The sequence below is a fragment of the Labrus mixtus genome, chromosome 14 (genome assembly GCF_963584025.1).
Source record: "Labrus mixtus chromosome 14, fLabMix1.1, whole genome shotgun sequence".
NCBI classification, from domain to species: Eukaryota; Metazoa; Chordata; class Actinopteri; order Labriformes; family Labridae; genus Labrus; species Labrus mixtus.
In genome coordinates, this window is record NC_083625.1 from 9,831,315 (window position 1) to 9,943,508 (window position 112,194).

At 40.3% G+C, this 112,194-nt stretch overlaps 2 protein-coding genes across 8 annotated transcripts; both read right to left on the reverse strand.

Moving 5' to 3' along the window:
* Nucleotides 1-1,132: 1,132 nt before the first annotated feature.
* On the reverse strand, nt 1,133-37,833 carry grik1a (glutamate receptor, ionotropic, kainate 1a). 5 transcript variants are annotated; one of them, XM_061054959.1, is made up of 18 exons: nt 37,406-37,832; nt 28,884-29,051; nt 27,689-27,946; nt 25,548-25,729; nt 24,700-24,753; nt 24,435-24,605; nt 23,890-24,033; nt 21,886-21,993; nt 21,569-21,613; nt 16,817-16,930; nt 16,222-16,425; nt 14,754-14,977; nt 14,017-14,135; nt 11,866-12,083; nt 10,765-10,990; nt 5,306-5,556; nt 4,528-4,695; nt 2,039-2,166 (listed from the first exon to the last, which is right to left on the reverse strand). In XM_061054959.1, exons 1-17 carry the CDS (start codon nt 37,533-37,535, stop codon nt 4,570-4,572), a joined length of 2,742 nt encoding a protein of 913 aa, XP_060910942.1. In that variant the 5' UTR covers nt 37,536-37,832; the 3' UTR covers nt 2,039-2,166; nt 4,528-4,569. The 5 variants fall into 5 exon arrangements, with proteins under 5 accessions (XP_060910944.1, XP_060910941.1, XP_060910942.1 ...); XM_061054960.1 differs by having other exon boundaries at nt 2,043-2,166; nt 4,524-4,695; nt 37,406-37,833; XM_061054958.1 differs by lacking the exon at nt 4,528-4,695 and having other exon boundaries at nt 1,134-2,166; nt 37,406-37,833.
* Nucleotides 37,834-39,412: 1,579 nt separating this feature from the next.
* LOC132987951 (rho guanine nucleotide exchange factor TIAM1-like) lies at nt 39,413-94,943 on the reverse strand. 3 transcript variants are annotated; one of them, XM_061054966.1, is made up of 30 exons: nt 94,744-94,943; nt 78,825-78,929; nt 75,453-76,099; nt 74,121-74,407; nt 73,035-73,062; nt 72,790-72,923; nt 72,466-72,697; nt 71,708-71,880; nt 70,883-71,107; nt 69,018-69,203; nt 66,424-66,570; nt 66,153-66,227; nt 63,312-63,482; nt 61,559-61,663; nt 59,676-59,757; nt 59,308-59,394; nt 56,769-56,975; nt 55,685-55,818; nt 47,146-47,370; nt 46,703-46,771; nt 46,442-46,567; nt 46,178-46,286; nt 45,860-46,039; nt 45,608-45,726; nt 45,392-45,500; nt 44,156-44,214; nt 43,797-43,893; nt 42,632-42,719; nt 42,365-42,537; nt 39,413-41,828 (listed from the first exon to the last, which is right to left on the reverse strand). In XM_061054966.1, the coding sequence occupies exons 3-30, from the start codon at nt 76,090-76,092 to the stop codon at nt 41,212-41,214; spliced, it is 4,884 nt and encodes a 1,627-aa protein (XP_060910949.1). In that variant the 5' UTR covers nt 76,093-76,099; nt 78,825-78,929; nt 94,744-94,943; the 3' UTR covers nt 39,413-41,211. The 3 variants fall into 3 exon arrangements, with proteins under 3 accessions (XP_060910949.1, XP_060910947.1, XP_060910948.1); XM_061054964.1 differs by having other exon boundaries at nt 72,790-73,062; XM_061054965.1 differs by having other exon boundaries at nt 72,790-73,062; nt 75,453-76,121.
* Between the last annotated feature and the right edge of the window lie 17,251 nt (nt 94,944-112,194).

Genomic DNA, 112,194 nt, shown 5'->3' on the forward strand with positions numbered 1-112,194 from the left:
TCTGGCATCGGTGCGTTCGTCATTTGAAATTTAAAATAAAGAACAAACTATCTCAACTTGGATTTGTTGTATCGGTCTTTGTTTGAAATATCAACTAGCTTCAAAAGTGAGATACAAACAAATACAAAAGGAATTAAAAACATGAGTACACAGTAGACCTGCATGAAAAAAGAAACCTAGGCCATGTCTAATACCATCATTTGATGTTGTGCTCAGGATACGAAATGTGATGAACAAAAATGAAAACTTTAATTAGCAATTACTCAGTTTCTATGTCTATCTGCTGTTCTTCCTGTTTCTTCCTGTTTACAACATGTCTCTCCTGACTCCAAAATAAATCGGAAAAGCTTTTTTCCCCCCCACCACTAAATTGGCTCCAATTATTCTGAGGGTAGCAGAAAGCTAGCTTGAGCATTACCTGACTGCATGAAAATGTTGTGAAAGCATGTCCATTATACAAAGGGCTCTGTCCGACAGGTTCAATTGTATGCATGCTGAGTCAGAAAACATGGCTTTTTTTTTTTTTTTTTTTTTTTTTAGTAAAAACTCCTAAAATCTTCATATCAGGGGTATGTTAAGTGCTTAACGCAAACGCTCCTTTTTTAGATACAGATAATGTTATGATGAAGAAACATTTGGCTGACTTAGATATTTAGTGTTGTTTTTTTTAAAGAAAGGCCAACGCTACAGCTGAAAGTGTGCTATGCATCCTGGTACTTGAAGGCACTGCTGGAAGAGTTCAAGAGTAGAAACTCAGTTTCCTGTCATAACAAAAGTAAACACAGAGTGTTTAATGCTTCATTGTAATTAATTAACCATTAACAGTGATTTGACATCCATAAATAATGTACTCAAATGTCCCTTTGATGAAAGATCTTTAAGCCTGTATGTTTCTATTTTGTTTTAACAAGGAACATTTGAGGAGGAACACTTTTGTGTAAGTGATTTCTGACACAGAGATTTATGATCTATGATATAGTGGTTCTATCTATGGATCATAATCTCTCTCACCATAACTTATAATGTTCCTCATATCTGCAGGTGGGTAAGGTTTCTAAAATGTACGCCCAACCTTGTAAAGTACGTTAAGAGAATCTTTACGCTTTCATAAATGCACACAGCCACTGAGAACCACTGTCACGACTTGGAGACACAATCTCCCCCCAGGCTTTCAAATTCGACGACTGCAAACAGAAAAGACTTTTACTCCCCAGGGAAAAAGAAAATCGTGCTTTGTCTTTGACCTCCTGAGAATTTTATGCGTACAAAAAGAGAGAGAGAAAAAAAAACCTGCTTCTCATTTTGTCCTTTCCTCCTCTCCGTATCATTTTCTTCCTCTCGTGCACAGACAGCTATATTTTACCCGGATCACAAGCGTTGTGAGGCAGTGTGTGTCTGTGATGTCGGGGCTTGAAGGGTATAAAACAGCAGGTGTGCTCCTGACTTTCCTCAGGGGTCCTTATCTCTTTTCTCTGGCCAGGGTTGGCTCAGCAAACTGCTCTGAAGCTACGTTTTTTGCCTGCCAGTGGGCACACAAAGAGACATGCCCCAAAACCATGAACAACAAAAAAACAGTAAATCGCACATAGGTTTAAAAAATGCAAAAACATTTTTACTCTGAAAATCAGTGAAGTTGTCACACATTTACAAGATGGGAGTATTTATAAAGTGTGCAGATTCAACTCTGCAAACTGCTCAGAACAGTGACTTACAGCCATGAGGGAACAGTAACACTATGAGAGAGCTTTCATTCACGTAGTCATCACCTGTTTTAACATCAGTTATGTTGATACAAGGCCTAGACTCTGTTTACTACATCTACAATAGAAAGCTTTATGTTTTATCCATACACAAACAGTATAAAGAAGATTATGAGGGGGGGGGGGGGGGGGGGGGGGCGTATCATATCGTCTGGTATTCCACAAACAAATCTGAGGAGTGGAAAGCGATCAAAAGTCAGTCTCTGATCTATGTTCCAACTGTTTATAGTTCCAAGGCTCACGTGCTGGAGTCCCGTCTCCCTCCCTCTTGCTTTGGCGTGCGTTTGGGTTGACAGAAGATACAAGCAGACCTTGCTACGCTGTGGGGCCGCGACCTCCTCCGGACGCCTTTGTAACACTGCAGGGAAATGCCCAACTCCTCCATCATGGCGCTAAAGGACTTGCACTGCCAAAGGGAAAACAACAAAGGCTTGCTTCAATACATCAATAGAGCTGATTTCCAATAAAGTCATCTGGAATTTTCGCCATGAAGTGAAAAATCATCAAACCGCCGCAAAATAACTGGATCAACTGCGCAAATAATAGATACAGCATTGACTTACGGCTTTGCTCTTTTCAGTTTTTTCTCGAGGCAATATTATAAGATTCAGTCGGTGTTTCCAGCCAGCTCAAAAGTCCAACCAGACAAACACCAGGACTGTCATTTTATACAAAATAGTTTAAAGAGGCTGTTGTCTCATCATAAAAAAAATCCAATTACACAGACAAAAGATGAAGAACAGTCTATGCTGTGCCACATACTAATAAAGGGAGCTGTGAATTCATGCTGTAATCATTTTAAATGACCAAAGAGCGGACCATCTCATTCCATTCAGCAGAATAATACATAGCATCGTATTCATTCATCTTCAGTCATGTTTATTCTCCTTTTCAGTTTTCCTCCTCCAGAGGGGTCGCAAACTACATTTATTTACAAAAATTATCATTCACAACACGACGTCATCACATTTTTTATTTGTTGGTTTTTTAGCACCTAAGGACCTTGGAAGATCTCCTTCTTTCATCCTCGGCCCTCGCCTAAGGCTTCTCAATTGAATTCAGCTTCCTGCAGGGTTTCCCACGAATACCAGTAAATCTGAGTATCAGTGAGCAAAGCTGCGTGATACCAACCTCTGGTCTTTACGTCTGAGAAAGAGGAGGAAACGGAAGATTCAATGCTCATTTAGAGACTTGGTACAACACGAAACCTGAAACCTACAAACAGGAACCAAATCAAGTTTTAACTTCAGATCATTTTACTGTTATTATAGAAGAATAAAGAATTAAAAATCATTCAGCAGCACAGGTGTACTAATGGAGACTCTACGTAAGACACAGAAACATCACAGACACAAAACATCCCATCCAATTACCGCCTTAAGAACTCTTTTGATCCTACATCAATCAAATTAGGGATCACATTTTTGAATGCCGTGCGGGTTGTGCAATAGCATCATGGTGTTTCTATGTTTTTATATTCTTTTAGCTTTGTTATCTTATCTCTCATGCTGTGTTTTTGCAGACCTTGTGCAATATACAGTATGTTGTGTGATTTTGCATTGGTATGTACCTTTCTGTTTACATGTGAATGTGTTTTTTCTATTGTTTTTTATTTATTGATTCTAGTGGAAGCAGCTAAATGTTTAGCAGCACTTTGAGTCCAAGTAAAAAAAACGGGGCCAATTAAGTGTATCTTATCGTAATTTATATCTTATCCAATAAAGTATCTTTTTTATTCTTTAAGTTGCTTAAATCATTGTCTTTTTTTATCGACAGTGCCATTAATTATTCCTCGTTGTGATCGTTAATATTTGCGATAACTAGCAGAATAAATTGTTGGTGTTTCTTAGTACATGTGAGAGATGTTATTTTTCTAACTTCATAACAAGGTCAGTCCAAGGGAGCAGTGAGGACCTTGAGAGTCTGTATATCTCACTGTGATCTCATCCATCATCACTACAGTTAAAATGTCCTGCAGCCGCTAGAATGAAATCACAACTTTACTTTTGGCTCTGGATCTGTTGTCAGGGGACGTCTTAACCAGACACATTTGTGTTGTTCCTTCACCTTGTTATTTAAATTTTAACCAACCAAACCAGACTGCTAACAAGCTTAATGAGGAGGAAAATATTCAAAACCGTTTGCCTATCTTTTGATTTCCCTCAAGGCATTCTAAGTCTGCTTGTAAAGTGTACTCGAGTGCCTACTGAGACAGACTTATTGAATAAAGAAAAACTTGTGGGCTGGTATTGGAAGGCTGCGAGAGAGTCAGCAGGGCAGCACAGAGGAGCTCCAAACTGAACTAGATTGCCACATTTTGCAGAGATCCTGAATTTTGTTTGCTGGTAGTAAACCAAACAGGGGACTCACACATTGCATTTTATAACTTGCAATTAAAAAAAGCTTTCCAGAAGATACAGGTGTTTTCAATTATTAGTATTTTTTTGGCAATTGTTGTTATTGGAGTTGGTCTCATATGAAGCTGTAATGCCTGAAAATGTTTATGTTGTAGAACTGTTTACCTAAAACAGTAAAGTCTGTGAATCTGGCTGATGAAAATATCAAGTTAAATTATATCTTTTAACTTTTGGTCTTAGCACAAAATAAAAACATTTGAAAACATTTGAAACCAATAAAAAAGGGGTCACTTTTCAGGGAAGGAGTGTGAGCAGCTGAGCATAGGATAAGGTACTGAAGGTGTTCAGGCGGTGGTGACAGGGACCGGGGCAAGACAGGGGCAGAGACAAGGACACCTTCACTTACAAACCTATCGTCTATGTATGAATGTGTTGTAAATGTGCTGCCATGGCTAGTCTGTGTCATCTCCCAGTAGCCTGCCGCTCTCCAGATCAGTGGATAAGGAAGTGCCGGAGGAGGAGGTGGAGCCTCTCCGTTGGAACTGACGGGACTGCACCCCATAAAAGAAACAAAAAGCCTGACACGAGCATGCAAAGAAAAGAACAGCAAAGAGAGAAAAAAAAAATGAGAACATAAAACAAAAAAATTGGAATAATTTGATGTGAAATCACAATAAGTAATGGAAAACAGTGCATATTAAGACAGGAAAGCGAGGCCAAACCAACTAATATTAGGAATGAAAATGTTCTTTCTTAACAATGATGGAAAGAATAACACCAAAAATCAGGAAGCAAATCATGGGAGTGCAGACATGATCCAGCATTAATGACATATCAGCCTGTTTTCTTCTATAATTAAAATCTATTACCTGTACTTAATTTTAATCTTAATTATATTGCGTCATGAAAATTCATCTGGGGACTTTTTTGTTGTTATTAAAACCAAACCATGTGCAAATCATAACAAATGTGTTTTAACAAATTAATTCTGACACAGCAAACATCTTCTGACCATTTTGATTAAAAGATTTGTTAGTATCAAACAATGAAATGTGCGTGGGAATAAATAAGCATATACTTTCTGATTTCTCCTGATTGTGATTTTAAATAATGAATGAGACCAGGCACTGTATGACACTTAAAAAAAATACATTTAAGTCTCCTCAGCAGCTCCTTTTCCCCACTCACCTCCTCTATGTCGGCGTTCCTGCGGGCTTTGTAGATGAACTCCCCGATGGCCACAAACACAGAGAGAACCAGACCGGCAGCCAGGACGATGAAGATGCCGCCGATGTTTTCCACGCCCAGAGCGTTGGCTTCCTTGTTGTCCTCCTCTGGACAGCCGTTACCTCGCCACCACTTCTCCTTCATCATGTGCAGCTTCCCCTCCTCCTGCAGCTGGAGGATGGCGATGGTCACTTTATCCCTGTAAGGCGAACCTGTGAGGATATGAATAATTACAGTCTGTAAGTGTTTGCCTTAAAAAAACATTTATATTCCATGTTTATCAAATACAGTATGGCATGCAACCCGCCCCTGCCTTTAAATTTAGAAAAGCATAATCATTTTCAACTTTACGTTTTAAGCCTTTGCTTCGAGAACAGAATTAACACCTGTGACAGGAAGCATGTCTATACATTTATCTTGAGGATATAGAACTCAAAATCTGCATTGGTTTATTGTTATTTCAAATGTATCTCAAGAAGCACTGCAGATCTGCGCTCTTATGTAAAAAAATACATTTGTGCTCTCCTTTTTAGTATTCTTAAGAATGCTTCTGTTTCAACCACTACTGCATGAAATGTTCAATACCTCAACTGTTACTGATCCTGTTTTATCTTTACCTGGAGGGGTTAAACTGTAAAGTCCTTTGAGGAAAATGTGTAATTTTAGGTTATATAATTCTAAGAAATCCACTTGACCTAATGCAATACACACGCCAAGATTAACTTGTATCTGCTGCAGTATAAACTGATCTTAGCTAAGGTGAAATGCTCCTACAATATGCAAGCTTTGCTTAGTGAGGCAGAACTAAGCCTTATATGAAAAAGCTTTAGCTACAGCCTGTGAGAACTGTGAGGAAGTGGTCACAGAAGAATGATGAGACTGTTCTGAGGTGACAGACTGGAACCATAGATGTAAGATATGAGGGGAGAAAAGGCTGCAGGAAGGAGGGAAGGAAGAATAAGAAGTAGACACACATATATCTGACAGGGAGGACAGCTCAGGGGAAGATCAGCTGCAGGAAGAGGGAGAGGAAACTCTAACTGAACAAGACGAGGCAGGAAGGCAGAGGCATGAAAACCATCAGTACCCATGAGCAAATCAGATCTCAAGTAATTGCAGAAGTTGGAGAGTCAAAGAGATGAAGGAATAAAACCACTTTTATTAGGTTTGACAAAGAGGCTTCAGCCCATTGAACTCCTCTAACAAATTCCCCTCCACAATCCACCTCCAATAGACTGAGTTGTCAGCCCAGCGAAGGTATGGATGCATCTGCCCTGAGGGCATCAGCCTCAGGGTGCTTAAGAGGTGTTCCTCTTAGCTGTGTTTCTTTTAAAGGTATGTCTTTAACCTGATTCTGAACCTGTGCTGTGGATAAAATCATGTCAGACACATCAAACAACAGAAAAAGGCTTGCGGTAATTGGAGGGAAGAACTCTAACTGAGGGCAGCTTTCTCAGCAAAGTCGTCACTGGACCCAGTGGCCCGCAGAGCATCTGTCTATGGATCAGGCTTGCTTGTTCTTGCAGTTTGTTCCAGACTGAATTCAGAATAATGATGTGGGCGAAACCACCTACAGCTCAATATCACACTGGAATGGATAAGCAGCACCCACTGCCCACAACGAGAGGGTCAGTCTACGGTGTAGGATATATTGATGGCCATCTGCAGATATCGTCCATTCTGCGATGGCCATCAATATATCCTACACCGCAGAGCGTACCCAGCAGGGCCAGAGCAGCCGACAGCCCTCGAATCAACAAGTTTGTCCATCGGCTTGCTTGCATTGAGTGGAACGACTCTCTCTCTCTGTATCAATACATTACAACATTATCAAACATAGTTCATGAAAAAGTGTTTATGTGTGATGAGGACATGATTGAGTTGATTTGAGCCATGATTTGATTTTAAATTTAAATTCAGCAAAGCTACAGCACTCTCTGATTTTAGCCGGTATGGAGTTCCAAAAGTGTGTAGCTCGAATAGTGACGGCTGATTTGCCAAACTCAGAGGATCTGTGCTGTATAACACAATCCCCTCTGTTGGCACTCCTAGTTGTTCTTCCTCCATCTGCACGCGGTGATATAAACTCTTTTAGTGGGGAAGGAGCCAGACCATTAATAACTTTATACACTAGACAAGCATCAGCAAGACCCACAACATTGTCAAAGGTTAGGAGGTTATACCTCTGAATGATGTTACAGTAGTGGTAACTTGTTGGCTTTTTGTCCAGTGCCTTGAGTATTTGCTTGTATAGGGTTTGGAGAGGGGCGAGTGTTGTTTTACCTGCTTGCGACCAGCTTGTGATACAATATGACATGTGTGAGAAAATCATTGAGTGCACATATAGCTTTGCTGCATTAATGGGTAACTGGTTTCGGATAAACCTGAAGTTCCTTAGGTTAAATTTTATAGTGTTACATAGTTGTTTCACGTGTTTCTTAAAAGACAATTGCGAGTCTATTAGGATTCCTAGGTATTTATAATGTGAGACTGTCTGTATCCTTTCACCGTTTACACTGATATCTGGTTGAAATCCATTTTTCCTTATAAAAATACATGCAAGCTGTTTTGCTCACATTAAGTGTGAGGCAAGATTATGTGAGCCAATCTGCAATCTTAGACATTGCTGACATTAATTTGCTTGCAACTTCTTCCCTGTCTTTACCATGTGTGTAAATGACAGTGTCATCTGCATACATTTGGATTTCAACTTCTGGGCATACAAGTGGCAGATCATTGACATATAAACTGAATAAAAGAGGTCCTACGATTGAGCCTTGAGGGACACCAACACAGCAGTCAACAAAAGATGAAGTCCTATCTCCAACTCGTGTGCATTGCCTCCTCGTTGTTTGGTATGACTCCATCCATTTGATTGCATTTAGGGAGAAGTTAAAATTGGATAACTTTGAGAGGAGAACATTGTGATTTACCGTGTCAAATGCTTTTCTCAAGTCCAAAAATACAGCCCCTACAGCATTCCCACTGTCAAGTTTTAATTTGATTTTTTTCAATGAGGTAGCCAGCAGCCATTTCAGTAGAATATTTTTTCCTAAAACCAAATTGCATGGGATGAAGCGAGGTTTGTCCTGAGTTTAAAAAGTCAGTTAGTTGTTCTGAAACTACTTTCTCAGCGATCTTGGATACTATTGGCAAAATACTGATGGGTCTATAGTTAACTACATCAGTTGGATCTCCTGTCTTAAACATGGGGACAACAACAGCAGACTTCCATGTATTAGGAAATAATGATTGTTTAATTGACAAATTAACCTGATGTGCAATGGGAGTGCTGAAGAGCCCTGTATTGTTTTTTTTTTAAAGTGAGTCCCATTGAAAGATATCTTTTGCTTTTGAGGTTTTTAAAGAAATGTTTTCCTCTGGGACTTCAGTTATGCTAAAGGACGTTTTGGTGGGGTTAGGAGCTGAAATTTTTTAAATTCTTGTACCAAACGTAGATGTCAGATTCTGCACTGACTCAATGAAGTATTTGTTGAAGGTCAAGGCAATTTCGTTTGGATCAGTAGATAAAACTCCTTGTATTTTAAGTTCATTTCCCGTTAACTGCTTCTGTTTCTCAGTTTTAGTTAAATTATTAATGTTCTTCCGTATCAATTTGCTATTTCCTTTTGCCTCTCTAATAATATCCATGAAAAAGTTGGCCTTTGCCTTTCTAATTTCATTAACTACTTTGTTACGAAGGTTTTGGAAAACACGTCGATCGTTACTTGATTTAGACTTTAGTGCTGTTTTTAAAGCAAAGTCACGTTTTTTCATCAAGTCCCAGAGTTGCGCATTAAACCATGGTAGATTCTTCTTAATGCGCATGTTCATAGATGTTTTTGTGTGATGTGTTTTTTCTTTTATATTATTAATAGTGCCAATAAAGGATTCACATGAGGTCTCAAGGTCAGAGGTGAGCAAAAAATCACTCCAATCGATTTGATCTAGGTCGTCCTTGAATCTACTCATGTCTTGTTTTGGTATTTTGTGGGAACATTTATTTATATGTTGTTGATAAATAAACCTGTTTTTTGTTAGTTTTCTCGCAATAAGTGTCATATTATGGTCAGACAACCCAGTAAGTAGATTATAGGATTTGATAATTCTCTCTGGCTTATTACTAAAGATAAGATCGATTTGAGTTTTTGACAAATTTAAGTTGATCTTCATACTACAAGTGTTGCTGGAGATGTTTGACTTCTTCAAGCCTTTCACTCATCATGCACATTGGTAGTTGGTGACGTTGTGCCAGAAAATCTCGCTCTGCTTCTTCAACACATTAGCACATCTTTTACACTTTTTGAAATAATTGTGCATTCATCTATTGTAAATCCCAGAAGAAGTCATGTGTACAGATGTTTCCGTCAGGATGAATTTTTCTATAGTTCTGTTACTCTACCTAGGTCTAGAGCAGAGCGAAGGAGGTCTGAGTGACATGAGAAAAAGTATGCGATGTGTGTTCAATATGGCCAGTATTTTATCTGAGCTTCATCTGACTGCATGAAAATGGTGTGAACGCATGGCCATCATACTCAGGCCTGCATGCAATATGCGACATGCATGCATGCCGAGTGAGAAAGCTTTACTTGTTTACATAAAATAATTGTTCTTATTTTTAGCGATAAATTCAGACTTTTGTGATGTGTTCAGTGTAAATGCTCATATTGTGATATCAACTAAATTGTAATTTACTATGCAGCCGGAGATTTCCTCACACTCATTATCTCCATTGTTGTGTCAAAAACCTTTAAAAGTTTGCCCTGTACCTGGATGTGCCTAACTAATGCCTGTGTGGAGGTTGTTTAAGGTGAGGTCAGGTTGTGCTCAGTTAAACTACCCCAGATTTTAAATAAATTACTAACTCTAGAGTGAGCCAGACAACTGAGGAGGAGAATAATTTAAGATGAACTATAAAAGGACGTTAGAAAAAAAAAAAACACAGTTCTAGTGAGGATGAGAGTAAACACATGAGAGACACAGGATGTTAAGAACAGCTTAAGTAAACAGCCAACAGTAGCGCCTGCGGTCCAGTGGGTTGACTTGCTTCCAGTTTACATTTTGGCCTGAAATCTCACTTGAACATTTGCTCTGAACAGCTGGCAGAGCTTTTTAATGGAAGTGCATCTGCATGTTGAGGAGAGCAGCTCTGAACTGAAACTCCTGAAGAATGAAAATACAAAGTCCAAACAAAATGAAGTTTGTATCTTTAATTACAAAGGCTCTTTTTTTAATAAACCTTCAGTGCATTTTAGCATTTTGGAAAACATGTATGAATGTGACCTATGTAAGGCTTGTTTTTACAAAACTGAAAACAAACAAACAGTGACTGTCTTGAATGTACTGCAGAGCTTTCTGACAAACACAGATGGTGTTTAGGAGTAAACCCGAATCGTAATATCACATCATCTTCTGCTTACCAATAGGTGTTCCCACTCCGTAGCCCTTTGAGTCTATCAGACCTCCGATCTGAGTGAGGTTGCAGTTTCTCTGGCTGATATATTCAATGCTGGTGGACTCCATCAGCATGGCGTAGTCTGTGGTCAGGACCCTTGTGATGCCCTCCCTGTTGTTCTTAACAAGTGCCGTGTTCTTCCTGCTGCTCATGAACGCCCACATCTTCTCATAGGTGGAGATCTTTGATTTCTGCCAAAGTTAGAAGTTTAATGACTTTGAAATCACACAGGCTACATGTTTTGGTGGCTGCACTTATACACACCATGCATGTACTTCTACTCTAAAAAGCATCGTAAACACATGTAAGTTTACATGCAGGATGTGTGAGACTCTATCTTTCTTTGAGGGTGCGTGTGTCTTGGTGTACACACGTGTGTGTGTGTGTGTGTGTGTGTGTTTCTTCTTGCTCAGTCAGAGAAAATGGGACAGCTGTGTTCTTAATCTCCTCCAGCTGATTCAATTTGTTCTAGCCATCAACACAGCCTGCTTCTTCCTACCCAGGCAGCCGTAATCACTGGCTGCAATCTGGGAGGATAAAGCCCTCCATGGATCACCCCCGCTGAGCCACCAGGATGCAAGGAGAGTGTGGGGCAATGGGGGGGAAGGAAGTGACAGCCCTGCCAGAGGACTTCAGCGCAGTGATACATTTTATGATACAAACTAAAAAGTTAACCTATGTTTAAGTGACAAGCGCACACACAAGAGGTCTCAACATTCATCTTCTTGACTCTACTTCCTATACTCAACTCTTGATGAATGCGTTTCCTTAAATTAGACTAAATGTTTTCAACTCTTTTTCAAAGTCTTTAGATTCTTCCCTTTTTATGGGATGTTTGTCAAAGATCCATGACGATGGTACTCTAACATTGACTCATACTAACATACAAGTTTGACTGAGATCACAGAAAGGGAGTATACCCCTCTAAGACAACTTTTTACATTGTGAAAAGTTAAATATTTCAAACCAAAATACATGTTATCTTAGTTTATAACTTCTAAAGTCTGTGTTACGACACACTGTGACTTAAACTGCACAGCTTATTAAGCAGCTACACCAGTTTTACCTTGAAGAAGGTCATGGTGGATCCATCCCTCACTGCCCCGTATTCAATCCTGGTCTGCTTGGCCAGGTCATCTGCTGAGTCGATGGGCGCATCCATTCGCTCCACGGTGAGGAAGGCAGCCAAGTTAGCCGTGTAGGACGAGATGATAATTAAGGTGAAGAACCACCAGATACCCCCAACTATTCGAGTGGATAGAGCCTTAGGCATCAGCTCCGAACCTGGACGTAAATGCATAAAACAATGAGAAACGTTTATAGTCTACCAAAGCAAAGTCAAAGACTCAGGTCTTAAAGGGTTTATCTTTAGAGCTGAAATCACACCAATGATCCAATTGGATTTCTAGCTAAGCCCAAAATGATAAATTGTGCACCTCTTCATACAGTGTGGCTGTGTGTGTGTGTGTGTGTGTGTGTGTGTGTGTGTGTGTGTGTGTGTGTGTGTGTGTATTTTCTCTCTCTGTAATACTTGTTTTTAAACAGAGTTAAAAAAGAACAGATTTGTGTGGAAAAAGCAGGCAAAACGAAAAAGGACACATTGAAAGAAGTGATAGAAGAAACAAAGCTGAACATGAAGAAATGAGGGAGCACAACATACCCAAAAAAAATGCAACACAACATTAAAGTGAAGGAACAACGTTCCCTGTTCTTTATGTATCTTTATCCGTGCAGAGAGGGAAGCGAAAACAACCGATGAAGTAACTGAAGGACACAATCACTTCATCTCTTATGCTAAGTTTGAACCATTTTATGCTTTCTCCCTATGGAGCAGACATATTCTTCAGTACTCTCTCTCAGAGTAAAGGACAGATCAGGGAGAATTGTTTACATAACGGTCAGTTATTCTCAGGCACAGAGTCCCAGGAGAGATCAAGGACAGCAAACAGCTAAATTACACACCACCCACATGTGGGCATGCCACCCGTCGCTTACATTACATTCACTGTCTGAGCTTGTCTGGGATAAGATGATGGATTCTATTATGAATAACACCTCATCAGCAGGAACAGGGATGTTGTATCTTTATCAGTAATCTGGTTCACATCAGAAAAAAAGGCAAAGGCCTTCACATTGTTCACCTTAATTTGACAAATGTTGCTGGCTGTCAGCACAAGTTCTCATCTGAATCATCATTTTGTAGTGGATTGGTGTTGTCAGTAGGTTTGTTGTTCGTCCAATCAGACATATGGGACTTATCCTGCCCAAATCTCTCGCCTTAGGGGAGGTCAACTCCAAGTGAATTGCAACATAATTCTTATGACGGGGCTTGTTTGCCATTCATTGGGAGTGAATCCAGGCTAAATGAAAAAGACATTTGCTGAAAATTGGAGGCAAGTATTGATTCAAACAGCTTCGAGCAGTGTTGGTACAGATTTTACTGCTGTACAGGGATTCCAGACAGCTCTTCAGCAAGAGCGCATTGGCCTTTGCAGTCGTTGCTATTAGTAACGCATTCAACCTGCTATATTTGATATTTTAGGAGTTATGTTTCTCACTACCTGAGAATATATATCCCTTGAAAGAGGTCAAATAATTATGTATTTTGTTCTAAAGAAAAAGTACTGGTCCACTAGAACACAAAACAAGCTACTCGCTGATTTCTGCTGTTTGCTGCTGGCAGGTAGCTACCATATTCTTAAAGCTTTTAGGCTGAAAGGACCAGAGACAGAAAGGAAACAGACGAGAGGGAATACAAAAAAAAAAAAAATACACAAAAACCAAAACAATGAACTAAAAACCTATAGTCACCGTCTTTTTCCATCAAGATCCCCATCATAGAATAACCTTAACAATGAATTTACCTTATCTAAAACCATAGACTGTAAATGTTAATGGACGAAGCCGGAGTGACGTCACCCATCTGTAGCTTTCATGGGGAATGACATCTAGGAAAGGACCCACAGGTCAAACTCAAACACCGGCCGCCTACTTTAGGACTATTGCCTTCATACATCGGGCGTGAGCTATGGAAACCGCTAGGTCATCTGCACCCCATGTTTTTTATTTTTTTTGTGTGTGTCTAATCCTAGAAAAAGTCTGAGAACAGAGAGCATATCACTTATTCAGGTGCTTTTTCAACCTCTTCCACATAGAAGTAATGATTCAATCCACACAAAAATACTGATTCAAATCCCTTTGACTGTGAGATAAATACCTTGTCGCATGAGAGCCCCAACTCCAAACCAGAAACTGTTGAGTAAAGTGAAATTGTTCTGTATGAGAGTGGAGGATGGGTTGCATGGATGAGGGTTGTACCACTCATATGGAGTAAACCTGCAAGACAATAAAAGAACAGAGACAGAAAAAGTAGATGAAATTTCAAACTCAGAGAGAAACTCGAAACATCTTCGGAAGCAAGCCTCATCTTAGCGTCATATTGGAGCTTTACTTGAGGTCTGTTTGCACATTGGCACTTCTCTTCAGTGGAGTTCTTCTCCAATGCAATCAACACTTTGGTTTTCACAGCAGATGTATGTCTCAGTTATTGGTTTCTGGCTGCAACCTGCTGAAAGTGCTTTCATACAATACCTGAGAGGGAGTGAAGAGCGAGCTCGCAATTACTCCCGGCTACTTCACAACCACAGTGAAAGCCAAACTGGCAGCTAAAAGCATGATTTTTACAATTAAGGATTTCAATGCAAAATTAGAGATTTGCTGAGGTACAATCATGCCAATTTTTACAAACAAATTGTTATTCTTTTCATGTGAATTTGATACATCAGAATTGCCAGTGGGCTCTTTTTAAAAAGGCTCAGAGTTCATCCGAAACACTGACTTTTCTGTAAGCAATCAACATCATTGTGGTCTACAGCTAACTCTCCTGCAACCCCTTTTACCTTCAATCCAATCCGACATCATGTCATTATCCCGGGCAACAATCTAACCTCTTACCTAGCGATCACAAAGAGCACACAGCTCACTCCTGTGCAGGCTAGCAGCACGTACATCCAGATGTCAGGAGACAAGGGATTGAGGAAGGAGAACACGCCTGGATTTGTGCCGTTAGGTTTTCGGTACAGGATGCTGATTCCTAAAGTCATGAAGGGCTTCGAGAAGTCGATGACTTTCTCTCGAACGTAGGTGATAGTCAAGGGAGCCACAGCGAGGTCTGCAACCTTTAAAAGAAGAAAAGAAAACAAAGTTAGAAATACTATAGAACACCATCAATATCACAAGTTTCTGTGTATCAATATCCAGGAAAATTCTTTATTTATCGTCTTCAGGATATAAAGATTAAACTATGAAAATATATACATGAGAAAATATGGAACATTAAATGTAACAAAAGAGCTCAAAGTGATGAATGGAGAAAGATTAAAACTCTCTTCTCCATTAGACTGGTGACAGGATACTGTATGTGAGCAACAGCTAGCTTTAAACAACTGAGTTTTAAAGGTCCATGGGCAAAATGTAAAGCTATTAATATGCAGGAGTAAAAAAAAATCTCCCATAATTCACCACTACTGACTACTTTTAATGAGTTCAAAAGTTCAGCCAGAGGCAGCAGCTGGTACAAACCGAGCAATGCTGCCCCAGACTGCTGTTTGAACTTTATAATATATTTCATTTGCCAAATCAATGTTCAAATTCAATGATTAGACTTAGTTTGTTTGTGTGGAGGTGGACCTTTAATAAACTTTATAAAAAAGTCTTTAACCTTATTTGGACCTGTTTGGATTAATAGTAGAAAATGTGTAAGGAGTAGCAGTGCATTAAATCAAATCATGCACTTAAAGTATACTTTGGGGTATTTGAACTCAACTTTTTTTATTCCTGTGTTGTGTTTCTTAATACTGGTCTTAAACTAAACTTAGAGCTGCTTATTAGTTTTCTTGTTAAAATGTTTGTGAGCTCTGACAAATTAAGAAATGTTTACAGGGGCTCATTTCAGGTTTCGGATGTCTTGGAGTTGTCAGCTGCTCCACCAAAGATACATTTTTCTTCGCTACATGATTTAAAGCTCCTGTGAGGAACTTTCAATCTGTGGACAAAGCAGTACCTCTAATCTCTTAACTGATTTTGTCCTGTATCTGCATAAATACTGTTTCAATAATAAATAAATATCATTCTTTCTTTTAACAGTCAAATGGTCATACAGAGACATGAGTATTAATGTCGTGTTCATTACCTGTAAAATGAACTTCTCATAGAAGCTTTTGAAACAATGTCTTGCCATTTTTACAAAAATTGAATAAAGATTTGTGCAAAAGTTTTATCTTCTTCACTACACAATTAACATCTCAGTCACTCAGATGACTGAATCGCCCTTCAAGGACCTGACGTCTTGTTTTGAAAGCACTGGACTAACATACCTCTAGTGGTTTTAATCATACATTAAAAGTATCTGCAGTAAACTCACGTGGTCAATCAGCTCGCGCACCATCCCGTTCCACTCCCCCTTGTCATTCTGGGCTCCGTATTTGCCGTCGCCCACCAGTTTGACTTCATACGTAAAACCCAAGATGTTTGAGAGCTCTTTCAAAAGGTCCAGGCAGTATCCCTCGAAGCGATCATTCCCAGACAGCTCCTTTTCCGACTTTTTATACATCACATACGGATTTTCCTGAAAGAAAGAAAAATAAAACTATTTAACTGTTCATTCATTCCCTCTTCACTATCTTAACTAAAGAATACTGAAACTTTGAGATGACTCTTTAATGAGTGGACAAACAACAATGAGAAAAATCCATCTGCCTCAAATTTGTATGAATATTCGATGAATTAAACTATGAAAAATTTAGTGTAAAACATTCATTATAAGCTTCTTTTATCTGTTTATGGTTGACTATGAGCACAACAAGACAGCATTGTGTAAAAATCCAAATTCCCCCTGTCCAAACTCTCCAGTTCAGAGTCCTCTTATCCCCCCCCCCCCCCCACTCTCTTCCCACTTCACATCCCATATATGCTTCTCCTTCTCTTCATACTGTCCTCTGTTTAACCTTCCTCCTCACCAGAATGGTAGTGACAATAAGAGTCCTGTTAGCCAGGGAGTCTGTCACATTGTTATTCTTGTCTCGGCTGGACTCCGTCAGGTTCATCCCCTTGTACGAGTTCCACACAGCAATCTGAAAAGGCAAACAGGGCATTAGATTTATTGAATCCTGATAGAGCCATTTGACACTTGCTATTGAAGTTAGCTGTTTAGTTCTGTTAAAACTTTGAGTCAAGCTGTGTTTGAACCATCAAAATAATTGTCTTTTTTTTTTTTTTACAAGAAAGAAGCTGATTGATTGTCCTTATTAACCCTGGCATACAACAAACAGACTCAGATTTAGTCCTGGAGTCTTCACAGGAACCTGAACTGCTCCCATACGCGGCATATTAATCATATTTTCTGATTCATCGAACAGAAAAATGAAAAAGAAGCATAAAGGGTTTTAAAGACCTGACACTCCTGGCACATGTTCAGCCTTCTGCTCCATTCACTACTCTACAACATTTCCCTTTGCTCGGCTTTGCTCTGACGATTCCTGGCAAAGGGCCAAAATCTTCACCTTATGTACAGCGAGTATGAAAATGAAGGAGTAGCTTGTTAAAAACTGCCAGGTAAAATTTTTTACAGCTCTATTGAAGCAAACCAATATCACTCCCATAGGGCTCGGTGATTTCTCCAGGGTAATGAACACAGTGTGCAGCCTGAGTTAAAAAATGTTTTTAATAACAAGAAGAAAACGACTCGTATATGAGGTATTAATGCTTAGGACAGGAAAGGACTTCTCGCACAAATTCACAATAAACACACATTTCTAAATGTATCGCTTTCTTACTCAGCATACAGTATATACGTTATATCTATAGGATGGAGGCCTGGGTATAATGGCGATGCTCTAACACCATTTTAATGCAGTCTAATGAACCTCAAGTCCGCTATCAGCTCCCCTTTGATTTATAGGTGCCAACATAGTAGTGAAACTAAAACTGCTTTTTGGATTTGTTTGGGATTCTGGAGGAACATGTTGTGAACACAGGTACTGTCTTAAGGAGGGACAACAGATGGACACAGCAACTGAGTTATGGCTCATATATGCACCCTGCCATTTGTGTTTTTATCGCACATTATATCGGTATCCCAATGCTGAACTATGTCATCACACATTGCATATTTTTCTCGCATCATGACGGCCTTCAATATATAACTGACTCTACATACTGGTAGCTAACATTTTCAAAAAATTATCATTTATGAGAATACATTTTCAATACATTTAACCATTAGATCAGGTGTGTTTCTTTATAATAATGCTTAATTCTAGAGAAAATCAATTAGCTCATTAGCCAATAGACAAAAAATATACATTACATTTATGTCAGACATTACCATGTTTTTCAGTTACAAATATAAGCTATGTACTTCCTTTTTTGTAACAAAATCCAAAACAAGACCTTTAGAACTTTTCATTTGGCTTTAGAAGATTATATAAGGACACTATTATTGTTTGAGCAAAGGATACATCTATCAACTCAGAGGACAATCACAGTAATAATCAACAACTAAAAATACGTTACTTGCAGTTCTACAAGAAGGGGTGGTGAGGAGTTGGGAACCACAAAGGGAGGGGGCCAGAGATGGTTTGAAGGTGTGTACAGCAGTTGACTGTATGAATAGAGGACAGCGTGATGTTTGCCTTCACTGTAACAGTGACTGAAAGTGTCTGGTTCATCAGACCAGGCGGTATAATCCAGACAGTTATCAGATTAGAAGAGGCGTCTGGCAGCTGGATTTCGACCCTTTCAAATCCCCTCACTCATTAAGAGCTGAGCAAAGGTCAGGGGAGGGGGTGGGGGGGGGGGGGGTCATGACAGCAATGTGATACTGTTAAGTGCATTAAACCATCAAGCTTCATTGTCGATAAGAATTCAAGTGAATGATAGAGACAAGCTCTCCTTCTTCCTGCGGTTTGCTCTGTAAAGAAAGTAATGAATATGGGTATGTTCATTCAGAAACAATGGCCTGTTCAGTCATTCACTGCGTAAGAGGATGAGTAGTAGTGAACGCATCAGTACCTCTTATTAAGCGGAGCTCTACAGAAGCGAAGGCATTCTTTTCAAGACTTGGTTTTCGGAAAAGGGCTGTGTGGGATTACCTATTTGAAAAGATAACATGCTCTTCACTCTTCATTACGCTCTATCTTATTCAGAGTCACACAGACAGAAAATGTGCTCACTTATAACCTTGCTAAAAGCACTCTATATCTCCGACTTTTGCAAAAGGGTCCGCTCTGTGCAGGAGCCCATAAATCTGTCTTATCTCTGGACACTGCAGATGAGCAACACAGCGGCTGGGGTTGGGTTTAATTAATTGTATTGTTCTCAATCTCAAAGATAAATGGACAGAGTGAGAACAATCATTTTTGAAGGGTGTGGAAGGTGTTTTGTTCTTAGATTCTGCAGTTTCACATTCTCATGTTGTTATTTTGGGGACGGTATCATCCTCTATGAAATATCAACTGCACGATTATTCAGTTTTTAAGTTTTAGAAATGAAGTAATCTGACCAAGCCAATGAAGTCAATGCTAAAATATAGCTTAGGACAACCGCACAACATACAGTCATCATCTTTTTAAAGCCCTAAGTCATGGATTTACTGTGTACAGGCTTGCAAATTTATCGTGCATAGCAGAGAAGCTTCCAACTACAAAGTGTGCTATAAAAACTGACAGAAAAAACTCGCTCTCAAACGCTGCAAGTTAAATATTATCGCTGCATACTAAAGCTCATCTTCTTCCAGAACCAAATCAGACTGGAGAACCGTTTCCACAAAGCTGGAGACACACTAAGCAAGGCCAAGAAAGCCAGGAGGGAAAAATAAAATAATACCTTATTTCCAGAAAGTCAACAACTTTAAGAGAAAATACTTCATTTCTCAGGAGACTTTAACTTTGTCTAGTCCCATCATCCTCTTCAAAGTGTATTTAACACTCCAGTGCCCAAGAACTAACACAACTGCAGCGGGCTGATAATTCATTTTTCATGACCATGAAGTCGAGCGTTTTATGTGATGTGCTCCCCATGTTGGGGGTATTTCCTCTGAGGAGAGGCTTTTTAGGTCTAAAGTACTGAATGGAATTAAAATACCATTACAGTATAAATCACTGCTTTAGAAAGTTGACAGCTGCTGCCTGCCTGCATACCTGTCTGTCTGATAACTAAGCCAGTTGGAAAGGAAAAACATTGCCAACTTTTGGCAGTAAAATGTCTTTGAGGTACCGAATTAATTCACCATTTGCCCTTTCAGTCATCACGTTAGTTTTAAGAAGATAAGCAAAGGTGAATTTAAAGTAAATAACATTACAGTGGATTGTGGGAGACCACATAAAGGAGCAATAATAAACAAAGCTTGTGATTTTTTATTTGCTCTTTTCAGAAAATTCCATGTAGGGCTGTGCAAGTTATCGCAATATGAGCATTCCCAATTAACTTATCAAAAAAGGTCAGAATTTATTGCAGCAAATAAGAATAAAGATTTCATGTAAACAAGCCATTCAGTCTCACCCAGCATGAGTACATTTTGCGTGTTGGATTGAGGCCTCGGTATACTTTCACACCATTTCGATGCAGTAAGATGAAGCTCAAGCCAGCTATCAGCTTCTCTCAAAATACAAACGAGGGAACTTGGCATCATGTTAGCTAAACACTTTTGTTTTACATGGTACATCTTTGTTAGTGTCTGAAATACGCTTTCTGAATCATTAGAGTTAGGATTGAATATGTGCGGTGGCCCAGGTCTCATTGGAGGTGTAAGTAAGAAACCTGACCCTTGCTGGTAAAGTAATTTGGGATGCTAGCCAACTGATGTTTTTCTAAAGAAAGTAAGCCAGTTTATCTTAGTTTATTGTAGCAACGCTGCACAGCTGTGGTGTAGGAGTAGGATGCTTTGTAAAGCACTCTGCACTCCCGCTACAAGTCAACAAAGCCCTTGTATTTTGAAGTCATCCACTAAAGACAGTTATGATGTTAGCTATTCAGCAATTTTACAGAAATAGCAAGAGAGCTATCATTAACAAAACAATGACGGCTCAATTCACTGAATGCCCAGCTGATAATTACCCTAGTTTCCTTAATACATGTTTTAGAGATGGCACAGAAAAAAGCTCTGATTATAAAAACTAGGTTGTTAAAAATAATTGGACTGAGTATTTTCGCATGTATCCAACAAAAGAAATATTTTCTTGAAGCAAGTGTTGCTGCACGTCTTAAGCTATTGTGTCCTCAGCTGGATGGATCCCTTTTGGCTGCAATTAAATATTGCTAGCCTGTATGATCCCCATGACAGCATGAAGGCCTTCTAATAGCCAAGCACATTTAAAGTAGTGGACTGACAAGTCTGGAAAAGTTAAGTAAGGGTACATTTTATTTGTATTATTTTCTACTGTCAGTAGAAACTGAATGATGTTGTTGCGTGACTTATTTCTTACTTCACATGGAAGTATTGTGATGTCTGAAAAAGGAATAGCCTGTGATAGTTTTTTTTACCACTGCTGACAAAGTTTTGACAAGCGTCAGAGCGGCGCCTGAACCCAAACACGGGGCAAACTGAAATGTCAAATACATTGGCATTGCTGTACACAAAATCAGTGAAGAGAAACAAGGTTGACGAGGCAAGGAGCAGGGCGGTGTGTGGCATACAGAGTGGGTGAAGACGGGAGGGTGGGCGAGGGGGAGAAAAAAAAGAAGCTTTGAACAAACATGGCACTGGCACAAACCTTGATCCATCTTTTCGTGAGTCGACTTACACCCTCCGTAACTCCCTTTTGAAAATGTAGAGAGGGCAAGATGAAGCAGTGTGGAAAAAAAAAAAAAAAAGTTGTTGCAACATAATTGACATTCATGACTGGACATCTAAGCCAAATAATAAAAGGTGAATGAGGATTGTAGGAAACTCTCTCTCCCTTTCAAACACACAAACACACACACACACACACACACACACACACACACACACGCCTTAATGGAATGAATCAGCCAGCGAGGAAGCAGCATGGGAGTGGTGTAATTGTCTGTTCCAGGCCCGTGTGCTCACCCTGGCAGTGCCATCCTCCTTGAGGCTGATGATGTCCAAATCAAAGTCTCTCCTCAGGCCATCTGTCTTATTAAGAACAATGTGCCCCGTCAGTCCCTCCCACTGTGCCTGAGGAGAAAAAGAGATGCAAAGGGAGAGAGAGAAGTGGGAGAAAGTCTCGAATGCCGGCTAAGTTCAGTGTATGAGCGGCGCCTCATTGAAGCTCTGCAGCAGAGTCCCAGGAGGGCAAGTGAAGGAGATCGAGGCAGCGAGAGAAGTCAGTGTTGACAGACGGCTCAAAGACTCAGGTGGAGACTGAAAGACAGCTACTGGTTGCTTTGTAGTACAGTCTTAAAATGCATGAAGGTTAATGTTTATGACAGCAATGATAACGACATTCACAGTCAAATTCGTACTGTGTTAACAAACAATCAAACCTTTTATTTAAATTTGAATAAAACATGCTAATGAATTACTTTTACTAAATATGTCATTATAATGTATGTGTGCATGTGTGCACTTTGTACATCATATTTACTGGTCGTTATTGGTGGACAGTCATTTTCTAAATCTGAACATTAAATATTACAAGTTTTTTTTGTTGCTTCAAACATATTTATAACACATTCTTAAGATTGGCACTTTCGTTTCTGGTAGAGTCAAACAACAAAACGTCAAACCAGTACACCTCAATGTAAAGTTTACTTTGGGAATGCTCTTTTTTGGTTTGTTTTAATGGTACTGTATGTGTTTCAGTATCTTGGAATCATTGCAAATGAGAGAAACCTCTAGCATATTCAAGGCTAGAATAAAGAAAAGTGATCCAAACCTGTGAATACAGTATACTCTGAGATCTGATATGCCTGGCTGTCTGTAGCCCAATGGTTTCAGAGTTAGAACATTTAAATTGGAAATGCTCAAATTGAAGCTATTATACCGCCACAGACATAGATTTTTGCAGATATTCTCTCTGTTTATCTTTTTATTCTGAACAGGTAAACGCTTACAAATCACATCATGTAGTGAAAACAGGTTCTAAAAAAACAATCAGTCAGTACAAACATGTAATTAAAAAACCCACTATCATCAAGTGGTCAACAGTTCAAATTTAGATTACCTTCTTTGTTTGTTTCAGCCCTGAAATGATGGGAATTCAAATAAAAAATATGTGTTCAGACATTTAAAACACAATACATTTAATTTTGTCCACAGAAAAACAGAATAATTTGAGCGACAATAGCCAACGGGGAGATAGCGAGCACACAAAAGGTTATAGCGCCGGGATTTTATTTCAGCAGTTGAAATGAAAGCTGTGTCCTCATATTTTGCTCTCTCTGGTCAGAAATGTTTTTTAATCGAGTGCTGTGTGAGACACATTACTGGTTCGTGCAATCAACAAAGGCTCTTATCTAGTGATGAATGGCACAGGAGGACAGATGCTTCAAAGGATGGGCACGGGCAAACAAAAAAGAAAGCTGAGGAAGAGAGCCACGTGGAGATGCAAAGAAAATGAAAAAAATAAAAGGGGGGGAGGGGGTAAAAAGGGGGAGGGGGGGCATGAAGAGGAAATATGAGTAAGGGGATTGAATGATAATGTTCCCTCTCCGTGGCAGGCAATGGTCCTCTGCTGGATTTAAGACTTAAGAGATCAAAACACTCGTGCATCAAAGGCCTCATCTCCGTCTGTAGGCATCCAGTCGAGGCTGACCGCTGTATGCTTATATGTACATACATTCTATATATTTTTAAGGTGTGTACTCTCAGGAGCACAACCTGTGAGAGGGGACCTATATCAAGTGACAAGATCTGACATCTAGGTTTGTTCATTTACCAATTTGCAACAGAGATTAAAAGACGGTCGTTGTACTCACCGAGCCTTTTTCAAAAAGAAACTAAAATGTCTTTTTTGAACATGCACGGTGGTCAAACTAAAAGCAACAGGAGTGTTTTTGAGCCATACTTGTGGTGTAAGAAGGTTTTTTTTTTTCCCGTTCGCTGTGATCCAAGCTATTATCTGCTACTGACCTCTTTGAAGAGGTTCATGAAGCGTGGTCCGAAGCGCCAGGGTTTGTGGCGGTGACACTGCAGGGAGCTGACGGTCATTTGAGTGGCCCGCTGGGACGCTACAGCAACCATGAACACGGCGTCATACATCAGGGCTGCATCTGTCTGCAGAGGAGAAAGTCAGAGGAGGAGGTTTTGTTGTTTTTATTCTCCTACATGATACAGTTAACAAACAAACAAATATCAGTAAACAGCTGAAATCATGGCTGGTCGATGAAAATGTAACATGATTGATAGTGGTTGTACACCTTAATGAGTAAACAAGTGAACAAGATATAGTAATATACCTCTAGTATATACTGTATATAATGAAGCCAATATATCATTTTTACCATGTAGAAATATAGCTCCAACAAAGATTTGCAGGAGAGCAGATGCTTGCAGTTTACAATTGTTATTCAAACATGCATGCAGCATACAAATAAGCATCATTTGCTTTCAGTGGAGCAGGTGTTAGTTTTGTTATTGCTCAGTTACGTGAAAAAAACAACTGCAAGGGGGCTTACAGTCATGATTCCGTCCACCAGGCCGCTCTCTTGTTTGGGACCCTGCAGTCTTTCCATTGCCCACTTGTCCATGGTTGAGGCCACATACGGGTCGTCAACATTCAGCAGTCTGAAGCCAGTCATGTTGACCCCGCTGTAGCGGTACGGCTCCAAGTCCAACGCAAACAAATCCTGTGAGTGGAGGGAGGAGACGCGAGATGAGGACTTTAACTTTGACTGTTTTCTTCACCAGAACAGCTTTAGATGACACACTTTTCTCACTCACCAGAGTCGTGAAGAAGAAATGGTAGTACTCCGTCATCATTCCCATCGATGAAAGCTGCAAATTGAAAAGAAGAAATAAAGTGATGGAGAAAATTCTGGGCCTTATTGCTTATTTTAAAGGTGATGAGCTCTCCGGTGCTGCAGCTACAGTGTCACATCTTCAATAACAAAGTCATTTGGCAGGTCATTTAAATTTTTGCACGGTCCATCGCATGTGTTGTACATTTATACGCTTAGGTTTATTTCGTTTTATGATAGAGGGTGTCACCCTTCACAGAGAAAAATGATTGACTTTCACTACAAATGAAACGACTGAATACAATTACATAAGGTTCTCTTCTTTGTTTTTGTACAGCTGCATTTTAATTACAAAGTTTCATGACAGCACAAGTGGATATGAAACTTTACACTGTCCAGTCCATCAGCCATGTTGGAAATGAGGCACACATGGATAGTCAAAAATATGTTTGTCAGCATGTCTGTAAATCAGATATAATCAGCTACCATCTGTCACTGTCTAACTCGGATGACGATTTTTTTTCCCCCTCCAAAAATAGCAAACCAGTGTGTTTGGAAATAAGTTCTGGACCATTTAAAATGATGACTTTGAAAAGAGAAGTGCTATTTCATCTTAAAGAGGCAAATCAACAACTTTTCTTTATCACATCCTTTAATGGGTGTCATTTAAATCAAAATCTAAGCCTCAGAAAACATGCTAATGGGTTTCTTTTGAATTTCAGGCACATAAAAAAATGTGTTGACGTGAAGAATCACAAAAGTTGTGGGCCCCAAGGGATACATGAATGTGTTATAAAAAGAACAAATGAGAAGATCAATCCCTGGACCAACCTGCTTAAGGAGCTCTGCAGCCATACGGTAGGAGCAGTCAAAAAGTATAAAGAATTCTTTGTCTTTCTTCAGTTCCTTGAGCAGTGGGCGGGCGTCTTGGTTACCCGGGGTCAGCTGGCGGATCTTAATCTTTAGGTTGAACTTGGCAGGAGCCTTGATCAGTTCCTGCATCCGCATCAGACCTTACAAAGGAAACAGAAAATTCAACTACCCATTTATCCCCTTTGAAAGAATTCTATCGTCCCTCTCCTCCAGAAAGATCAGGGTCAGATACAGAACAGGACTGTAGTTTGGGAACCTGTCATGAAAACTTGGACAGGTATCCTGTAACCGAGAGATGAAATCTGTATTCACAACAACACCGTAAGTCAGATTCTTCTTTTTTATTTTGTGCACACCAATGACAAACAAACACACTGCACACACATACTCTGCTTTCTTATATCCTCTCCATAAATGCGAGAGCAAGAGTGTGTAATTTTGCAGGTATGAATCTGAGCGACATTTCATCAAAAGTAATTTCTGATAGAGAGAAAAAAAGTGTATAAAAAATCTATTAACAATGACATTTCAACAGCGCTGTTTTATATGGTCTACGTCGTTGGCAGGGGCTCTATGTGGGACACCGCTCGATTCATTGTTGTTGTCTGGCTCTTCGAGGTGTGAAGTCAGAGGGCAGGGAAACTGGCAGCTGCTTGATACGAGGCTCTCGTGCCCCGTCACAGATTGGGTTCACTGGCCAGCACGAGGAAGGTGACTGCAGCTGACAGTGGAATAGTTTTTTTTTTCTTTTTTTGTGAGTAATTATAACCCTGGCATATGAATATATTGTAAGGTCCAGAAAACACAATTCAGAGGTTCTGACCTCTTCTCCCTCTCGGTCCTTTCTTTCAAATGTCATGCAATGTTGTGATTGATATGATGCAGCAGGGCGCACAATTCAATTTCACTGCCGATGTGGAGAAAAAGTGTTTGTTTTTTTAAAACATAAAAACCCATATTTAAATATTGATATTATGCTATAATAAATGTACGGTTGTAACTTGGGGATATGGCTGACATTAAAGACAATCAATCAATCAAATCAATGATGAAGAGACGCATTTTTCTTATCTAAAATCTGTAGCCGAGTAAAATTAACCTGAACTGATTCTACCTTTATCTGTCTGATCATCATCGCTACATAAGCAGCGTTTTCCCCTCAACAAAAATACCTTCCAGAGCTCATTGGTACTACTCTTACTACTGTTTGTTTCTTATTTCCATATACCGGTATGTATATATATATATATATATATATATATATATAAATGTAAAAGCATGTAAAAACTCAAATTAAAGAATGAGTCTCTCACTAGCCGGGGATGGCTGCAAGTTTGGAAAAAAATACCAATGTTCTCATTTAGATGCTGCCTTTCATTTAGTGTTAAGAAACCATTTTTTAAATTGTCATTAATAGGCCACAAGTTTTCTGTTCTCTGTGTGCTGTCCTGAAAAGGTGTCAGTTTTCACATTTATGGAATAAAAAGGAGAAGAAGCAGCAGACACTTTAAAAGATTAAATAAAGCTGATAAAAAAAAAAAGCCAGACTGCTTAGTTGTGAGAGGAAGAAGGTAAACCATAAGCTTGAGCTTAATATTTGCGAGTGAATCCAAAGCAGGTGCATCCATCAGCACTGGAGTCTCCCGCAACTTGATCAAAAATGAAAGCTAAACAAACATATGTCCTTTGTTCATTCATTGAATTAAAGGTTCAAATATCAATCATTCAGGTTTTATTATGGATCTCATGCTGAATTTTAACGGTTGTCTATTCTATCTACATTACACAATAAAAACACTCTGATATGCTATGACAGCTCTGCACAGCACTCATACATGAGTATATTAACAGGGGTCTTATCTCTCTCTCAGTGCAGCAGGTTGGCAGAGATGTGGTGTCTCACAAAGCTAGATCAATTTAATGATTTGTTCATCAATAGCCTAATCGTGTATATAGGTAAATATTCTTACAGGTATACAAAACATTTTTCAAGATTTTATGTTCATGCACTGAAGTAAATAAAAGCTATGGCTATTAAAGTTTTTTGGGTATATAAATAATCTTTGAAAGTAATAATGAGATAAAACAACAAGCCCTACCCGTGCTGTCCTCATAGACCACCGTTAGCTTCCTCCATTTGAAGAATGTGACCACGTCCAGGATGGCCCTGGCGATGGCCGTGTACTCTGGATACAGGTTGATGAAGAAAGTGTCTTTGTTGTCCACTGATGGGTGTTTCCAGCGGGTCTGTATGTGAGGGACCTCCAGGGCGTTGCAGATGGACTGAACAGCACTGACAGAAGAGCTGTGTGAGGGGCCAAACACCGCAACCACCCCAAGAGCCAGCTGGTCACACACTGGGAGCAAAGGGAACCACAATTACAGGTTATTGGTGCTTGAACAAGAGGATGCAACAGTGTTTTACAACTAGTTCAAATCATATCCATGTTCACTTAGTAAACTTCCTTTTTTTTCTTGTGTGCGAAAGTGAGATTAAGACAAGTAATACTTTTTTCTCAGCCCTACTATCCAACTGGATCAAAGCTTAACCCACTTCAGAGTCAATCAAATGGTCGAAAAGACACCTTTTTCTTGTATCTGCTAGAAGGGTTTAATATTTTGATTATGGTCCAGTATAAATGTTTGGACACTCTAAAATGCATTTATATGCCTTAGAGAGATGTAATTTATCCTGTAGACCCAAAAAGTTGAACTCCTGAGAGGAACTTTCAGTGCGTGTCAACTTTGGCACCCCCTGTGGACAAAGCCGTATCTCTTTGCTGACCTTATCCTGCAGATGTTGGGGAAGTGTTTTCTAACGAAAGTATTACTTTGCTTTCTTTTAAGTTTTAACAATCAAATTACTGACTCGGTGTTAATATTCTATGTGGAAAATGGTATTACATTTTTTTTTTTTTTTTTTAAAAGGCAGTTTCTGCAGCATGCTGTAAATTGTCTTGTTTGACACAAACTATCCATGGCAGTGGTTATAAGCATTAAACAAATATTGTATATAAATATTTAGTCTTGTCACTGTGGGTCTCTTGGTTTTGTTGGTCTTGAAAAAGGTATCAATATTTCTTTCAGTCTGTTTCATAACTAGTTAAAAAAAAACACAGGGGCGTTAAGGATGGCATTGCTAATGTAACTGATTCAACCTGCTGCAAACACATTTAAATGGCACGAATAAGATGGTTAAATAGTTAAATAAACCTTAAAAAGCAACAGTTGTTTGGGAATCGTTATGCTATAATGACTAAGTCTAAAGACCTAGGTCTCATAATCATGTCTCACCTCTCCTGGAAGCCTCAAAGCCATCGAACAGGTTGATCCTCTGGATGTCGTAGGTCAGAGTGGTGTTGGGCATCAGGGTCTTGTTGCGGTTTATGTTATTTACAGCAAACTTGAACGCCAGCTCGTCCACACTCACTAACTCACTCTCCCGGGTCTCAAAAATACCACCTGCATCAGGAGATGGAGAACAAAGACACTTCTGAGCTCCTGTGTAGATTTAATAACTTCTGCTACCTCTGATTAATGATTCTAAATCCATGACACAAACTTAGACAAGATGGTCAACTTACAATATGGCAGCTAAATTTTCACCTGTATGCAATCATTTGTTATTTGTGAGTTCTCCCAATGTGTTTTGTTGTCAACCTTTCCATCTATTTGACAAACTTCAAAAGAAAAGCTAATCAGTGGGCACAAATGCTAGTTTGAGACCTTTCTAAAAGGTTACATATTCTTGTTGTTTATAGTTATTTTTTGGGCCTCTTTGACCGAGTTCGCATTCAATCCCACAGCAGTACTATAGCTATACATGGGGCACACAACATAACCTTGAGTGTATCGGTGCTCCCCATTCTTCACTTTGTTTTTTTATGGAAAGTTGAATTTGAATGTAGCATATTGCTAACACACAACCTGAGCATCAGTTAAACATGACAAAACACGTATTTGTTTCTTTACCTTAAACTACACATCATGCTATCAGCAGCCTGACTTAATGGGGGTCATTTAATTTCAGATCAGTTCTTTTTTATGCAAACCACATCTCACAGTCATAAAGCAAGCAATAAATATGTGATGTCCACGATAAAAGATAATATTTGTAGTTCCAATGCCTCCAGTTTCAATATTTAACGAGAAGAGAATTAATTTGGAATTCTCACAGACGCATACAAATGAGGATGAATTTTAAACGCTAAGAAAAAAATAATAATCAAACTTTTACTCCGAGGCATAAAGAAAAGTCCAGACACTTTATTTCTTAATGTGGCAGAGAAAGTCACAGACTTATAGTTGATATATAGTTGCTGCTATTTCATTGTTTTCACGTTTTATATTAAGGGGGACCCAAGGCCACACACTGCTCAGTGCATGGATCAGCTGTCAGCAGGCTTCGGAGAAACAATGCTGTTCAGACAGACTTCTGAAATGGCCCAGAATCTACGCACTAATGTCCTGTCATCTGTGGTGCAGGAGATGTGAAGTGTGGACTCAGAGGCAAGATGAAATGGAAGTAGCGTAATTGCTCCTGACGGTATGAAATGTTGAAACAAAGCTTCTCATGGATGTTCCAAACGGGCTTTTTGAAGACAACTCAAGTCCTTCGATGACTTCTTTCCTTCTCTCACAAAATAATTGTATTTATGTTATACCCCCCCCCCCCCCCCCAAAAAAAAAGGTAATTAAAGCATTTGCAAAACAAAAGCAGCCACTCAAGAACCTTTCAAAAACAAGACACAGAATCAAATCAGGACCTGACATGTCTGATATGAGTTTGTTTTATGTGCTACAATCAAAGTATTTGTGAGAAGTTCGACACAGAACAAAAGGCATATGAGTTTTATTATGTGAGTTTGTAAACTTCTCCACTCAAAAACAGTCTAATTTCACATTCCCACAAACATGCAGTTTTTAAAGTTCAGTAGAGTCTGTGAGACATCCTGGCTTCTATTTCATTTAGCCTGCTCAGAGATTTAAAGAAACTATCATAAAAGTGGCAGGGTAGAAAAAAACATCAGGACATGGTCAGAGAACTGCTGATCAGTTACTGTAAATTTACTAGTGCTCAAGGGGCTCCATCTGTGTGTCAAGAAGCTACAGTAAGCAGGATTTAACCATTCAAACATCTTGGAAATCCTACTTGTACATTTAACCTGATTTAATGGCGACTGGTGTCACGATTAATCTCACGATTAATGGCTGATACAGACCCTGTGCAAAATGACTTATCTGAAAAGCTCTGTATGCTAAATGAAACTCATGCATCCATACAATCATACATACATGCATAGATTACCCACATTACATGGATACAGACACACTAAAGATGTCATGTCACACATCCGTCCATGTAACTGCAACCAAAGCCAATTAGTAATTATAGCAAGGACCCATTAGTCCATTAACATAAAAATGTCTTTCCTGCTGCGATTACAGTGATTACTGGGTCCATGGCTGTAATTGGAAGAATAGAAATGTAGATATGGTTTCGGCACAATAGACTGGTGAGAGATTTAGCTGCTTGCTGCGGTGGGAGGAAAACATAAAGCAGGAAAGCTGAAGAACCAAACGGAGCTGTGTGCCAATCCGTCATGCAGAATTGATCAATCTCTCGGGGAGATGAAGATGGTTGTGTGCGAGTGTGGGGAGAATCTTACACCATCCATCACTACACTGTTTAATTACAAATACTTATGTTTCACCTTAGTCATGTGTCACCCGCTCTTGCGTAGCCTGAACTCTACTGTGAGTTGCAAGTGCATCAATCATAACAATTGGCATATTTTTTGAACAAGGTTTTTTCTTTGTAAATGAATTAATGGAGCCTCAGAGCACTAAAAGCATTCATTCAGCTCCCAAATAATGAGGAATTATTTGCCACAGGAACACACATCCATCTGGCCAACAAGGCAGCATAAATGAGTGTTAAAAGTTTCAGATGAACCCCAGGACTCTATAAATGCTTTTTTAACATGCGCCTGGAGTCGCAGGTAGATTTTATCTGCATAAAACATGAGCACACTCAAGATGCACTGCTGGAAACACAGGCGGCTCATTAGTGCCAAATTGAGGATGAGAGTATACAAAAAATGAAAGTGTTACAGCTGGACCACCTCCATGCCTCCATTTTCTTTTTTGTTTTTGTTCAACTGGAACACACTGGATTTCCCATTTTCAGACAAAAGATTTTTGACTTGCAGATACAAACATGTACCTGCCATTTGCATAGAGATTGCAGAGGCATTTTTAACACTGGCACAATCTGGATGGAGGAGGTGTGTTCAGGAAATTATGGGGATTTAGAAATCTCCTGTGCCTCTAAAAACCATGAGCCTGTCCAACTACAAAAACCCCCCACTAAATCTAACTCTGTTGAGTTACACGCTACAGACTGAAAATGGAGTGATTCAGTGTCAATTAAATATATTAGTATGCAAGGTTACCTAATTGTAGCAGCAACATATTCAACTCATTTTGATCAATTTGAACAAGTGAGGTTTCTGGGAAGGAAAAGTAAGAAAATAAACTTTCATTCAAAACCATTTGACCTCCAGATGATGTTCACCAAAAAGCACACTTTAGTTGAGTCATCTTTTTTAGCACTGCATTTCAGCAGAGGGCAGTTACACATCAAATGGCCTCTCAGTGCAAATGTGGATCTTTGGAACAGCAATGAAGGATCCCTGAGTTGGACAAGTAAGAGAGTTTGCCTTTTGGATGACAGTTCTAGGAACCACTGCCATCTGTGTCTCTGTGAAAACGCTTAAAAGAGGCGATGTAGCTGCAGGCAGGAGGAAATGCATCTGGTTTTTAAAAAAAAAAGGGGAGGTCTCAGGTGTCAGACTGAATGACAGGCATTTCATTGCACCCTGGGTTAGAAAACACAGGGGAAACATTTTCTTTCCCGACAACAAATCACGGGAAACAAAACAAACATGCAATCAGGGATGTCAGAAGAGAAAACAGAGACGGAGAGAAACGACTGAAAATGACTGCAGCTAGGGCTCCAAAAGGATGACGATCTACGAATCTGATCGTTCACCAAGAGCCCATCAGAGAGCTCCTGAAAAAAGTAGGAATTAATTTCAAATCAAATGTTCTGTACAGGACTGGAAAAAAAATGATTTGAATCTAGATATCTTTTGAAAGGCTTTTTCACCAAAAAAATTAGCTAATAATCGCAAATTTTGGCAAAAAAACAACAAGGTGCCGATAGCCCAGCAGTTAAGAGGCGACCCATGTAAGGAGACAGTGGTCCTCAGTGCAGCGGCCGTGGGTTCAACTCCGACCTCGACCCTTTGCTGCATATCATTCCCCCACGCTCTCTCTCCTCCTTACATTTCCTGTCTGGCTTCAGCTGTCCTGTCCAATAAAGGGAAAAAGGCCCCAAAAAAGATCTTTAAAACCAACAACAGCTTCCTTTCTTGTTATATTGTCTTCACAAGTTAGAAGACAAGCGTGTCACAAATCACACTGTAAAGACGCAGAAAGTGATGGTTAACTCACCAACCTAAACTCAGCCTGCACATCACAAGAAAAGCCTCATGAAACAACACCATCGATTCAAACAAATGAGTAACTAATACGCACCATGCAATTCCATGACAAACGACGGCTCTCTCTCCTTTCTCACAACCAGGAATCCTGGGTTTCTGCCAGCATGATGAACGATCGCGCTCCAAAGTGAGCCGATTCCACCGTTTCTCCGTGCATATATCTCAGACAGAAGTGAGGCCAACTCTCCAAAACTCTGGCAATTTGGCTGCAAAGACATTTGTTTTCCTAATGGCCAGTTGTTGGAGAGAAAGGAACTAATGAATAAAATTAAGCAGGTATCGTGAGTACAATTGTAAGTCACAGCACCAACATAACTTTACCAACTTTTAAGAGAAAGGAGCCGAACTGTATGCAATGCAGGGACACTGTGAATGTTTGTACTGGTGTGGTTCAAGGAGATCTGAGATGAACCATCAAACCTGAACTAATTGGGCTGGAATGGTGCTGAATATGAATTTGTGACCAAGAGCTAAACTCTAGATCAGAAACCCCCTGCATGTGCCACAGTGGCCTTCAACAGATAAAACAAACACATGCCGTCCATATTGAAAAGGAAAGACCGGTCAGTTTACAGTGATGTTATCAAGATAACCAGCCCTTAATTTGACAATAATTTACTTGGCATGTGGTTTCCACTCCATAGGTGTCCATTGATTAAAGGCTGCTATAAGTGATAGAAGTGTTGAAATTAATCATTTTCATGATGTATCGCAGTGACAGAAAAATAGTTTATGTTCACTGAGTTGACATTAAATAAAGATTGCCCAGCTGTGGCTGGACCAATGTAATTTGTTTATTTGATTGACAAAAAGCACTCTAAAGCACTTTCTTAATAATAAAAAGATAGTTTATATTCATCTGACTGTTCATCTTTGATGAAAAAGTAGCAATGTGCAGTAATGTAGAAAATTGAGGAAGCATCATGTTATCGAAATTGTAACCTAATCCAAAATCGTGAGACCAGTGAAGATGCACCGCCCTGATTTGTGACAATATAATACCATTAAAGAAACAGTAAATTACATTTTCATGTCACTTCTACATTTATAAAGCTTAAATTCTGTGTTTGTCTCAAACGCCACATTAAGAAATTGAGTAGCTTACTTGGCTAACTAACATCTAAGAGCTTGTGTTGACAGGCAGTACATTACTTTCAATCAAAACAAAGGCATACGAATAGTATAGAAACATAATCCCAAAAACCATGATGAAAGTTGAAATAAAAGCTAAGCAGATTCATTAAAAGGCTCTTATGGAAACATCACTAATGTCACTAACGTTAACCATGATAAATCATCTCACAGCTAACCAGCTAACCACCTCGCGGCGGTAGCTCAGTCCGTAGGGACCTGGGTTGGCAACCGGAGGGTCGTAGGCTCAATCCTGGTGCGGACCAAATCTGGAAGTTGGTCTGGTAGCTGGAGAGGTGCCAGGTCACTTCCCGAACACTGTTGAGGTGCCCTTGAGCAAGGCACCGAACCCCCAACTGCCCTGTTGTGCTCTCTGCTTAGCAGCTTGTTGTAGCCCCACTCTGACATCTCTCCACCAATGCATGTCCACAAGTCCTGTTTGTGCATGCGTGTGATTCGGGCCCTATAAATAACAGAGTGTAAACCCGAATTTCCCTCAGGGATTAATAAAGTATATCAAATATCAAATAAAAAAGCTAACTGTAACTAGTACCCTGAAGCACTCAGCAGCACGACAGAAGGAGCCTACTTTTGGCTCACGACGTTGACCCTACAGGTGTGAACCATAGAAGGTCTATTGTTTGAACAGTCCGCTTTATCGCCGTCCTCCTCATTGTCCTCGTTATCCACCATCTCTGACAACACGACCCATTATTATGTTAGCATCCCCGACGCTTGATAGACCATTCTGTAGCTATCCCGACTATATCTATATCCTCCTCTCTCCCTTGTTACTCATGGATAACAAAGTAAATTGGTCCTCAGCGAATTGGCACAGCCTTATTGTATTTCACTGAAGAGACTCAAGACTTTCACTTAAAACTAGACACTTAAAATGACTACAAACTGTGAGAACTTGCAACAACAACATGAACCAACCAATCAAATACAGCAGCAACGGTACGGTCATTATCACTTACGTCACTGAAACGTCATTACGTAAATAAAAAATCAGATTATGTTTAATTTTATGGCCAATGTATTACTAAACTCAAGTCGACGTCTCCGTGGGATTAGTTTAAAAAATGAAATATATATGTTACAAAAATAAAATGAATGTTTTCTTATAAATTACAGAGGAGCCAGGGGGGCGGCTCAACTTTTTTGAGGGGTGTGGGGGTGTGGCTGAGGATGGGGTGGGTGGAGGTGTTAAGACCGTGTTTCAAACAATCAGTTTTAAACCCTTCGTCTGAGTATAACAAGCTGATTATGTGATGACCCAGCGATCACTGTCCGACATGCAATTTACAAGAGTATAGAGTGGAAACTCAAACATCCAGTGAGCATATACACAGAGAATTGAGTTTTTAGGAAAGTAGGACAGCCTTTGTCAAGAAGTTAAACTTTTGAAATGAATAGCCTAATATTTGCATATTCATTTATTCATGATTTTTCAAGGAGAAAGACAGAATAGCTTGTAATTGGACTTTTTAAAAAGAGCAAATTATTCTGTCAGAAGGCACAGCCACTAAGGGGATTGTTCACCAAAATGTAGACCCATATTCTGAAAACTCCACATCCTTTATACGTCCGTAATGGTTTATTTTTGTTGAAATACTACTGTCATACAGTGTAAGCGTTTAAAACCATGCTATGCTCTCATTTTAAACTTTTCTTTATAAAACAGACGTGCAACCGTTTGGTTTGTCCAGCAAAAATGCACTGGGACTTTATGGATTACCATTCTTTAAGTATATTATCCTCAGTACATGCGCAGAGCCACTATTAACCAGACGACAAGAATGAGAGTGTATAATAATGTTACATAAACCGTTATAACCTTATTTGATTATGAATGCATGCCTTATTATGTGCAACATTGGTGCAAAATCCACATGGAAAAGTCATTCCAACTCAAAGTTAATAGCCAACAAAGCAGCAAATTTAAAATCAGTTCTATCCTTAAAATCCACCTGGCTCTAATGTGATTGGATCGACACAGTACATTTTTACTCTGGTCTGATTCAGATTCTTAGAGTGAGACGATGGGATAATCAACACAGTCTAAAGTGCTCACCACCTCCTCCTTTCTACTAAAGTATTGGTGAAGTCCTCTTGCTTCTTTAAACTGGACTTCAAGACCCATGACAGAGGGACAAAAGATGATTACATCCCCGTCCCTGGCCTACTTATCCATCTCAGTGATGGAGAGGAGTCAGTGTCTAAAGATCAGCTGTTTGCAGACTATTCTGATTTTAAAAAAACACCCCAGCAGTAGTGGCTGGTATACAGCCACATGAAAACACATGGAGGAATCAATAATCTATTATTTTCAGCTATTTGAGGGGCTGAGTGGAGCATAAAATACATGAAGTTATATGATTTAACTTGAGATCCAATTAAAATGTAAATGGTTTAAAAGATTACTGCATTAATACAAAATGTGAAACAACCCCTCTGATGGGAAAGGGTGCTGAAAGATGAATTTGAACAATATTCTAACAGAAAACTTTGACGTTTCTACTATTTTGGAATACACTTTAACAGAACAACAATTACTAGGAGATGCTGTCTGTTCATGAATGATGAAATTACAACTCTGATGAGCTCAGACTCAGAGTGAACGTTCCACTCAGATCTTGCAAACATTTTATTTCTGTACAGTACTAAATTCATCCAGACTATAATAACATCCTTCAGGAAGAAAAGGAATCCACAATGAATAAGAGCTGATGTACGGCACCATTTATGTCCTGAAATAAATTATCCACAAGGGAGTAAAGTTGTCATTGGATGTATGTGATTTTTTTCCTCATCTGACACAAAATGAGTGTAATTATATCCATTACCAAGGACAAGTGATCCTATAATCACTTGTATGAGGCAACGTGGCACAAAAAACTGAGTGATGCCAAATTGAGGGGAAATGAATAACCTTAAGGTCACAAAAAACACATTTATCACAACCAAATACTTCAAATGTGACATTTCAGAGATACCATTCTTTTTCTTTCATAAAATAGAAAACTCATATGTAGCTTTGTTGGTTCAGACTCTTCCATCCACCGCACACACAAGCAGAGAATCACTGACAGCACAAACAGCTGTTGCGCTTACCGATTCTAAGGACTTGTGTAGAGCTCAGGCAGAGCTGCGCCGAGAGGAGAAGATAGAAGAAAAGTCTCTTTCTTTCCTCCATAGTGCTCCGGGCAATCTCACCGCAGATAGTGACACCATGACAGAGCATAGAAACAGCTTCTATCCGAGCGCTGGAACACCTGAAGTGCCATGCCAGCGCGCGACCCAAGTTTTATCCCCACTGCGATCCTTGAACACTCTGCATCACTCCATCGCATCAAAAAAAACGAAACATTTCAGTCGCTTGGATCCAACTTTCCTTGGAAATGTATTCCAAGTCAATGTTCTGAACAAAAACTGGCTGCGACAGAAAGAGCGAGCCGACGTCAACGCGTCCACTTTTACTCACCAGTCAGTGCGCCTCCGGGGTGGCAGCAGCTGGAGGGAGAGAGAGCGCGCGGATCAGCGTCAAACTTGCAGAATTACGAGTGATTCCTGGTAGGACTTTTCAAAATAATACTATAATAAACATTTAAGATACAGCGCACACCTGGACACAGAGGTGTTTTGGATACACTTGCTGTTGACAATAGTATATATTTGTGAAAAGTTCGGTCATATGACACATGGTTTATACTGTAGTGTCCACAACGTGATATCAAGCATAAACAGTTTGACCTCACTACTCCAGCTCAAACAGACATTTCAACCATTAATTACCAGTATTATATATATAACCAATAATTGTTGTAATCTATATGGAAATAAAGTAAATTGAGACGGATGTATTATTTGTCACCATTTCTTTCTTTCTTTAACACTTCAATGGCTCGACAAGCTTTTATTTTGAAGGCTCGTGATCCAACGCTGGTTTGGCTCAGTGCAGGTTGGATTAAGGAGCAGATGGATTGGCAGCAGTTCTCTCCACTGGTCCTGATGAGAGGAGAATAATCTTCAGGTTACAGCGCAGATGCCAGATTATCTCTCACGGCAGACAGGCAAGGTCTATCTTACTGGGTCACGGGATGCCTTCCCATCATGCTTCAGGACTATTGAAAGTGAGAGTGTTTAAATACTGGAGTGAATTTTTACATCTAAACTTAAGAGTAGTAGTCCCCTCACTGCACTCACCAAAAATGCATTTTAAAATCTGCTTGAGGTTTGTTGTTGGTGTAAATAAATAGACAACATTTTACATGCCAAACTTTCATTCGATTTGTTGTAACTAGAAATGTTGTTGTGTTAAGTATAGAAGGGGCAAAGGCAATCATATTAAGCTTTTGTTGTCTTCAAGGAAATTGCTCATCATGTAAGAATCTCAGAATTTATATTTTGTCCATCACACTGTTTGTGAACTTTGTCAGAGCTGGAAAACAAGAGTGATCTGAACAAGATTGCCAATCTGCCAACTCAACCTGGACCTCTGACAAACAAGCAGCCTATAGACAAACTTCATTAACTCTAAATGACTATCGAGCCCCTACAGATGGAGACCATTGGCATCAATCCCAACTCCAAACATGAATACTGAGTAGACCGTTAGATGTCATGCATGTTAAATGTCTGCAAGAGCTGCACAAATAGGATAACGTCATAGTGAATACAGGAAAACAAATGTAAAACAACTAGACAGAGGTAAGTTAATCTTCTTGGTAAATAATGACATTTTGACCTATTTATGAACCGTGGTATTCTATCTGTCAAAAAAGTTTCTTAAACTCTTCTCTCTTTAAAGTTTTAATTAGCTCTACATTTTTTGTTCAGTCATCCATCAAAATTGCTTTTATCCTTTATTTCACTGTACCTTAAAAAGAAGTACCGTAAAGACTATTCACTGTATTCAGGGACTGCAATTCAATCTGCAAAAGCATCTGGCATAAATCATTTTTATTCGATCAACTGAATGGGATCTTCCAATAACCTCTATGAGGCAGTTGATGTTCATAGAAATGCAAGGTCTACCTTTGAGGCGGGGGGGAGGAGAGAAAATCAGCCCACAGACTTAGTGTGTAAAGTTAAATAAATAAATAAATAAGCACATCAAAATTAATTTAAGAAAATTTATTTTAACATAAAAATGATAATACTCCACAGTTTTATATACGAACACAGTTTTCAAAGTACAAAGGGAGCAGTCAGAGGGGGTCTCACAGGGTTTGCCTCCGCGGCCAGGTGATTGTACCTCACAGTCTGAACGTCCTTACTGGGCCAGAATCAGCAGCCAGTAAGGGAAACTCTAGGAAACCAGCATCATAGGAAGAAGACAATAGTAAAAACATCCAAAGTGTATTGTTTCCCTCTACTCTACACACACTCTGTTCAGAGTAGCTCACAGATTTCTTCCTCACAGTTGGGTATTAAGTGCATGTTCAATACATCCATTAAGGTGCGCATGACTTTGTTGATCTCAGCAATCAGCATGTTGGTGTGATGACATAAAGTGAAACAGCACAGCCTGGTGGAAAGAAGAACAAATGCAGAAGAGGAGAAGTGAAATGCAGTGAGGGTTCATTTCATAGATGAAAAGTCTGTCTTTGTGTTTTCTGCTGGACATGAAAAAAAATGTAAAAAAATAATAAAAGGCTGGATTGCATTTGGAGAATAAGATTAACTGCATGATTGATTCTTGGAGTAACAGTACAGTCCCTAACATGGCTCTCCTGAACACCTTTCAAAACAACAAAGAAAATTCAAGTAAAACAGGATTGTTGTCGGAATTCTATACTATTAAAAAGCTGGAGCATTAAGGAAGCATAGCCTGAGGGGCAAAGAGGGTCCAGTTTATAACTGATGTGATGAAATCCATAATTTACTAAAATAGCAATGCCTTTACTTGAATGACAAAAGTAAAGAGTGGACATTCATGTGAAGGGCACAAGCGTTGGCTTTCTCAAGCCTGTTTCTGGCCCCAAACACACAAAAGGTGGTTTGTAACACTGGGCAGCTGATTGTGTTGTAAACATGAAAATTACATTAAAAAAAAGGCAATCATTAAATAAAGCATAGGTAAACTATCTGTCGTCCAAACTCTCTTTAAAAAAGGGTATGCGAGGAGACCAAAGTGAGCATCAAAACATTTTCATACAAGAGGTTAACGGCACTCGATCATACTCTGACTATACAACAATGTGCAGCTCATATTGTTAAAAACAGTTCAAAAGCACAATAAAGCTAGTTGTTGGATCTCACCATCTTTTTTTTTTTTTACACAGCAGTCGTTAAGCCAAAAAAGGCCCCTGAAGAGAAGTTCAGTAACACACAGCCCTTTGAGTGTTAAAATACAAACACAAGTTTCTGAGTCAGAAAAAATATAACACCCACATTCCTGTGTTGAAAAATAGACATTTTTTTGGCCACAAGGTCACAGTTCAGTGAGGGCGCCTCTTGGGTACAGCGTGCAGACAGTACAGTAGCTGCCTAGAGTCCCTGTGTCGGTGCTTCGGTGTACCATACACACTTATACACGCTTGTACATGCAGTGCCGTCTTAGTCATAAAATACAATTCCACAGTTGTGTGTGATGCCTGGGTTTTTTTTTTTTCCAAAACAGTGATGAGCTTATGTAGTTTATTATTAAGGATAAGAATATCGAACCTCGGCTAATGAAGCCGAGCACATTTTCCTTATCACTCACAGTTTAAGTACTTTAGGATTGTCAGAGGAAGGGAGATGCAGGTGAGTTGGGAGGGAGGGGGGTTGTGTGTAGTTACAGGAAGGACTGACTGAGGTTCAAAAACCCTCTATAAACACTTGGTCCTCTGAATGTCACATATTTAAAGCTTGCATCTAATCTCAACGGACAAACAGTTGTCCCCCCTTCTCCACCTATTTGGCTTCTATCCCAATCAGAAAACATCACTGTTGCATACGTTAGCAATGTCCTCCCGCCGCACCCAGATTTCATTATGGTCCTTGTTTGTGGCTCCATCTACAGCACACTGCTTCAAGGGGGCGAACTTTATCGTCTGGGGTTCACAGCGGGCAAGAGACACACCGCAGGAGGTGAAGGAGTCTACTGAGCCCGTTTCATTACTGTTCTTAATTTGATTAACTTCACCCTCTCGCATCCTGCCGTGCATGACATCTCTGTCAGTTTCTACTCCTCCATTCAAATTGAGTCCTCGCATCTTGCCCTGCAGGTCCAGAGGTTCTAGAGACGCCGCTCTAACGGACTTACAGTACTCATCATCGTCGCTCAAAATGTCCGTCTCCTTAAGCTGCCCCACGTCGATACCCTCTCCCTGGTCCTCGTAGCAAGCGAGGTCGAACTGCTCCTCCACCCAACGGTCCGTGTCCTCCCCTTGAGGTTTGCTGGATTGAAGACGAGCATGCTGGGATGGCGTTGAGTGCGAGGAAGGCTCTGAATCGCTGTTGTTGTTTCCGTGGAAAACAAGGTCGGTATCTATGGTGAAGCGGTTTCTCACCAGCTTCCTGCGGGCCAGCGTTCGTGATGGGGCTGATGCTTAATAGAGAGAGAAGAATTTAATTCACAAACTTAGGCATGAATAATGTACGCCCTGTTTACACCTGATATTATCATGCATCTCCAAATGTGTCCCTTACTGTTATGAAGCCCAAATATTTTTATGTGACTTAGAAAAGAAGTTTAGATATCAGATATCAGACAATATTTACATCAAATTAGACCTTATAGCTTTCCTCAATACAGAGAGTGGAGCTCCCCTACTGGTTGCTGTATCCTGTAGGTCATAAGCTCTAACTAGAAAACTACAAAACAGAGTGTAATGCAAACTCTGGCTACAAATTATGTCATCAGCACTATTCATTAATGCCCATTACAGGAGTGTTTTGGCTTCACTTCAGATGTGTCGTCCATGGAGCCTGAGTAATTGGATCTCAATACACCCCCAGTGACTCTTGGGTCTATTTAAACCTGTACTTAAGGCTGTCCATTTGTGATTGCATATAACCAGGTGTAAACAGGCCTAAGTCTAGAGCGTTATGGGCATTATATGTATCTGTGAACAATAGCTATACCTGCTCTGTTCATGCCCGGCCTTGCCCCTTTAAGAGCAAACAGACGTTTGCCCCCAAACGGTACATACTGCTGATTTGGGGGCAGAGACTCTGTCTTCAGAAGCTGGCGCCGCTGCTTGTCCCGAAGGATAGAATGTACTGCTTTCAGGAAGTCCTTCTTACTGTCTGGAGAACTGTGAATTAAAGAAAACGGATGATCGATTTTTTTTTTTAAGAGAGAAGGAGTTCGTGCACATTTATAGATTTACAAAAAGAAATAAATCGTACCTGCAGCACAGCTGGAAGGTTCTCTCTGGTCTTCCCTCAGATTCAGATCTTGTGTGAACTATCTCGCACACGGCTGTGCCCTCAGAGTCTGAGAGAAGAGAGATGTGATCCACATTTAGAAAAGCTTTGAGCTTAATTTCCATCATCAGTTTCTTTCCCCTTAACAACAGGCCATTAGGCAGATAAACGATAACGCTTGAGCTGAACTGCCAGAGGCTCATTTAAGTTTCATTTAGGACACAGATTGGATGTGAGGTAAAAAAAACACATGCAGACCTACTAATGGTTATTCATCTGTTTTGTTTGAAAAGGCTATCATTTATTTTCTGCAGGAGTGAGACCCCCAGTGGACTCAAATTATGTTTGCTATGACTTTAGAATTAAAATGAAGAATCTATTTGTTCCTAAGAAAACAAAGATAAGGCGACTGTATACTTTCAAATGGTGAGCAAATCTAGGTGAAAAATGTATCTTTTTTTTTTTTTTTTTTTTTAAAGAAGTCCAATATCTCACCTATTTAGATACATTTGGGTCACAATGTATGTTTCGGGCAAATTCAAAACATATTTTCTGATAAATTTACTATTTTTTTCTTTTGGCACAATCTATTACACGTGGAAAAACAAGATACCTTTCATAAGTTTCCACTGAACAAACTTTCATTACAGACAACTGGCTGGCTGACAATACATTTTGTGATCCATGCTTCCCTAGCAAAACAAATGAATGTCTCCACATGGCGCCTCACAGAGCTTTGAAACATGTTTCAGTCCTTGTCAAACATATTTTTAGACTAACTGCTGGATAATTCAAATGTTTTTCTGCAGAAATATGAGCACAAAGGTCATTTATTCCAATTAGAATACGGATTTAGAGTCTAATGCTTCACAAACAATTCAAAGAGTTGTCATCGATGTTAAATGGTCTCCTACTTTTATAATCTTTTTAAATTGTCAAATTAATGTAGTTGTTTTTTTTTAAATACTCAACAAGGTTAGGACAGAAGAATTATAATTGGTGTGAAATTGAACAGGTGCCAAGTTAAACACGCTCACACAGAAATGCTCGAAACCCAAAAGACCTCAAAGCACTGATGACACCTGGAAGAATAGTGATGCAAGACTTAAAAATTACATTTTCTGCATGACACTTAGAAAAGACCTACTTGCAAGGGTGCGGACTTGAAGAGAGTCTGTTGCAATCATGTGACGGAAACGGAAAGGATCTCTGTCATCACTCACAGACACACGGTGAGATGCACCCTGAAAGACAGAGGGACTGGTTAGAAATCCAACATAACTGCTGCAATACATCAACTGGACAGCAGGGAGCACAAGAGCACAATGATAGAGGCGGATTTGACAGATACTGTGCTGTTAAATGGGGCCAGCAAAATGTGCATTTACAGTCTCTTTAGTGCAAATAACTTTTCTAATTACGCTGCTTTACTGCACAGTTCCACAATGAAAGACATTCTTTCCCTGATTGCATTAATAAACACAACGTTACAGAAACAGTACTCACGATTTTTTTCCTGTGCTTGGAGCTGTCCTTGTACACAAATACAACCGCAGTTTTGAACACTAAATGAAGGCAAGAGCAGAGATGAAGAAGAAAAATGAAAGAAACCATTAGGAGGGTCTGCATTCCTTCATCACATACATAAAACACATCTCAGTCCCCAGCTGAGGCAGTGACTCCATGGATGCTTTTAGTTTCAGCTTTGAAGGAAAAAAAAAAAACCTGGCACACTATATTGGCAGCACAAAAGATAAAAATGGACCAAAGTCACGACATTGCATGCACAAGGCGACCACTTCCACCCACTATCTCCAAGCTAGGGAAAGCCCTTATAGCATGTTACTGTAATATTAATAAGCAAAGGTGTCTGAGTGGAGGAACATTTTAACAGAGCGACACTTCTTGGTGAGTGAGAATTTCATGTATTTATGTGAGCTGCACTTCATGGGAAAAGTGAAAAATAACCCAAAGATCCCTTGTGTGAAATGCAGGACTAGGTTTTCCTTTTATCAAGTATGCTTCTCCACAACCTGAAATAGCACCCATTAGCACAGGGGCATAATGTGGGAAACGGTACAGTGCAAAATGCTTGCAATTGTTCAGTCATCTTACATACAATGTGATATGCAGTGTTTCTTTTGATCTTAGAAAAGCTTAGGACACTTTTGTAGTATTCCATTAACACACCAGACAATGTGCTTAAAGCTTGGATATGATTGCTAAACAGATCATCTGTCAATCTAGAGTCCTGCACATGTAACAGGATTTTCAATGTTATGTCATTTTAGGACCAGTCCAGAGCATAAGGATACAAAGAGAAACGTTGTCAAGTTTTTGTAGGTGTTCATATTGAGAGATTTTGATATGAAAATAAAGACTGTGGGGCTTCTTATCACATCATGACTCAAAGTAAACTGTATCAGCTGCAACGTAAACGCACACCAGCAGTTCAATAAATGATAAAGAGTCTATTTTATGGATCAGGGAAATCAATATGAACAGGAGTTACTCCATGGCTGTTATAATTTACTGCACTGGATAAAGCTTGGAAAACCTGTAAATGTAAGTTGAAGCCATCTTAAAGCATGCAGTTAAGTAAAAGGTATTGTACTGTCTATTCCGCTGTAGACAGTGGAAGTAAAGGGAAATATTGAAATCTATGAAAGTCCTATTTCAAAAAAACAATAGTTGGGCTGCATGAAATACATAATGTAATCCAAAATCCACATTAATCCTTACCAAAAGCAGCCAGATCAGGGTCCTTTTTGCTCTTTACCAAAGAGGCCGGAGGGTTAATCCACATCACAGTAGAATGCAGCAGAAGATCCCCCATGGAGAGGTCCGCCACCTGAGAGAAAGAGAAATAACACAACAGAGAGTGAAGTATGAATAACTGGAGAGTTCACTGGATTAAGGGTTGATTAAGATAAATGAAATGCATTTCATCATGTTCACCTCTTTTTTATCTGCAGTCTGCTCATTGATGAGCTGGTCGAAAACAGCCCCGTACTCTTCGTGAAGCTTCTGCATTTCATTGATGTGACTCGCAACTTTGTTCATCGCCTTCATTGCAACTGCAAAGGGAAACATTCATGAGATGGATTGGTTCCTTATTTGCTAGTACACTGTGTTTATTATGTGCACTACTATTGTATATGTCTAAAGAACAGATTATATGACAAAAAAAAAAGAGAGAGATTGTTTTACCATCCAGGTGGTAGTGTTCCTCACTGTCTGGGTCAGTGAGAGAGTAGAGCTCCCTCAGCAGCAGCGGGTACTTCAGGACCCTCTGGATGGGTTTGATCAGGTAAGACTCCAGAGTGGACGAATGTTGCTGTCTGGGGTTTCTCACAGCCAGGAAAGCCTTGAAATCCGGGTCAGTCTTTGCTGTAGGTGCAGAAATGTTAGCGTTCATTTAGTTCAGTCATTCATTGAACATGCTTTCTGTACTACACCAGCCCATCAACCATTACAACCAGATGCTTTGTGCTTGATGCCAGACAAGTGGAAGTGCAGTGATTATACCTTTAGCCAGGACCTTTGGGACTTTTGTGTGGCTGGCACAGAAGGCGCTGTAGATCTTGAAGCGATCGGCATAATACAGGAATGAACCACCCAAGGAGAAGAGCACTTTCTGTAGAAACATATCAGCATGTCAAGTTAACACAAAACAAATCTAGGCAGAAATAGTCTCAAATGTTTTGTATCCCTTTGGAGTTAAAAAGGTGATGACAGTATTTTGTTGGGTTGGCCCATTTGAAGATGACGTGTCATCGACTTCACCCTCACCTTAAATTGCTCCACCCTTTCCAGACGCTCCAAATCCGGCACCAGTCTGATTCCATCTTCCAGCGTCCGCAGAAACTCCACTTGGAACTCAACCATCTCACCGAGGTTACCAAACAAAACGTCCAGCTGTAACACACCCATGGAACAATAATCTGACACTGCTACCAACTTAACTGAGGTTGTATTACGTCGACTGTCGTTTATCGTATTTATGTCGCACACAATTTATACACAGTCGTGTAGATATCAGACAGAAAGTACCTCATCCTGTGTAAGGAAGCTTTCTTTCTGCAGAGGTGTCAGGTAGCACTCTATTAGGCACCTCAGGTCCTGAAAAAGAAAAGGAATATGAAAAACATCAACCATTGATCAGACGTTCATAAGGAATGAGCAAGGGCATGTGTGGGTGTTTGGCTGTTGGATGTTGAGTCATTACTTAATAACAGAAAGAAAGCAGCTCTCACAAGTATGAACATAACTCACATTACACAAAAATCAGGTCAACGCTCTGCGTCTCTTTTCAAATGTTCATTTAACTGCTAACAACAATTTAGCTTTTTTTTTTTTACCAGAAGTGGCGCGTATGAGATTGTTTGTCCCTTGTCATCACACAGATCTAGATATGGATAGCTGCCTTATAAGTTATTGATTTGTGCGGTTTCCAAAAAACAATTCAAAAGCACTCAGGGAGAGCCTGTACTGACCTTGACATACGTCTTCTCTGTCTCCACCAGCTCATTGATGACTTTGCGGAGTTTGTCTGCGTGGGAGAGCTGTCTCTGGGTTTGGGTTGCTGCTGTGGGCGGTAAAGCTGACACAGGGCTCGGGGAGAGGGACGACGAGGACGACGACGAGGAGGATGACATAGGGCAGTCCAGGGAATTCATGTCATGGAGACTGCGGCAGAAAGCAGTGGCATGCTCCGTGCTCTGTAGAGAAAGAGACAAAACATAGTTGTTGCATTTCTCACTCGTTTTTTTTAAAGGTTACTTAAAGTCTCAAATTTCTGCTATTAGCACGATTCTTCTAACTATTTCTTATCTTATGAGGTGAAAATAGATGATGAAGAAATACAACAGAATCACCATAAACAAAACTTTCTTACAAAGAAAAAGGATTAAATGTAACTCTATTCCTAACAATTTCCATAAAGTTTTATGAATTAAACAGGAAAGAAAACACCCCTAACAATACATACAGTGCATTCTTGAAAACCTGCCATAACATCACACCACCAACATCAATTGTATAAAAAAAATACCAAGCATGAGCAGACCTGCCAGCCCTAAAAAAAACTCCCTCCCTGTCCAAACACTCTAATTCTAATTGATGCTGCTGCTACTCATTTAATGCATCTTTTTAAAATTCAGAAATAATGAAGAGGGTAAGAAACTGGGCTTTGCAAATGAGGGTCAAAAACATCTGGGAAAAGTTCAGATGAATCATCTTAAGTAAATAAGACAGCTTTTTTTCTCTCCTAAGAATTAGAGTGAAACCCACACAGGTAAAAATGAAATGTTAGGATTAAGAGGTTGTCTCCACATCTCATAGTTTCTTACAAGGCTCTGCAGGTGAGTGAAACAGTGCGTAGGCACTAGAGACAGAAACAAGTGAGAGGTGGGATGTGTTAAGGCAAATCCAAACTGTATTCTGAGTATTACAGCAGTATTGATTTATACAATGCCAAAATCAATCATTATTTTGTTTAATTTGTGCAAATAAAATCTAGTATTTAACTTCTTAAGAGCAAAATTCCACTTTCTCTGGATTCATATCAAACAGTTTCATGTTTGTTTTCTTTGTGCGCAACGTCCTGGCAGGCTGTTGTAAGGACTGTGAGGTATGAGGTCTGTTGATAGATGTGAGGAGAAAACAACAGATATGAATTTACACCCTTTCACCGTCTCTACTCAGCGAGAACTAGTGGATTAAACAGACAATTAGGAACATAATCTTCTTGAAACATGGGGGATTGAATCAAACTCAGCCCACACACTGAGCACTAATGCAAGGGATTGATATGCTCTGTGTCTTTAGATATCATTCCTGTCCAAGACAAACATCTCACGCCTACTTCCGGCTTTAACAAAACTCTATATAATCAGAACCTCAAACTGAACTGTAACCGGCTTAAAAAAGTCAACCTTGAAAGAATAAAAAGCTATGACTTAAAAGGGCCGGTAAATCACCTTCATGTGGAGATAAAAAGAACAAGCACAATGAAACCCCTGCAAAGAGGCACACATTGACACAGTGAGTCGTTGCAATTGCACTCTTGTGAGTACAGTTGATCACATGATGCAAGCCGAAATGTGTATCTATCCGCGCAGGAAGTGACATAAGAAATACGATGGGATTAATGCTTGAAATTAAACAGGTGCTCATCAGAGTAGTGAGAAGTTATTAAAAACTATATGATACACAGATGTCCCTCATCTGTGTGTGGTCTTCGAGAGTGTTTTATCAATCGCCATCTGTTATAATTGATTTGCAGACAGCTGGTCAGCCGGGGACATGGCTTGTCTTTGCTGATTCCATGGTTAGTCTCTTGTTAGGCAGCAACAATGACAAACACAATGTTCCATCGTGGTATCAAACCAGTTTGACAACGTTGCTGGATGCATGCACACACTATTTGATACCTGGGCTGAAAATGAAACATGAGTGAGGATGAAGTGCATTACGAACTAGACACCACCACAGCTGAAAAACAGCCATAGCTGGGTGAACCCTAACCCAGATAGACAAAACGTACATCATGAAGTTAAAAATGATATTAAGTACGTTTAGTTCTGTTGTCCTTGAACGGACAAAATATCGACAAACATGCAGGATCAATGCGCAAACAGAGACATTAAACCATACTGCAGTCACGCCTGTATATTTGTAAACACAAACAACAGAGTGATGACTTTGACAGTCTTGCCGCTCATAAGAGAGGTTGTGCCCTTGGACAGCCACAGGGGTTAGAGACAGATGGAGCCGTGACAGAGACAGACGACAGCGGGAGTTGGAAAGAGAGACAGAGGGAAGGTTTGAGGAAAGATGGCGGGATAATGATTTTATTACCACCGCCAATTAACACGAGAAAGAAAGAACAATGCTGCAAAACTTTCATATAACCGCTACTAACTGATGAAGTGTTATTTAAACATGAATCTGGATTCACATGTAAGTGATTACATTTTGAGATAAGATATTTTAAGATAAGACATTTGTTGCACCCAAAGGTGGTGCTGAGTCACTCTTAACAATACTTACACTGGATAAGTAGCACCCTGCATGTTTAACAACACATTGAATAATGTTTTATTGATTTCATTAACAGATAAACAGGCTGATGTAAAGGTCTGTATATACAGAGGTTCACTTAGGCTCAATGTTTGATTGGACTATTCTTACATAAATTTAATGGGTTGCATCACTATAAATGCCTCTAACCTTGGCAACATCACTGACCTCTGGAGGATCATTTCCACGATACAATCGATCGCACAACTACACACACACACACACACACACACACACACACACACACTCACGGCTCACCAGCTGTAACATATCATAGACGGATTCAGACGAGTGTTTGGAGTTCCTGTTCCTCCAAAAAGCGGACATACTGGCAGGTAAAACAAGGTTCAACAAGAAGTCAGTGGTCCATTTCTTCTCCAGCTTTTCCCCTTCATGTAGCTTCTATTCTTCCGTGCGAATGAGTGCAAGAAAAATGTGTGACAAATATGAGGGGTGCACTTTGTAGGTAGAAAGATCCTCAAACTGGACAACAGTGTAAAAGAATAAAAAAACTGCTGTTCAACACTTCCTTTGGTCTGCAAAACACTGCTGCTGGTACATCTTTACAGTCCCAGCTAAACAAGTAGGTCATACCGCAGATTGAATAGAACAGATTGCAACAAAAAACAGCGCTCCCATGTAACTTTATCCTACAGCATCTATCCAATCTGTCGGTCCTTACAAATCCCATCGACTGCCTCTGCATGCTCCCCCGCCATCTCTCTGTTTTTACTCTCTCCTTCCCCTGCTGCTCTCTTTCTATGTCCTTGTTGCCTGCCTCACTTTCCTCCAGGTGTTTTAGAGCAGCGGCAGCAGCAACATTAAGTAACCAGATCAAACATCACATCTTCATGAGCGATGAAGGAAAGAGGGGAGGGAGGGAATAAGACGAGATGAAGTAGTGGGTGGTGAGAGTAATACTCTCCAACAGGAGAAGACAAACAAGCATCTGGCTTTCTCTCTCTCTCCCCCCCCCCCCTCTTCTCCACAGACACTCAGAGACTTCTGTCAGCACACTTGAGATGATCAGCAGCCTCATTAAACAGAAGGTAAATATTCTAACACTCACTCTTAGGGTTTTAAAATGGATCTCAAACGCACAAGGCAGCAACTGATCATCAGCTTCACACAGATTAAGGGATCAAAACAAATTTTTTTTATTTGAATTTAAACATATCTAAAACAAAAATATATGCCCTGATGCAGAAAACATACATCTTCTCCTTGTGGTGAAAGCAGCATCAAGTAAACTGTACAAATGACATTCGATGCACATCTGACTGGAGGTTTCAGTTTCAACACCATAATTGCACCCATTAAAAGCCTGAAATTCACCTTTCCAGTGACACACTTGTCAATCCAATGACAGTTGCATTTCCACACATGCTGCAAACTTGTCATTCCCGACAAACAAGTATTACGTAACACTAAAGAATATGACCACCGTGCCTTGATTCTGACTGATCAGCATAGCAGAGGTAAGACAAATATGAAGGGATGGTTAAATCATTTCCGTCCCACACATGCTATAAGTTTGGTTTTGATGATGCACAAAAAATCTATTCAACAGATACACATATTTTTGGATGCACAGAGCGACTGATGCAAAACAAATCACTTAACTCATAAACAAAAACAAAAAAGCTTTTAAAATAATTTGTAGAAAAAGTATTCATGGCGGCACTTATAGTAAATAAAAAGAGCCCCTAACAGGGTTACCTTTTCCTCTGGCCAGTCTGAAACAAGCATTTTTTAAATCCCAGAGACCAACCTTTACCCCTTTACAACATGTACTACATCTCACACCCTACCAGCAGAACAGAGAGACACTAGTACAGTATGAGGGAGGAGCATCGAGGCAAGCACAAACCTGCTCTCACACCCGTCAGCTCAAGGCATGCACAGTGTTTGAGAGCCAGGATAAACACAGATTACACACGTCCATATCATATTGGACGTACCGTAACACATCACACACATTCACACACGCACTGGGTGAAATGCATTCTGACATACAGATGCACATATGTAGCAGTTGGAGGGATATACACTTTGATTGTATGTGCTCATGTTTTGACCGTTTCTTTGACATTGTTTCTTCAGAGAGAGCAGGCATGTACTTGTTATGTTCAGTGATTACAGAGAGAAGGAATGAAAGGGAGGGAGCGTCTTAAAGTTCAGTTGCATCTGAAATCAGGGAAACATGCAAATCCATAAATCCCAATGAGGAATGACAGGATATTCACCATGACAGAGAGAGAGAGAGAGAGAGAGAGAAAGAGAGAGAGAGAGAGAGAGAGAAAGACTTTAATCATTTAATCTGGAGTGAAAGGATGATTATGTTTTGACACAAGTCTTCACAATTCTACGCATGAATGTTCAGACTTTAAAGCGGTTGATTTTCTGTAAGTCTGAAACCTTCCTACAACACAGTGAAGTTACGAGTCGAAAGTAAGTGTCAAGCTAAGCCGTTTATTTCCCTGAAAAACTCTCAAGGATTAATACAAGGGCAAAGAAATATTCAGTTTTGTACATTAAAATATGTTTTAAATGTTTAAAATATTACAACTGATTACATAAAACTATAAAAGAGTACAAAAAAATGCTAAATACTGAAATATTGCAGTCAATACTGGTTAAAACTCATGACTTTTTATTTAACAAGCTGTGTGTGTTCACAGACAATCTGTTGTCTTTCAGGCCTCAATAATCAACAAAGTTCTCCCCCTGGTGGACAAATGTGAAACAACAGCAAAAACCAGGACAAAGCTGAAAGGCTTGTGATGTGAAAGAACATTTAAAAAAATAAAAAAAAACATTTTTATGGCTAAATATATATTAGGCACTGACGTATTAGGGCCTTAGTTATTACATAACATTGTCCCTCCACTATGCTTTTTGCAATTTCCTTGTTATACCATCCTATTAAAGAAACAGAAAATAACAATTAACCAGTTTACAAAAAAACAAAAACATACATGTCCACTGATACCCACACCCACACTGACCCGACTTGTATAAATTTGGGAATGAAGGCTGCATTACAAACTTCTATATGTTTAAGTATGGTTCCAAGAGCTGAACAATGTCTTATACATATTTTTCAATGATGGATTTGTGACATTACACTAACTCTGCTGACGCTTAAAGCCAATAGAACATTAAAAAGGGCATCCAACTCTATGGCTATAGGCTCAAAATTGGATCAGTCATTTAAATCAGCGTTTTTTTGTATATTCTGTAAAATCAATATGAGACAAAGAAAGAGTTTTTGTTTTAAGTAGCTGGATTTACAATTACACTGTATGCAAAGAGCCATTTAAACAGAATTACACCATCAAGATTCAATCAACACAAACCATGAGTCTCCTTTCCCTTTAAGCACTGAATTATGTATTTTCCATTTCATATGCCCCTAAGACAAACTGATAGAGGTTTGTCAATTATAACCGGCACTTGTCAGTGAGGCTGACTACACCTTGGAGAACACTGGCAGTCACTGTCATCTCTATTATCGCTGTTATCACAGGCAATCGTTGTTTTATTCTCTGGTTATCATAGTGAGGAGGTGGCTCTGTGCTTTGTCTAAAATAATGAACCTCCCTGTTTCCTGCGGCTAGCCAGACACTCATTTATCTCCACTAAATGATGTGAAACACTGTGGAGAATGAAGTAATTAGAATGTGAGGATAATTAAAATTGTCCCACATTGCCTCATTTTCCTTGGTCTTGCCAACATGTGACCGCAGGCGCAAATGAAATGAGGAAAGATGCAAAGCATGGCACTTCAGAGACCATCCAAAGAAGATAAAAAAAATGGTCAAAACAAACAGAAAAAGGGTCACTCAATATTTAGAAGAGGGAGATAAATGGCCGGGTTTTAAAAGAACATTCTGACATGTGATTCTGTAGCAACTTTGGATCGTCTTTGTGGACAGAGGGAGAGTCCAAGAGCTCTAGGCTGAGGTCAGGGTCCACAGCCTGCTGGAGAGCCGAGAGACGCCTCATGTTTATGCTAATAAACAACAGGAGGTTGGTGTGGAAGGGGAGCAGAAGAAGTAGGACAGGAAATTAAAAAGAAACTGGAAGGGTGGGAGAATAGGTTAAGGAGACAGATGCAAAAAATGGACAGAGAAAGAACACTTGAGCTGTCGTGTATGAGACAGGACAGGGTCATGTTGTTGCTTTCAATCATGGGGACAAAAAAAAAAAAGATAATTAATCAGTTATCCAAGGGAAAATAAGGGGAGATGAAAAATGAGGACAAGTGCAGGAAAAGAAAGCAGACACACATGTGAAATAGGGAGAGAAATCCGACAGCCCATGTTAGACTGGAGCCGGAGGTGAAAGACTGGAAGGTGAGATGAAGATCACAGATTTACAGAGCTTTGTTTATACTGTTGCACTTCTGGGCTCTCTTTCTCTGTTTATGCAGAACGCAGTCCTCAGACAATACATGAAAAAGCAGATGGCTTTGCATCAAACACAAGAACAACACACACAAGGGACAAGCCTTTGTTATGATGTCTTCAAAGACTACACAGCTTCATAGAAATAAGATGCTACAGCGAGTCTCATTTACTGTATGATTAACTCTGTTACATCATGAGTGCGGGCTTTTTGTGCCTTCTAGTTCATCTGAATAGATTTGAGAGGACGTCTTCTGCAAACACTGAGCTTTATTTAGCACGAGTTATGAAGGCATTGTGCAGGGACTCATACAGCTTTGTTACGTTTAATACATTTGGAATTGCTTCAGGTTTTTCTCACATCATGTGCACCAAATGAGACTTAAGCAGGCCTCTATCTCCTATCCATCCATCCTTAAAACGCTATCAGTCGCTCCGTCTCTCATCTCCTCACACTTTGCTTCCACCTAACAATGGCAAATTGGAGTAAGAGAAACGCCACTGTCCAAACGGGCTACTGGAGTCTAGACCGGAGCCAGTTCTGACCTCACCCATTAGTTCTCCCTCCAGACTGAAGCTCACTGACACATATCCAAGAGAGAACACAGCGCTGTCCCTTCTCTTTCGGCATCTTTTGTCCATGTCTCTGCCATCGACAGAGAGGTAGAAGAAAAAAAGTTTGTCTGGTTGTTACAGGTTATCACACATCGCCATGGTAATGGAAGTGACAGCCGTATCCAAGAGAGGCTGGCTGGCATACAGCGTGTCTCTGCACCGACCCTGATCAGATCAGACGTAATCTTAATTACAAAGTGATGCTGTTAGCGCACTCTTTTGCTCATCTATCGGTCATCATTACACACACACACACGCGCACACACACACACACTTATGCCAGCAATGTAGAAATACTAAGTGTAATAATGTGATTCAGGCTACTGTGTGTGATAGTATGTCGTGAGTTTTAACAGAAATTGCAAACATTCAGCATGAATTCTTTATCACGATGGTCTTGTTTTCACGAAAAAGCAATGTCAAAGCAGTCACATGAGTGTGAAATATGGTGTAATGCCTGTGCATGCTCGTTGAGCCACTTACACCGTTTCACGTCTCAGAATATTTTTCTGCCTCAGAACAGCCTTTGCGCAAAGGTCACAGACATCACAAGAGAAAAAGCCTTTGAACACGTCCCAGCTTTTCTCACCATCACTTTCTACATGCTCACAACCCAAAACAAGCTGACATCGGTGAGGAAATGTCAAGCTGTTGACCTTCCAGATTCATTTTAAATAATTACAAACACACAAGGACTTTTAGTCATTTGCTTAAAAAAACAAACACATCCACAATGTGCTGGATAGCTGATCCAGGACATCAATGTATTTAATCTCCGTCACAAATCAGCAGACAGGATGGATAAGATACTCCATCCTGTGAAAAAATAAACTGTTAATCCCCTGCTCTAGTGCAGGTATGTGTCTGATTATGTTTGGCTTAGTGTGTATACATATTAAAGTTGTGTCTTTGATTGCCATGTCCTTACCTTCTGTCCCATCCCGGTAATGGTTTTGTCTTCCAGATGACCTCCAGGGCTCTGCTGGGTCAGCCGATGTCCTTCATCCAAACTCTCATCTTGGCTGTTCACTGTTAAGCCCGACACCTCATCCAGGATGTCCTCTACAGAGAGAAACGGAGGACTGAGCTTATTGAGCAACTGCACATACATCATATACAAAAGAAAACACTTTATCTTCAACCTCTATGTCTGGATATCCTGCTTGATTAATGGATTGTACACTTGAAAAAGCATCCTCTCAGTTGGCATTCCTACTGCTTTTTATTTGACGATAAATATAAACAACAACCTCCTTGGTGCAATAAAACCTTAATGTTTCCTATTATAAAATGACTATTAAGAAATATTTTTCAAATTTCCAACTGCTTCAGTATAAAATGTCTCATTTAATGTCTCCTCTGTGTTGAAGGCCACTTGGTTTAACACCCGTCTCCACTTTAGTATGATATAATTGGTAACCTCCATCTGTCTGCTGAATAGTCTTTACCTTCTGGATGACCCTTTGAGTACAGCATATCCTACACAATGACAGCTCCACACCGCTCAAGGATTCACATTAATATTCATATTGCTCTGAGTCCCTGTATAAACAATGCCAGCTTGTCAGCCTGCGCAGTGCACAGCTCCAATTTATAAGGAATACAAATGGTGCCCTTGCGTGGATAAAAAGAGCAGGTCAGAGGAGAGCTGACGGCTGCCTGCAGGTTGCTTAGCAGACAGCATCCACGCATAATTAGAAAATCGTCATATTCACCCTCTGCTTAAAAAGATCACCCTCTGCGTTCTCACATAAAAGGTTTCATAGAGGATGTATGACGGTATATAAAAAAACACATGGATAGGAAATTTGCAACTTGCCATTAAGCTGTAGATTTAGATTTATTCTGTATGAATAAATCTGATCTGTATTAAATGAAAAACCCTCCTCATCCTATTGAGCTACATGGGTCACTGGAGGACATTGTTTGCATCATTCAATAAACCACAATATCATAAACTGATCCCATGTGTGCATGTTTTTTTTTTTTATATGTAAAAAGGATGTTTTTACCTTGGCTCTGGGAGAAGATGTCTGTGGCCAGGTCACCATCGGAGCGCCGGGGCGGAAGGGTGCACAACAACCGAGAGTCCAGCTGGGGCAGGGTGCTGACACTCAAGGTCAACGCTTGGTTTATGAACGCAGCCCTCATGTCTTCCATTTGGAGGGCAGATGCAGGTTTACCATTCAGCAAAAGGATCTCATCCCCTGCTTTCAGACCTGATGAGAAATCAAGCGGGGGAAAACTAAGTATCAAAATGTAAAATACAGCATGAAAAACTGCAACCTCAGCAACGCACCAGTAAATGAAAAGGTCATCTGTCATTCCAAAATACACATGACCATCCAACACAGCAGCCTTCCTGTGAGCCATCATCTCAACTTGATGTTAACAAATGATCGACACAAACGAAACTTTAGAGCCGCACTGCTCGTCTCTGAGGCTGAGTGGACATGTTGGGACTCTAATGTGGTCCATAACATTAAAAATACATCATCTATGCTTGTTTGCTTGAGGCAAATACTGATCTAACATGACTGGATCAGTTGAAGAGGGATGGTGCAATGGCTGTCTATTCCTGTCCTGTCATTGTATATAGATTCATGTGTTAATATGGATGAGAGGAAAAACCATGGGCTTCACTAGAACACAGCTTCAGTTTGAGCTTCTCCCTCTAGCCCCTCCCCTCGACCACCTGTGCCCAGCTCTGCTAATTGAGAATTAGCACTCAATCAGTCCGCCAATTACCAATGAACTTCACCCAATAAACCTGATTGGTTGTGACAGCTGTTTAGGCGGTCTGACAGCACTGTCACCTGCCCCTCGCTGCAGAATGAACCGAGACAAAGGGTTTTGGTCCAGTTAGCACAGTCACACGTTTGCTTGTTATCGTTTTCTCTGACCTCAGTCTCATTTTATATCATGCAGTTGAATAGAAGCAGCAGCCTACATGTATGCAGGATAGGGCTTTTACTACGCAACAAGACAAACGCAGGCGAACATACAGTTACATATATAGACACACATAGCACACATTTTGCCCTAAGTTATGACCTACTTGTCTGGGATGTGAAATGTCAGCTGTAGAAGATTCTTTATTGGACTGAGAGCGATAACCCCTCAGGCCCTATAGTGCTGTGTGTGTGTGTGTGTGTGACTGTGTGTGCTCTGCTATGTGTGTCTGTGTGCACTTCTGTAGGGGGGAGGGGGAGCAGGAATTACAGTGAGAGAGAGATGGAGGAAAAGACCCTTTGGGGCTCCTTGTCCAGTGCTGGCCTGGTTTCTGCGTGCACCCTGCGGAAATGAAAGCGTGATCTCTTTCAGTCCCCGTTCATCCTCCTCACGCTCAGAGAAACACACACACCACACACGCGCGCTCATCCCTGCGTACACATTGACCAACAAATGTCCTGCCTGACACACTTAATTCAATGATTCAGCAAAATATAGTTTCACAAAGCTGTATTGTGTTGTCTGGAAGCTGTTTCTTCTCCTTCACAGTGAAGGAACAGTGCAGCTGTACCTTCTGACTGCTAAGTTAGCGTCTTTTAGATTGCTAGTACGCTGGAGGACACAATCTCACAGTTGAGTAACCTTGGTCTGACCCTGGGGCACAACAGTGAGGCATGTTATTTTCTATGCATTAGCGTTTATCTACAGAGAAGCCGTGTGTTTCATAAACCCATTATATGTGTCTGGCTCTGCTTATAGACAAAGATATGAAAGGGGGGTTATCTCTATGCACTGATTTTCATAAAGGAATCAGATGAAGACAAAGGAATGATGTTTTTCTCCTTTGCTCTCAGGAAGGAGGGCAAAGCAGAGATTTCACAGCTTATATGCAATCTTTTTATTCTAAGGGTCTTCACATCATGCCCATTCCCAGACTGACTTTTGTTTTCATCAGACTATCAAATGAAGTGAAAAGGGCAGCGATAGAGTCATTTAAGATGTTATTTATTTCAATTGTTCAATTATTTTCAATTGGGTTTTTTTCTTTATGAATTTTTTCTCAATTTTTCTATTTTGCAGATCCATGATTCCTGATTCATATCATTAAGTGATGTTGGAGGCCTTTCTGGGCTGTGATTCTCTCAGTGGACTCACTGTCTCAAATGTTGATCCAATAAATTAAAAGAGACTGCACCAGCTCTCTACCTGTTCCTTTGGCATCTTCCTGTAAGCAATTTTTTAAAAAGTGTGCATTTTGTTTTTCATCTCTTCCCCTCATTCCTTCTCTGTCCTAGCACCACCAGGCTTTTCCCTCAAACACAATATTTAGCAATGTTTTCTTAGCAGATGATGCAATGCAGTAACACAACACTGCACCGATAAGAAGTCATCTGAGTTTCAGGTGCTTCTTAGAACAGGTGCGCAATGTCAACTTGAGAAATATGTACCCAGCTGTCACATATCTTCACATAACCTCTGGTGATACTGACCCAGATTCAAGAATGAAAATTGTTCTGTTGTTTTTTATGACTGAATGTCAACTTCAGGGTGCTTCATTTATCTACAATTGTGTTTCATTGGTAATAAAAAAATATCTACCTTTAGCTGAGGCCAGTCCATCTTCTTTTACTTCAGTTATATGGAGCTGCTGCATCCCGTCCTCATCTATTACTGCCACAGAAAAACCTAAAGACATACATTATAAGACATAGAAAAGATTAATCCATCAATTCTTATAGTGCTCTTTGCAATATCTCAATTTGACATAGTGCACTGCTGCATAACTACCCGCAATTAGATCCACTTAGGACAAAATGGGCTCCCACTGGGGGACCCCCCCTTTAGTCGTTAACCAAGCATGACTCAATAAGATCTATTACAATATCAATTTGTTAGAGATTTTATGAGTGTGCCTAGAACTGAGTCTATCTAGTTGAAAAAAGGGATATTGTCAGAGACTAGCATACCGTATCCAATGGTGCAGGACTCAGCTTTGTCAAAGCAGATCACCTTTGTAGCTTTGTGGCAAATCTCAATTTCTTTGTAGAGCTGCAAACACAAGAAGAGTCTTTTTAATTGGCAAAAAAAATGAAAAGAGAGCCGTGTTATTGGATGGAAGTCAAGGTCATGTTATCACGCTTAATAAAGAATATATAGATTCATGTATTATTCAGTCTTCTTAACAGAGCAATCACATGTGAAGGCTGTGGGGTCAAAATCCAAGTCAAGACTGAGAAGAGAGTGGGTGCTCAGAAGAGGTTTTGACCTCACAGCGGGGCGAGAGCACACACACAGCTGTGTGTATGAAGCAACAGACAGGAACAGAAGTCTGCTGTGTGTAATGGGCTTCACCGTGGAGAAATAATAAAGTCATATCATAGACGAAGGATGAAAGAGGGTGAAATGAGTCACTGATCAAAGCAGGCAGATAAAAGGCCTCTTGAGGAAAAAGAGCGCGTTATACAATGACTTTGCTTTGAGGCAAAGTTCAGTGTATCACCTACAAAGAGCCGTCACAAAGAGAATACGTTTTGGGGTTTACAGTGGCTGGGTAATTTGAGGGAGAGGTCTTTTTCAATGAGAATGATTGTTTTATGAATAATAAGAGTACAAACACAAATGGGTGCAGTTCTTGTGGCACATCATACACTCTGAATGCTATTTTGCATAATTTATAGCATATGTGATGAAGCTCCTTTTGCATCCTGGGAATTTTTTATGCATTGCATATCAAATCTGCTACCGAGTCATAAAACATGCACAAGCCCGGCATCCAGAGCTGCCTGAAATGAAACCAAAATGAATTCATAATAAGGTGATGCCCCCATAATTCAAATGGGACACTGAATTTCAGCTGAGACTGCAGTTCAGCCAAAAAAAAAAACAATCAATAAAGAAATCAAACAAGAGTAACTACCTGCGAGACTGAGTAACTACCAAGAGAAACAAGAGTGTCAAGCCTGAGAGTCAATCAATCAATCAATCAATCAATCAATCAATCAATCAATCAATCAATCAATCAATCATTATTTGTATAGCACCAATACATAATAATAAAGGTTTCTAAAGACACTATACAAAGAGCAGGTATAAGACCTTACGCATTGCTTTATTAGAAAGACCCAACGTTAGTCCATCATGAGCACAGCACTTACTTTAACATTTAGCAAAGTTACAGTGGAAAGAAAAAACTTCCTTTTAAGAGGCAGACATTTTGGGCAAAAACAGGCTCATGATGAGAAGCCATCTGCCGAAAACTGCGGCAGGTTTGATAAATGGCATAGGGGGAGATGAGATAAGATGATAGGAGCGTGTTGTAAATGATTTAAACATTTTAGGAGCGAAAAAGCTAGATGCGGATTTTCCAAGTTCAGAGAAAACCAGTGGGACTTGAAGCAATAGACCGTCAATAGAGCTAGTTCGGTAGGGTCCGGTGGTCCAGTTCAGCAGTGGTGTTGTATAAGATGGTGAACGTCCAATAAGGGACTTATAGATAAAGAGATACATGTGTTTATCATGTCTCTGTGCCAGAGAAGAACAAACCAACTTTGTTATACAGAATACAACGATGACTGTTGTAGGGCTCCCCGGTAATGAATCTGAGATCAGACTGATAAACTGAGTCTTAGGTTTTAAGAGCGGAAACAGAGGCATGTCTATAGATAATATCGCCATTAATCGAGGACTGACATAAAGACTGCTTCAACAATACATTTCCTACAATTAAGAGGGAAGTTAGCTCTGTTTTTAAAATCAGGTATCCTGACTGTAAAATCTGGACATTTACTTGTAATGATTGTTAAATGTATTATAAGTTCTTATGATGGTGCTTCAGTGTGTATTTCCTCACCAGATCAGAGATTTCCTCTTCAAATTTGGGAACATAAAAGAGCGTCTGGTTGTCCATCCACACCTTCAGACGCAGGTAGTGGCTAGATGGATCTATCTTGTGGGTCTGGAGGAAACAAAACAGAGAAAAAGTCATGCTTAATGGAAGGAAAACCATAAAAATTGACAGCTACAACCAGTGTATCTATACTTCTTTAAAACAACAGGCCGACATAATCTAATTACTTGTGGTTCATATTCCCTGCAATTTGAAGCCAAGCTTTTCTTTGAATGAAACAAAGGGGCACTCTTTTAAATTCACCTGTCAAAACACCATTACGTCTACCATTACTGTACAAAACAGCTCATAAAAATACCCTGACAAAAGGACACAGACCTATAACCAGCATGCATCCAATCATATATGTAATACATGTATTTCTGCATGCATGTTATGCACAGGGGACCATGAATTAGACGCTCCAGTTCCTTGTGACATGTTTATGGCATGCATTCAGAAAATACGCCCACACACATGATGATCAGCTTTACATATATGTGTCAACCAACTCATAAGTAGAACGTATACATATCATTAGTTAAGATTATTCTAGTGTTTCTCTGACTGAGACCAATTAGGGAGAAAAGGAGATGAAGTGGAAATAAATCTGACAAGACAGTGTGAGACAGAATTATGCAGTGTATATTCTTACGTCTGAAAGAAATGTGACAGCCAGTGGAAGAGAGCACAGGCGACATGTTCACTTTGCTGCCTTCTAAGAAGAATCATATAGTCTCAACACCAAGGTATTTTTGAGATTCAAATTGATGCTCAACAAGAAAACTGATAATCTGCCTCAAACTATTTATGTTTTGCTGCTACCCTGATCTGGATTTGAATGGTTGACGGGGGCATGTTTGCCTGTCGTTGGCTGTCAATAGCCTGTAAAAAGGTGTGATTTATTATCCTTATGTAACCACTCAAAACTCCCCTGACAGAGCAGTGTGAAGTTTTATGTGAATCGTTCCTCACATTGCATGTGTTTGACAAAGCTGTTAAAATATATTATTGGCATTTTTAACAGGCTGTTACCAGTTTTGCCGTAGTGTTTGTGTTTACATACTGTAGATTCTGTCTATAATGCAAGGAAACGTGCACAACAACATTTTTCTGTTACAGCTGCAAAGCTCTCATACACGCTTAGCTACATCTTGGCTAATTATTCCAAAAGGTGAGATACTCCTTAAGAGATCCACGACCAGTGTCTACAAAAAGATGGCAGCCTTTTATCCCAAACGTTTATAATCTTACCTCTCTAACCCACAATACACTCAGTCGATCTAGCATGCAACTTAGGCATCCGTATTGCACTTTTATTGCATTGCACTTTTTCTCCTCACCTCATTTTTTCGTTGTTTTCCTTCATTGTTTTTCAATTTACTTATTTTTGAAGTTTGTTGTTTTGGGTTACTTTTTTGCAAGTTTGCTCTCTATTCTGTCTCTGACAGTGTGGGATGTGTGGGGGCTTAGAAGATGATGTTTCTTTTATTTCTTTGTTCTGTTAAACCAAAAACAAAAACATATATACAGAAAAGAAACATAACAATGAGTTACCTGTCAATCCAAATTGTTAAACAGACACACAATTTTAGGTCTGTAGATATATGTCTATGTAGATCCCCTTGCACATAAAGTGCTGTACAGCAGATTTGTAGCTAACAAGCTAATAGTCCCTGGCTATGTAATGTGTGTTCTGCTGTTGCTAATGGCTCACCTTGCAGACAGCGCTCAGGACATCCAGCGCTGTCTCACCAGGCTGTACGATTGCCAAGACAGGCTGATTGTTGGGCAGACACACCCAGGAGGGAGTCAGGTAATCAGGAACCCAGATGTCGCTGTCTGTGTTTTGCTGAGGAAGACTTTTCACGGAGTCCTCTTTCTCTTTCTGAAAACACATCACCACATAGACTCAAACAGGGGTTCATACATCTTTGAGGAGCCCGCGTGTGCGGTGAAAACAGAAGGCACATTATAATAAATTCAGTGTTATCTTAAAAACCTTTTAGCCCCATATTCTGTTATCCAAAATGAGAATATCTGAAATCATGTAATAATCTGCATAATTCAGGATTATTTCCCATCTTGTTCTCAAAAGAAACCAGATTTGCTTGGACTGATTGGACTAATATGATGGAAGCCGGCCCTGAAAGCAGCAGGAGATCTGATTACAGAATCTAATTCATTTATGTTGATGAGAGCCTCCTGGTAGAATTGTGTCTCTTCCTTGGTGTTTGTTACAGACAATATGTATGTGCTTTTGCAGTTTCAAGTGTATGGGTGCATTCTGTCCAAACTATCATCTGTAACCTTTAAGCCCATCAGTCTGACCTCTGCCAATCTGGCAGCCACTTCAGCCTCTCTCGCTCAGAATCTGTCACGCTCGTCTTTTCAACTCGACCTCACGCTGTCTGTCACTGATACCTTATCTCCTCCATTCAGGTAACAGCATACATCAACTCATTTATTCTTTCATCCTCCCCCCATTCACTCCCCTTCTGGTGCCCTTTTTCTTCCATCCATACATCACTTCATCATATCCCTCCTCCCCATGTTTCATCTACGCCACACAATCTGCTGACTGTTACCAATCTGCCCTGGTGGTCCCTGTTTGGATGAACATGATGAAGATCTATGTGTGGTTCTGTGTCTGTGTGTTTATTTCAATCTGTGTGAGTGAACTTTAAACAGAGAAGGAGATGGAAGGAGCAAAAAATATGCAAAAGCACCCTTTTGTACTCACAAACAAACGCGCATGTTCACAAGCACAAACAAAACATAGCTATAAAGAAAACACACACATTTTCTCAGAAAAGAGACCAGGGGCCTAGAACTAGCACCTCCCCCTAACTCCCTGAACTCCACAGTCCTGCTTGGCACCATCTGGCTCCCCTCCTGGCCCATCCAAGATGCCTCTGCTTGGGGGGCTGGGGGGGGGGGGGGGGGGGGGGGGGTCTTAGGCAGAGTACTAATAATTAAGTAATTTTCCCCTCATTCCCCCCCATTTCTTTCTGCCATCCGTGGGATTCCCCAGAACAAACAGAGTGAAAGCCATCAGATGTGAAGACGTGGAACAAATTTGCTGAAGATGCTCAGTGCTTTTGATGCAGCATTTCCAGCTCCGTCTCACTACCAACTGAAGCATGCTGCATCCGATGCAGTTCTTTAATGTCATCCCATAGCCTGCCAGCTGAAGCAGGGGCGTGGGTGGAAGGAAATCAATCTCTCACAGTGCCACTGGGGGCCCTCAGAGTCAGAGTGGGTTAGTGCTGCAGAGTTTTCTTCTATTTTCTGAGTTCAGACTGAGGCCTCTCTCTCCGTCACCCCTTCTCATCTCTGCTGCCTTTTACCAGATCTCATAAAATATGGAGCCCCCCATGCTTGTCCCATGCTTGTCCTTGCCCAACCCATGAGTATTTGGACCTAACCGTTCAGATTAATTTATCATTTACTAGGCTGTGATAAGGCTTCCAGAAACCTACATTCTTTGGAAGCTTTGGATCATCTATTTTTCTCTTTGAAAATATTATTCATTATTTGCAATTGTCTCTAAATGTGGCCAATACCACAGAGACACACTGGAGCACAGATGGTGTGAAACTGCCTGGTCCTTTGGAAGCAAATGTCTGCGTAATTTGTTGAAACATCAGAAAGCTAATGATGTGAACAGATCAAATCAAATTTGTCTCAGTGGGATTATCTGACAGAAATATACCCCCAGGTCAATATTCTGTGAAGCTGACAGAGTTGGAATAACTGGGAGCCAATGAAGAAAGAAAATGGGAATCTGTCAGCTCTGATCTGAAAATAGCTTCTGATAAGCCAGAGGGCAAAAACAAAGGTATTATTTGTGCTTATGTCACAGACTGGTCAGAAGTGAGAGAAAGGGGAAAGAAGTCTGGAAAAACAAACAATTTGTTAACTGGTCAAGGAGAAAGAACAGCGTCAGTAAATCAAAACGGTTTGTTCATTTAACACAAATGAACTAAATGATGACCTGATTGCACTGAGGAAAAGATTCTTCACCTTTTAAAAATTTAACAGTCAGACTACATTTCTCCTTTCATCTCCAGCTAGGAGGGAAGTGTATGTCTGAAAACATTTAAGCGGGAGCTTGGAATGACCTCAAAGAAATGATCAGTGATGCAGAAGGGTGCAGGGTTTGAATGTTTCCCAGAGATAACCCCAAATGAAGAGCAAGAGCACCAAAAGGATCTCAGTTTAGCAAAAGAAAAAAATCTAGAAATGTAGCTGGCCTCGGGGTCTAAAGAAGCCCACAACCCATTATAGAAGTACAACATTTCATCAGATATAACAGTGATTTCAATGTTCACTTATGAGAAAGAATGACAAGGGATATGCCTACAGCTACTTGAGCTGTCAATCTCTGTTCAACTTTTGGACCTACTGTACTCTAATCAAGCTTTAAGTTTAAGCTTCATTACGGTCAACACTGAAAACGCAGATATAACTTTAAGAATGGACATAGGTCTGTTATGGCCCATGAGAAATTGTATATATTTGGTACTTTTGTCTGGTAAAGATGTCTGACTCTTACCGATTTCTCACTGGATGAGTCTTCAAACATGCGCTCCAATGGCTTTCTCACTGGTTCCATCCCATCAATGAACACCTGCAACCGGGCAGAGAACATTTCATTACAGCTGGCTGCATACTAATACATCATATATGGAGGAGTAACTAAACAATAATTACATCTGATAACACCTCAACAACACTGAACATTTATTTAGCCTGCAAACTGCACACACATAACATCCTCTGGCACTGTCTCCAAACTAGAACTACGGAAGTGTGACTGTGAAAACCTGGTTGATTGAAGGGTGCCCCATGGTCTTTCTCTTTGAGGTGGTGTCCAGCCCCCAGAGGGAGGAGAACCGGCTCCGGCGTTTACTGAAAGTACGAGGCATGGCCTGGTTCCGCTTCCTGAGGCTGCTTTCAGTACGGGCTGACACCTGAGACACAAAACGGGAATTGAATGTAAAAAAAAATAGTCAATACAGTGATGTGAGATGATTCTGTTAAATTACAGATTTCTAGCTCCTCAGTGTAATCTAATGGCTCTTACTGAGCACTTGCAACCTCTAACCTCGTTCATGACCCACTACACATTGAACAAGGAACTTCTCCTGGCATTTCTGGGTTAATTCACATTGAGTCACTCAGCTATGGGAGCAGCTCTGACTCACTATATTGTCCACTGATACATACTTTTAAGCACATGTATGTATGTTTGTGTGTTCTATGTATGTGCACACAAGCACGTACCGCGATAGTGCGCGTGCTTATTGCTCTCCTCACCCATCACTGCTCATGAGACAAACACATGTCAAACATTATAGGTCAAACTGTCCTCAAGACTCTTCTTCTCAGCAGCACGCAAGAGGAATCTGTACAGTTAACTGTGTTGTGGTGTCACTTGGGTCATGGGTAATACCAATCCTGATGAATAAAGAGCTGTATTAAAGACAGTTTTGCTATAGGCAATGTGAATTGGGTGATTTTTAATGTTTAAACCTTTAATAATTAATTTTATTCTTTATTCTGTTAATGTATACATCTGTGGTTAATTTTCCATTGTGATTTAATGCTAGGGAAATGTACGCGTATATCTGTCTTAATCTGCATAACGAAAGACTCGTAAAATAATAGGGTTTATAAATGGAGATAACGTGCGGAAAAACACGAGAGATGGTTTGAGATAGAGAAAAGTGTGAAGAAAGATAAGAAGAAGGCGAGAATACAGGAGACACAGTCGGAAACACAGAGAGAAACAAAGGAAGTGAGGGTGTAGGCAGTAAAAAGGGGGGGGGGGGTCAACAGAGCAGAGAGTGTTAAGCCTGTTTGTGGGAAAGTGCCTCAGGGATGGCAGCTTACTAACAGAGTTCATATCGATCCACCAATCACATAAAAAAAAACAACACACACACTACAAACCTCTGATGTTGTGTGTCTCTGGCAATGTGTGTGTGTGTGTGTGTTTGGGATATCCGATGGACTGTTTGTATGAAACTGCTCTAAAGAAATGTTTCTTCCACCTTTCTTTTCTCCTCTCTGCTCTTTGTTTCCTGGCTGATATTTGACAGAGCGTAAACTTGATACACAGCAGCATATATATCATTCCATCTTTGGTAACTTTTCATTCTGTACATTCTTGAAATGCTCAAGGTGACAACATGAGCATAGCGCACACTGCACAGCACTGAGCTAATGATTAGGCTTAAAGCCACAGGCTATAGCAGTCAACATCAGGGAAGTGTGTGAAGAGAATGATCTGAATGTGAGAGGTGATGACAGTGTGTGAGCAGTTATGTAAATTTGAGCATATCTTAAATATAGATATCCTTACAAGGAGTCAAACTTCAATGAACGAATAAAAAGACTGCGACTCTCTGAAGTGAAAACAAATGTGTTTGGTTCTTGTTTTCTTGAGCTTTGAATTTGATTTGTCACAGTTGAGAACAGAATTTTAATAGAGAAGTAAAAATAAATGTTACAACATTAAACTGCCTCTGCCAGCATTAAGGCAGAGGCTTGATTGAAACCAATGATGTTGCAGCTACAGTTAGCATACTCAAAAACAAATGGCTTTTTCTTGAAGGAATTTCAGTAACATAACAGTAAATATATTTTGAGACTGTAGATGCATGTTGGCAAACTGTCTTTGTTGTAGCTTAAAGAAAAATGACAGATGTGCAGAGAATTCCTTCTCCTTCGCTGTCAACAAATTGTTTTCCAGAATTCTGTCCCCTGCCTCTCACTTCTGTTCTGACCAGTTTGTGTCATGAGCACAAATAATAACTTTGTTTTCGCCCTATACCTCTCTGGCTTATTAGAAGCTAATTTTAGATCACAGTTGACAGATTCCCATTTTCTTTTTTTTATTTGCTCCCAGCTGATTAAGATAAGTGAAAACAAATCAATACATCTGCATCCAGCATCTTCAGAACAGCTGTGTAGGATTTTAAAACAAGTCTTACCTATCAGCTAGTGTGCCGCACTAGTGATAGGATGTTCATTATGTATCCTTCTCTTTTTTGCTTGCTCTTATGTAACCCAAGTTTTAGTCAATTTTATCCTCGGGCTACATGCAATGCCTTTTAGTTTGCACATTTGTCAGGCGAGCAGAAATTCTTGCTTTCAGTAGGCGTACAGTATGTGACAAGATGCTTGTACTGCCAGATAAACACACCCACTTTACAAGCTGGGCTGGTATTTGGGGTCAGGAATTGGGAACCTCTCACGCAATGTAATGGAACGTGTAGAAACACGCAGGACAGCACTTGAGTTATGGATTAAGTGGAGTTAAATTATCAAAAGATATGGCATGAAGAGTCAGAAATTAGTCACAAAGAGCGTGTGCGCTGGGGGCGAGTAAGTGCTTGGACGTTTCTATTCGTACCAGTGCATGGAAGGAAGACACAGAGAAGATGCCCAGTCGTCCCATGGCCAGCTTGGTGGGACGGGAAGCGAAGCCCAGCAAGCGTTTTGGATTAGGGGGTTCGCCGCCCTGCAGACTGGCCAGGTAGCACCGACAGCGGAACAGATCCATGTGAAACCGCTCCAAGTTCTGCTCCCACAGGAAGATCTGACACAGGAGAAACAAGAGTGAAGAGTGATTCATTTAGAAACCATCAAAGGAATCTATCCAGATATGGCATCTGATAAAACCCATAACAGTGATAAATAAATAAATAAATAAGTGGATTTTTTTAATGGATCACAGTGCTTTTTGTCACTCATTCTGATTGTTTGTTGTGTTTTTTTTGCTTGTTTTACTGTGCTTGTAATCTCGACGGCATTGGAAATGGGGGAAACCTCAGTGCCCTCTTCGAGAATAAAGAAAGGTTTGAAATGAAATTAAAAAAAAAAAGATTTAAAATATGCATTTTTTTTTGGATTGTTATTTGGTCATTTCAGAGGAGTGAGATGTGGGAGTGCTGGAGCCCCTGAGGAGAGGTATTACTCACCAACACAGCCCCCACTAGTCCTCGACCTGCTGTGCTATGTGCAATGTATCACAGGGTGGGCCGTGGGAGGTGGAACACGGTGACACACACACACACAGACACACACACTCACACACACACACACTTGAAATGAAACACAATCTGGGCTTAACCATTTTTCCTGGTTCCTTCTTGTACCTTTCGGTTCCAGGACAAATGAGAGCAAATGTTCTTTCTTTGGTTCTTTAGTTTCAGATAGCTCACATGCCTGTTTATTAATGTAAGCATGTTTTATCAGATTGAAGAGGTTCCAGATTCTGATCTTTAAAGACATCTACAACGACTCAATCAGTCACCGAGGCTTTTCGCTGCTTTGATCCCTAAATTTTAGTGAATGTTACTGTACTAACAGAGGCAATGAAAAACCCAGTGTATGACGGAAATGGGAATAGTTTGCTTGATTGAGATTGACTACTTCTTTGGTTTTTTTTGTAGTACTATTTTCTTTTGTTAGCCATCAGCCATTTGCCACACACATACAAAGAGTCGGTGGTTTTCTGAAACAAGGAGGCCTATTGTCTTTTGGGCACATTCTTAAACTCTCTTGCAATGTTTACATATGTTTGCTTTGACATTGAGCTCCAGACATGCATGAAGTACTTAAAAAAACTAAAGGCTCACTGAAAGTGAACAAACCTTAGGTAAGAAGAGTTTGACATTCCAGCTGTGACTTGTTTCAGAACATCTATCAAATAAAGAAGGATTACCCAGAGATTTTGGTGTCCACATGCTTGCTAATGTGTGCATCGCATGAGTCTTGACATGTGTTATGCAGAATATTCTGCATTGCACTGCACTTGAATGTGTTTATAATGGGCACCAGTCAGAATATTTGAAACCATCTGTCTTTGCAAGTGCTTCTCGAGAGCATTTGTCTGGGAGATTCGTGCATGACGCCGTGTAGCAAAGATGATTTCGTGCAGAGATTCGGTGTGTGAGAGCATGCAGTGCAGTTCATAAGGTACAAAGATGTGCATCTGTAGAGACCCCTAGGTGTTTTCACTCAACTCAACAGGAAGCTACAGTCACTCAGCAGGGTGCTCAACATATGTGATCACAGAGATGGTTCCTATCAGCATCACATGTACATGAAGTCTTACTCTTTTGCAGTTTGATACTATAAAAAGACTCTTGCTCCTTCTCTTGTGTCTTTTTGTATTCGTATTTGATTCCTGTGTTTTTGCTTGTTCGATGGTAATGTATAAAAATCTATTTCACTCCTATTCAGATTTCCTGAGTAATAACCCAGCTTACATACCTGCTCCAGTATGGTCTTCCTCTTCTTGCCATCAGTGACGGTGGACAGCTGCATGTCTCCCATCTTCTTCATCTTCTCGTCCATGTCGATCTTCTGCTCCAGCTTGCGGATCTCGGTTCGCAGCAGCCGCACCGTGTCCTCCCTGTGATGCTGCCGAGCCAGGGCTGCGGCACACGCAGAGTGGATCGCTGTGATCCAGTTCTCCAATTCGGTCTGGCCTGACGTCTGACAGGAGAAAATAAGGGGAAAACAATTTGTGATTTTATCCCACCACTAAAAATAAAGAACTAAATTAAACAGGGGAAAACATGGAGGAAAAGAATGAATAAAATTACATCTATAAGAATTGTTGCCAATATTAGCCGTAGCCAGAGGGTGGTCATTATAATCTCATAAATTTATTACCACAAATCTTTCCATTCACTGATTTAATGTCACTGTAGACAGCTGCCATGAATATAAATAGACACATTTTAACGTTACACAATAGTCGGTGTGGTGGATCACTGTCACAGAATGACAGTGTGGCCTTTAAACATGTCAGACATAGAACAAACACACAGTCACAGGACTGGCTTATCTCCCACACATAGCTAAATGTCACATAGTTGTATGCCATACACAGAAAATCACACATTTCCCAGGGGATGCAAAGTCTCTTCTTATTCTAAGCAAACTCTTTCTCTATTGCTGAGCTGCTCAATCCGTGAAAAAAAGAAAGAACTGAAGACCCAAGCACTGATTTTTACTAAACATTTCAACTTCTGTCTCCTTTATTTCATATTGAATCTTCCATGGATGTTTAAAAGAACATGTGTCTCTCACCTGGAAAAGGAAAGCATCTCCCACTGAGTTGCTGAGGCAGAAAACAAAGTCTTTCTTGGGGTGTTCAGGGACAGCCTGGACTATGCTATTCTCCACCCACAGTGCATGTTTAGGGATACTGTTGTGGTCTATCCCTGAACGGCAGTCATGCTCGTACAGAAAGAGAGTGCAGCCTGAAAAATAAAGAAAATTAATATTTTAAAAAACAGGCAGAAATTATGATTTTTTTCAAACCAACTAGCCAACCAAGGTCTTTAACATTTAACTGCTATGATATATAACGGACATAAGGATGGGATGCAGGCAGAAAGCAGCTGCAGATGCTGTATCTTGTGGATGAGATTGGATTAGACACGGTTGCCGCCGGAAAATTAAATTGTGATGAGGCTGAGTAGTGGAAATGTAAGACCACACACAGAAGAGGGTGAGAGAGGAGAGTAGAGGTAACAACCAAGGGCACGGACTGTGTAGAGACTGATGTGATTACAGTTTAACAGGAGAGACAGAGTAAGAGATTATACTGGTTGGGGTCAGTAAAAGATGTTTATCTGAAAGTGACACTACACCGGGATGTGCCTGATTATCCTGAGCTCAAAAATGTTACCCATGTTATCACTTTCTATATCAAAATGAAAATAAACCTGCAGCTGCTTTCTCTTAGTCACCATACATCCAAATGTTTTGCATTGCAATCTGCAAATATGAGTTGAAATCCAAAAATATCTCAGACAAAATAGTATTTGTAGTAAATGCGACACCTTTCAGAGAGACCCAGTAGTGTTTCCACTTGCGCTTTGTTGCAGGTTCCACTTTCTTGTTCTTCTTATGAACCAAGAAGTTCTTCACCGCCAGAGCCCCTGCTTTCCTCACGATTCCCTGAGCACAGCCAATCAGAGTGTCTGACGGATATGCGCTGCTCAGTGTGCCGCTACTCTGCTCGTCACTCACGGCGGAGCCAGCCTCCTCCGTGCAGTCCCGACCATGATGTGTCTAATGAGAAAGAGATGGTGAAATGTAATTATAACAAACATGTTGGATTAAACATTAAACCAGAAATACAACATACAAACAGAGGGACTCACCCAGGCTTGATTTTCTAACTCCTTTCGGAAATTTTCATAGACTCCTCCCCTGACTCCTTCACCGCCTCGTCCATCTCCTCCTCCTGCGCTGCTGCTCCCGCTGTCGCTCCCGTTAAAGACGCTGCTTTCGGTAGCTGAATACACAGAGAAAGAAGCCGACATGGCCTTGCAGCGCCTTGACACCAACTCTCCGTCTCCATCTATCTCCGTGGCGACACCATCGATGCCACTGTCGCCATACTCACTTCCCTCGCCCAAAACACCAGAGATATCCTATCAGCAAGAAAAACAGAACTCATTTACTTATGCATTATGTATGAATATACAGAAACTAATATAGATATTTAGATTACATTAATATTCACACACACAAACATAAGCAAGTGACACTACAGGTATACACATACATGACCTGATTCTGGGTTTATATTTGTGTATATTTATACCCATGAGGCTTGGTGCATTAGAATATGTGCACGTTTTTGAAATGCATTTCTGCTTAAAGGACGTTTTTCACTTTAGACAAAAATACTTTCTGTGCTTTGACTCTTTTCTTTCACCAAACTGAGGCTGCCTTGGTCTTTTTGCTCTTTGTTTTGCAGTGTTGTGGATCTATTTATATCCTCTCTAACAACCCCCTTAGCCTGGCTGGATGAATTTATAATGATAACTTAGGGTGCTCTACCATCCAAAGGTGCTTGGGGTGTTCGGGGAAAAGAGTTGAAAGCATAGCCTGGTTCATTTCTTCTGTGCTCTCGTCATAAATGGCAACCTTTCTTTTATCAATGACAAATAAAAATCACAAAAAGCAGATGCACCTACTTTCTTTTTTTATTGTCCTTCAAATCACTTGTCAATGTTTTTCTATGTGGCTGCTTTCTCTTTTATCCTTGGGTGAATGTGCTTTTGTAAGATCATAAGAAAAGCTTCTACATTACATCCATACATTTCCATGTTTATATTTATGCATGTTAGGACTCTGTGTGTGTGTGTGTGTGTGTGTGTGTGTGTGTGTGTGTGTGTGTGTGTTTGTTGTTAGTGAATAGGGCATGAAAGATGTTCTGCTTTAATGCTTAAATTTCTGGAGGGGGAATTTAGAAACCAGGCCAGTGTTGGACAAGTAACCCCACAGCATTTTTGCTATCTGTCTCCTCGTAATCCCATTCCCCACTACATAAATATACACGTTCACTTGGCTGCACATACAGGAAAACTTTGACACATATCAGAAAGAATGAAATGGTTAAGGAAACCAGAGAAAAATATACTTTTTTTACATGATTGCCACTTTGTCTGTTTTGTACATTTATTTACATATTGCGTGCTCTAACCTGAGTAGTTTGTGCACGGCGTCCTTGGAAAGCAGGGCGCGGTGCAGACGGGATGCCCAGCCCTGCCAAGCCTTCAGACAGGCAGTGTGAGCGTCTGCAAGGGAGTGTGAATGCTCCATACCCGCCGCAGTCCTCCTCAGTTGGAGACATCAAGCCCTCCTCCCCTTCTCCATCTCCATCGCACTCGGCCTCCCTCCGGTTTTTAGCAAAGCGGCTCCTCTGCCCCCTGAGGCCAGGACTCTGCTGGCTGCACAGATGGTCAAGAGACGATGCCCTTTCAGCGGAACCTGAAACACACACACACACACACACACAAGTGGTCATTGCAGAGCAGTGTGTAAATATGTGTTTGAATGAGGGAATTGAGGGTGGTGTATTCTGATTACTGTCAATTACTGTCAGATTGCTTTGCCAGATTTGACGTGTAAATTAACCTTCTCCATGTGTGTCTGGGTCCTCCTGTGAATCTGTGTGAATTTGTGAGTGAACAGCGTGTGTGTAGGTGTGTGTATGTGCAGCAAGCCCATCCATTATTCCCAGCTAGCCAACTTCCTGGGGCAGCACTTACACCTTCTGCAGTAAAGTCACCAGCTACCGCCTGCTGTTGCACTGAAATCCAGCGGCTTCTGCGCGGTGTGGGTTACGCTAACAACCCTGTGATCAACTGAACTGCTGCAGCCGATGGAAGAGCGGTAACCTTCAATCAACAGATTGTCACAAATTCTCGCTCTGAGTGTCTGCGATTTTTTTCCCCACCAGCCTCATCAACTGCAAAGTGCATCAAATCAAGCTCACACCCCTGAACACATGCAAAGATATAACAATAGTGCATATGGAACTTTGTCACCATTCATTTGAACAAAATTGGAAATATAACGTCCATACCTTGACAATTGCAGTTTCCTTTCTCGGGGAAAGCTATGATTTGATTTGAAAGACTACTGCAGTTGTTCAGACAACAATACCAGTTTTGGATACGCCAAAAATACTGTGTGCTGTGTTAATAACAAATTGCATTTTATTTTGTCATCTGAGGTTTAGATCATTTTAATTTGGCAGTATTAATGTTAGAAACCAACTATTTACTGACACTCTTTAATGCAAACACGACGCCAGGAGGAGCAGCAATAGCTAAAGCGAAAGTGAGCTTAGTTTTTTTTCTTGTACTGTTTGGTTTCTGTGTAGGATTCCTTCAGTGTACTGATGGCCTATAACAAAATATTGCACAAGTATCACAGGGATAGAAGATATCGCTCAAAACTACATGTGTGTATTTTCTCTGTCTAAAGAAAGTAGTCTGTTCACCAATATGTGTGTGTTTACAATCCTCACCTGCACTTGCTCTAGGGCGTGTGAACTGCTCCTCCTCTTCCCCATCGATCATTTCCTCCGTGCTAGTCAGATGCTCCTGGCTCAGGTCAGACAGAGAGAACTCCAGGCTGTCCTCCCTCCACATGTCTGCAGACTTGGACCGCTTCTTTTTAAAACTCCCTCCCTCCCGTGGACCCTCGGTCATCCGCTGAAGGTACCTTTCTTCTCCAATAACATCCCCCTCCCCTTCCCCCATGGAGTCCTCTCCTCCATCCTGAGCCACGGTGTCTGCCTCCGAGGTCTCAGGCGTGGGTGTGGCCAAGAGGTCATCGTCCTGCTGATAGGACTCTGGCCTCATTGTCATAGCGACGCGCTGAGTCCAGTGGGGGTTGATGCCGAACTCTCCAAACTCATCAGTGGCGTTGAAAGGTTCCAGTCCGTTCTCTGCTAAGGACTGCGGGATGCTCGGGGTGCTGGAGGAACGAGTTGAGGCTTCAGAGTTTCTGTGTTCTTGTTTCACTGAAGAAGAGTGTCGTGAGCGTCGTGTGATTTGCTGTTTATTGGAGAGACGAAGTGACCGGGACGTATGTTTACGCGAGAGATGTCCCGTCACATCACCGTAGAAACTGCTGTCCCCATTCTGACTCTCTACGTTGCCCATGATTCAACTGCAAATAAATGAAGAGGAATCTGTGAAACACACATATGTAACCATTATTTTCATTTAGGTTTTGGATAATTCTTCTTACTTAGAAAGTAGTGACATAAATGTTTCTGTAAATGATTTGGTCTGTGCCACTTTTCAATCTAATGTTTGCACATATTAACTTGAACACTACTCATATGAGCTAAAATTAAAGGGCTATTCATATTAGTTATGTTACATATTAGGCCATCACTCTCATACCAAGGTCCGAACACAACTTTTTAAAGCAGGGTTTGACATATTGTTTCTGTGTTTGAATGGAGAGAATGGTATAAATGGTATAAACTTCACGGCACACAATGCAAACAATTAAATATATCCGTCAGCTGGTTTTGTTATTAACATGCATGCATCTATTCAATGATTATCTTTAAGGATGTAAGGCTAACCTAAAAGGAAACACAAAGCTGCTATTATAGTCCCCGCTCATGGACTCCTGACATTTTTTATATATTTTTTTTAGAAATTAAGGCCCAGTTTTGGATTTAGGTGAGGGGACTCTGCTGGGTTGCATGTGCAGGAGGAGACGGAGTCTTCTGTAATGGTGACTGTTTAACATCACAACAACCTGTATAAAGATGTTTCTGGAGGACAAAATCCAAAGTGGAAAACAGTATACAGACCACTGATTTATACTTCTGCGTCAAATCCATGCTGTAACATACGCCGTAGGTTCACTTAGCCCTGTACCTGTGCGGGAGCCTACATATGTAGCCTGACATGCACCTCATGTAACTACATGTCAAAACGATTCAGACCACAAGCCCTCTGATTGGTCCGCTGGGTAGAATCTTATTTCCAGCATTTACAACATTTCCAGAATCAACGCCGTATCTTAAATTCTGCAGAAGGAAAAGCGCTGCGGTATATATAAGCTCAGAATCCTATACTATACGCTTGTTTCCTGTACAAAATGGTTAAATAACAATCATATAAATCACACTGCCAAGTATTGCAGAACTATGCAGACACACCAACGCACAAGTATGTAGTGCTGTCAATGTAATAGCCCACTATGGCATAGTTAGGTGTGGATTCTGCGCAGAGGTATAAACCAGGCTAAATATGTATAAAGCAGAGAAAATCCGCACTCAAATGATGTCATTACCCATCAGCCCCCTGCTTGCATTACATTTTCCTGACTATTTCCTGCTGTTTTCACATATTCATCCTGACTGTACACTGACATTGTACTGGGTGGATGGTAGGAAAAATGTCTGGAGAAAGTCAAAGTGAACAGATTCGGCCATTTGTGTTCACACACGCAAATCACAGGACAATGTTGAAAATGTTTTCATGAATTCACAGCTTGAGTGAAACTGGCTTTTGTGTGATTGTAGAGGCAAAGTGAAGAAATTTTGAAAAATAAGAAAGAAATTAACCGCTATTTGCGTTGTGCTTTGATATTAAGTGTTGTTTGCTGTTAGCCTATCAAGATCTTTCAAAAGCTGATGGATGGCACCAGATGCCGGGTCTGTTTCTTAGTCTTTGGTAAGAAGTTAACAGTATTTTTATACACATATAATGGTTCTGTTCGTAGGAAACAAAAGATTTGCGGAAAGAAAGTTACACTCAGCAAAATAACGATCCGGAATAGGTAATGTTTTAGTTTATTTACAATAGCCACTTTGTTAATTAATAACTTTTAATACCCACTTTTTGTTGAAGTTTGCACGTAGAATCGTTTTTCGTCATTGCCAGAAGGTATACTCTGCTTTTAAATTATTACCAAACAGCAGGCCTTACCCCCCGTGGCGCTGGCATGTTCACTGTGTCACTTTTGCTGAAAACCAGGTCAATCTGTATGCTGGATGAGTGAGTAACATTTCATTGCCCATTAACCGGCCGTAGTTTGTCAGAGGTATCCGGGATCTCTTTGAATGCTCTGTATAGTTGAGTTGTCAAGCAAATGAAATCAGGCACCCACAGATGAGGTAGAGACAACATTGCCAGGTTTTGGCTAATTTAACTAAAACCTGATGTTTAGAAATCGGTCAGGGACAGCTCACTAAAAAGGGGTAGCACAGGGACAATAAAGTTCATTTAAAATGTATTTAGAGCATAAAAAGCTTACATTTCACAGAGGGGTTCTTGGTGGGTTTCGGTGTTTTCCTAATAAAGAATTCAGAGTGCATTTCATTCTCATTTTTCAAAGCAACGACAAAGGCCTACATTTTAACATGCAAGATTTATTTTTGATAAATCTAACTTTTTGAAACTGCAGAGTGCACTTTATATCCCAGAAAATTAAGGAAACATCTTATCCTGTCTTCAGTACTCTCTTAGCGGTGTTCCCATTAGTTATTTTCACAGACATTATCAAACAAATTATTTTTGCTGCATTCTGCCAAATCTCCATCTCCTGCTCTCTGTTATATAAGCACATGGAGCTGCTGAGTCAACTGCTGTCAGATCAGTTGATCCTCTGAGTCATACATCGTCAAACCCACACCATCAGGTTCTCAGTGTGGGCTCAAAATGCAGCGCACAAATTTTTTTTCTCTCACATGTCAAAAATCTGTTAAAGCACATTATTGAATCCAGTATTAAGAGCTATCACATAACTGATACCCGATGTTAACCAAACAAGCAAAGATATTCAAACGAGTAGGTAGGAACTTAAAATTTAATCCAAAATCCGAGATTTTTGCAGCAATGAGCGACTGCTCTGTATAAAATGTGGTTACCTATAGTTAAGCAGCAGCATCACCAGCTTCTTATCATCAATGTGGAGTCATCTTTCACAGACTGCATGATCCTCCACACATCCTCAAACGATGGTGTCAGCTTGCCTTGAGAGGAACAAGAAGAGAGAGAGAGAGGTGTTACAGGGAAGCTCTCAAAACTTCAAAGTGACCCGATGTGTCAAATGCACACAGAAGAGGAGACATAGGACAAGAAACAGAAAGGTCTCTCTGAAACTACTGCAGCGAGGGAGAGAAAGGGGATCTGCCAGGTACGTCACATAAAGCGCATGAAGTTAACTTGAAGGCAAAGCTGTGAAGCTCACCGGTGAGGGAGTCTATGAGATAAGAAACAACATACAGGATGAAAGAGAATGAAGGGAGCTGTGGTCAGTAAGCCCGGGGTTAATACAATGCTTACAAAACACATTTAATCACAAACTCACAGATCATCACAAACACAGCTCAGACCTGAGGAGTGGGGGGGGGGGAATTTCACCAAAAAGAATCCTATGTTCTTTGAAGAGCACCCTGAATGTCACAGATGACTTGAAACCATGCAGGCATGTTCAAGCATGTGCATAGAACATTGTGGGATACACCCCTTGTTACCCCGCAGACAAAGATACATGCACACACATTCACACTCACGCATACTGTTGGTGAAATGACAGAAGATGAAAGCAGCTATGGAGAAATGATTTACAGCTTAAGAGTCAATTAAATAATGCTTGCCAACACAACCTAATTTTCCTTAATACCAGCCCTGAGCTGCTTAGACTAGACCGTGATTTCCATAATGTGCTATGTATAGTACAAAGGTATGCAAGTGCGAGCATGCATGCTTGTGTGTAGTTTTGCACAGATTTTGGTTCACAACCGAATAAAATTGTAGTTTCTACACAAATCCGAGCAAAAAAAAAAAAACTGATGATGCTTCTCAGCTGGATAGTTAAAGAATTCAGAGGTCTGAAGGAGGCTAGCTAGGAGATTGACTGCAGCCCTTATTGCTGCAGACACTGCTGTCAGATACGTTTGTGTTATAGTAAGCCTTTAAGAAAAAAAAAAATGCAAAAATTAAATAGTCAAATAAGACAAAAAGAGAGAAAATGCAGCTTGATCAATGGCAAAGCAGATGTTAATCTGCACATGGTCTGTTCAGATAGTCCACATCTGTTAAGTTATTTTTATTGGCAATGTTTCATGATACAAAAAATTGCATGCCATCTGGTTTACATAGTCGGCATGAACATACTTTTATTTTCACGAAACTTTGACAACTGCTGCTTTTGTAATTGCTAATAATCAGATGATGTTGTCAGTGTGTTTTTCTGTGGGGCGGTGAAGCAGCAGCGTTTTATTGTTCTGGGAAAAGAAAGAAATGAGAGCTCTAAAAGGAGAAGTGGAAAGGACAAAAGAGAAGTGAAGATAAGGGCTGAAAAAATGCACAGAAACCGTACACGATGTTTTGTTTCACTGGTCAGCTATGACATGACACCATACCATGTATGGGTCCACATTCATGTATCTAAACATATAGCTTAGCTACAGCATCAAATGTTACCCCCAGCTGTGGGAAGTGGTTACATAACATAAACTTGACCCCGATACTTCTCCTCCTCTTCTCATTATTGTCCCCCTCCCCCCCTTTATTTCTCATCCTTCCTTCTTCCCAGGCTAATCCAACCCCACATGCTGACCACCCACCTTTCCAAAACAAACAAAAACACACAAAAGATAAACAATTCTAACAATAATACATTTACTCACAGTGATTTGCAGATGCTACATATTTTCTTAGCTAGTCCTGCTTATTTTTTTATACAGCTAAGTGGTCATCAATTGTTGTTGTTGTCAAGGAATGTGCAAAAATGAGTACCCTTAATGATGTATAGATAGATCATTCATGGGTAAATGAAAAGCATTATAACCCTATGATACGAAGAGGCTGCAAACATACACTCCCTTTCTGTACAAAAATACAGCATTTGGTTTGTAAAATCTCTAAACAAACACAAGGTAGTATAACTGAGAACTCTCCATAACATTAACTGTCAATTGCTTTTGAAAAGCCACATAGTCCATCTAAACATCTTTACTGTCTAAACTCAGAGTAGTAAAAAAACACGCACAGACCAAACAAACAAAACAATCCTGCCTAACACAACACAAGGGACAGCTAACTGCTGCCTTTCCTCTGGCGATGTACAGTCGAAATTGTTTAGTCTCTTCGTTTTTCCTCTCCCTGTGCCCTGCAGCAAAGCATGGAGGAGGGAGAAGGGGAACGAGGGGAGGAGGGGGAGAACTCTCTGCTAAACCCCTGTAGAGCTAAGAGGTGAGGCAAGGCTGGAGGCAAAAACACATTCACGGGAAAGGAGGGAGCAGAGGTTGGTATAGACACAGAAGGGAGAGAGAGGAGGGGGGGGGACATATTGGGGTATGGTGCTATGAATAGAAGTTTTATATTAAAACAAGTGAAAATAAAACAAGGGGAGCAGGAAATGAAGAATTATAGCGTGCGTGCGAGGAAGAGTGAGAGATAGAGCGACATTGGGGGGGTCCTATTGTTGCTGAGCTTTAAGTGGATAAGTAGACATGTGCTCTGGCTGCCTCTCTTTGGGCTTAATTGAGGGAGCCGAGACAAAAGGGGAAACATAATTATTCGCTCTCTTTCCCTCAGTCTCGCAGTATATTAACACATTGAGAGAGTGTATTAACACAATGGCCGGCGCAACAGCAGCAAGAGCATCATTACTATTCAGACATGCCCACTCACATCAGTTGAAAACACACACACACACACACACACACACACACACACACACACACACACACACACACACACACACACACACACATACACACAAACGCACACACACACTCACAAACACACGCAAATACAATTCCAGACATATCTTCATAAAAACACAACTCTTCCTCATTTAGATATTTTATTTCCTGAATTGATCAACACCAACATTAGACATGTTTTAATACCATTTCATTATTTTTAATACTGATTTTGATGTCTAGACTGTTCTTGTTTGTTATTTTCTTACCATTTAAATTGACTTGGTTACTGGTTGGTGATGGATTTGATTGATGCATTGATGGGCATACTCGCCAATACTTCATTTTAAACCGTATCGAGGCCGATACAGATGCTGATGTCAGGGGGGGGAAAAACTCTTTCCAACATGATTAAATAATGGGTTTCATCTTTTACAAGTACATCTGGCTTTATAAAAAAAAGACAAATGGACAGACACAGGGCTGAGTGTCATACTGGGATTAGATATGCTACTGAACTGCAGTCAGAAACAGTTTTGCACTGGAGCTGTCAAACTCATATTGCCACATAAGCACAGTTGCGTTAGAAAAGGCTCTCGACACCTTTGGGCTCTCACGTCAATCACGGTCACATGCAAGCAGGTAGTTTCCCGTCGCACACACTTAGTACAAAGGCACACACATACCTTCGGTCGCACACACCTGCACCATCCCAAGAGAGTCTCAAGTGAGCAGGTTTTCCGACTCACACACACACACGCATGCACACACACACACACACACTCTTTGGAAAAATACCAAAGGCCTGTCAGAACAGCCATGGAGCAGGCACACCCAACTCCCCCCCCCCCCCCCGCCAACCAACCAATCTTTTCATCTCTGCACCTGTCTCCCAGCTCCACCCTACATGACACACACCGCTCAGCTTTCCAGACTCAAAGCAGCCGTGACGTGGATGCTGATGTGTGCTACTGTACGGCGCTGCTCTGTGAATGAAGTCTAACAAAACCTGTCTCATTGCTTTTCTAAACCTGTCATAGTCTAGACCGCATGCTGGGGCAGCTACTGAAATCAGTCATCGACTACAAATTGCGACGTCTTCAAACACTCTAAACTTGCCTTGTTTTCCCAGATGACAACAAACCAGCTTGATACCGCTGATGTCAAACTTGTCATGATTTTTGCAAGACATCATGTTCATTGTGTACCGTTGTTCAACTCTTGAAGATGATGTTAAAAAGTATTTCTGCTTAGCTATTATTTTTAAGTCAAAATGTATTACACAACAAGAGGAAAGACTGTCAACTAGAAGCAATTAAATACATTGTCAAGAGAACCACACTTATTTCAGACCAAGTGAAAATAGTATATTTTTTATACAAACAAATGTTGATCACAGGATGCAAAGTCCTCAAAATGTTTCTCTCTATCATGATGTTACTGATAGTTCAAATCAAACTTCTACTATGATACTTGGTATATAATGATGGTATATCATTTGGGTTTTACTTTTTACTTCTGGCTTGAAATAAATGAACACAAGAAAATAGCACAACTAAGAGATATTAAAGGAAGCAACAATAGTGACCAGTCTAGACAGTGCTGTAACCTGAGAAGCTCTCAGCCCATACTGATCTCTCTGACCTTTCTCTGCCCCTGCTGAACCACAACCGACCCCCCCATCAAGTCCCAAAACACATGATGCAGTCGACGGACTCACCCTTCCCTCGGGACATTTCCCGCACATTTGGCATTCCTCAAATGGTTACCGTTCCCACCTTTTGAGTAGGGAATGAAGTCGCTAAGGCTGACACTCTGGGGGGTAAACAAAGGAATTTCTGGATGGGGCATTTCAAGGAAGTCAAAATAGACTACCTTGGAATTCTGGGTGAGAGTTTTATCAGTGTTGCCATGGTGCCCATTTGCATACAACCCTGCACACACCCACAGAAATACTCACAAACACACTTGCAAAAATGCATGCATGCATGAATGACTGTACACTGGGGCTTCCCTGTTGTTGTTGACGCTGAGCAAACCTGCCCTGAAAGATAACAAACGCAGCGTGAAGAACATGTGATCAGGACTAGGTGCAGGGAAAGCTCAGTGGTCAAAACAAATAAGAATCTCAAACTCACTCCTGCTTGTCTGAATGTGCACACCAAGCTGAGTTTGCATTGTTCACATTTGAGGAGGAATCATATCTACAGTGTTGAGATAACAATCAGATATGTTCTGAAAACATCCCATTGTGAAGATGGGAGTGCACACTCCACTGCACTCCCAGAGTCCCTCAGAGACGGTACTGTTTGAAACATCACTGGAAGAATTCCCTGGGAGAGGGAGATTAGCTTCTTATTCATCCTTTCGGGATCTGACAAGACACGCGCCGCCTCCCCCCTCTCACAGCTTAAACACACACATACACACACACAAAACAGAGTGCCTGCAAGCATGAGTCGCGGCTGCTGCTTAAATCAAACATTAATTTCTTTTAACTGGTGAGAGACAAATCATAATTCCTTCTTGGAGAGCGCTTTCATTTCGAGGTTGATGCGGAGGGCAAAGCATAAAAAAATGACAGAACAAAGTGGAGTGGGAGGAAATGAGATGATTGTTATTCATTAGTCCCCTCAATTTGTCATCTTCGTACAGAGACGTGGAGAAGAAAGAGTAAAGATTTAGGAGTGTGTTGAGAGGATATGTACTGCCAATTCTTGTGCAAGTGAGTGACAAACCAAGCTAAATTTATCATAAAGATAATAGTTCAAAACAGGAGGAAAAAGACAGCTTTGAATTATAGCATATCATCTGCAAAAAGACACATATTATGGGTTTTAGATTGTAGGTCAGAGTCTGTGTGGCACCAGAGGATTTGGGGGGAAAAATAAAGGCTATTGGAAATTCAGTGTCGGCCAATTCACACCACTTTACTCCTCAAGTGTCACTAACTTCATTAAATACGCTCCTCCGTCTTTCTGGGAGCTTACGCTGTACGCTCCTTAACTCAGATTTCAGCTGACTGTCTCTGCTGCACGGTGCAGTCAGAGGATTACCATATTTTAAAGAAAATCCTCCTACCACCAGTCCTCCTCCATTGAGTGAGAGGCTTGGGAGAGTCAATGAATTTGTGTAGCTTCTGATGCTTGGCTCTGTAGCTGCTGCTGCCTAGTGCAAACTCAGCGATCACTGAGTGCCTGTATGAATTCAAGACAGACAGGAAACCCCATAGATTTAAACCTCCCATTATGATCTTTAGAGATGTATATTTTAATGTGAGGCTTTTACACTAAAAGATCAGAGCACTCTATTCTCCAGCTTGTTCTGAGATGAAGGAGCAGATGAAGGCGTGTAAGCCGAAATTAAACCCACCATGGGCTCCTGTTGCAGGTTACTATGCCACTTGAAATCCTCTTGTTTTTCAAGCGCTGCCTTGTAGTGCAGCAGGTTGCACGACATGAGGCAAACTCTGATTTTATTTTTGTGAAATGTTACTAAAATGAACTACCTGTTTCTTCAACAATTCTCAATCAGCGCTCTCTCATTCTTCCTGATGAAATAGTGATTGCAAAGACAATCCCCTCCTCATAATCCAAACCAATCAACTGAATATTCATGTGGTGCTTTGCTGCTCCAAAAATGCGCTCAGCAGCCAAAGTGTTGTTTAATTATCCAGCAGGAGCGGGACGAGACATTGACTGTGCTCCAGATTGAGCTGGTAACCGTAGAAACCCTGCGGGGCAAGGCGCAGCCTGGGGGAGGAGCGGCTGGGAGTGCAGAAATAAGATAAAGAAAGACGTCAAAAAGACAGAAAAGTATTCTATGGATATGGCAGGGTATGTGGGCAATGATACAAAACTCTGACTTGCAGGTAGTAAAGAAACTTAAGCATGCTAGCAGGTGCAATATTAGACATTACACATCTGAGATTGTATTAGACAGCAGCAAGTCAGCGTCTTTCATAGCCAACATGAGAGTGCTCTCTCTTTGTCCAGGTGCATTATTCTTTCTAATGAGCAAAACATGTTACACTGCTTTGGTATTGTATTAGCTTGAACAATGAGGAAAATAAAAAAATATAGCTAACTCTTTATAAACCTATCACTTAATTCTCTATCACTGGATTTGTTTCTTAGTGTTTGAGCTTTTATTTTGTGTTCAGTGTTTTTTGTTGCATTGACACACATTCCTCTCAACTTGGTTGACATGGCAATAAAGCAATAAAGAGGGATTGGACACACTTGGACGGCTCATCCCCTTCCGTATAAAAGAACTGCTTATTTGAAGCAAGCGTTATTAGATCACGGTCATTCCGTGTAAATGTACAATGTGCGCTAGCTTAGCCTGCTAACACAACAATGCAGCAACAAGCTTGAACAAGGACAGTCTTAGTGCTTAATTATGGCGTGTTCCAATTTGATAACTCCTTCGTGCAAATGCGAGGGGAGAGGGGTTGGAGGTGTGTGGCTGGAGGAGAGCGGACGCTTCAGAAAAGCGGAGGTGTCGCCAAACAGCAGTTTGTTTTGGTTTCATGCTGGTGCTCAAGGGCGACATCTACCGGATCAAAAAGTTGCACACTCTTCCTTAAACTGAACTTTTGTGGGTGATTTTTTTTTTTACCCTTTTCTAAATTTTTCAATCTAATTGTTTAAGCTTTGATAAAAAAAAAAAACATCATAATGTTCAATAGCTGTTTTGGTGTAGCTTATTCCAGCATGTGAATAATTACATCAAATACTTTTTTTGGTGCCGAAAGTGGCAACGTTGAAACATACAACACCTTGTAAGACACTGACACGTATCAACACCTGGAGACAAACACAGACAGGTGTGAATGTTGCCAAATTGGTGGGTAATACCTGCTATTCCGCTCTGTGCCAGCTGAAGGGACATCAAAATAACAGGGTGGATGAGTGAGTGAGAAAAAGACAGAGAGAGAGAGAGAGAGAGAGGGGGATAAGAGGGTTTTAGGCAAAGGTAGACGGATTGAGGTGGGAGGGTTGAGACAGGGGGGTGATATGAGAGGGGCAAGAGGGTCTGAAAAAAAAGGTATAATGGTGTTGAAAAGGGGGATGAGAGGCTGTTAGAGCAGAGGGGAGCTGGTGGAATCGAGTGATGGGTCACAGGTAGAAAGATGAATGATGTGTGCTGAGGTGGAAGGAGACATGAGAGGTAAGGAGGTGGAGTGGTGCTGATAGGTCCTGAGGGGCTGATAGAGATAGATGTTGTGTCAGTTCGAAGTAGGGCAAATGTGAACAGGCATGGTTTGTTGTCAGTAGCGCTATGACTCCAGTATGACTATCTGGAGAGCTTATTGGCCCTGTTAGTGTGTTTGTTTGTCACCAGAGTGTCTGTAACAAAGATCTTATCGAGAGAGAAATGAGTGCTGCCTCTTTTTTTTGTACTAAAAATACAGCGTGCAGTTATTATCAAAAAGATTATCACAAAGATATTGTAGTTTCCTTTAAACTTTCCAATAACACAATATTCAGATATGTGGTTAATCTGGTAATGATATTGTAAAAGCAAGGCTAACACGGTTAATAAAACACAACCCAACACTATCATTACTACATCCATTAAGATTTCTGCTTAGGCTGGGCAAATTCTTTGTATTACTACCTACCAGACAGCAGGAGAGAGGCTTTGGTATGACTACACAAGGACAGGCTAGGGGTAGATGAACAAAATGGAGAATTCAGAAGAGAAGAGAGAGAAAATGAAAGATCACAGCGAGAATAGGAGTAGAGGAGACATTTAGGTGAAGCCATGAGAGTATAAACCTGACACAGGTGAGCAAGCAGGTAGTTAAGGGGGACAAAAAGGAAGTGGCAGAACGAGGGGGAGCGAGAGCTGGAAGGGGGAAGTTTGTTCTATGCATCCCTGCACCTGAGTCAACAGCAGTGCTTGCAAACAAAGCACCCCCTTGAAGAAGAGACCGGAGACAATGCAGTGCAGCGAGGGATGGGGGTAAGAAATGTTCGGCAAGAATGTTACAGACAAACAGCAGCTTACTGAGCAGCGTCTGAGTCCAGGACAACAGCCGCTAGAGAATGCTCAAAAGAATGTTAAAAAGGTTTCTTTTTATGTAAGTCTCAGACTGAGTTTCTTTTAAACACAAACACACTCAAGAGTCACACATTTAGTCAACTTTAAGTGAAGTCGAATGGTATAGGTGTAGAATGTCAGAAACAAATTTACATTTATACTAAAGTCTCAAACTATCACATTTTTTGGCTACTTTCATAGAAGACCAACCCCTCCTCTTACAACCTACTTCTCCATTTGAGTCTCCACACACACACACACACACACACACACACACACACACACACACATATCATCAACATCTTTAGGCGTAACAGATTCAGAGAACCAACGCCTAGAACATTGCATCATTGTTCCTCAAATTTCAATTACCGTAAACTGCTGCAGTAATTTCCTGCCTCAGAGGAGCCTTGTTGTTCAAACCACTATTTAATGGGTCTTTTGTATTAACGGATCAATTATTTAATTAACAAAATAGTCAGAAATCACAGTTTCCTAGAAACTGATGTGTCACCTTCAAATTGCTTGATTTGCATGTAGCTTTAACGCCTGTGAAAACATCCAAAGAATCATTCACCCAACCTTTGAACCTCTGAATCTAAACCTTTTCTACATAGATTTCCTGTTTGTAGAATGTATTGTATTAATCATCAGACACATCGTGGTGACTTTAACTTCAGAACAAAGTATAGTACAAAGTACAATATTCAAGAGACACAACAGAAGTTGTTAACCTCAAGGGTATCGGGACACATTTTGGACACAAGCTACATTGTGTGATATTTCAATATGATCTCCATTTGTGAGCAATAAGGACCAAAAAACCTTTAATTCATTTACTTGAATTTATTTTGCTTCCTTTAGCATAGGAAGTATTCTTCTTGGGGTGACAGACAGCTGAGTTGTTTCATTGAAAGCGAGATATATAGAGGGTATAGCCCTTGCAGCGAGCAGACCAGGTTAGACCCTGACCCCTCCGCACTTTGCCATGTTTCCCCACTCTCTCACTCCTGCTTCCTAATATGTCTACTGTCTGCAACAATAAACACATAAAGGGACAAAATAATAAATCCTGTCAACTTCTAACTGGAGTCCACTCAGCTGAAATTTGATGTCTTGTGCAACCGAAAAAAGGATGTCACCAACATGACATTGATGTGGCGTCTCTTTTTAGATGGATTGGATCTAGGTCAATGGGTCCATTTCCTTGGAGTTGAGCTCTTGTTTGGACTCAGGCTGGGGGTTATTGTTTGGGCTATGAGTGGCTACGGTGAAAAGAGCCTCCCCTCTCAGCACATTAGTGACCTGTATAAGCTCCACACGACTCACTGACATCTGAGTGCAGGCCTGAGGGGAGAGGACAAAGGCAATCTGACCGCACATACTCAGGCACATTCATGTGTCTAAAGGCTAACGCACCAAAGGAACAAAACAAAAACACACAGTCTGATAGAAACCTTATACAGCACAACAGGGTTCTTATCCCCAAAGAAACTCAATCCAAAGATAGAAAAAAATCCACCTAGCTTTGCCTTAAGCCTTCATTTCTTGCTTTCAGCGACCCCCCCCCCCCCCCACATCACACACACACTCAGACACATTCACATACATATTTGCACGTGCACACACTTACAAATGCACACGCAGGCTTTTGAGACCGCCTTGTACAATCCCACCGTATCACTTCCAGGTCAACGAGCAGGAACATGAAGTGTGACTATGTGATGAGCACTGAGGCTCTGGTCAGCTTTCTCTTTATGTAACTAAATAAAATAAAGTAAATTTGGGGGTTGAAGGAAAGCCAGAACAGAGGAGAATGGAGGAGAGACAATGGCTAAGTAGCTTGTTTCCTCTGCTTTTATTAAACAGTCATGTGGATGTAAACTTGAACAGAATCGCGTAGAAAGTAGGGGTTGTAAAAGATTTCCAGGCAGAGATAAAAAAAAGAAAGAAAGGATGTTTCCCAGAAAGGCCCGATCTCCCCGGTGCAAACAAAGTCTAAAGACAACCTTTGAAGACATGCTTTGCACATCCTCAGTAATTCCTCTCTTAAATCCCTACTCAGCACTTCACACATAGATGTATTTCCACTCTCTTATTCTGAAGTCGTAACATCAGCTTTCTATTCAGGGAACATCTCTTGCTTCATCTTCCCACTAAATCTCACGTCAGCATTTACTCATGTTTAAACACCTTTTAAGTTGCATTTCTTTAGCGCAGTACTTTTTATTTTTCTTCTTTGCACGGCACAAATCCTTGTGTTTTCATCTGTCTCCCGTCTTTTATTTTAAACCCTGTTATACATGTAAATTGGTGCCACCACTGACAGCCATTAAGCTCTAACCTTCTGTATCTCAAATAAGATGTAGATGCGTACATACACACTGACACACATGCATTTGTACATCATCAGTTGGCAGCCAGAGACGGTGTGTGGGCTGGAACGCTACACTGATCAGAGATAATGGGCAGACATGACAGGGATGGCGATGCTGTCACATCAGGAGAGGCAGGAAGGGGGGATGATAGAGCAAAGACAGAAGTGAGACAAAAAAAACCAGCAAGAATGAAGGAGAGAGGAAAAAAAGGGAGGGAGTGAAGGACGGAAGGAAGGAAGGAAGGAAGAAACTCCCAATTCATCAGCAGACACAGAGGAGACAAAAGATAGGAAATGAACGAGGGCACATGCCTGCTCATGTCAGCTCTGAGACACCCCTCCCCCTCGTCTGGACCCCTTAACAAATTAGAGGCATCCCCTTCTGCTGCTTCTCCTTCTCTTTCTGCATCTTCTTCTTCACTACAGGGGGTTGATGTTGAGGGGTCTGGTACAAAGAGAGATGTTATTCACCTGATGTTACACACACACACACACACACACACACACACACACACACACACACACACTTCCCACACAACAACTGTTGTAGTCCTGCTCAACCGGGTGGTTGACATTACAAGCGAACGTACATAGTGTAAAACAAACACGTCAGAGTGACACGATGTTCACGCTGACGTGTTCAGCCTGTGTCACACACACACACACACACACACACACACACACACACACACACACACACACACACACACACACACACACACACACACACACACTGTGTAAAATCCCAGGGGACCCCCAAGTGTTTGACTTGGGTCCCCTTAAAACAAAACAACATCGAAATATGTCCCATCATCCCATCACATGTAGCAATGTTTATGACCGGCTCATACAAAGATAATTTCCTTCTCTTCGGACTCATTTGAAAAGCTTTAAAGGGCCTGAAGAAGTAAACTTTTGAATTAGTTCAGAAAAACATCAGAATTGGGTAAATATCAGAAAAGTCCATTTTGGAAAATTTCTGTTGCATTTTTTCCAACACTTTCCGAAGTCATCCCCTCATGCCTTTTCCAATCATCTACACTGCAAAATCGCCCCCCAACTTTCTATTAAATGCTACTGTGCCAGAAGCAGCGCCTTAATTAAACACACTCCGTGCAACCAGAGAAGAAGAAAAAACGTGCCCCTCCACCCTCAGCTGTTAGTTGTGTCGTGGTTTCCCAAAACAGACTTCAACAATACCCATCAACTGCTGGGCTGCAAGAGAACAGCAGTGGAGAACTGGGAGAGTTAACCACTGGGGAAGGCAGACACACAGAGAATCCGCAGGCCCACGGTCAAACACAAACATTTAAAGAGCTTGATTGCATGGGTGAGGAGATGGGCACGGGGGGCGGCATAAGCTCTATATTTGCTCAACAGCAGAAATAAATGGACCACTGTGGAAGAGGGATGAAGCTTTGAGAAAGTGTAAGTGAAAGAGAGAGAGAGAGAGGGGGGGGGGGATCATGCCTTTCATGTTAATTGCATCATCTTTTTATCATTCCCGCCACATGTTCATCAAACTGCATCTTATGTACTGTTCCTGTGATCAGGAGGAGAGGGCGACTGCTGCTCTGCCACAAGGTCAAAGTGGTGAGCTTGAGTTGTGTTGTTGTTGCTCATGCTGATCATTATCATTATTCCCTTGAATGAAATGTGTTATCAGAAGCATGAAGTATAATATAAGGCCTCGCATGGATGACTGAAATATTTGTATTTATGGTATAGGTTGTATTCAGGCGGCAGATGATCTACGTATCTTTACTCTTTCACTGTGTGTGTGTGTGTGTGTGTGTTTGTGTGAGAGTGCACTTGTTTAGTGTAAAGGTTAGAGTTAAAGTACCTGTGTAGTAGTTATGTTATCAGTCAGAGGCATGATTGTGAGTGAGTCCTTAGAGACATCACAAGAGCTCGAGTGTGGGTGTTGAAAGTGAGGCTGGAAGTGTGTAAAAGAGGATCTGCCTACCTGTATCTGCACTGTAGGTGAGCTGTCTTCTCATGAGTGCAGTGTATCAATCTGGGTCAGTACACAAACACAGTCACACACACACACACACACACACACACACAAACACACACACACAATCCAGCCCCACTCACACACTGACAGAGGCTCACTTAACAAAGCCCCATCCCCCCCTTCACGCTAACTCTATATTAGCTTACTGTACACAGATGGAGCACATGGCAGTGTGTATGCACATACACACACAAAAACACACACACACACACACACACACACACACACACACATATTTGTCCTGAACACACACTTGCACACTTAGTAAATGGACACACACACAAACCTGGATGGGCATTGTGGAACAGAGTATGAGTTAATGGCTTCCCCCTATTTTTTCACAGCCCCAGGCTTTCACAAAGTCTTTGTCAATTTGAAAAAAAAAAGTGTGTGCGCGCACACACACACACACACACACACACACACACACACACACACACACACACACACACACACACACACACACACACACACACACACACACTCACATAAACTACGTTTTATCTGCCACCATAAACCCTTTTACGGATCACTTCCTCAAAAAAACCCTGCCAATATTCAACTTGCTCATGGTGGCAACTGAAGCAGTGAGTTGTAGCAAGAAAGATAACACGAAGAAAAGATAACAAGAGAAAGAGGGAGAGAGAGAGAGAGAGGGATAAAGACTAGTTTAGAAAATGATTTCTTCTTAGAATCAAAACAAAAACTAGTAGTTGAAGTAAGTTCAGTATTTTAAGTCTTGGTGTTAAAGCTGTTAACATTTTATGACTGACTGAAGTGTTGGCACTGTTTCATGGTTACAGTCAAAAATGTTCTGAACTTCTTTGGTTTAGGACTTTTATTAACAGGTTTTGTGAAAGATATAACTATTCTGAAAGAAATCCATTATTTAGTATTCAATTGAGGTGATAAGTGACTATTACCTGCTTACATCAGCTGCGGCTCAAAAGATCGATCCGATCAGCATCTTATCACAGGCGGTGATGTGATCCCTAGCTCAGTTTTTTCCACATTAAGAGTTGCCTAACAGCTTAATAACAGCTTAATCTCAATGCAGCTATCTACCAATCTAAAGCTATTTTAACTCCCTTTAATGTTTATTGGCTTATCAAATAACATACTATATGGATTACTATAGTCAATGAGTGATAAATATCCCGTTGTGTATTATTGCTAAAAAGATCCTGAGAACAATTCCAGGAAAAAAAATGAACCACAGTATTAAATTTCACATTAAAAAAAATATCCCCTGAATCTTACTTTTACCATACTTAATTTGAACTTCAGTATTTTAAATGGAACATTGTTTTTTTAAATTGTTTACAGTGCTGAAGGAGAAAGGCTGTCAGAGACTTTTTGCCCTTTGAAAATTCCTAGTCCGTCTGGGTGCCTAAAGACGACCCTCTGCACAGCTGGGACCTGACACCTCCACTAACACACACACACGTGAGTGGCAGATGGTCAGATCGTCTGAAGTATGCAGCAGAAAGTAAAAGTGCACAAGGGGCAGATCCTCCTCTTTTGTTTTTGTGTCTGTTCTATCTTGCAACTCGTCCCTATCTCCTCTCTTTCTCACACACGCTCTCCTTCTTGTTGGCTACTGTCAATCACAGCCAAGTCCTGAGAACCAAAACTGCTGTTCTTTCAGTAACCCTTACAGTAGGTCTCCCTCTGTGTCTTATCCATCTTCCAATGCTCTCGCCTGTCATTTTTCAATATTTCCATACAATACAGCACACTCACATACACAGTCCAAAATTAAGTAGCATAATGCCTTTATCAAATTCAAATCAGTCAGCTTATGGTCTACTAAACCAGAAAGTTTTCAGTCTTTTATTCTTATCCTCTGAGTGCTCTGGCTCTCTAACAAGATTCCAACAAACAATAATTAGTCAGTACATCTTCAGTTTTTGATACCTCACTTTATCCCTGCAATACTTGTTACATAAAACCTCCTAATCAAATACACACACATTTGGAAAGCCTTGCGTTACTGTGTTTGCCCTTTGAGCTCTGCAGTTTTTTCAACGGCGGGAAATCCCTCTCGAGACTATTGTAAAGGTATTTGATAATCTCTACTGTAAATTACTTTCAGTATAGGAGACAAGGCAATGCCCACGTGAGGCCATCAATGATTGATAAATTCCTTTTATCATCTCACACATACACACACACACACACACACACACACACACACACACACACACACACACACACATTCTAATGCAGTGTTTTAATCAATGTAAAAGAGTAAATGTGTGTGTCCATGTCTGTGTGTCTTACAGATAGAGAGTGAGAGACCATCAAGCGAAAGGAGCCAACAGTGGTATACTGTACCAGCAAAGGAGAGAAGTTACACTCACACACAGGGGTCTTTGTGCAAGAAAGCATGCTATCCTTTTAATAGGAATAGACACAACAAACACACACTCATATATACTGTCTACAGACTACAGTATGTACAACAACAAGCCGGTACTCTTAGAAGAAGATGCATACATTTTAACTTGTTACTTCACCTCATGTTGTCTTGCTCTCATAAAAATTGCCATTCATCCAAGGGGTTGAAGTATCTCCCAGACACATACAGAGCACAAATCCAGTTATCTTTCATTTCAAAGTAACTCAGTGTGTATTTCACTCATTCACTCTCAAAGCTCCAGTTACCATTAATAAAAACATCTTACCAGTACTTAAGCTCCCAGCGTTTCCCGTGTGAGCACCAGTTAATTCCCTGTGGTGGCAAAAACTCAGTCAGCACGTGTCCTCTCAGGGAGCAAACAGGGGAATCCTTGCATCGGTGAGAAATCTCCTGGACTCCAGCGCAGCATTCAGCTCTACGAACACACACAGATTACAGTACATACTCTCACATGCTGCCTCTTGCACGCCCAGACTAGACTGAAGGCTGAGGAGAGGGTGTGTGTGCACTGCCTGAGTCTGAGCCCGCCCTCTTTTTTTTTTCTCTCTCTCTCTCTCTTGTTCTCCCCTTCTCTTCCACATGCACTCACCCTACCCTCCTCCTCCTCCTTTCCTCTCTCATCTCTGTTCCTTCTCTCTTTCTCTCGCTCCAATTTCACCTCCCCCGGCCTGCCAATTGACTGCCAGCGTGTGTGCTGGGTCTGTGCCTCTAAGCCTTTAGATGTCCCAGTCCTCTTTTAATTGCTGGCTCTCTGGCCTCAAGTTCCACACACACACACACCAAAAAAACAAAGACACATGGACACAGTGGACAAACACAGGCATGCAAAAACAGAAAGGGATACAGGTGCACTGCAGACACAGACACATTGCCCTGCAAGTTAAATAGTACCGACTGATCCACTAAATGTACATTTTTTTGAGATAGAGAGGAACAATACAAAACTACACAATGGAAAGTAAGAATAATGTGTGTCCTTTACAGAAATGTAACACACTAGAATGAAGATGCAGTTTGAAAGGAGAACTGAAAAAAAAGGTGGGCAGAGAGGTGAGGAGTAGCAAAAGAAAAATCCATCTCATTCCTTGGACAAGTTCCATGAGAGCAGCTGTAGCTCATGTTAAGCTGCTGCTTCGCTCTTGTCTTTTTTCACTCATCTTTCCTTTCCTTCTTTCCAAACCAACAGGATTTTGTGTTAAGAGAGGCTTCAAATAAATGAATGAGATGGTAGTGTGTGTTTTCTCCTCGTTTGAGCTCTCTGAGTATAAAGAAATCACCACCTGCGGGTAAGAAACGTGAGTTTGAAAAAGTTTGTAGCCTGATTCTTCACTGGCAGCAGTTGTAGTCACCCCGGATTCACAACTATTGTATTGGATTCTCACAGTGACCCAGTTTTATTCTCAAAAGTAAGACGTAGTAGACAGAAACTACTCAAGAAGCAAATATAACACTACTCCACTCTCCGTTGTAATGATCAGTGTGTGCAGGAAACTTTTCTTTCACCAAGATGTGCAAAACAAGTGTTCATTCAAAGCTTCATGTTGTTATTGTGGTAGAATATTAAAGTTTTGTCATCAAAATAAGTAAATATAGGTGCATGTGACAGGGGTACGAACAAATAGTGAAAAGGTCGCTAACATTTTGGGAGTGTCTCTGACCTTAAAAAAAAAAAAAAGATAATGAAGTCACAGTGACACATCCCAAACAATATATCAAAGTTTGGAAAAATTAAATGGTTGGTTTCATAACAGCAGTCCATTTCCTATCTGTATCTATTCAATCAATCAATCAATCAATCAATTTGGGGGGGGGGGGGGGGTGACTTCAGGTTGACTTCAGTGGTGACTTTTGCCAAAATGTATTAATGTTTAGATATCACAATATCATAAGGATATATTTGTTTTTATCATTGACAATATTTAAATTTGAGGTAGTGATATAATACCTTAAAACAATAAATCACATTTTCCTCTGTAAAGAGATAAGTTTCCCTCATGAAGCAGATTTCTCAGGGTCATCTAATGATTTACAAAAAAGCTTGGCTTAAGGAGAATGGATTTAAGGAGAAAAGCAGGGCCGATTACATAACAAGCTACTGACTTCCCATTGTCTCTGTCTCTCAGTGAAGCTCCTGACATAACTGTGTTCGTAGTATTTAACATTATTAGAGGCAAACATGTCAGGACAAAGGGCAGGAGGGTAACATATCCGCCTCACGAAAGGACCTGGCACAACCTCCACGAGAGAGAGAGGAAAGAGAGAGTAACAAACACAAAGTCACTGGCAGAAGTGCACGCTGATGCATGTTCAACACACACATTCACGGCTTTTCACCCCAAGGCACATGATGACATTTCAGCACCTTACTCAATACAATACCACTGCTGTGCTTCTTGTCTTTACCAGTCTGACAGGCAGTCTGCTAGCACCTTTCTACTCGTCACACTTTGTTCTCTTTCCAGTTTGTCCTCCTCCTTCCTGTCTCCCTGTTTGTTTCTTTCTTTCAGTGTTATCTAACAAATTAACAGCAGACAGTGGTGTAGTGCTCGGAGCCAGCTGAAACAGGAAATAACCAATCCAAGAGGATGACTTAGACAACCAGTTCCCACACTCCTACCCAAACACAGCCTTATTGGGCTGTAATGCAATTATTCAAGAAGCTGGGAGCAACTTGTTAGCAGTTTAAGGACAGTCATGGCTGTGATCGCATGTTGGCACAAGCAGAATACAGAGGAGGTAATAACAGCAGGTGGAGGATGTTATGTAAGCCGAGACGAGAGTTGAGGAAACATCAGGGTGGCGGGGGGTTCTTTTTTGTTTGCTTGTTTTTTTGTTGTTGTTCAGTTTGCGCTCATCTTCTGGCTTGCTGCTTTTGTAATGTGAACACACTCATTGTTTGTTGTTGGCCATGCAGTCTGCATGGATGACAGCAAAAAGGAAAAAACAGCAAAGATAAATCACCACTCGCATTTTCAGTTGAATAAACAGACTGGTTTTTTTTTAGCAGCACTGTAAGTTAAGCCTGTTTTGTTCCCTTGTCCTACTGCAACACCTGAGCCTGCCTTCAGCACAATGGACTCCACCTTTCAATCCTTATCAGACGTTACAGTGTGTGTGTGTGTGTGGGTGGCATAGTCAACATCAGTTAAGCGCTGGGGGGATGAGATTGGTTTCCTATATCAGTCCCCGTATTATATCTCTTGCTAAACATATTGTATCAAAATTCATGAACATTCTGTATTTGGGAAAGGGACAAAAAAGGTATGCACATATACACAGGCTGATCCTCGTTTCCCCAACCCACCCACCTTGCCAGATTTGATAAAATCATTATCACCAGCCATGCAAGGAGAACTAATGAATAATGTATGTGCTGCTGGGCCACAATAGAACACCCCTTCTGGCCTGCTACCTTTTCTAGATTCACAGTAGCTACCAGTTGCTACTTCCACTGCTTTGGGTCATATCCGCTTAATCCCTGTCTAGCGCCATTGCAGTTTCCATTAGCATCGTACACCCCTATGTAAGTATATACACAGTGATTTGCACACAAATGCAGTGGATGCACACAAACAGACAAATAGGCAAACTCCGGTCAAATAAATAAATGGGGAAAGATATATAGAAAGACCTAAACACACTCATAAATAGTGATGACAGATGTGACTGACAGACCTTCGAAGTGGAGAAAAGACTGGCATCAGGTGTTGGACTGCATACCTTCATGATCAACACAAAGAAACTGTGGCATGCATTCGATTTAAAGCTGTGACAGACAGCTAAGGTTTCACTCGAGGGTAAGATGTCAATTATTTCAAAAATCGCCTGTGAGAGATCTTAAATGAACCCAACCTCCTCCATGGCTCCACACCATTATCTTCAGACAGAAAAGCAAACCCAGTCAATCATGTACCCCAGTTGTCTGTGAGTAGTATGTGAGTTGAGGCTACTTTGCCAGGATTTAATATTAGTTTTAGCAATAGATAGATTGTAGATGATCACTTTTTTGTCATGTTTAAAAAAAACATGAATATGTCAGGCATGTTTCACATTAAAACTCCAGGAGTGGTCAGTGAATTATTCTGGGTCACTGGTTACTTCCTTACAGAATAATGCCGCCAAATGGAGCCTCGGAGAAGATGGACCAAAATAATGTGGCAACCTCCAGGGCTGAAAAGAATTAGGCCAACACAGAAGAAGCCCAAAACTGCTTACTCAAAATAGCAACCTTAGGATGACTTCAAAAGTGAGTCAAACCCTATAGAGGCCCAAAATGCCCAACTTTATGACAGACATTGCATATTTACAACCTGGAATTGAAAAAATAAATACTTTTAGTTTTATGAAAACTGTTATGTGGCTTCAAATGATGCCTAATGAGAGGAAGCGTTGCTTTGGATTACAGGTGAATGATACTATCTGTCTGTCTCATCAGAATATTTAGTCACTGAACCTCAATTCTAAAATAAGTTTGACCTTTTAGAGACTTTTTAAATATTGGAAATATCGGACATATAGTTTGCTGTGTGCAGATAACTGAATAAATAGACTGTCCAAGAAGTATGCATTCAATGAAAAAAAAAACAATAATCGGTGGCACATGCCATGAATTATTGATTTTTTGTTGTTGTATGTTCCTGCAACCGAGTGGCACCTGAAAATGTAGGTAGGCTGTGCACGGTGTACCCTGTTGGTCTTTTAGATTAAGTCTGCATTCTAGTCTGTGCTCTTTTCAGTGAGTAAAACTTATTTTATTCATATGTTGGCTATAAGGCCCAAATGGCCCAAATGAGGTTGCATCTAGCACAAAGAAAACAACAACAGCTACTCTGCAAAACGTGAGGATTTAAAATGGCAGTTCAAACACCAGTGGCAGAGTCAAGGTGGTTACATCCATAATTATACACAGTTTATGTCAAATATGCAAGTAAATATTGTTGTTACTATAGGCTAAGTAAATCATTGTCCTTAGACTGCAAGGTTATACAGCACATTACCAGTGTACATTTGCCCAAAGCTAGCCTGATTAGTATTCATGAGGGGAATATTAGCTACCTGTGGTTTAGAAAAAGCATCATTATATATTGTCCTGTCAGCTTTGGTTATTTTTTTAATTGCTGCACCTAAACCACAGGTTTTATACTCTATTAGAGTGTAGAAGCTTGACCTTCTAATATTCTAATATTGTATTCTAATACAATCTAATATTGTCTCACAAAAAAAAATCATATTTGAGTCTGACTTTGACCGTTGCCTTCTTAGACTTTATATACAATATACATTTTCTTATTTTTTAAACATTGTAAGTTAAACAGTTTGACAGCTCAGCACTTCAGCAGATCTGTTCAGTAAAACCAGAAGCCGTGGACGTTCATTTTTTCAGTCGATAAAAAATTAGTCGTGTTTTTCATCATGATTAAAAAATATGGAGAAAAAAGTTTTTTTATAATTCCAGCAACTGCAACTTCTTCCTCTGTCATTACTCCTTTATATTTCTGTTACCTGCTCGATGTTGACATTACCTATAGCTGCAGTGTTCTACCAACTGAAGCACATCCAAGAATAACATGTACTTTCCAGTGGTGTAAGCACGGGCTAAGACTTTGTCCTCTTAATGGCTGTGCACACCCACATGTGCTTTGAATTATTGTGGCTGATTAGACCTCAGCTCAGGCTGAAGGTAAGCAGCAAAGCTATGCTGAGGATGAAGAGAACACACTATTGTTTTTACAGATAAGAATGATAAGGGGTTAATTTTGCACCACCCAACAGTTGCAACAAAGCAAACAGGAGAGTTGTGAAGAGGTCAATCAAGCATTGACTTCATGCATCAACACAGCACAATGAAGTAGTCTAATTTGGAAATAATCACTTGCATGGGATTAGCATGGGCCACAGATCACAAACTACGGAAAATCTTAATTCATTGCATTAAGAAGGTAAAAGTTTACAACTTGTTAAAAATGTTGTATTCACTGTAATGATAAGATTGTCATGTTTGAATGATAATACCGACAGCCACATCCCTTAATTTTCTTGACTGATGCACACAAAAGTACCTAATTCCATAATTGAAAAACTTAAGCAATGCAAACAAATTACCAACAATTTTCAACCAATAATCAAATAGCTCAGTCCCAATTAAATACTACTAAATTTCAGTAAATTTTCTTGCCCATGCTGAGATAAAAACAACATGACAAGAAAGCCATGAAACAGCAATGCAGTCAGAAATACCTTATTTCAGAATCAGCTGAGTTTCGCTATATTTCATTAAGAGTTATATTAAGCCTATAAACAACATACAGAAAAACAACTACAGACAAGAGTTATAGAGATGTTGATTTATCTGCAGGGGCTCAGCATAGGATTTTGACAAATTACTGCAAAGACAAAATCAACTTAGTTACCTCTTTAAATATCTTTAGTTCTGGGTAGTTCATAATCTAACAGAGGTGAAGACAAAAAAATATCTTTCAATATTTTAAGACTGAATAAAATTTTATTCCACACTCAACAGAGGCAAAGGCAAAGTGAGACATGTCCAAATCAAGACCTAAAGCTCTGTTGAGATTTAAATTTGCAGAGTTCATGATAAGAGTCACAAGTCAGCACTCTGCATGTTCTGCAAACATAACCAGCGTGACAGAAAACCAGTAATAATCAGCCAGACACCAGATATAAAGACACATCTGTCCACCATACTATACATGTTAGTATCCTCCAGATCGGGGAGCCAATGTACAGTATCCAATTAATGATTATCCTCATCAGTGTAAACAGGGAGCAGCAGTAATTAGAGTGCTGCATTCAGAGATGATTATCTGGATATACAAGCACATGGGATGAGTGGGGACATCTCTTTTGATTTCATGCTTGCTTACCTAAGCTTTTTGAAACCATATTTGAAAAGAAATACAGAAGTAGTTTCAACTAGGGCTGGGAAATATGACTAAAAATGTTATCACGATAACAATTTTCATATCGGTGGATATCGATAATTATCACGATAAATGTCCTATCATTAATTCATTCAAATTTAAAGACTGATTTTTGCTCATAGGTGAAAGTTGAAGAAACCTGATGGTTAATTGTGGATTAATAATTCTTTATTGTCAGAGCATGAAAAACTATACTTGAACAGAGGAACATTTCACAATCATAAGCTCAGTACACAGTGCAGGAAAACTGCTGAGAAAAGTTATATCGTGATAATTATCCTTGTTGTTTTTTATCACCCAGGCCTAATTGCAACTAAGCAAGACGAAGTGGGATGGGAGGAAGACGTCTGAAGGAGGAAGCGAGAGAGTTAGATAAGGCTGTAGCTTTGCTCAGACGGCTGCATAAACACAGCACAACATCCTGACCTTGTCACAAACTCATGGGCGAAAAACTGCAGAGGCCATTTCATTACTCACACGGCCCAGTAACCCTCTCTGGAGACACAAAATCTCTCACACATACACACACTCAATGCTGCTCTTTGGCTAATAAAGCATGTTCAAGCGCTTACAAGGCTGCAGCCACACACATCCAAAGATTTCACTCATCAGAGGCTCTTGGACAAGGATGAAAATGGATTCTGACATGGCATCCTGGAAAAACTGCCAGCCTAAAGCACTGATACTGCAGTTAGAAGTGTAACACAAAGGAACCACTTGGCTTGGTAGCAATAAAGGAAATCTGGTATACACAAGCACAAATGCAGACTACTAACCCAACATGGTGGCAGATGCACGAACATTTCCCTAAAAACAAAAATATGAATATTCTGAAATACTCCTTGCCAAGACAAAAAAGTACAAAATCATTTATTTTATTTTATTACCCAATAAGACAATTATTTCCTGCCTTCAGCTAAATTAAACATCTACACAAGGTAGCAATTCCCTCTGATGTCACAGTCAGGGTTAATGCTAAAATACTGATTGAATGCTGCACTGATGTGTTCCAGGTTTGCAAATCATGAAAACAAACAGAATCTGACAAAGTGAAAGAAATCTAACAGGGCGTAACTGAGTTAACACAACACATTTAATAACCCAAAGCTGCTGCTGCTCGACAACAGCAAACCAATTCCTTGCTAACAATGAATGACCTTGCTCATATGAGCATCAAGGAAATTTTCCTTTTTTTAAATTGTACTGTCTTGTGTTGGAGATTTTTCTCATTTATTTATTTAAAATAGGGACAGTGCAGATTAATGAACAAACACATGTAAATATGCTAGATTGTAGCCATTGGCTAACTTCAGTATGTAGTCCCTTGGCAGGTTGGTGGTAAACACACACACACACATGATTGTTACATTATAAAACAAACGTGTAAGCTATGAAGAGGCTGAATGTTAGCATAAATGCTATCACATGACAAGCCCAATAAGAGAGTGATTTAAACTTGCTTAACATCACCCTGTATAACAAATACAGTGAGGATGTTAGCACGCTGGCGTAAGCATTTAACTCAAAGCATCACAGAGCCTCTAGCATGACTGTAGACTGTAGGCTACTGGATTTTAAATTATTTTTTTCTCACACTCCTATGCTCTACTTCATACACACAATTCAAAAACACACACTCACACACTCACACACACAATACACTCGGGTTCACACATGTACTTCCTGCTCATTTAAGAAATCACTGTATGTGGTTTGTTTTCAGGTCAAACAGCAGAGACAGAATTAGACCTTTTTCTTGTCCGCCAGTTGTGCTTGTCTCTCTGCATCATTCACTGTCTGTAACACATAGACAGCTCATATTTACATCATCTTACTCCATTCAGTAGCGTGCTGATTCCCACATAGACAAAAAGACACTAAGAAAGATAGATTAAAATGCATGAATGAAACCCCTATTGCCTGAGAAAATAATATTTTTTTAGAATACATTTTATATTAAGCCCTTTCTTTACTGAAGAATGTATTTTTCATCTGGTTAAATAAAAAACAGAAAGCTGACAGTTTCATATTAGTGAACTTGCCAGACGGAGCTGTAACATCACAGCTTTTAGCACAGCCGCCGCTGCGTGCACAGAGTTTTAGCCGCTTCAGCTAAAAGTTGACAGCGCCAGCAAAAAGGAAGGGAGGGAGGAGAAAGCGGGAGATGAGGTTAAGAGGTTGAGTGTGGGAAAAGGAGGGGAGGAGAGGGAAGAAGGGATTAGAGCTTCAGAAGGTATAGTGTTCCTCAGAAAGATGATGGGCTGATGGCTGCTCCCACAGGAATGAGTGGAGGAGTAATCCCACCAAATTGGAGAGTTTAACAGTTACCACCCACTGAGAGAGAATGCAGAGTGACACACACACACACACACACACACACACACACACCCTAAAACAAGACAAATACACTTAAGTATACAGAAACATCAACATGGAGAAATGATACATACAATATTCAAATACAAGGACATACAAACACAGGTACTAGTACTTATGCACTAGTTCAGTAATAAAACTATAAATATAAATAAATACAAATATTGAAAACATGCCGACATATTTGGGTGGTGAGAAAGTATCAAAAATATAACTATTGTTGAAATCACTAATTAGATAATGCAGGAACCGAATATTCTATGCACTAAAATAGTTGGTTTCAGACTGACACTAAGATACAAAACAAACTGCACTGTATAGAAATATTCTGCAGACTGCAGTGATGGAAAATGTTGTGCAGTGGGTCTTCACCTGGAACCAGACTGCACCCTCCACTTCTGCAGCTTTCTGTGAACATCAGCAAAACCCAGCACTGATGTGCCGTGCCATGAACAAAAAAAAAAAAAAACAGGAGATTGTTCTGCAGTTCTGCCATGTCAGTGTCAGAGACAGACTCGTGTGACCCAGCTAACACATCCATACTTGGGTGGGTTTAGGCTGTGTGAGCTCACAAGCTTAAATTATTAGAAGCACAAACCGCCAGAAAGAGGCAGACAGCAGAAGGGAATGGAGTGGGGGTTGGCGGTGGGGATTCTTGAGATCCTACAGGGCTAAAAACACAATACTTTATCTCCTAATTCAAGAGGTATAAAAACTGGAGATTAGAGGAATAATTGCCCAATTTAATACTGAAGAAGTTATAAATTTGAATTGTGTATCCGATAATTAACTAATGGATTAGTGAATTGCTTTTCAGTTAGTTGATTTGGAGGGAGGATACTAGTCATATGTCTCAATTAAACAGGCATAATAAATACACACCAACACAGGTATCAATAGCTCTGGGTAATATGAGAGTAAAATAAGACCTTTAAATGGGTGAGGTGAAGCAGAAATAATAATAACCTAACTGAAGACCAGTTGTTGGCTAGAAGCTAGAACTAGAAACAAGTATTTTGGAGGATTTTAGTCTTCATGGAGCAAATCTTGGTGAAGGCCGTCTGTGCATACACAGTCAAATGTCAAACACACTCCTCTGTCCATACTGTATGAAGGTGAACAGCCTGCAGCAACCATACACTGTAAAGGGCAGCAACATACAAATAACCAACTATAGGGCTAAGGACAGGTGTTGGGTTTTTACATTTTTTCAGTTGTGAAACTGTCAAAGCAGTATTGGGTGATAAATTAACATGTTATGATGAAAATGATTTTAAAAAAGGAAAGCTGAGATGTTACAAACGAGTAATTTTCCACACAAGTTTAGAATCGCTGCCAAATTAGTAACATTGTGCTTCATGCCCCAAAAATACAGTTACAGATCTGCATTTAGTAGAAGTAGCATTAAGCACAATAAGTGACAAACTAGAGACTTTCCAATTCAGCAGCTGGCTCCAGACAGTGTGTGCAATATCTAGTTAAGTGTGCAGTAAGTTTGTCAAAGAAAAACTCAAACCACAAACTAACAATCACAAAACAGCTGTAAATTAAGAATACATTTTATATTATCTCTCAAGCTTTCAATATGGTTGGTCACAGATTTGACAGAAGGTTCACATTGTTTATATTATTGTTTATAGTACCTTACATTAACCTTAACATAGTCCGTTTAGTATCTACTGCTTTAAAGCTAAGCCAGATGTCCAACTGAAAACATGTGCAGGTGTCTGAGTACTCATCCTCACTCTCACCTGGGTGTAATCACAGATGCTAATATTCCACCTCCCCTGACATCACCACTCTAATTCAAACAGGTTTGTTACTGACCAGGACCAACAATACAGCGGGCACTTTAAGTTATTAACACAGTTACTTTAACACAAGTGAGAGCAAATATTCTACTTTAAACACACACTAGTAGCTCAAACTAAATTATTGTCTTCAATATGTGGGATAAATTACAAATACATGTGTCACATCTTAGAGATGGTTGGGACAACAATTGTAGGAGTTAAGCAGAAAATATATCGTATTGTATCCAATAATTGTATCGGAGCCAAAGCACATTGATTTAGCATATTGGGCTGCTTTACATTAGTTGTCCTTGGATTAATCTTAGGACACATTAAATTGTAAATTGTTGTCGCTCAGGAGCACTCAGAAGTTTCTGAATTATTTAAATACAAACAATGAATGTATAAAATGAACCAGGAGATGCAGCCCCATCCTCCTTGAACAGTTCTGATTATCTTAGCATATTACTTTTCAAAATGTTTTCGCAAGTAGATGAATAATTAAGCTAAACGTGGGGTGAAGTGTATAATTTCAGGCCGGGTATTTCAAAAACTATGCAAAATATGCGCATTTTAGAACAGCCATTTCCTCCTTCATTTCAAAGAGTGTAGGGGTCAGAGCCCAGACTCCCCCCCATTATCTGTATCAGAGAGAAAGGGGAAAGAAAAAAGAGCAGAAGAAGAAAAGAAGAAATCAGAAAGAAAAGTATAATACTACTGCTAGAGAGGCCATAGACAATGTCGTGATTGACACTCTGTCCCTCTTTCAATCCCTCCGTCAACCTGTTTTTCACCCTCTTTCCCTTCCGCCCCGTCTTTCTTCTGTCCATGACGAGCAAGTATGTGCAGCGGTTTTCATTCTGGGAACCGCAGAACACTTCACACCTGAACAGTACATCTCACACATATATACGAGAGTCTTTAATTGAATACTCACAAGCACATGATGCACATAAAAGCACTGGACCAGTTCTCAAGAGAGAAAATATTAGAAAAGCATCAACACTGAATACTGTGCTAATACAAAGAGAACAGCTTGAAGACAAAAGTATTTGCCAAGATACTTTCTGAAGGTTAGTGTGAGCACAGAATGATCCATCCTTCTGATTCATTGATAGATCACCCCTTAAAGAACGTACAGTTTGTGCGTTGGTATACACCCTTTCTTACTAATCAATCCCCTCCCTAATTTTCAGCTGACAATGTTTGGCAAACTGGTTTCTTTTCCCTGAGCTTGTTCAGCGCTTCCTCTTTCTGTAACTCCCTGCTAAATATTTGCTTTGATAATATTTGAACAGGGAATGAATTTGCATAACTGAATCCAGAGTTTGTCTGCAGGGGAAAATCTGCATAAAAAGACTCAGGGGAACAAAGAGGTGGCGGAGAGAAGACAGGGGAGGCCATTTCAAACACAAGTCATTTCTGATCAGACCTTTTTTTTTATAAACAATTGATATCAAGCATAAATTAGATAAAATAGCAATTTATAGACTTAACATGCTGAACACCTACACATTTGTATTATGTATAACATGATAATGACCACTTTCATAATGGAGTGAAAAGAACACCATTATATATTACTTTAATTAACACCCTCATACTGCTGTATGTATTCTTTCACTTTTCTGATTCATATTCTCCCTCAGTCTTTTTGTGACAAAGTTGATTAGACCACAGTTTGACAAATGTTTTCAAAATATATAAGCTGAGAACCAAAGTTAGAAAATGTAACTTGTTGCTTAAACAAAATGTTGAATGTCTGTGGTGGACGTTGCAGATCATGTGTTATTCATCATAGCAGAGAATGCTTGAGAAGCGTCATGTGCGTCACAAAGCGAGACAAGAGGATGGAAAAACTGTACTCGGAATATAATAAAGAATACAGGACTGAAGGGCTTTACAACATCTGACCAGGACTTTGACTCAGTGGAAGATGAATACATGGCAAGTCCAAGCAGAGACCACAAAGGCCTACATAAAACGGGAGAGGAGGGCAGTCTGGCATCAGTCGGTGACCTTCTCCAGCAGCTGGAGCAAGGGTTACAGTAGGTTTAGTTCCTGAATGCCAGGATATCCACGATATTCAGGACATGCTTTTTCAGGACATGCTTTTTGTCCAAACCGAACAATAAAGTAAAGAAGTATTGAAAAACACTAGTATGTAAAAAGCTTTTAACAAACATGACACTGTGTACATTTATATGCCCATAAAAGTAAACTACACAGCATGCTTATAAGTAAATAAAATAATGATTTTTTTTTAACACACATGATATTCCTGCCATTGACCATTCAGGAGTTAGTTGAAGCGCCATCACTGTAATATCAAAAAGGATCCACCTCTGGCACGCTATTTAATTGCCAAACACCCCATCATGTGTCCTATATTATGGAGCAGTCTGATAAAGACTTTTGAAAGTTGTTCTACAGTTCTACAGCTGTTCTTCCTAGAAAGAATAATATCTGCTTTCTAGAGTGAAAGTGAGAGTTATGGACATGCAGGTTTAGCAGGTCACTGAGTTCAAAGGTCAGACCCCTAGACTGCTGTTTGACCATGGATGAGAGAGGGGCAGTAATGTGTTAAATGGGTCTTTGAATCCCTCTGGAGCTGAACATCATCTCTGCACAACACATGGTCCTATACGATCTTCATAAAGCCTGCTACTGCTGTGCTAAAAGGATACTTTACAATTTTCCTGCTCATATTACAAACTAAATCACCTTAACATTGATTCTGCCATGTTCTATGCCTATTTGAATGCAAATCATGTCATGTCCAGCAAGCACAGATCATAACAGGAACAGCATAAACAAGAAAAATGCTGACAAATTTACGTGAAACTGAGTTTTCAGGGGTTCCGATCCTATGTTCACATGGCACAGAGCTCAGGGGCCAGAGGTTAGGTCAAGGGGGCCTTGTAATTAGTCTGTCTATAGACCAACCATGCCTCATAGGATATGCACCATTTGTGGCATCTCACCCCTGACCTATGGCTCCTAGACTCAAAAATATCCCCACCGTGTCAGGGTGTAGACGGTGTACCGGAAGCTGAACTCCCACCCCTGAGAAAAGAGAAGGGTCATAGGGGTGTGAGCATCGATGCCTCAATAGGATCATTCAGGCTCGAGTGCAGAAAAGGTTTCTGTGTTTGTTTCAAAACATATGTCTTTGTTCCTATGCAGTAACTGGATTGGAGGCTGTCTATCAAGACAGTTACAGTTGAAACAAACAAACCTTTAATTGTGTAATAGGTTAATCAACAGAACTGTTATCTGAGACTACGATGATAATAAATTAATTTATTCAAGGAACACTGCGATAATAGTAAACTGATATAGCAAGAAGTAAGATCATATCGCTCATGTAACTTCAGAAACAAGATGAAGAAACAGGCCAACAATTTCACACAACATTTTGTGTATCAAATCTGTATTCCTATATCTTGATTTTATATGTATTGATGATGATGATGATGATGATTTTCAACAACATACAGCCCTTGTTGCCATATATTCCAATTCAGATAAATAACTTACTCACAGTGTAGTTGGGTGGGATCAAATATGTATACCATGAAGCTGTTAGACAAGTGAAAGCCTGTCGAGAGTTTTCACCTGCAGTACTAGGCCATACATCTGCTGCTGCAGCCCCGGGGAGAATGATGGGAAGCAAGCTCCTGAAATGTGACCACACTGGTTCTTGTCATGAGTACTCCTGAGTGCTAAACTCAACGTTTTTGGGGTAGGAAAAAAAGCGAAAACAACCATTCTAACAGAGAAAGTATACTTATATATGAACCCACACGCCTGCCCCCAGTAAAGTACATTTCTTTCACTAACCAAACTTGGTTAAAAATTAGAACCTCCATTTTAGAGACATTTGACAGTAAACAGCAGAGGGACCGCCTGACCAACAGTGTACAATGTGGTGTTTGATATCAATTCATAAAAATACATTTTCCCCTCTCTTTTAATATATAATAATAGATGCACTCCTGCAAGACAAGGTCAGCAACAAAAGGACTGCACGTTGTAAAACCAGTACACAAGTACAAAGGCTACTTTACCCTGTATAATCCTGGCGCAATGACTATTAAAGGGAAGGATACACCCCAGGCGTTACCTTTCACCTGAGAGCATGACGTTGAGGTGAAGTGACAGTTATGCTCCAAGCCTTACATAAGTGCAGCATGTGTCTGTTTTGTGTTTGCTATAGACTTGAATTAAAGGTGAAGGCTGATTGTTGGTGTTATTGTTGGTATGCTTTTGTCACTTCAAGTGTGCACTTAGAAGTTCAATCAAAATGTCAGTATTGTATCGATATCTGTATGACCTTTCACATGATCCTCTAAACAGCTGCATAGAAACTTCTCATTCTGTTATATTTCTTTTATACTTTTATGCTTTTCTGCAAAGCTTTTCTGAACCCGCCTGCTGTCATGGCCTCTCTCCCTCACTGTCAGGAGCATTGGTAGTCTCTATTATTCATCACCTCCACTCCCAGGCTATTTATACCAGCTTTTACAGTCAGTCCGTCTTTCCGCCCTGCTGGCTGCATCTGTCTACACTAATTCAGATATTTCAACTTGGACATGCAGTTTTGGGCTGCCTATGATTTTTTGGCCTGAAACAGCATCACCAAATATGCCCAAGCACAGCAGACAAACATATGGGTACAGTTAATTTCATGTGTGAAGGTTAATGCATCATGCAGCCTTTGAATTGCTGTGTCACTTAACATAACAGTACATATATTTAAATGATAAAATAACAAGTGATTGAGGTTCCATACTTTATACTTTAGTTTATCAATACTACCTGAATGCATTTAAAAGAAGTGAACAATGGAAAATACCTCTGAACTGGGAACAGGAAAAAATTACTGTCATTCTATATGTATATTCTATATGTTAATAGATTTCTTCATGTCTTGTATATCATTATTCCTCTGCACCTTTCTGGAGCTAAACATTTTGTGCATGATTTTAAACTCAACACAGCTCTGCAGCTTACTTCTGGATTATTCCCTGAGGTATTAGCTCCATTGAAGGGCCTCCAATATCTCATTTCCCCTGGGAAAGAGCGCCAAGTCACTTCACATGCGAGCATCCACCATTCCAATGAATAGGAAAAGGCTTTTAAAAGCATGCAATTTCTGTACCCAAGCCCTGGCTATCTGTAGGCAGGAATGTGTACAATGAGTGTGTGTGTGTGTGTGTGTGTGTGTGTGTGTGTGTGTGTGTGTGTGTGTCTCCATGCGTATTGGCCAATGATGGGCCCAGCTGTTCAATTTAATACCATGGATGACGCGCAGAGCCAAGATTACAATTTCAGCCAAAAATGCCCAATCATAAACCGTTTTTAAAAAATTTAGTGGGCCTGTCTGGGATGTTCATAAAATGTAATGTTTCTATATGTGCAACATCAGTCAATGCTTTAAAGTTTAAATGATAAAATGAATTCAAGTTTATAGCATAATGCCAGTTTGGTCTGAATGTTAATAGCATGTACCTGCAGAAATGACTAGCCACCAATTTGAAGGACACAACCCTTACAATAAATAAACAAACAAACCCCAAAGCGAGCACATTTTTTTTTTCATGAAGAGGAGAATAAACGTAATCTTAAGTGGAGTATCAGAGCTTTACTTGATAAATTCCAAATCATGAAGAGCAGCAACGCCCTCTAGAGGACAATACAGCTCAATGCATAACTCACGTGAACGCTTTTGATGAGGTTTGTGTCAGGAACTTTCATATCTGTGTCCTGATAAACAACTTTAAAACGATTTATCTTTTCTTCTTAAATACTGTAGGCCTACGTTTGTGAATTAAGGGTGTTTTCTGCAATTTTCTTACCTCTACCCTGGCCTTGCATCTCTTCGAGGGGGGATGCGCAGCAGCATCGTGAAAGACCACCGGTGACCAAACATGAACCCAGATATCTGCCGTATCTGAGACATATTTTTGGTGAAAGAGCACCTGCGACAATATTTGCAGTTTCAGTCTTAAATTTACTTTATTCAAATTCATGGAATATTTCTGTTTCTCTCTCGTCTCTGTAGGCGGAATTTTACCCACTTATCATGGCCATTAGGGTCTATACAGTCAGAGTTACATTAGGTATATTAGATAAATTAGGGTCTCCTACAGTCTATGATGATCATGACCTAGAGCCCTAGCTAATAGGCAATATTCGACACTAGAGATAACAATTAGTCTAATTAGTTTGTTACATTCATTTTTAAACTCAAATGTATTTATTACAAAATTAAATTAAGTCAATAAACGTATTAAGAGAAATAACAACCAACAAGGTAGTTTATTCAGCAGTCCAACGACGAGTGACGAAACACAAACTGTTTACAAACAGTGCTTCACAAATTATTGACCGCAGTAAAGAATTCATACTTTAAAATGTATGTCTTACCTGAAATTACATCCCTGCCGTCGTTAAGGGGATGCTAGCCCGCCTCGTTATCATGACCATTGACTGCGTTGATAAGCCTAATTTAACGTGTCAGAGTTCATGACCCCAATATTTGACCTGAGACCAAAGTCCCGTTGTGCAACCTTGCGCAACAGTTCACTCAATGTGCATCAT

Bases quoted from the DNA above. Each gene is read 5' to 3' on its own strand.
- grik1a (XM_061054958.1), bottom strand. From the start codon at position 37,535: ATGCTCTGTCATGGTGTCACTATCTGCGGTGAGATTGCCCGGAGCACT. The intron at 27,947-28,883 runs GTGAGACATGAT...CTTTGCTCCCAG, and splicing joins CTTTGAGGCTTCCAGGAGAG to TGTGTGACCAGCTGGCTCTT. The intron at 21,614-21,885 runs GTGAGCACACGG...CATTTTCAAAAG, and splicing joins AGGAGGATGGCACTGCCAGG to GGAGTTACGGAGGGTGTAAG.
- LOC132987951 (XM_061054964.1), bottom strand. From the start codon at position 76,092: ATGGGCAACGTAGAGAGTCAGAATGGGGACAGCAGTTTCTACGGTGAT. The intron at 71,881-72,465 runs GTGTCGCATTTA...TTTATTTTTCAG, and splicing joins CTACTGGGTCTCTCTGAAAG to GCTGCACTCTCTTTCTGTAC. The intron at 42,538-42,631 runs GTACGATTTATT...TTTAATTCACAG, and splicing joins ACCTTCCAGCTGTGCTGCAG to TTCTCCAGACAGTAAGAAGG.